The sequence below is a fragment of the Cervus elaphus genome, chromosome 30 (genome assembly GCF_910594005.1).
Source record: "Cervus elaphus chromosome 30, mCerEla1.1, whole genome shotgun sequence".
Taxonomy (NCBI): domain Eukaryota; kingdom Metazoa; phylum Chordata; class Mammalia; order Artiodactyla; family Cervidae; genus Cervus; species Cervus elaphus.
The window spans coordinates 34,526,469-34,670,647 of record NC_057844.1 but is presented as its reverse complement, the minus strand read 5'-3'; the positions used below and the strand labels follow the sequence as shown (position 1 = coordinate 34,670,647).

The window sequence follows — 144,179 nt, the reverse complement described above, 5'->3', positions numbered from 1 at the left end:
GTCCCTTGGATAGCAAGGAGATCAAACCAGTCAATCCTAAAGGAAATCAATTTTGAATATTTACTGGAAGGACTCATGCTGAAGTTGAAGCTCCAACACTTTGGCCACCTGATGTGAGAGCCAACTCACTGGAAAAGACGCTGATGCTGGGATTGAGGGCAAGAGGAGAAGCGGGCAGCAGAGGATGAGATGGCTGGATGGCATCACTGACTCAATGGACATGAATTTGAGCAAGCTCCAGGAGTTTGTGATGGACAGGGAAGCCTGGCATGTCCAAGGGGTCCATGGGGTTGCAATCCCCATGGGGTCTGCTGTAGTCCATGGAGTTGCAAAGAGTCAGACATGACTTCAATCAGACATGACTGAAACTGACAAAATTATACAAATAATACTAAATTAATTTTAAATAAAAGATCAGATATCTTTTAGAATGACTGATACCTTCTATAATATCTAAAGCAGGTTTTAAGACATTGGCTCGAGTTTTATCTTGATTGAATTACAAACTACTTTTGAAAAATGAATACTGCAAAAAACAAACAAACAAACAAACCCTTCTGCTTCATTTTATGCACAGTGATCGTCTGGATATTTCCATTCACTTCATTGAATTAAAACCAGCTCATCCTCCAGGAAGCAAAAGTAACTGCCATATGAGTTCGCTGGTGAAAAGCTGCATGAATAAAACCTCATGTAGAATTTCTGAAATTTTCCTTGAACTAAAAATAATCAAAGGGTTGTGGATAACTAGATTACTGATAAGTTTGCCCCGGCAGACATTCTAGAAGCTCTGCAGATAAAATCATCTGTTCCCACAATAAATTTCATACAGTTGGCCCATAAGGAATTTCATTCTCTGAAGTGATAAATGTTTTGATTAATGGCAAAATTCTCTTTTAAAGTTCAAGTAGGAAGCACCCCCTTGGAGGAGGAAATGGCAGTCCACTCTAGTATTCTTGCTGGAAAAGTTCCATGGACAGAGGAGCCTGGCAGTCTATAGTCCATGGGATCGGAAAAGTATGACACGACCGAGCAACAGAGCACAGGAAAGGACTAGCTGGATATCTTGCGATACTATGAAAAAATGAGGCATGGAAATAGATGAGTCCCCATGCTTCTGACTGGTAACTGTAGGATGAAACGCGGTCATGGTGTCTTTTATGTGAATGAACCTCAAAGCTCTTGATTCACAGTGGTGACTTGAATGGAACCTTTCTTTAGATGCTTTCCTCTGGGGACAATGAACTGGTTCCAAACAGCTCTGGCCAGAGATAATTTACCCAGGGATAAATATTCTATCATAAGCCTTTTTATTCCTGGAGTACTGAATCCCAAGGAGTCTCTGCAGGACTGACTTAAATGACATTTGCTGAGCAAGATGCTTCCTGAATGTTTCTCCTGGGCTGGAAAATGATTTGTAGGGAGAGAGGACACTTGTGCTTCCCTCAGCATCAAAGACCACGAGTGACTGATAAGCTCCAATCGCAGCAACTATGTCTCCATCCAAGGCATTCAGAGATGCTGCAGGACAGAGAACCAGACCTAATGTCCCCAAAGTACTAATTCATCATGGAAAAGACAAAACATTTCCATAACTCTGATACAGCATCCTTTGGCATTTATGTTTTATTTCATGCTTACCAAAATATAGATTTTTAAGCTTATCCTAACCAAAGTATTGACTTTGTCCTCTTTTAAACATCATCCCTGTACCTCCCTCGTGGTCCAGTGGTTAAGAATCCTCCTGCCAGTACAGGGGACATGGGTTTGATCCCTGGTCTGGGAAGATCCCACATGCCTCAGGGCAACTAACTGCTGAAGCCCAAATGCTTTAGAGCCTGTGCGCTGCAATAAGAGAAGCCATTGCGAGAAGACGCCCGAGCACCACAACTAGAGAGGGGACCCCACTCCCTGCAACTAGAGAAAGCCTGCACAGCAATGAAGACCCAGAACAGCCAGAAATAAATAATAAATTAAAAAGAAAATAATTCCTCAGTATGAGTGGCTGAATCCTGTGACCACAAGTGAGATCCTCTGAAGGCTGCCTCCTCTTCCCTCATCAAGAGCAGAGCTTCCATGGAAACGTTCACAGTTGGTTTATGCCTACAGACAACTCAAGTGGAGAAAAGGACCAGATGCCCCCATAGGGATGGCTGAGTGCCTTTTTATGTACAGAAATGACTGGTGACATGGCCAAGGAAAAGTCTCTAGGTGAAGACCATCCTTGCCATGCCCCACGACAGGAATTCCACAGTCTCACATGAATCCTCGCAAGGAAATCAAACCAGTCAAAATCCTAAAGGAAATCAACCCTGATATTTGTTATTCGTTAGAAGGACTGATGCTGAAGCTGAAGCTCCATTGCTTTGGCCACCTGATGTGAAGAGCCAACTCACTGGAAAAGACCCTGATGCTGGGAAAGATTGAAGGCAGGAGGAGAAGGGGATGACAGAGGGTGAGATGGTTGGATGGCATCACTTACTCAATGGACATGAGCTCGAGCAGATTCTAGGAGATGGTGAAGGACAGGGAATTCTGGCGTGCTGCAGTCCATGGGGTGGCAGAGAGTCAGACATGACTGAGCAATGAACAACAGCAACAACAAGGGGCAGACCAAGGCCTTTTTATCCCCAGATTCAGCTCAGGTCTAACCTGATCAATGACATATGTTCATCCAACAAATGACTGAAATACAATGTTTTCTCACCCAAAGTCCCTTGTGATTAATTTAACATGATACCCTCAAGATTTGCCACCAGGGAAATGTCTCTTTTAAGGAGTTTATAAGCATTCTACATTAGAATCAAAATTATTAAACCACTAAGCTTAGCATTTTGCTCTGACTGCCAAATCCGAACCAAATACTGTATTCAGTAACTAGACAAGCCCTTATAGTCAGAGTTTTCTGATTTTGGTTTATTATACTTACTGTTTCTTTCTGTTTTATTCTAAGCTGCCTCAAATTGGAAAAATGGCAAGTGTTAAATAAAATGTGGAGATGTGGGCTGTGTTGACTAATCCATCATTTCAGGGTGTCCTGTTCCTTCTCCAGGGGCCATAGACTAAGTTGGCTTCCTCTCACTGGGAAGCCAGGGGGGTGTTGCTTGGGTCCTGGGGGTCAGGAGGGTTTTGCATTCCTCCCCCAGGGCAGCTGGTTCTGCCCTTACCCCTCCAGGACAAAGGGTATGTGGGTGGGCTTTGGGCAGTCCCGGGGCAGCTGCTCCCCTCTGTCCCCAGCCCTAAGGAGCTCCAGGGGTGGGAGCTCCCTTTCCGTCTGGGCTTCTGGCTGAGGGGCGTGCTAGCCCACATGGGCCTTGGGAGTCGGCCTTTTCGCTTGTCTGTGTGGTGCTGCCTCCTCCTCTCAGTGCTCACGGTCCGGCCTCTCCTGGAAGGGCTGGTCCCTCTTTGAAATTCCGTTTACCCAGTGGCCTTGTAACTCAGCTCCCTGATGGGTTCCAGAAGAGTCCTGCTTTTGTAGATCATCTAACGTTTTGTCATAGCTGGGGGAAGCGAGTGACGCTCTTTTGCAGTTTTCTACTTCCTAAGTGGAAGCAGAATCACCCAGGTGATAGTTTGAACCACCATTGGGGTGTTTTGAAACACCCCCTCAGCCGTGGAGCTCTGGTTCCCATCCCTTCCTCCCTTCCTTACATCCAGCCGGGGCCCAGCTCTGATCCTTTGCCAGGGTTCACATTCCAATCAAACCCATGACCTGAGCTTATTATCCCTATGCCCGCAGCACCGGCGTAACCAGTGCCCCAATATGAAATCAGATTACACCCCGGGGGAGGACCAGAGCTCCTACACAATCATGACCTTTCACACCAGCACTGCCTTTTGGCTAGATCCTCATGAATTCTCACAACAGACACTTCGAAAAGCAACAGGTAAGTTTTATGTGTGTGCGAAGTCTCTTCAGCCCGGTCCAACTCTGCGACTTTATGGACTGTAGCTCGCCAGGCTTACACAGTACTGTACAAAGAGAAACAGAGATGAATCGTTTCTGTAATGAATGTGGAGTAATTAGATCAACAGGGTCAATCCAAATAATTTAATTGGAGCCCCTGTGACACTGGTTCTAAAGTCACCATGAATTTTCTTGGTTTTGATCAGTACCTGACAAAGTCACACTTCTTCTTGAACTTTTTGATTCAAGAAAATATTGATATATGATAAATCTATATAGAAAATGAAGGTTTGAAGCTTTTTTTTTTTTCTTCAAATTATAGAGGCTATTATAATGGTATCTTTGCTAATAATTGGCTCTCTGGCTGTCTTTGTTTTCTATGTTAACTTGTCCTTGGGCGGTTACTGCTTCTGGTTGGTGTTGTATATGCCTGGAGAAAGCAAGCAAAATGTCCATTTGATCTTTCCTACTCCAGCAATGAGATTAACACCAGCTTTCCTAAAGTTGTACAGAAGACTGTACAAAACAAAAATCATACTGTTTAAACTTTTGAAGTAAGTAGTCTCTAAAGAGCCTCTTGATGAAGGTGAAAGAGGAGAGTGAAAAAGTTGGCTTAAAACTCAACATTCAGAAAACTAAGATCATGGCATCCAGTCCCATCACTTCATGGCAATGGAAACAGTGACAGATTTTAATTCTTGGGCTCCAAAATCACTGCAGATGGTAACTGCAGCCATGAGATTAAAAGACCCTTGCTCCTTGGAAGAAAAGCTATGACAAACCTAGACAGCGTATTAAAAAGCAGAGACATTACTTTGCTGACAAACGTCCATCTAGTTAAAGCTTTGTGAGAGTTGGACTAGAAAGAAAGCTGAGTCCCAAATAATTGATGCTTTTGAACTGTGGTGTTGGAGAAGACTCTTGAGAGTCCCTTGGACTGCAAGGAGATCAAACCAGTCCATCCTAAAGGAAATCAGTCCTGAATATTCATTGGAAGGACTGATGCTGATGCTGAAGCTCCAAAACTTTGGCCACCTGATGTGAAGAGCTGACTCATTAGAAAAGGCTCTGATGCTGGGAAAGATTGAAGGCAGGAGGAGAAGGGGATGACAGAGGATGAGATGGTTGGATGGCATCACTGACTCAATGGACTTGAGTTTGAGCAAGCTCCAGGCGATGGTGAAGGAGCCTGGTGTGCTGCAGTCCACAGGGTCACAAAGAGTCGAACGCAACTGAGCGACTGAGCAGCCACAGTCGCCAGTTTAAATAATGGCCGATGGCTGCTTTTTTCCTAATGAAAAAGTTATAAGTACAGTAACTCTTTTCTAGGGGACACATGATACAAGTTTTTTTTTTTTTTGAAGCAATATTTTATAGTTTAAGTTACAAATACCAGAAGTCAAATGTTTATCATTAAAAACTTAAATTCTGGTATCTCGAACCTCAGAATGTCAGACAGGAAGCCTATACCTTTTTAACTGAGAACCTGGCTTGGGGCCCCAGCAGAGATGAAGGTTGAAATAGGCCATGAGAGTAGTCAGGAGAAGGAGTGTGGCCCTGCCCATGGAGGACCCCAGGGCATCCTCCCGGGGGGGGCAGGGGATAGTGCTCAGCTTGGAGGTGATGGATTACCTTGAAAGAGCAAGATTGGCAGGATCCCAGATGATAAAAAAGACCCCAGTCGACTCATCTACAGTCAATGCCTCTATGTTGCCAGAACAGAGCAAAGTCTGTCTGATGTTTTTACATGCCCAGCTCCGCAAGGTTTCTTCTGCAATTAAGAATGACAGAGCAAGAATGCATTCCCAGAAGTCGACTGGTCCAAACCCTCCTCCAGAGAAGAGACGAAAGACAATTCTACATCTAAAATGAAAAGATCAGCCAATCTTTTGACAGATAAGAAACACATTTGGAAAGAGGTGGGGGAAGCCAGATGGGTAGATATTTCACAAAACTAAACCAAAATATAATTAGACAAGGAATATTAGCTTTCCTCAAGGATTTATAGCAGATCTTCCAATTTTACAATCTCATTTCTTAGGCTAACTTACCTTTATTAGCTGACTGTATATTTATTCTCTAATGATAAGAGTTATTTGGAATGTAAATAGTTCAAAAAAGTTAAAATTTTATATTCCCTCAAGTGATTTTTTTCATTCATTTGAAGTCATTTAAGATTTTATTGGGGCTTCCCTGATGGCTCAGCAGATAAAGAAGCCACCTGTCAATGCAGGAGGCACAGGAGACTTGGGTGCAACCCCAGGGTCGGGAAGATCCCCTGGAGGAGGAAATGGCAACCCACTCCAGGATTCTTGCCTGGGAAATACCATGGACAGAGGGGCCTGGTGGGCTACAGTCCATAGTCAGACATGACTGAGTGACTAAGCAAGTAAGCTTTTATTTGATCCTAATTGATTAGGAATATAACATGTATTTTTGAGAGAAAATACATTCCTGGCAATTACTGAACTTCTATGTCAGTAAACTAATGAGATTTTCTACCACCTTGCATTGTTCAGATTTGTATAAACTATTATAAAATAGCATCACCTTTTATATTAGCTCCTTTGTTTTGAAAGGCACCGAGCATGACTTCATTGACTTATGATGGAATTTCATTTGCTCTAAACAAGATCTGAAGCTACAAACCAAGGCACCGTTTCCAAATGCAGGCCCTTGTGCTTTGACTTTAACACGGCTGGTTCTCTTCATGCTGGCATCTCTTCAGGATCCGTTCGTCACATCTGTTTCATGGATTTATTTGGAAAACAAAAGGGTTATGAGAGCCTGGAAGACATTGATGTTGCCACCAAGCATGAATTCAATTCCTCTGTCTTTGAAATTGCCTCCCAGACACATTCTGTGCATTTGGCTCCATGTGGAACAGCTTAAGCAAGAGAAGACAACTTCAATATTAGATCAGAAGTGCTTTTCCAGATGCCACTTCCCAGTAACAAGCAGAGCTGCAGAGTTTGCTTCCAGGGGAGGCAGCATTTGGAACAATGCTTATCATTAACAGTCATCCACTTCTGATGGTTAAAAACATTGATGTTTTTTCAAAAGGCTATTGAAATATTTTATACCCACCAAAAGAGAGTTTAACATAGTGTATTAAATGCCCACCCTCCTGGGCCCGTGCCTTGGCAGAAGGAAACCTGTGACATGAACCAGAATTCGAGTCTGGAAAAGATACTTTGATTAGAAAGAAAGAAATGAAGTCAGTTAAAAGAGAAAATGAGGATTTGAGGGGCAGATTCCCTCTTAAGTATTTCTGTGTGTTTTTTTCTAACTCCTCTAATTCACTCCTTCCTGAGTGAATCAGCTGAAGTCATCTGCCTCTCCTTGGCATTTCAGGGACGTTTTATTTAGCTTTTCCTCAGAAGGGAATGAGATTGTGGACTAAGGAGATTTGGGCATGTGTCTTCTGTCCTAAAGCAAGCGTGAGGTTCTTTGAGGATGTGAACCTCATCTTCACTGTTATGTCTCCTTGAGTGTCTTCCAAATACAGGCCCTTCAGGTGGTGACTACTCAATAAATGTTGAGTTGAAGAGGAACGAGATGGGACAAAATGGATGGAACGGAGAGACTGAGGACAAGACGGAAGAAGGTTCAAGACACTTATTCAAAATCAAAACAAGTTCCCAAAAATGTATGCAGGGAACATAGACATTTGTTCCAATTATCTACAGTATCAGAGAGCAGGGGTAGAGTTGAATCTGAAACAGTTATGGTGAAGGCTTCAGCCTATTGGTCCCCTATAAATTTAGCTCAGATGTCTTCCAGAAGAGAAAACAATTAAAAGCCAAAATCCTTCCCAAGTGGTACTATGAAAATGTATCAATGTGTTTCCCAAAATCTCACCCAGCAAAGCCACTTAAAAGCTCAAGGTAGAACATGATACTCTTGGATTGTTACAGAAGTGTTTCTCAGTCACAAAGATCTACCTGGTTCCTTGGCAATAAACAAGCAAATAGGTAAATTATGTTGCTTCAGCATTTTTAAATGGGGGCAGCCTGGAAATGTTTTCCAAAGAAAGAGTAACCTGTATGTTGGACAGGTGTACTAGGTAGACTATCCCTCTTAATCACTGGAAATAATGCCTCCTTTCCCACTTAGTCCAGAACAAGCTCATATTATGATGACACGTTCAGAAAGAAAACACCTGTGTGTATCACCTGGCACAACTTAAAACTTGTTAACAAGGTGGTGACAAGGAGTTGGATGCAGTTCACCAGTGGGTCGCTACATGTTTGCAATAAACAAAAACGATTTTGATCTACCCAGAGCCTTGCTCACAGGGAGTTTAGATAAATACATACCTTCCTTCCATCAGAGGTAGGATCACTGTTCTTTGCCAGCAGGTGGTGCAAAAACTGTATTGTAGAGATGGGCCCAGAAAACAACAGGATATCTCAAGTTGGGAGCTTAGGAGCACATGGACCTTGCTTCCAGAAGACATGATATAGAGCTCCTTGTGTAATGGTCGGCAGGTGCTACTTCCATAATGCATCACCCCTTCCCACCTGAACACCTCGCTAATTCCACACCTTTGGTTGGAGAAGAGCTGCTCCATTGTGGCCGTCATGATAAATTAGTACTGGTCAGCTTGCATCTCATGTCCCCTGCTTTCCCCAGCTCAGAGGACCAGCTGGGTCCAGACCAGCTGGACGCCAGACCAGCATGAGACTGTTAGCCGTTCCCAAGAGAGGCAGGTAATTTGTGACTCCTTCTCACCTCACCAGGCAGGGTGTCCGGATAAGATCAGGGACCCTGAATCCAGTGGACTCTTGTCTATTGAGCTTCTGTATCTGTTTCCCCACCTCACTCTCTGCTTCCAATCAGAGATGAGATTCTGCACTATTGAGACTGGTTCAAGGCAACTGACTATCATTATTTAGCGACAGAGACAGTGACCCATGGGGTGTGTTGTGAACGGACAAAACCAGTTAGAAATGTGAAGCACTTCAGAAACTAAAATGATCACTTTGAATAGTTTAAAATCTGCTGGAAATAAACTAGACCCAAATTTAATTCTTCTCTGTGCCAGGCACTGGGCTATATAGACTTTCGCATACTTCAGTAAAACAGCTAGAAAGAGACAATTCCAGGACTCAAGTCCAAAATCCAGTTGGGTCTCCCGATGAGTTTCTCTTCATATCCTGATCCATAAACACTAATTCGATCTTGGGTGACAGATCTGAGCGAGGCCACGGCTTGAACGGGACACTGAATGAAGCGGTGCTCCTTAGCTGCCGAGGGCACCCAGTCACAGGGATGCTGGTCACAGAAGATCCCCCTCTAGAAACACACGCTCCAGTTTTGAATTACTGGAGAGACTGGACATTCTGCCCTGTGTCACAGAAATGGCTGGCTGCCTGAGAATAATCTGTTTCCTCTCAACGGAGCCCTGAGTGCCCAGAATCAGCCAGGAGAGCAGACAAACTTCCCCTCATCAGAGATATCCTTGGGTGACCTAGACAGACCTTGCAGGATCTCTCCGCCGCCTGGACCACGCCCACGCCTCGCCTCTTTGGCCTCAGAGCTGAGGCTCGGTCCGAAGCCCCCTTCCTTTATCTGCACCTGCATTCCAGGTCCCGGCGAGCTGGCTCCCCGCGGGCTCGCTCAGCCTGCCTCCTCCCATCCTCCGCTCTCACCACGGAGCCTTCACAGGAGCCGCTCGGGGGACCTGAGCAGTCCTGCCCCCAGACTCCAGGACTCCCAGGTTCTCAGACGAATCCCCCCCACCCTGCTTTATTTAGTAACAGTTATGTTTGTGTGCCCTTCCCTCACATAAGGATGTAGAGCCTTTCACATTCATTCCCCTAACTCTAACCAAACACAGAACTTTAGATGCTCCATAAATGCAGTTTTTATTTATAGGTTTTCTACATAATCTGTACACTAGTGTTAGATGGCATATTTCACATGGATTCACATTATCCCACTGACTCTCATTATATCGGCAGGTGTCTGACCATAAGACACGTTTTGGTCAATAATAGGCTCTGATATCATGTAGATATCATGATATGAGAATGTAGGTGTTTATCTATTGCTGATTCTACTTGTGTTTAATTTTTAAATTTTATTCCTTTTTGGTTGCACTGGGTCTTTGTTGCTATGCGGACTTTTCTTTAGTTGCAGCGAAGCGGGGCTGCTCTCCAGTTGCGATGTACAGGCTCCTCACTGCAGTGGCTTCTCTTGTTGCCGAGCACAGGCTCTAGGGTGAGTGGGCTTCTGAAGTTGCAGCACGTGGGCTTGGTAGTTGCGGCTCCCAGGCTCTGGAGTGCAGACTCAGTAGTTGTGGTGGATGGGCTTAGTTTCTCCGAGGCATGTGGGATCATCCTGAACCAGAGTTTGAACCCTGTGTTGGCAGGTAGATTTTCTTATCCACTGTACCACCAGGGAGGTTCCACTTGTGCCTGATTTTTGTACTAAACTTTTGCATTAAGTTTATCAAATGAGTGATCCAGATGACACCAGAGACCACCTACCATTTATCGTATTAGCCACATTATTCAACAAGGATTTATTAAGTATAAACCAATTATTTATTAAATGTAAACCAAGTCTTCATTCCAATCCCAAAGAAACACAATGCCAAAGAATGTTCAAACTACCACACAATTGCACTCATCTCACACGTTAGCAAAGTAACGCTCAAAATTCTCCAAGCCAGGCTTCAACACTATATGAACTGTGAACTTCCAGATGTTCAAGCTGGATTTAGAAAAGGCAGAGGAACCAGAGATCAAATTGCCAACATCTGGTGGATCATCAAAAAAAGTGAGAGAGTTCCAGAAAAACATCAACTTCTGCTTTATTGACTATGCCAAAGCCTCTGACTGTGTGGATTACAATGAACTGTGGAAAATTCTTCAAGAGATGGGAATACTAGACCACTTGACATGCCTCTTGAGAAATCTGTATGCAGGTCAAGAAGCAACAGTTAGAACTGGACATGGAACAACAGATTGGTTCCAAATTAGGAAAGGAGTATATCAAGGCTGTATATTGTCACCCTGCTTATTTAACTTATATGCAGAGCACATCATGTGAAATGCCAGGCTGAACGAAGCACAAGCTGGAATCAGGATTGCCAGGAGAAATATCGACTAACCTCAGATATGCAAATGACACCACCCTTATGGCAGAAAGTGAAGAAGAACTAAACAGCCTCTTGATGAAAGTGAAAGAGGAGAGTGAAAAAATTGATTTAAGACTCAACATTCAAAAAACTAAGATCATGGCAGCGAGTCCCATCACTTCATGGCAAATAGATGAGGAAACAATGGAAACAGTGAGATACTTTATTTTGGGGGCTCTAAAATCACTGCAGATAGTGACTGCAGCCATGAAATTAAAAGATGCTTGCTCCTTGGGAGAAAAGCTATGACCAACCTAGACAGCATATTAAAAAGCAGGACATTACTTTGCCAACAAAGCTCCATCTAGTCAAAGCTTTGGTTTTTCCAGTAGTCATGTATGGATGTGACAGTTGGACTCTAAAGAAAGCTGAATGCCAAAGAACTGATGCTTTTGAACTGTGGTGTTGGAGAAGACTCTTGAGAGTCCCTTGGACTGCAAAGAGATAAACTAGTCAATCCTAAAGAAAATCAGTCCTGAATATTCATTGGAAGGACTGATGCTGAAGCTGAAACTCCAATCCTTTGGCCACCTGATACAAAGAACAGACTCATTTGAAAGACCATGATGCTGGGAAAGATTGAAGGCGGGAGGAGAAGGGGATGACCGAGGATGAGATGGTTGGATGGCATCACCGACTCTATGGACATGATTTTGAGCAAGCTCCGGCAGTTGATGACGGACAGGGAAGCCTGGTGTGCTGCAGTCCACAGGGTTGCAAAGAGTCAGACACGACTGAGCAACTGGACTGAACTGACTGAACTCACTGAATTGACCTCCAGGAAAGAAAACATGAAAGTAACACTCTCAGCCCTCAAAGATTTTTATTGCCTTGAAACAGATAAGTGTGCACACAACTTCCGCTAAGAAGTAGAAAAAGGTAAGACTACCTCAGAGGCATAAACCAAAGGGCCTAGAAACACAGATGATGGGGAGGTCTTTCTGGTCAGTGGCAGGCTGGAGTTCAGAAAGGGGCTGGACTGGGGGGCTATTCATCTGAGGATAACAGTGTTCCCAGCAGCCAGCTGAACAGAGGGACCCTCCAGCCTGGGGGGAGGGTGCAGAATGGCTGAAGCCACGAGGAGGCGATGGGCAGCTCACATGCACTGCAGCTGTGGTTGGCAAGGCAACAGGGCAGGGGTATCAATAGCACTGAACTGGAAAGGCGGGTGTGGATCCAAGATTCATTTAGAGACAAGTCTTCAGGTTTTGACAAGTGTCTGGTGGGCCAGCAGGACCTTGCAGCGCCTTCCCCAAGCACCAGGCCTTGTCACATGTGTTAACGCTAAGTCCTCAGGACAAACTCCCCGAGAAAATGGAGAAGAGAAGGAAATGGAAGAGCAGGCCACGAGCCCAGTTGTTGCGCTCCTCCAGGGCTCTCAGAAGCCGAGATGGGACTCAGAGGCAGAGGGATTGTGAGCTGGCCTTTCAGCAAGAATGTCTCAGCTGCACAGCGTGGCGAGCGGTGGGTGGGCCCTGAAGGCTGGCTGGAATCCCAGTCTCTCATCCACTGGGTGTGTCCACTTGGGCCATTTCCAGGTGGATAAGAGTTGGTCCCCGCCAGTCAGGCTGCAGTGAGGATTGACTGAGTTAACACATGCAGAGCATTGCAAGGGGGCCCAGCAGTGCTGAACACACAGTTACACCTGAGCCAGGCTCCAGGTGGATTGGACTGGCCATGAGGAAGGGGGAGGCTGGGCAGGGCTGTCAATGTCATTGCCCGATTTTCACTGCTTTTCCCAACTTCTCTTCTGTAAGTGTCCCCTAAGATAGAGATCTATCCCTGGTCTTCTCTTTCCTCTCTTTTCACCCTCCCTGGGAACCTTGTACATTCCATGATTTCATTTAGCAACACTCTAAAGACAACGTTTATATCCCTTTGTCAATTCAACCAAATATGGTTGAGCATAGGTGCAAAGTGGAAAACACGTTACTTAAGGAGCTCAGTAAGTTATAGTTATATGAAGTATAAACAAATACAGTGCAGTTTAATAAATGCAACAGGGCCCATGGCGGGGTCAGCCTTTGAGTTATATGCTGAGGACCAAGAGGAGATTCACCATGGGAATAATAGTAGAGGGTAGGTCTTGTGGACTTCTGTTTCTCCTGTGTTTGGGGAAGCACTTGAAACTGCTTCCAGCCGGTGCTGGGGGGCAGGGGGGGTGAGTAGGACCACGACATCCTCAGGGGGCAAGAGTACTCAGTACTTGCTCTGTACCTCTGCTTGGGTATTCCACTAGTGACCAAATTAAACACATCCCAGTGCGATCCCTTCTTACCCACATACCACACACATTCTCTTCTTCCTCCAAACAGGGGTTTTTTCTTTACCAGTTGACAGTGCCCGTTACTCCTGACAACCTAACCTTAGAGATGTCACCCTTGAGGCTTCTCTGGGAAGCCCAACCCTGCCAAATTCCAAGGTCCTCCCTCTGAATGTCTCTTGGATCCAGCCTCTCCTGGTTTAGGTCACCTCCAGGTCCTCTCAGCCTTCACAGAAGGAGAAGCAGCTAGAAAGTGGAGCACTGCACTGAATAGCCCTCAGAAGAGTGTTTGTCACTGATGTCATAAGAGAGGGACAAGAGAGGAAGACAAGTGCTGTGGCCCCCAAGATGCTTGAAGCTGCCTGGGAGATACAGCCAGTGCTGGGGGGCAGGGAGGCAAGTAGGACCACGGCATCCTCATGGGGCCAGGGGATGCTGGCTCAGTAGATTCAAATCTTCTGAGTTCTGAGTGAAAGCCAGAATGCAGATACACATGTACATAGTAAACCTCAGCAGCTAACTCTGGCTTAGAAAATTCAAGGTGTGACAGCCAGCACTGTGGGTCAGACACATGCCATCCCTGGAGGCAGCCTGTTTCCAACATCCAGGTGAGAGTGAGTAGGAGGATAGGATGACTGCTGAAATGGTGTTACGCGGTTAGCTGTTGTCAGAACTTGTGTTGTTGTTTAGTCACTCAGTCTTGTCTGACTCTTTGTGACCCCACGGACTGCAGCACACCAAGTTTCCCTGTCCTTCACTATCTCCTGGAGTTTGCTCAAACTCATGCCCATTGAGTCGGTGATGCCACCCACCCATCTCATCCTCTGTCGTCCCCTTCTCCTCCTACCTTCAATCTTTTCCAACATCAGAGTCTTTTCCAATGAGTCAGTTCTTCGCATCAGGTGGCCAAAGTATTGGAGCTTCAGCTTCAGCCTCAGTCCTTCCAATGAATATTCAGGACTTATTTCCTTTAGGATTGACTGGTTTGATCTCTTTGCAGTCCAAGGGACTCTCAGTGGTCTTCTCCAGCAGCACAGTTTGAAAGCACCCATTTTTTGGCTTCCACTTTCTTTGTGGTCCAACTCTCACATCCATACATGACTACTGGAAAAACCATAGCTTTAATTATATGGACCTTTGTCAGCAAAGTGATGTCTCTGCTTTCTAATATGCTGTCTAGGTTTGTCATAGCTTTCCTTCCAATGAGTAAGCATCTTTTAATTTCATGGCTGCAGTCACCGTCTGCAGTGATTTTGGAGCCCAAGAAAGTAAAATTTGTCACTGCTTCTGCTTTTTCCCCCTTCTATTTGTCATGAAGTGACGGGACCGGATGCCACAATCTTAGTTTTCTGAATGATGAGTTTCAAGCCAGCGTTTTCACTCTCTTCTTTCACCCTCGTTGGTTGTCAGGACAGGATAGCACAGAAGCAAGATAGAAGGCTCAGTGGTGGGTCTAGTGTAGAGGATATGGTGGCAGGACACATGGCAAGTCATGCTGCCTCGCGGTCTCTCGACTTCCTGACCAGGGAGAACGGCTGACTACAGGTGATCCTGCCTCAGAAGCACCAGGCACTCATTTGCTCAGACAGCACGGGGAGTCCCATGTTCTCATTTACAGAAAGCTCAGCGCAGGGAAAATAGAAGTTATTGTCTCCCTAAAAGCCTTCCTCTAATACCTGCAGGGGCCAAATGGCCCAGACTGGATTTAATCAGCTAAGGTCAGACCCATTAGCATCCATTAAGGCGTTGCTATCTGGGGCATCTTTTGAAGTTCTACGTGGCCCAGGCAGATCCTTTCAAAGCCTGCAGTGATTTTGTTTTGGCTGAAGCCAGCGGGAAAGCCAAGACAGAGACCCAGGAGACCGGGGATACAGTACAGGTTGGGGCCGGACCACCACCCAGCAGAGAAAGGCTCTGAGCTGGACTTGCTCAGGGAAGTGAGTCTTGCCTCTCAGAGGGTCTCTGCTCGTTCAGTTCTCCACTCGGGACAAACTGAGCGACTAGGCCATTTGTCTCTTGTTGTTCAGTTGCTCAGTTGTGTCCGACTCTTTGTGACCCCATGGACTGCAGCACACCAGGCTTCCCTGTCCTTCACCATCCTCCAGAGCTTGCTCAAACTCATGTCCATCGAGTCGGTGATGCCATCCAACCATCTTGTCCTCTGTCTCCCTCTTCTCCTGCCTTCAATCTTTCCCAGAATCAGGGTCTGTTGCAATAGTACTTGGTTATCTCTCTACAAAATGGAAATGATGGTAACAAGGCTAAAACATGGCCCAGGAGGTTTCCTGCACTTATCCTAGTGCAAGTACTTTAATCAAGTACTTAATTAAAATATGTGTGAGCATGTGAATGTGTGGGTGTTTAATAGAGAGCTTCCATCTAGTGAAAAAATTTAAAAACTGAGGCTTTTTTTCTCTTTAGTCCCTTAACTGCAAATCACAGAAGAGATAGATGTTATACACACACATTCAGTGAGCTGTTTACAACCACATTCTCCATCTCATTGGAGACATTCATCATTGTTCTATTTCAAAGTCGGTGCTATTTAAAGGTTATGACATATCTTATTGGAAAGCTCCAGTAAACATATCTTATTTCACTGAGCATTTCTGGAAAATTACTTCAGAATTGTTCAGGATGGTACAGAGCAGTTTTGCTTCACTCAAAAGAAACCGAGGGTGATTTAGTAGCTGTGGATCGAAACTAAGTAATGTTGCCAAAACAGTGCAAAGCCTCTCACTCAGGACCTTGGTAATAATTCTCATTTTCATGAAAGCTAAGTACAACCTAACGCTCTGAAGTTCTCTCCTAATGCACCCTCATTTCATTTACTGTTTCATCTTCCCACTGCTTTGATGTTTGGATTTGTTTATTTTGTACGCATTTTGTTCAAAGACACCCTATGATTATTTGACGGCTATGCCCATTCTTGCCATCCTTGGGATGTTAAAAACTACCTGTCACGGGCAATCACTAGGACCATTCTGCCGAGAGAGAATAATGGGATTAAAATGCCACACACATGTAAGAAATATCTAGGAACACAGTGGAGTCAATTTAAATATACACTCAATCAAGGGTAAGTGCACTGGACAAAACAAAGGTGCAAGTTCGTTCAATATCAAGGCCTGTGTGTGCAAAGTGCGTGTGCAAAGTGTCTTTCCTCCAGGTAGTGCTGCTGCTGACAGAGGGCTGGCCTGGGTGGCCGAGAGATATCTGTCTCCTTTTGGATTACTTTGCCCCTGGCAAGGAGCTGGGTGAGGGCCACAGGCACAGCCCGCCATTCCGTCGTGAACAGGGGTTCTCATCGACTTAAGAGAAAACCCGCTTCCTCTGCCTTCAGACCTCACGTCTCACCTTCACTTGCACCAGTTCATCCTTTTAGAGCAAGGGCCACCCTCCCAGCAACCAGCTCCCAACAAGGGAGGGGTGAGGGTGACAAGGTCACAGAGAAGCTGGTAACATTCTCTTCTGGACCACGACCTTGGGATTTTACACACCTCTCATTGTGCCATTTTCACCTTAAAAACGCCTGTTACAGCCTGACTGTGTCCCCTGATTCCCGTGTTGAAATCCTAATCCTCCACTATGGAGTTATTAGGAGGTTGGCTTTGGGGGCGATGAGGTCATGAAGATGGGGCCCTGTGAACAGAATCAGTGCCTTTGCAAAAAGACACTTTTCAAAAGGGAGCTCGTGTGCCCCTTCCACCACGTGGTGTTTCTGCTGAGAGACAGCCGTCCGTGAACCTTGACTCGAGCCCTCCTGCCCACAAGTCTGCCTGCTGGCATCTTGATCTTGGATTTGCCTACCTCCCGAACTGCAAGAAATAAGTGTTTGCTGTTTATGAGCACCTAATCTATGGTATTCTGTGATAGCAGCCCCAACTGATTAAGACAACACTAGGAGAGAAAGGGCTCCCCAGGTGGCTCAGTAGGAAAGAATCTGCCTGCCAGCGCAGGAGACACGAGAGATGTGTGTTCAATCCCTGGGTCGGGAAGATCCCCTGGAGAAGGAAATGGCAACCCACTCCAGTATTTTTGACTGGAGAATCCCATGGACAGAGGAGCCTGGTGGGCTGCAGTCCATGGGGTCACAAAGAGTCGGACATGACAGAGTGACCAAAAACAAACACACAGAAGTAGAGAAAACCCCATTCAGGTCTCATAATCATGGCTTCTCATAATGAAATTATGATGTGGCTGAACATTGCTTTCTGTCCAGATGCTTTTAAAACAAAAATGTGACTTCTACAATATTATCATGATGTAACTGGTATGAAATAGAGTTAGTACAGCTCTTAGTAGTCACTAAGCACTTCCCTACAGTTTAACTCGTTCAAGCCTAGAACAGAGATAACAAGCACAAATATTCTTACTGTGATGCTCATCTCAGATGCAAACATTGAGGTTCAGAGATATCTAAACTTAGTACGTGTCAGAGCTGCCATCCTTCTGACCTACAAAAGGCCATTCTTTCCCACTTCACACCATTATCCTTGATCAAAATTTTGTAAAACGATTTCTGATATGCAGCCCTGGGGCAGGTGAAGTTTCATGCCCATTTACACAGTTGCTGTAAAGCTAAATCAATTGTACTGGAAACCTGGATTTAATTGTTCAGTCACTAAGTCATGTCTGACTCTTTGTGGCCACCTGGACTGCAGCATGCCAAGTTCCTCTGCCCTCTACTGTCTTCCGGAGTTTGCTCAAACTCATGTCCATTGAGTCAGTGATGCTGTCTAACCATCTCATCCTCTGCCACTCCCTTCTCCTTTTGCCTTCAATCTTTCCCAGCATCAGGGTCTCTTCTAATGAGTCGGCTCTTCACATCAGGTGGCCAAAGTACTGGAGCTTCAGCATCAGTCCTACCAATGAATATTCAGGGTTGGTTTCCTTTAGGATTGACTGGTTTGATCTCCTTGCTGTCCAAGGGACTCTCAAGAGTCTTCTCCAGCACCACAGTTTGAAAGTATCATTTTTCATCCCTCAGCCTTCTTTATGGTCCAATTCTCACATCCATACATGTTTCGGTGGCCCTGTATCCCTGTATGGCATGGCTCATAGCCTCACTGAGTTACACAGGGCCCTTCACCACAAGGCTGTGATCCACGAAGGGGCTGGATATAACAGAATTCTTTAAAATGTGACACGAACTCCGTGCACCTGAAAGAACTTGTCTTCTACATGTAGAACTGAAAACGCCGGTCTGGGGACAGAGATAGAGAAACCATGGCAGTTCTCTCTGGTTACAACAACTAGTCCTCTGCAAACCACACAGCCCCAGCCCCCATCATCATTCCTACTGGGAGCAAGCGAGCCTGCGGCTCATGTTTCCTGACTGCTTGTTGAAACAGGCGATTTATCTCTTGCTAAACACTGATTGACATTGGATTCATTTAAAGCATTGGATAATAGACACATCACAGAGCACACAGTATATCTCTCATGTGACTAAGCAGTATGTCCATAGATCTAGAATATTCTCCCATTTTCCTGACTTGCATTCCTCTCCCAAACAGAAAGCCTCTCTAGTGAACTCTGTACATCCCTGAAGTCTCTCATCGTGGTCTTTTTTTTCCTTTCTCTATTATCTTTGGCTCAGTTCAGTGACTTCAAAATGTTGCCGATCTGATTATTTACTAAACTGCTTCTTGAAAGGCAAACTGCCATGTTTACATATAGGAAATAACTAGCAATAGAGTTCCCAAGTGAGTAGAAACCAGCCAAACACTCCTGAAGCTCCTGGTGGGGCCCCTCTCTACCTAGACACAGTGTTGCTTTTCTTGGGGTACCAGAAACAGTGATCTTTCTTCTTCATTCATTATTTCCCTTTTCAAACATGTTCAAACCATTGTTTTCTATCCATCCTCTTACAGGAATGAACCAAACATACTCTTTCATGAGCCTAATCCGAAATGTGAGTCTAGAGTTTGGGACCTTGAACAATCCTTCCAGCTCTGAAGATGAGGGCCCACAGATAGGTTAAGGCACCCCTTTTGATTTCAAGTTGTTTCATCTAGAGAAAAAAGAAATCAAAGGGATTCCTTCATCGTTACACCCAAGCTCTGTAAAGCCGGCCTTGCCCTTAGTAGCAATGATTTAAGATAGAAGAGGATGAATGGGAAGCCTCAGTGTTTCTTGAACGGAGAACCTCTCAGGGGGAGTTTGCAGTGACTAGAGATGTTTTCCATTATCTTGGCTGCCTTGGGTCTTAGTTGCCACACACTGGCTCTCTGTTGTGTCACGTGGGGTTAGTAGCCCTGTGGCATGTGGGATCTTAGTTCCCAGACCAGGGATTGAACCTACATCCCCTGCATTGCCAGGCAGATTCCCAACCACTGGACCACCAGGGAAGTCCCAAGGTATGTTGGAGGTGTTTTACATTATCTTGAGTGGACTTGGGAGCTGCTATGCTGAAGTAGCAGGTAAAGGCCAGGGATGCGGCTGGAGGCTGGGCATCCTACAGGGCGGGGGACAGCACCCCCCCCAAAAGACTGTTGTCATGTGGGATTGATTGCTTTCTGACCACTACTTGCCTGTGTCTGAACCATACAATTAGAGGAGTTTTCCCAATCCTGTTGCGTGGAGAAAACAGATAGGCATGTGAGCTTAGTCACTCAATCGTGTCTGACTCTTTGCAATCCCATGAACTGTAGCCTACCAGGCTCCTCTATCCATGGGATTCTCCAGGCAAGTATACTGGAGAGGGTTGCCATGCCAGATGTCCAGGGGATCTTCCTGACCCTGGGATCGAACCCAGGTCTCCTGCATTGCAGGCGGATTATTTGCCATCTGAGCCAAAATGGATAAGGCATGTGGTGATGCTCATTCTCATTCTCTGATCAGCTGTTGCTGAAGCTGAGGGAGAACTCCAAAGTGACAGGGGCATCCTTACTCCGGGGCTGCACGTCCATCTGTCCTCTCACCGCCGCTCTTCCCTTCAACAAGACTGTGGGCAACGTGGGCTTGTGGAGGGTTTTCCGAAGACCCGTGCAATTGTAGACATTCTGATATGAATACATTTCTTCTCTTCATTTTCTGAACTGGCTTGACTATGGATTAATGTTGTCTTTACTCTGGTTTTAAGGGCTTAAGAGCAACTGCAGCGGTTTAGAGGGTATCGGATGTCATCGAGGTGAGTAACCACGACCATCATTAGATCTGACGTGTGTTCTATCTGCCCACTCTGCCTCAAATTGTAGGCTCCGTAATAACTAAATTTAACTTGGACATGTTCTCCGTCGTGTTTATATAACATGTTTTGACCAGCTCAGCCTAGCAGGAAGCCAGAAGAGAAAACCATAAATAGATTTAAAAAGCTTTTCGATTCAGTGCAAACAGTAATCCACATTCAGGGTTAAACCTTGAAATTCCAGAAAGACTTAAAGGTTTTATAAGGTTTACCCACCCATTATGTTAACTTCTACCTTCCTTAGTAACTAATGTAATTGCTTTGAAAGACAATTCTTACAATGACTGGTTTGGTTTGGTTTTGTGTTTAACCAAAGTTTTGCCAAAATACATAGCTTATTTCACTAGCTCTCAAATATTTGCTGCCTTTTGGGGATAATATCTTTAAAACTGTATTAGATGACAGTAAGCCAGCCAGGATACTATCTTAGGTGGGTAAGATCTCTCTGGTGGACCTAATTATATAGGACACTGTGTGGAGTAGTGTTTAAAATCCAGAACCAGAGTGCAATGGCCTGGGTTGGAAGCCGGCCTCCCCACTGGAGGGTAGGGTAGAGTGTCGCCACGTGACTCCATCTCTCAGCCTGTTCCCTTGTGTATAACAGGGCACCCTCCAAGGTATCTGCCAGAAGTAAATTAGTTAAGTCAGTGGTTCTCAACATTTGGTTCACAGTTTGGGGGCAGCATCACCTGGGAACTTTAGGAAATGCCAAAACACTCAGCCCCGCCCAGACCCACCACCTCTGAAGCCTGTCTCGGAGGTTCTGATGCGCACGGGAGCGTGAGAACCACCAAGGTAAGCCACATCAGAATAAGCACTCAGTAAATGTTGGCTCTTATCAACATCCAGTCTGTCAGCCTTCGCTCTCCTGATGTATTTTATACTCCTGTCTGCTCAGTTCTTTGAAAACATCTACTTCTGACACGCCCTGGCTTTCATACCCTCCTGGCTTTTAATCAGGCACAAGGTGAGTCACTTGGAGTCCGCTCCGCCCGCACCCCGCCTCCCTCCTGGCCCCGGGGACTCCCCTCCACCCTGCCCGCCCCCACCCCACCCCCCGCTCCACCCTGGTCTTTCCTCTGTGAGTCCCACACAGACCAGCTCTCTCTGCTCTCCCAGAGCCCACGATGATGTGCGGAAGGGCAAGTGTCCTGGTGCCAGACAACACGAGGACACTTGGGGTTTCCTTTAGGTCCACAGGGGCCCCCAACCTCCGGGACCTAAAGCCGGATGATCCGAGGTGGAGCTGATGTAACAAGAATAGAAATAAAGTGCACAATACATGCAATGCACTTGACTCATCCCCAGACCATGCCCCTCCCCACCATCCATGGAGGGATTGTCTTCCACAAAACTGGTCCCTGGTGCCAAAAAGGCTGGGGGCCTCTGCTTGAGGGCACAGTCTCCAGCTTGTGGTTCCCCCCGCCACACAGCTGCAGGAGGAACCGTTCACACCATGTTCCATGAAACTCTGCTGGGTGTCGCCCTAAAGGGAATTGTTAGGACAAACGCAGGAGAGACTAGGAACTCATAGCACCAAGAACAGCGTTTTTGAAGAGGTAGGAGCCCGCTTACTCCCACAGCAGAAAGGAAAGTTCTCCTTTGGGACTTGGACCCCACATAGAAAGTCAAGAGGCAAGGTCATCCCAGGAGACTTCTGATGAAGAAGGCCTGGCACGATCCCAACAGAAGTCCTGTCCTCACTCAGCTCCAACAGATCAACTTAACTGACAGGAAAAAGAAGAGCAAGCTCCCTTCTCAGGGGTACAGTTCAGAGAGGGGCGAGGAGAAGGACAAACACAGCCTCAGCCAGGTGACCTCGGTCAACAGCGGTAAATCATGCTGACCGCACATGCCCTTATTTTTATATGATGTGGTGGAAAGGGCATTTTATGTCTGTGGTCTTCCTCCCAAAAACCACAGCCCTAGTCTAGTCTTGAGAGAAACATCCAAAGATACCAACAGTGAGACCGACCACAAAATGCCTGATCAGTGGTCTTCAGGGTGTCCAGGTCAGCAAAAATAAAGAATATCTGAGAAACTGTCAGAGACCAAAGTCTACTAAGGCGCCATAAGGACTAAATATGATGTGTCCTCTTTGGGGTCCTGGAACAGGAATAAAAGACATTAGGAAAAACTAAGGACTAGTTTATGTATAAAGTATGGACTTCAGTAACAGTAAATCAACATTCATTTATTAACTGTGACAAATGCACTGTACAAAGGTTAAGATTTTCATGATAGTGAAAACTAGGTGAGAGGCACATGGAACTTTTTTCAACATCTTCATCAGTTCAGTTCAGTCGCTCAGTCGTGTCTGACTCTTTGCGACCCCATGGACCGCAGCACGCCAGGCCTCCCTATCCATCACCACCTCCCAGAGTCCACCCAAACCCATGGCCATTGAGTCCGTGATGCCATCCAATCATCTCATCCTCTGTCGTCCCCTTCTCCTCCTGCCCTCAGTGTTTCCCAGCATCAGGGTCTTTTCAAATGAGTCAGCTCTTCAAATCAGGTGGCCAAAGTACTGGAGTTTCAGCTTCAACATCAGTCCTTCTGATGAACACCCAGGACTGATCTCCTTTAGGATGGACTGGTTGGATCTCCTTGTAGTCCAAGGGACTCTCAAGAGTCTTCTCCAATACCACAGTTCAAAAGCATCAATTCTTTGGTGCTCAGCTTTCATTATACTCCAACTCTCACATCCATATATGACTACTGGAAAAACCATAGCCTTGACTAGACAGACCTTTGTTGGCAAAGTAATGTCTCTGCTTTTTAATATGCTCTCTAGGTTGGTCATAACTTTCCTTCCAAGGAGTGTCTTTTAATTTCATAGCTGCAGTCACCATCTGCAGTGATTTTGGGGCCCCAAAAAATAAAGTCAGCCACTATCTCCCCTGTTTCCCCATCTATTTCCCATGAAGTGATGGGAGTGGATGCCATGATCTTGGTTTTCTGAATGTTGAGCTTTAAGTCATCTTTTTCACTCTCTTTTTTCACTTTCATCAAGAGGTTGTTTAATTCTTCTTCACTTTCTGCCATAAGGGTGATAGTTTTTCTTTAAATTGCAAGTATTTCTAAGAGTTAACATTTGTTAAAAACAAAACAGTAAGACTTGAGAGGATTCAGCCACTATGGAGAGCAGTATGGAGGGTGCTTGAAGACCTAAAGATAGAGCTGCTGTGTGATCATGCAATTCCACTCCTGGGCACATATCTGGAGAAACCATAATTGGAAAAGATACTTGCATCCCAGTGTTCACAGCAGCACTATTCACAATAGTAACACTTGGAAGCAACCTAAATGTCCATCAACAGATGAATGGGTAAAGAAGATATGGTACACATGTGCAATGGAATACTACTCAGCCATGAAAAAGAATGAAATAATGCTATCTGCAGCAACATGGATGGACCTAAAGATGATCATACTAAATGAAGTCAGAAAGACAAATACCGTATGATATCACTTACATGTGGAATCTAAAAAAAAAATGAAACAAATGAACCTCTTTACAAAACAGAAACAGACTCAGATGTGGAAAAACAAATATGCAATTAACAAAGGGGAAGGGGGGATGAATCTCCCAATGTGCTTGGGAAATGTGGGCTCCCCAGGCGCAGGTAGTTACCCTTGACTTCCCTATGACATCGTGATAGTCCCAATCACCTTTGCCCCTGATGGTGTAACGGTAGGGATAGTACTCATTCTGGTCAGCGATATGAGAAAAGTGGATTGGAGGGTTGTTTGCTCACATTGTCTAATGGGGACAGGGTTTCAGTTTTGCAAGATGAAGAATGTCCTGGAGACTGGCCGCACAACACTGTAAATATCCTTAGCGCTACTGCACACTGAAGATGGTTAAGATGGTAAATTTTATACTAAGTGTATTTTACCACAATTAATCCTTTAAAAATATATATTGAGGGCTTCCCCTTGGTGCTCCAGTGGTTAAGAATCCACACTTTCAATGCAGGGGGGCTGGTTCCATCCCTGATCAGGGAACTAGATACCACATGCCACAGAGCATGGCCGAAAAAAATTTTTTAATTAAAATATGTATATACAGAGAGTCTTCCAATATATAAACACAGTGTATCTATTTGCTCAGGTATTCTTTCATTTCTTACAGCAATGTTTTGTAGTTTTCAATGACCACATCTTACAATATTTTGTTGCGTTTATTGCTAGCCACTTCATATGTTTGATGTCACTGTAAATGGGATCATTTAAAGGCAGTTTTACTACTTTTTCTTAATTTGTATTTCTCTTCCCTCCCTTCTTTTCTTCCTTCCTTCCTTCCTTTTTTGATGATGTTGTGCTCAAATGGAGAGACAGACATCCTTGCTGTGTTCCCAGTCTTTGAGAGAAAATGTTCAGTCTTCCTCCATGAAGTATGTTGCTAACGCGAGGATTTTCGTAGATGAGCAGATTGAGGAAGTTACCCTATATTCCTAGTTTGTTTAGAGTATTTCTTATTAGTGGATGTTAGATTTTGTCAAATCCTTTTCCTTGCATGTATTGAGATTACTTGGTGTGTTATTGTTGTTCAGTTGCTCAGTTGTGTCCAACTCTTTGCTACCGCATGGCCTGCAGCCAGGCTTCCCTGTCCTTCCCTATCTCCTGGAGTTTGCTCAAACTCATGTCCATTGAGTCGATAATGCCATCCAACCATCTCTCACCCCTTCTCCTGTCCTCAATCTTTCCCAGCATCAGGGTCTTTTCCAATGAGTCAGCTGTTCATATCAGGTGGTTGAAGTATTGGAGCTTCAACTTCAGCATCAGTCCTTCCAATGAATATTCGGGGTTGATTTCCTTTAGGATTATCTGGTGGTCATATGTATTCTGTTATTATGGTGAAGTATCTTGATAATTTTTATATGTTAAGCCATCCTTAGAGCCCCAGCATGAAACCCACTTGAACTTGATGCCCTATCCTCTTCATATCTTAATGGATTTGATTGGCCAACATGTGCTAAGGATTTTTTTCCTCTATGTTCACAAAATATATTTGCAAATGGCTTTCCTTTCTTGTAATGTCATTTTCTAGATTTGTTATCTGGGAAATATATCATAAAATTAAGAAGTGTTCACTTCTCCTCTGTTTTCTCTAAGATTGATAGAAAGAATTTGGGCAGAATTCTGCCATCCAAAACTATCTGAGTCTGGAATTTTCTTTATTGAGAGACTTGACCTCAGATTAAAATATTTAATAAGTATAAGCCTATACATATTTCCTATCACCTCTTGAATCATATTGGTTTGTGTCTTTCAAGTAATTTGTCCATTTAATCTAAGATATTAAATTCATTGTCATAAAGTTGTTCATAATATCTCATTATTCTTTCAACATATGTATGATGTGTGTGACCCACTCTTATTCCTGATATTTGTGATTTGTGTCTTTTTTTCTTAACCACTCTAACAATCACAGAAAACAGCTTCTGCTTGCACTGATTTTCTCTATTGTTTGGTTGATTCCTAATGTATTAATATGTGATCTGCCCTTGTTTTTCCCTTTCTTCTACTTTGGGTTTCATTTGTTCTTTTCTAGCCTATATAATGCCTCTAAATACTACTTAAACTGTCTTCTGCATTTACCTATACATTTTTCATTTATGATGTTTTTCTCTCCTTTTAAGAGTCAAGTTACTAGTATGATTTTACTTCATCCTAAGGAATTTCTTTTAACATTTCTTACAATATAAGCTGGGGAAATGTCTTTCAAGATTGTTTGTCTTAAAATGATTTTCTTGCCTTTATTTTTGAAGAATATTTTCACTTGTTATAAACTTCTGTGTTCCCACTTTCCTTTCATCAATTTAAAGATGTCTTTCCATTGTTTTCTGGCTTTTACTGGCTCTGAGAAGGATGGAACATTCCTAATTTTATTCTCATGTACATAAAGTCTTCACCTCTCTGGGCTGCATTTAAAATTTTCTCTTCATCCTTAACTAGCTAGCTATGCTGTGCTCAGTCATGTCTGACTCTTTGCAACCCCACGGACTGTAGCCCGCCAGGGATTTCCCAGGCAAGAATACTAGAGTGAGTTGCCATGCCCTCCTCCAGGGGATCTTCATGACCCAGGGATTGAACCCATGTCTCCTGTGTCTCCTGCACTGCCATTTCTCACAAGAGGTTCTTTACCTCTTGCACCCCCTTCATCCTTGGTTTTCAGTAATTTGAGTGTAATGTTCCTTAGCATTTTTTTTTCATGTTTTTTTCTGCTTGGAATTTATTGAACTTCTTGGGTTATAGGTTTATAGTTTTCATAAATTCTGAAAAATTGTGACCATTATTTAAAAATTTTTTTCTGCCCTTTTCCCCCTCAAATAACATGTTAAATCATTTTATATTTTCCTACATGGCACTAAAGCACTGTTCATTTTTGTTCAGCATTTTTTTTCCTTTCTATGTTTGAGTTTGGAGTTTCTATTGCTGTGTCTTTGATTTCACTAACTTTTTCCCTCTGCAGTGTTAAATCCATTGTTATTCCCTTCAAGTGAGTTTTCTCTTTCCAGGTATTGTACTTTTCAACTCTAGAAGTTATACAATATGCATCCTTCTGATTAAGTCCTTGCAGGTATAAACCATGGGAGATGGTAGGTCTCACACTGATGGTTTCCCCTTCCTCTGAAGCTCACTCTGTGCTCTCTGTGGTCCAGCATCTTCAAGTCATTGCTTCAAAAACCTTGTATCCTTTTATTTCTCTTTCTTTTCTTTTTAAAAATATTTATTTATTTGGCTGCACAGGGTCATAGTTGCAGCATGTGGAATCTAGTTCCTTGACCAGGGATTGAACCCGGGTCCCCTCCATTGGGAATGCAGAGTCTTAGCCACTGGACCACCAGGGAAGTCCTTGTCCCCTTTTCTAGTTCTCCATGGCAGGAGTAAGAAGAAGAAAGCGAAGAAGAACTAAAGAGCCTCTTGATGAAAGGGAAAGAGGAGAGTGAAAAAGTTGGCTTAAAGCTCAACATTCAGAAGACTAAGATCATGGCATCCACTCCCATCACTTCATGGCAAATAGATGGGGAAATAGTGGAAACAGTGACAGACTTAATTTTCTTGGTCTCCAAAATCACTGCAGATGGTGACTGCAGTCATGAAATTAGAAGACGCTTGCTCCTTGGAAGAAAAGCTATGACCAACCTAGACAGCATACTAAAAAGCAGAGACATTACTTTGCCAACAAAGGTCTGTCTAGTCAAAGGTATGGTTTTTCCAGTAGTCATGTATGGATGTGAGAGTTGGACTCTAAAGAAAGCTGAGTGCCAAAGAATTGATGCTTTTGAACTGTGGTGTTGGAGAAGACTCTTGAGAGTCCCTTGGACTGCAAGGTCAAACCAGTCCATCCTAAAGGAAATCAGTCCTGAATATTCATTGGAAGGACTGATGCTGAAGCTGAAACTTCAATACTTTGGCCACCTGATGCAGTTCTTTGGAACTGACTCAATGGAAAAGACCCTGATGCTGGGAAAGACTGAAGGTAGGAGGAGAAGGGGATGATAGAGGATGAGATGGTTGGATGGCATCACCAACTCGATGGATGTGAGTTTGAGCAAGTTCTGGGAGTTGATGATGGACAGGGATGCCTGTCGTGCTACAGTCCCCAGGGTCGCAAAGAGTCGGACACGACTGAGTGACTGAACTGAAATGAACTGGTGGCAGGAGGGTAAGTCCGTAACAATGATAACAACATGACTGAAAGTGAAAGTTGTTCATAAGCTTTTGACACACTACCTATATCACTTTCTCTCCCTTACTCTCTGTTTTCCTAGTTTTTCCTACTAGTTCTTAAGTTCTGTAAGGTCAGGGAATTCAGTCTGTTTCCTTGCTGGTACTTCTCCATTACTTAAGCTATACCATAAACATTGCTCACATTATTGAATCAATTTTTTTTTTTCTGCAATTTGAAGTACTTTAGCCAAGAAAGAATGGTACTATATTTGTTCCAGTAAATTCCAGCTTTGACCTGGCATATCAATGTTCACAATCACGAGTCCACATTCAGAGGTGTTTATGTAATATTACATCAGTCAGCATGTGAGACGTCACTAATTAGCAACATGTATGTGAAAAATGGGCCCTTGCTGGTGAAATCAAAGGCATTCAGAATGTGGGGACAGGCTAGGGTATTTCAGAGGCATTCATCACCCTCATAACACATAAGAATTCAGTGAGCCTGTAGTCTGAACTCAGTGATGGTATGAGGCTTACTCTTTAAACAATCTTGAATCCAGCCATTTCTAGGCAAACATGCTTGCCTGACAGTGACTATGGAATGTTGTCATGCATTTTATGCAAAGCACTAATCAGGGCACCCTGATGTACAGGGAGCTGGAATTTTATCTAGATTAGAGAACCAGTTTTCTGTCTACTTCCTAAACAGTACGGGCTGCACTCATGGAAGAGGGTGGAAACTGAAGGGGCTTCACATCCAGCCAGGTCCAGGATCCACATTACTGCCTGTACCACAAGAAAGTGAGTTAGAGGTAAAAATCGTACTTTATGGATACAGGAAAAACATCTTCTACGATGAAAGGGCCATTCACAACTTCCTGTGATGTCTCCCACACAGGGCACTGCTAGGCTTCTGCATTTCAGTTAAAATCTGAACCCTAACTTCTCCCAGGCCGAGCCTTCATCTCCAAGCTTTTCACCAACTCTTCATTTGCTCACAAGTATCTAGTGCTCATTTCTCTCTGCCACCAGGTACAAGCTTCTTTCAGGTCAGGGCTATGCTTTATATCCTCTGGGTCTAAAACAACATTTGGCTTTTATTAAAAAGCATTAATAAGTATTTTTAAACTAACTAGCTTTCTGGTCACCTTGAAAGCCAAGATAAAAGTCTTTTCCTAAACGTTTAAGAGGCCAAGAAAGATTCATACCACTCTAAGATCAAGGACTAGTTCCTGTTGGAAAGTATTCCCTTCCCCAGGTACAGCATACAGCATCATGCAATAAACCCACCAGGAGAGAAAAGTAGGTCTCTAACTTCAAAACTTTTCAGAGTGTGAGTCTTTTACAATTGCTATGGCAGATGCCATCAGAGCAGCCTGTCCAGTTGTAGCTTCCAGAAGGAAAACTCCTTGGAGAATTTCTCTGCATCTCACTCACAAACTTCAACAACTGCCTTAAGTAGCAGTGTCTGCTTGGGAAAGCTCGTCATAAAGAAGTCTGGATTCTCTGGCCTGTAGCAGATGTTTCTATTTCACTTCTTAAGGTGACTCAGAGGGGCTGGATATAATCTACAAAGCTCTACTGTCTAGGTAAAAATTCCTCAGAGAGCTTCCCTCTCCCTTTCACACTTCACAGTAATTAAGATCCTGGGCTGTGTTACTGCTTATGAGCAAAGATCTGAATTTCAGAAGTAGGAAATTTGGCCTTGAAGAAGACAGTATTATCTTCACAATCTTCCTATTGTGATTAAGCAAACACATTAGATTAAGCAAACACAATCCTGAGTAACACCCAATCTGTCTTTTTTTTTTTTTTGGACAATGGAAATGGGACTAGTGTAATTTTGGGGTGGACTCAGTGTAGCCAAAAATAATAAACAAAAATATTTTTTAAATTATAGAGGAAACATAGAGATAGCATAATATATAAGACATAGCTCGGAAAACAAGAGTACATGCTAATCTACCCATTGGGCGAGAAATAGAATCAAGGGGCTCAAATTTGAGAAGCAGGTCTTTCCTGTAGAAATTAGTCGTTTATTCATTCAGCCATTATTTACTGGCCATCTGCTATGCCGTATCCCCTGTAAAATGCTGAGAATTACTACCAGTTACTAAAAGACATTGACCCAGTCCCTGAAGGATAATTCAGGTCTCCCAATAGTAATCATTCTTTAAAGTTTCTCTGTTTCAATTGAATGTGTACATAGTCATGTCTTAGTGGGAATGTAGGTCAACTATTCTCCCAACAGTGTTCCTGTTTTACAGCTCATCTGTTTCAGTTGAAATGCTTGACTGGCCCCAGTAGAGCCAATCAGAAGAAAGTAGAGACAGTCCATCCGCAGATGATGACAATAAAAAGTCCTCTCTGTTAACCGCTCCTCCCATCCCCAGGTTAACTATCCCACATTTTATGACTGTTAAAAACTTGAAAGGCCAGCTTACATAATTGTGAGCTTGAAATAACCTTGGTTACAATGAAAAGGAAAGTCTTGAGTTGGGTCAAATGCTCCAGGGGTTTACATCCCAGAGCAGCAGAGGAATATTTTCTCTGCCGTCTGCTTCTCCAAAGATGACAGCAGGACTGCTCAGAGCAGCATTTGTTAACAGGAGTAAGCTGATACCGTTGAGAGGGTCCAGAGCCCGGCACCCAGATGATCAAAGGAGTTCCTTGTGCATTAAGATCAAAAGCCCTGGCAGAGTGTAGACTGGCTGAGCAGTGGTGGGGGGAATGGATGCTGCCTGGGTGCGCGATAAGAGCTCTACAAATATTTAAAAGGTGTTAACACCCCAGAAGGCAAGTCATTATTTTGCTTCCTTGGGGGTGACATAATGTGAGAAACAGTAAAGGTAAAACTAAAGCAAGAACAAAGTACCCAGGATATCTGGAAAGATTTCCTACAAATAATGATTGAAGTTTTTTGCAAAATGTCCAGCATTTGATCCATAATGCCCATAGCAGAAACGAACTGCGCAAAACTTCCCTTCCTTGCGAATGTTGTCTTTCTTAACCTTGTTACCCATCATTTAAGACTTACTAATCCACCTTCCACCTGTTGCCAAAATTCTTTCATGTCCTTAAAGTTCCAATCAGTGACATTGCACCTACTTTTTGATCGAACATGATTTATGTAGCCACATCATATAGACATTTACAAATAGGAAGCCTTTGGATGGTGGCCATCACTGATGTAATCCCTAGAGTTTCGGGAACCAGAAGCAAGCTTGAGGGAACTGCTCTCATCAGAGAGGCTGGGGGACTTCTCTGAAGTGTACCAGTCTCGTGACTAAGAAGAGAAAAAACCAGGTCTCACCAATGTGGGACCAAATCCCAGTCTATAGCAATTTTGTTGTTTGTCACTAAGTGGTATCTGACACTTTTGTGACCCACCAGGTAGCCTGCCAGGCTCCTTTGTCCATGGGATTTCCCAGGCAGGAATGCTGGAGTGGGTCGCTATTTCCTTCTCCAAGGGATCTTCCCAACGCAGGGATCGAACCCGTATCTCCTGCATTGGCAGTTGGATTCTTTACCCCTGAGCCACCTGAGGAAGTCCGGGAAAGAGTAGAAGCCCACAACAGTGGAAATACAAACGATCAATAAATATGTGAAACATTGCCTAACTTCACTTGTAATTAACACAGAATGCAAAATAAGATAATGAGATAATAGTTTTCACCTATCTAGTTGACAAAAAGTGGAAAATACTGATAAATTTCAGTGTGAAGCAAAGGTGAAGGCTGGAGTAAAGAAGTCATGTTCATATGCTGCTGGTGATAATGCTAAATGATCCAACTTTTTAGGAGGGTACTGCAGTGATACTCTAAGACGTGGGCTGCATATCACTTGACCTAGCAATGTTCTAGGAGTCTTTCCTAATGAAATATTAGCATGTGTTGGCAAAGATATTAACTATGGTACCATTTACAATAACAAAATAATTGGGAATAACTTAATATTCACTAATAAGGAAACACCATGCTAGCATTCTGATACATTTAGTGTACAAAATGTAAGTTGTAAAACAATAGAGAGAAGGATAGCATAACCACCTTTTGTTTTAAAAAAATACGTACGTGTGTACATGGTGTGTACATGGTGTGTACGTATGTGTGGTGTATGTCTATGGTGTGGCAGAAGTGTGTGTGGTGTGTGTGTATACTATGGTGTGGGTGTGCAGTGTGTGTGGTATATGCATGGTGTGGTGTGTGTACATGGCGTGTGTGCACAGTGTGCTCTGTGTGTGCATGGTGTGTGTGCACAGTGTGGCGTGTGTGTGCAGCATGTATGGTGTGTACATTGTGTGGTGTGTGCACAGTATGGTAGATGTCTGCGTGCAGTGTGTGTGGTGTAGGCATGCTATGGCGTGTGTGCACAGTGTGCTGTGTGTGTGCATGGTGTGTGTGCAGCATGTGTGATATGTACATTCTGTGGTGTGTGTACAGTGTGGCATGTGTGTGCAGCATGTGTGGTGTGTACATTGTGTGGTGTGTGCACAGTATGGTAGATGTCTGCATGCAGTGTGTGTGGTGTAGGCATGCTATGGCGTGTGTGCACAGTGTGCTGTGTGTGTGTATGGTGTGTGTACAGCATGTGTGACGTGTACATTCTGTGGTGTGTGTACAGTGTGGCGTGTGTGTGCAGCGTGTGTGGTGTGTACATTGTGTGGTGTGTGCACAGTATGGTAGATGTCTGCGTGCAGTGTGTGTGGTGTAGGCATGGTGTGGTGTTGCACATGGTGTGTGTGCATGACGTATGTGTGCAGTCAGTGTGTGAACCTGCACAGATGCACACTTGGAAGGGCTCTCACTGCAGGGCTGGCAGAATCAGCCTGTGTAATGGGATTAGCATGGAAAGAAGGAAGGAGGGGAAGGAGTTCCTTTCACTGTACACATTCAGTGTCCTTTGAATCTTTATTACAGATTCCTGTACTGATGTTCTGATCTCTGAGTCATGTTTCTCCTTTCCTGCTAGACCTTTGAAGAGGAAATGGTGCAATTTCTATTCGAATTCCAGCACAAGAGACCTTTTTCTTAGGAACCTCGTTTGAGGACAGTGTCTTGTTTTGCAAACCTCCCCCCACCCAGTGTCAGAGACGTTCCCAATAAAGGGACTGATTGTCAAAGACATTTGTTCCCTAAAGCTTTGTTCATAGATGTGATTATGAGATAAAGCAGCGCCCAGCATTTCCTGTATTAAATATCACAGTGAAGTAGCACTTCAGATCCCGACCAGAAGGTTAAACAAACAGGAGAGGAAGAACAACCGCATCAGAAACCTGCTTGCTAGATGCCTTCTCCTTTCAGGATTTGTCAGTAATGAAAAACTTCTTGCTTTAATCATTTAAATCCATATAATTTTTATAAAGAAGACTAAATCAGGATTATGGATGAAATGGATAATATCTTTTTACTTTGCTTTTGTGTACTTATTCAGTTTTTTAAAACAAATATATACTGTTTTTATAATCAGAAAAAAAAAAAAACAGTGCTTGAAATTTAACATTTTTAACAGGGGGACACATAAGCCTCCTATGGGCATTTCTGTAGTCCAAGAAGCCCCAGTAATTGACAGAGGCTATTAACACTTAGGTTGGCAGGGCTCCCTACTTGTGAAAACTAAAGCAGGGTTTTAGAAAGACATTTAATTAACAGAAAAATAGTGAAATAGTGTGATCTTGTAAAAGAACACAACATTGGAGTCATACACTCCTGAGACTGATTTTAGCTATGTGACTGTGGAAGGCTGATATATCTTTTCAGCCCCTTGGTCTCCTGGCCCGTGAACTGAGGGAGTTGATTATGAACCTAGCAGAGGACAAGGCTGAAGGGAGGTAGTTAACCAGGAGATGTTGCTAATGGCTCTGCAAAACACACATGGAAATGGAGAGTTCCACTGTGTCCCCAACCTCTCAGAGACCCCAAAGGAGCTGTCAGATCATTAAGGCATCTGAGGAGCACTGGATACTTTTCTGCCTCTGATCACAGACTCTCGTCCTGGTGGCATCTGGGGTGTTCTGGGCCCCAGGGTCCTTCACTTCTGACCTTTTAGCAGTCGGACTTCCTCCATCTTTCACTGGCTGAGGTCTTTGCTATTCATCATGCCATGTGCATCCTTCCAGACCATACCCTTAGTCTTAGCACAAGAAGTTCTGTGACTTCTATCATCTCCAGGCTTGTGCCCTCTCTCTAGGAAGCCTGTACCACTCCAAGATGGCAGACTTACAACACAAAGCTGCCCCCAACCCCCAGCACAGAGACCACCTCTACTGTGATCCCAGGATTCCTCCCTGTCTCCATTGTGACCCTTGCCCTCCACCATACCCTTGACTGGTGAAGGACTAGACATCCTTTGCTGATGGTGGGCATTCTGTCCCTCCAATAGGGAGGACTCACTCACTGTCTAGCTGTTCCAGTGTATGAAAATCCCTTTAATTGACTGAAATTTATACACAATATATACACTTTCACTTCTTATTTTGAGAGAACCTTGTTAATCTTATGCATTCATCTAGGGTGGTGAATCCTTAACCTCTAACCTGAATGAAGTATCCCCTCTGAAAACTGTCATAATAAGCTTTTTTGGACTTTTTGATGGTATAATACTAAAATATCACAGTTGTTCAGTCGATAAAAGTTGTGTCTGACTCTTTATGACCCGATGGACTGCAGAAAGCCAGGCTCCTCTGTCCTCCACTATATCCGAGTTTGCTCAAATTTATGTCCACTGAAGTCAGTTTTGCTATTAACCATCTCATCCTCTGTTGCCCCCTTCTCCTCCTATCCTCAATCTTTCCCAGCATCAGGATTTTTTCCAATGAATCGGCTCTTCACATCAGGTGCCCAAAGTATTGGAGCTAGGGAATGGCAAGCCACTCCAGTATTCTTGACGTGAGAGCCCCATGAACAGTATGAAAATAACCACAGTGGCAATTTTTAAAAATCCAAGTTGTCCACATTCAAAGCTATAAAACATGTTGTTTGCCAAAAATGCAAAAATATCTTTTGACTTCAACATGAGAAATGCTTAGAAAAGGCAGAATACAGTGTGCTTTTCTCTTCCAAAGACAATTTTTTTCTCATCTGATACAGTTAGAAATGACTCTCTCTCTTTTTTTGGCAGCACTGTAAATAGCTGGGACTTAAGATGTGCTCCATACTTACTATATTCCAGTACTATTCTAAGGCTGACAAAAACTCTAGGGAGTAGGTAGTCTTATTGCCCCACGTTTTGAAGATAAGGAATCTGAAGTTTAAAGTGACTTACTGACACTCAGAATTTCATGTGGAAATACTGGAATTCAAGCCAGCAAACCCTGGCATGAGCAACCATTCACTTAAGCAATGTGGCTCCAGCTAACATATTAGAAGGTGAAAAGTTGACTAGAACAGTTTCTTTTTGAAAAATTCCTTATATCTACTTCCAATAATGTATGCATCTCTTACTTGTATGGGTTTGATCCCTGGGTCGGGAAGACCCCCTGGAAAAGGAAATGGCAACCCACGCCAGTATTTTTGCCTGAAAAATCCCATGGAGAGAGTCTGGCAGGCTACAGACCATGGGGTCGCAAGGAGTCGGACACAACTTGGCAACTAAGAATGCACACAATTATCTATGAAGCTGGAAAATAGAGACTAAACTCTGAGGCTCATACAACCTATAGGCTATGATCTTAAATAAAGTTAGGAAAGATCTACAATGTAGTCATTTTTCACAAATTAAAAATAGCAACTGCATAGTGTATGCTTTATTAGAAGGTAAGTTTATATCTGGGTTTCCCTGGTGGCTCAGGTGGTAAAGAATCCGCCTGCAATGCAAGAGACCCCGGTTCGATTCCTGTGTTGGGAAGATCCACCGAAGAAGGGATAGGCTACCCACTCCAGTATTCTTGGGCTTCCCTTGTGGCTCAGCTGGTCAAGAATCTGCCTGCAATGTGGGAGATCTGGGTTCGATCCCTGGGTTGGGAAGATCCCCTGGAGACGGGAGAGGCTACCCACTACAGTATTCTGGCCTGGAGAATTCCATGGAATATTCCATGGGGTTGCAAAGAGTTGGACATGGCTGAGGGACTTTCACTTTATATCTAGGGAATCAAGAATACCAATTTTACACAAACTTTCATAGAAAATGGAAGAGGATGAGTTATCTCCCAACCCATTTTATGAGGCTGGCATTACCAAACAAAGACATTGCAAGAAGAGAAAATGAGCAAACACTACCTTTCATGAACATAAACGCAAAAAAAAAACCAAAAAAACAAAAAAACAAACTCAATCCAACAAAACATTAAAAAGCTCACATAGCACAGCCAAGTCCTACGAATGCAAGACTGACCTCACCCAATGTTTAAAAATCAATCAGTGTAATTCACCAAATAAACTGAAGAAAAATCATGCAGTCATCTCAATAGATGCACAGAAAAATGTGTCACAAAAGTAGCCATCAATTTATGATAAAAAAAATATATTAGAATATTAAGGATAGAGGAGGCTTTCCTCAACCTGATGAGAAACAAAAGCCAGGACAAAAATCCTGATAGCTGCCATTGAACTTCTTGCTGAAAGATGGATGGTTTCTCCTTGATACTAGGAAAGTATGTCGTCCCTCCCCACTCCAATTCAATACCCTAACGGAAGCCCTAGTAATGCAGGAAGGCAAGAAAAAGTGTATAAGCACAAGTGGTTATCCATTCACTCTACCACTTTACCTTGCAATTCAGTTTTATTTTGCATAACTACTCTATTACACTTCTTTTTTAAAAATAAATTTTATCTTTTCCTGATTTTATACAGCAATTATCATTATTCTGTGTGTTTTATGCCACCAACATTATGCTAGGTGCTTTTTCAACTTCATTAAATATTTTGACTTTAGATCAGCATTTCTTAAAGTAGTCTTCTACTTTTCTTTATCTAAAATTGTACTTCCTGATGAAGCGAAAATCTCTCTCTCTCTGTGGTATTATTCTGAAGACATTCCTTACTGAATCTTTCCGTATGTTCTCAACATTCCATTAGCAATCTAATTTCCTCATGTATCATGTCCCGCTTTCAACAAAAGATCATAAGGGCTGTCAAAACTCAAGATAATGCACAATCTCAAGAGACAAAGCAAGCTTCAGAACTAGACTCAAACATGATACAGTTTTTAGAATTATCGCATAGGAAATTTAAACTAACTGTGATTAATATGGGTTTCCCAGGTGGTGCTACTTGTAATGATCTCACCTGCCAATGCAGCAGATGTAAGAGACACGGGTTTGATCAATGGATTGGGAAGACCCCTGGAGAAGGACACAGCAACCCACTCCAGTATTCTTGCCTAGAGAATGCCATGGACAGAGGAGCCTGGTGGGCTATAGTCCATTGGGTAGCAAAGAGTTGGACACGACTGAAGTGACTTAACACGTGATTAAGATATTAAGGGCTCTGATGGAAAAAGGAGATAAGAACAGATGTAAGCAGAGAGATGGAAACTCTAAAAGAGAAAGGGACTTTCCTGGTGGTCCAGTGGTTAAGAATCCATCTTGCAATGCAGGGGATGTGGTTCAATCCCTGGTTGCGGAACTAGGATTCCACATGCTGCAGAGCAACTAAGCCCATGTGCCACAACTACTGAAGCCAGCACACCAGAACTAGAGAGTCCATGCATTGCAACAAAAGGTTCCACATGATGCAGTGAAGATCCCATTTGCTGCAACTAAGACCCCATGCAAGCCAAACAAATAAATATCTTAAAAGTAAATTTAAAAATAAAACAGAAAATAAAAAAGAAATGCTAGAAATCAAAAACTTTGTAACCAAAATGAAGAATGCCTTCAGTAGGCTCATCAATATGCAGGACACAGTGAAGGAAACAATCAATGAACTTGAATAGCAGTAGAAACTTCCAAGTGAAAATGCAAAGAAAAAAATGAAGAAAATCTTGTGGGATAATTACAAAAGGCATAGTGATGAGAATGTCAGCAGAAGAAAGAAAGAAAGGAACAGGAGAAATATTTTAAATAAATAATAACCACTGAGAATTGTCCAAAATTAATGAAAAACACCAAACCATAGATCCAGGAAATTCAGAATCTACCAGTCAGGATAAACACAAAAAAACCTACGCGTAGGCATATCCTATTTAAACCACAGAAAACAAAAGACAAACTCTTGAAAGACATCTAAAAATGAAAATCAAAGCAAAAACAATTTCCTTATCAAGAAACAAGGATAAAAATTGCATCAGATTCTTGATAAGAAACTATGAAAGCGAAAAGAGAGTGGGATGAAATATTTAAAATGTTGAAAGGAAAAGCAAAAATCATCAAAAAATTCTTCAGAGAAAAGGAAAGTTTCCAGGTGGCACTAGTGATAAAGAATCTGCCTGCCAATGCAGGAGACCGTGGGTTTGATACCTGGGTTGGGGAGATCCACTGGAGGAGGAAATGGCTACCCACTCCAGTGTTCGTGCCTGGAGAAGCCCATGGATAGAAAAGCCTTGAAGGCTACAGTCCATGGGGTCACAAAGAGTCGGACATGACTTAAGTGACTCAGTATGCACATATGCACCTAGAGCTTGCAATACACATTTACAATTTCTTAGTCAACAGACTGAGAAGGAAGAAATTAAATTTTTTTTCTGTTTATAAATGTCATGATTATTATAGACAATCCCAAAGAACTGACTCAAATAAGTGATAGAAAAATTCCTGGAACAAGTAAGTGATAAGAGCAAGGTTGCAGGATATAATACACAAAAGTCAATTGGGCTCCTGTATACAACCACTGAACAATTGAAACTTGAAATTATAAACACAATGTCATTTATCTTAACAACCTACCCCCCAAAACTAAAATATTTAGGTATAAAACTTTTCAAATGTATTATATATACAAGGAAAAGTACAAAACTCTGATCAAAGAATTCAAAGAAGATCTAAACGAATGGAGAGATATTCTAAGTCCTTGAATAGGGAGATCCACTGTTAAGATGTCAGCTTTTCCCAGTGTGATCTAAAGGTTCAATGGACTCTCAACCAGAATTCTATGTATGAGATAGGACATTGCATTTGTCAAAATCTATACAACTTCTTTGTACAATTCTGTAATGGCAGTGAAACTATTCCGACTGAAACAGGATACTATGCCTTTGTTAAAATCTGTAAGAACTGTACAACACAGTGAGTGACCTTTAGTGTGAAGTAGGGATTTCAGCTAATAAAATGTATCAGGTCTTCCCTGGTGGTCCAGTGGTTGAGAATCTGCCTTGCAATGTGGGAGACACTGGTTCAATCCCTGCTCCGGGAAGATCCCATGTGCCACAGAGCGGCTAAGCCCGTGGGCCACAACTACTGAGCCCATGCGCTGCCACTGCTGAAGTCCGCACTCCCAGAGCCTGCGCTCTGCAGCCAGAGAAGCTGCTGCAGTGAGAAAACCCACGCACGGCAACATAGAGCAGCCCCCGCTCGCCGCAACTAGAGAAAGCCCATGTGCAGCAATGAAGACCCACCACAGCCAACAAACAAATACATCTTACATAATAATAATAATGTGTCAATATTGGTCCAGACACAGCCAGGTGGTGGAGACAGGACGTGGGGAGGAGAATGAGATATGCCGTCTATGCAGGACGTGGCTCTAGGGATCAGAAATTAAAGACTTCAACTCAGTATTGTTCAACCAGATCATAACAGAGTGGCGGCTGACATATTTCTTAATGTCTTAGCATATGACTTAATTTCTCAAATCTAAGATTCCCAGAGGGGAGAGAGGAAAGCTGTGCAGGGGCTCCCCTTCATGGAGCCCTGCAGAAGCAACCACGGTGTGGCCACATCTCCACATTGCAGGAGCTTCCATGGGCACAGCCCTTGTGGGCTGGGTCAGGAGGTCAAGCCTCGTTCCAGGCAGCCTTCAGCCACACTCTGCTCCGGGTGACATAGGTGGTCCTAACCTCGCTTCCTGTCATCTCACATGTCGGGGGGCTCTCGGCCACAAGAGACACAACTCAAAATAATTCTCAGCCACTGGGTGAATAAACTCCTCCTTTGGAGATGATACCACATTGCTAGGCTTCCCTGGTGGCTCAGAGGTAAATAATCCACCTGAAATGTGGGAGACCTGGGTTCGGTCCCTGAGTTGGGAAGATCCTCTGGAGGAGGGCATGGCAACCCACTCCAGTATTCCTGCCTGGAGAATCCCATGGACAGAGGAGCCTGGTGGGTTACAGTCCATGGAGTTGCAAAGAGTCAGACACAACTGTGTGTGCACGCACCATTGCGTCATCATCATCACATTTCTAGACGTACTCTGAACTACAGATCTTCCTTGGTGAGGTTCGTGTAAATGTAGGATCACTTGGGTGGTTTTCACTTAAGTCCCTGCTTTCAAATGCATCCTGCAAGGTTCCAGTGGAAGTGTCAGAATCCTGACTCGGCCCCTCAACTAATTTCCTCTGGTGTTGAACTCTATCGATACATTAGGATTTTACATGCTTATCTGAAGAGCCTCACAGAGCATCTGTGTGTGTCTATGTATGGTCAGTTGCTCAGTCGTGTCCGACTCTCTGCAACCCCATGGACTGTAGCCCTCCAGGCTCCTCTGTCCATGGAATTTCCCAGGCAAGAATACTGGAGTGGGTTGCCATTTCCTCCTCAGGGGGATCTTCCTGAATGAACCCACGTCTCCTTCGCATCTAGGGCTTATAAATTAATATGTTCGTGTATCAGGAAACATAACTTCTGAGTGCTCCTTGGTGGAATATGGACTTCACACTAGGGGCAAGGCTGGGTTACCTCAGAGAAGAAATGAACACATGGCCACTGAGAAATATTTTGTCCTTTTTGGTATTCTCTGTAATGTTACGTGGAGTCCAAGTATCACAGGAGTTTTCCTGGTTACTTTTGAGAAGTCATAGGAAATCATACCTTGATCATATACTATCTGAGCTCTAAGCATCTCCGAGAAATGACCTGTGGGGGAGGAAAATTATACAAGAAATGCTGGGGGAAATGATTACTTAAATGTTAAATACTGAACTCAACTGTGGAAACCAAAAATTTTGCTATCAAAATTTGTTTGAGAATCCCAGACATCTGGAAATAAACACACCATAAACTACATTTTCAAAAATCACATGAGGAAAGAATTAGATGAAACTAATTAGGAAGAGGAATATATAACATATATAACTTAAATTCTATTGTCTTCTAAGTTTTACAAAATATTTTTAACTGACTTCTAAAGGTTGGCAAGTCGCCATTAGAAAATAGAAAAATTTCCTTCAGGCCATAGAAGAGTGGCCTGGAATTCAGAAATGCATTGTATCCTGGATTGTAAGATGAAATTTTGAAATTATTTTCTATTTTGATAAATACTAAAAATAAACTTATTTTATTGAATCTGCTGTTGTTCAGGAAGGATAGTCAGACAATTCTAAATAATATGTAATAAGTTTCAGGTTAAAATATGAATAAATAGACCAAATGTGATGACTTTTAGTGAGTTAGGAGTCCAAACTATGGGTTTAGGAGAAATGGCCCTAAAAGGCAAGGAACACAGCCTTCTTTATTTTTGTGAATTTTATTTTTTAATATTTATTTATTTTATTTAATTGACTGGGCCAGGCCTTAGTTATGTGGGATCTAGTTCCCCCATCAGGGATCAGACCAGGTGCCCTGCACTGGGAACCACTGGACCACCAGGAAGTCCTTCTTTTGTGACTTTTAAATACTCAATAGGTGTTAATGAATTACACCTATATAAGAAGTACACGTAGTTTTAAAATCTCATTTTTGAATCCTAAACTAAGATCAAGACTGTGTAGGGCCCAGTGGCTTAAGTGAGAGGGTGAGAGATATCAAAATACTGGGTAACTTAGTTATCTGCTCGTTAATGACTTTGATTAAAGCGCCGGTGATTAATTAGCAACGTCTAATAATTTAAGTTTCAAGGAAAAGACAGGTTACTCAAAATCCGTAAGGACTGGTCACAGGGAAGGCCGGAACAGCCTTTGAAAAGAGAGGTCCCTCTCTCCCTCGGGGTCCCCAGTGCTCCTCGGAACCATCCTGTAGACTGGACGCCGGCTCTGCGGGACGCACCGCGGTTCCTCCGAGAAAGGGGCAGATAAAGGCTGTGTCTCTGGCAGCCAGGACAGCTCGGGGGTCCGCTCCCCACCGGGTGGCCCCGCAGCAGCGGCCACGCGTTGCCGCCGGGGCCGCGGGCGCGCGGAGCGATCGGAGGCGGCCGCCCTGCCCCCGGGCGCGCTCCCCGCGAGCGGCCGTCCTGCCAGGCAGCGGTGAGGTCATGGGACCCGCGGCTCTGCGAGATGAAAGGGCCCCGGCGCGGCCGGCTGGCACCAGGCGAGGCTCCCAGCGCGCAGCCCGGGCGCAGCGGGCCCAGACTCTCAGTCCGGGCCGGGGGCTACCGCGGGGGCCTCCCGGGTGCCAGGGAAGAGGAGAACGGCGGGATCCGGGTCAAACAAAAGAATCCGAGGGCGGGGAGGCGCGGGGGCGGCTACCTGCTTGAAAGGAGCGTTCCGAGAGCCCTGCGCGCGCGCGCGCACACACACATACACACACACACACACACGCACACAGAGCAACTTGGCCTGCCTTTGATGTGCGGCAACTGATCACCGATCAGATTACGGGCATTTCATCTCCCTGCTCGTCTGCCTTTGATCTGCAGGCTTCATTTTCTTTTCCCTGGTTGGAGGTTTCGTCTGGGCTTGTGCCGACATACATTTTTCGGAAGGTACAAGCGTTGGGCGCAGAAGGGCTGCCAAGGAGAAACTCAGTTGCCGAAAAGGGTGGTGAGTCCTTGGAAAGACTTCAGCACGTTGAAGGTACAGCGATTTCTGTTTGTTGTGGCTTTCGGTGCACTTTTCCTGCATGTTCTCAGAAAAGAGGGTTTTAGTCTAGGGGGCCACGAGCATTTCTGTCCTTGAGTACTCTGTGTGTGTGTGGATGAAAGGAAATCCGATACTCCGGGGTCGGTTTGGTAGTTTGTACAAAGGGTTTGCAATCTGCCGCGCACATTTTACTTGGAAATGAGTTGTTCCAACAGGACCGAAGGGGAGGGAGCTGACTTGAGCCATCTCCCCCGCCGCTGCAGAGCCCGAGGTCTGCAGGCTGTAATTGCTCTAAGTATTTACAAGTTGCTTTACTTAGTAAACAGGCGGAGGGACTCCATGGATGCCAATGCTTTCCTGTTTTCTCATAGAAAAGAGCACTGCATCTCTGGTAATACTGTTTCTTCATTTACTCTCTCACCTCTAAGATGCCGACCTAAGAAATACATTTCCTTATGCAGTATGCCCCTTCCAAGGAAGCACTGGAGAGCCATTCAAGTACGATTAAAGCCCTTTTCTGGGTAAAACTGAAGAATTGTCAGACAGGGAGGGTTAGGTTGTGCTGAGTTTGGTTTAAAAAAAAATCCTCTGGTGATCTTCTGGAACCTTTGCACAAGCCTCAAGTGCAGACACATCCCGGAGGTTAATATTCCTAAACTGACATGTACTTTTAATGCAGTGACAGCTGTTGTGAGTTAAAATTTGCCAACTGTTTATGAAAACTGGGTGATCAACAGTTACGATGTTACATGATTTTTAGTCCCATTTTCCCTTTAGTTTACGCTCAGTATGGCAAAAAAGTATATGGCTGTGCTGAATTTGCAAGTTAACTTGTCAATTCAATGATCACACATGCACAGTGGAAATGTAAGAGCACCATGTTCATATTATCTCATTTTAATGTTTTGGTCTTAGTTTTACTTGGGTAGAGTACGTATCATCACGGTAGTCTATTTAATGCCAGCCAGACCACAGAGCAAGAATAACTGATGAGATCAGTTATTTTTTAGTCAGAAATTCTGATGAGACGGGAAGGGCCTAATGAGCCTCATTTCATGTGTAATTAATTTTTCAGAGCCAATTAATTAAATTACTTTCTAAATTTTCCTCTTGATATTTGAAGGAGCATAATTAGCATTGTTTACTTAATTTTAAAACTGATAGCTGTTAAGTGGAGATTATTTAAAACCATACCAAACTGGCTTTATTTTTAAGATGTATCAGTAAGAATTTAAAAGATTTAACTCCTGTTTTTAGTCATGCCAAGAGAGGCATTTAAATTTTTGTTTTACTGACAATGTGACAAAGCATGTTCACAAAATCCTGAGTGGTCAGCTTAGGTTGATTTTTTTTTCATTCGTTTGCTGAAAAAGTCCTCTTTACATCACAACCGCAGCAATAATGTTCACATTAGGATAAAGAAAATTAAACTTTTAAATTAATGACTGGAGAAGATGCCTAAAGAAATAGTGTGCTTAAGAATTCAGTCATTTAGTTCAGATTTGGGACTTAAAAATTTTTTTAATGACTATTATTCTGCTACTAGGCTCATTCTAACAAACACACACTTTTTCAACAGAAAACAAAAGGGAGGATTGGCAATTATCTGATTAATTTAGGCTTTGCAGAGAGCTTGCTTGGGCAAGTCAAGTCATTGAAAATCCACTTCAGGGTCTGAATTAATTCAGGGAATTGTTTACATTTTGTGTCTTGGTTGAGAAAAGATGCAGATTGTATTTGATTTTAAAAAAAAGGATGCCTATTGCTAAATATACAGGTACAGTCTTAAAAGTCGTCTCTGAACTGATTGCTTTATGTTGATCTTGACTGTGATTTAAATCCATAAGATTTCTACTGAAGAAAACCCTTACATTACATTCTTCAAAGCCCTTTCCTATCTGATGCTTCAATGGCAGCTTTGTTACTGCAGAAACTCCAAGACTTCAAAAGACTTATTTCTAGTCCTGATTCTCTCACTGATCAGCTATGTGACCTTAAGGGATTCACTTCACTCCCCAGTGTTCTCATGTGGGGAATGAGGGAGTGGACCAGATCGTCCTCCTGAAATAAGCAGGGTGGAATTTTTATAGCTATTGTACAGATGAGGAAACTAGGACTGCGGAAAAGTCACTTGACTTTCTTAATTAAGTTACGTGGCCAGTTTTCCAAGTCTTGGTCCTGTGTCCTTCCCAGTTCACCATGGATATTTTCCAACACCTGCTAAAACAAATGCACTGCTGACTGGAGAACAGGGTTAGTTTGAAAGATCAAGATAACCACTTCCTTCTGCTGTGTAGTTTTTGTTTCCATGAGAAATGTGTCAGTCAACTGGACCAGTCCTCTGATTTCCCAACAATTGCAGTTGCTTCTGTGTTTCTAAGCAGTCTGAACATAATTACTGCCACACATAATTTACCAGAACATTTAAAGTAATTTTCACAAAAATTTAATACATCTATGCAATGTAGAATTATATATACTTGTGCATGTGTAGATACAGGTGTGCATATATATATTACACACATATTTTGACATTATATGCACACTCTTTTTGTGTTTCCAAGGAATTGATACTTTCTTGGAGGATGTTAGTGAAAAGTGAAAAGTTTGATGTAATAGTTAACTAAAGGTTGTTATTCCTCCCTGGAGAGTCCCAGTGGGATTTTGTGAGATTTCAGTTTACAGATTCAATATGGGCTTGTACATGATATATATTTCATTTATATTTGACTATATTAAGAATTCTTTTTTTTTCTTTTTTTTTTTTTTAAATATGGAACGCTTCACGAATTTGCGTGTCATCCTTGCGCAGGGGCCATGCTAATCTTCTCTGTATCGTTCCAACTTCAGTACATGTGCTGCCGAAGCGAGCACTATTAAGAATTCTTGAGCAAGTTTTCACTAACTCCTTCTGGGATTTTTTCTTGAAAAAAAAAAAGAATATATCTCTTGTGAATAAATTTATTTATTGACTATAAATTTTTCACATATACACTGATCTCAAGGCCAAATAGCTGTCTCTCATGTGTTATCACCCTCATAAAGATTTCATATAAAGCTTTACAGATTATTACTTAGTAACAATCACTAGCATTTATTAATGCACTAGTTATTAATTCACTCATATCTATGGAGTACTTGTGTGTCAGGCACTCTGACAGTATTTTTAGGACACCATCTCATTTAAATTTCCAGCAATTAATTTTGTTGCTGCAATTATACAAAAGGGAAAAGTGAGTCTCAGAGGGATTAAATATTAAGTGCGAGCTCACAGGACTAATTAAGTGCACCACTGGAGTCTGATTTCAATTCAGGTTCTTTTGTTTTAGGGCTGGGCAGTTAATTCTGTTATAAGAATTGCATGGAGCTAAACTTGACTGTTAGCACACATTGCAGCCAGAATTTTAGGGAGGGGAATGGGCTTTGTAAAAAATTGCATTTGGTGTATTTTATGAGAGTTATTAGAATTTTTTGATCGAGTTTTCCATCATGGGCCTAGAATCTTCAACTCTAAAGGACCTGGGGATCTAAGTCATTCTTTCTCTGCTTCAGAACTGGACCACACTCATGCATCCATCATTGGTGTGGTTGGTCAGACTCTCTGTGATAGCAGGGCCCGTTTAGGACACCCTGGAAGCTTTCAGAAACCAGTGCACCATTAAGGAGTGATTCTTTAACATGTTGTCAGCACTGCTTAGAGGAATGGGCCACGAAAGGGGGCGTGAGGAGGCTCCCCGGTGGCCATGCTCCCTCAGGTCCACTCACTGGCTGAAATCACCACTCCAGCCTGACCATCTCTCACATCCTTGCTGCAAAGTACTTCAGCATCATCCATTGTGACTTAACTCTGCCCTTTGATGAGGAGGCGGAGGGAGATAACATGGAGGTGTTGAGCGACTTGATCAGACTGATTCTTCCAACACAACCGGCTCCCTCTCTGAGAAGCGTCCTAAGTACAGCTTTCTCCATCCTGTCAGTGGCGCCCAGGACTTAGACAGTCCTACAGCCTGGCCTTGGGGACTGCTGCCCAGTAAGCCTGCTTCTTCATCCCGCCATATGCAGAGGAGTCAGTCACCTGTGTTTCTTGGGAAGCAGAAAAGAAGCATCATGGCTTGTTTCTTCTCTCAATAAACACAGAAGAAGGTTTTGACCAACGTGGTATCATAAACTCACCAGGATCAGTGCACCTGCTGCAACTTACAGCAATTTTGCTCTATAGATGTCATAAGTTTGACGTTATATCAACTGAATAAATACCCGCTTTGGCCTGTGTTAGTCGCTCAATCATGTCCAACTCTTTGCGACCCTATGGACTATAGCCCACCAGGCTCCTCTGTCCATGGGATTTCCCAGGCAAGAACACTGGAGTGGGTTGTCATTCCCTTCTCCAGAGGATCTTCCCTACCCAGGAATCAAACCTGGCTCTCCTGCATTGCAGGCAGATTTTTTACCATCTGAGCCACCAGGGAAGCCCTAAGCCACATGTATTAATTTATGCATTCTTGGTATGGTGATGATTATATTAGGATTCAGGAAGCCTGGATTTTGGATCCTGCTTTGTTATTAACTTGGTGTGTGACCTTGGACAAGTTGCTCCCTGTCAGGCCCCTGCCCTACACAGATGGTCTGACATCGATGGTCAGTAATGGGTGCTGGGAATTATTTAAATATCTGGGTCTTGGTTATATTCCCCACTATTCTCCTAACTATATTTGGCAAACTTTATAACTCTTTGAGATTTTTACCCCTATTTATTCATTCATTCAACAAATTTTTAATGAGTACCTACTATGTGCCAGGCACTGTGAAGGAACAGACAGAATTCACGATTCTTATGTGACTTGCATTCTGTTCCTTTCCCCCATGAAATAGTGTTTTATGCTGGAAATTACTTGAAAGTCAAGCAGTTTTCCATTAACTTTTATTCCAGTGAGCTAGCTTATCACGGAAACTATTTTCCCAAGAGGTTTGTTAACTTCATTGGTTCAACTTTTTTAGGAACATATTCTAAACAAATGCACTTCAAATCAGCCTAGCTATTGCTAAAAGTAGCTTCAGAAAGCCAACTCCTAACATAATCTTTAAAACTACACCTCTACCAAAATCCTCCTAAGAATTTGGCTCTTTTGGGGAATTGCTTGGTGGTCTAGTGGTTAAGACTCTGGACTTTCACTGCCATGAACCAGAGTTTGATCCTTGGCCCCAGGGAACTAAGATCCCTCAATCCCCAGTAGCCTGCCCCCCCCCAAAAAAAAGAATTTGGCTTTGTCAGTAAAATTTCAATTCATTAATAACAATCAGTGTGGGACTTCCCTGGGCTTCCCAGATGGCTCAGCGGTAAAGAATCCTTCTGCCAATGCTGAGACACAGTTTCATTCCCCGGATTGGGAAGATTCCCTGGAGAAGGGATTGGCTACCCACTCCAGTATTCTTGCCTGGAGACTCCCGTGAAGAGAGGATCCTGGCGGGCTACTGTCCACAGGGTCCCAAAGAGTCGGATTGAGCGACTGAGAACACATGCATGTGTTCTTCCCTGGCAGTCCAGTGGTTAAGATTCCACACTTCCACTGAGGGGGTGTGGGTTCCATCCCTGGTCGAGGAACTAAGACCCCACATGCCAAAAAGTTGAAACAAAAAGAGTAAAATGCACTCAATAGCCACAGTGCAGCCGTTCAGTACTCCTCACTGTCAAGCGCCATTTGGGTTATCACAGATCTCCGATGCTTGGCATTGTGTGCCTGACAAAAGGCTGCCGTTTATTGAGCACTGACTGTGTGCCAGGCACTGGGCCGAGCTCTTTGCATCCCTTATCTTCCTGAACAATGACCAATGGAACCACGCCTTTCACAGTTGAAGCAGAAGTTTAGGAGGATCAAGTAACTTTTTCAAGGGCATACAGCTAGTGAGCGGCAACTTAGCGTCCAAGGCCAGAATGTGCAATGCCAGCAGCCGTGTGTGCGCATCAGACCCGTCCATGGAGAGTTAGCAGGCTCAGGGGAAACCCAGCCACACACACATGAGATGGTGCAAAACGACTGAACGAAGTAATGTGCTACTGTCTCGAGCAGAAAGGGAGGCCAGAAGGAAACAAAGGAGTTCCTGGGCTGGCAGATTATATTCCTCTCAGAAAACACTGAACATTCATGTAAATGTTCGATACTATCAAAGGTGCACGTTTGAGTAAAATATGCCGCTTCTTGAAAGCAGAACTCCTTTTAACTCCTTGAGGAAGAAAGCTAAGTCACAGGAACAGGGCATTCTCCCTCTACTGAGGGAGAATGTGGCAAGTGCTGTTCTTGTCTTAAGAAGGCCTCAGACCTTAGGGAGACTCGTGAGAGCTGTGGCTTCTGGCGTGCGAAGGAGTCAGGTGAGGGAAAGAGGTGAGCGTGAAGAGAAGGCTTGGGGAGCAGAGGGAGGGCAAGTTCAGGGCACACTGGAGGCAAGGCATGCAGACCAGTTTGGCCGGAATGTGAAGTGGTCGGTGCAGAGGGAGGAAAGATAAGGCTGAAGATGTGGGTGGAGCCCAAACATGGAAATCCCTGACTGCTAATTTAAGGGATGGAGAAGCCATTCTTCATAGTGAAGAATCCTTGGAAATCTTTTCACTGGTCAGTGACCACGATGTAAGGCAGGAGGAAGACAGATGGGCTGGACAGGGTAGTGGGGAGGGAGGTTTGAAAAGGCAGGGCGTTCAGGCGAAAGGTGCAGAGGGCCTGCACTATAGGTTGAGGTGATGGTAAAGAGAGAAAGAGGGGAAAGGGTGAATGTGTGAGACCTTACAGAGAAGCAGCAATAAGTCAGCTTAAGGATGGTGGACGGAGGATCCCCTGTGTGCTAGCTCTGGGCTACTAAGAAAATAAGCGGCACCCTCGGGGAGGTGGAGTCCAGTTAGACAAACAGGTGACTTCCATCGAAGAGGGAGCTTGTGGGTGAAGTTCAGGCAGTGTTGTGGTCCCAGATCACAGCTGACACGTAGGTTTGGGAAATGCAGGCTTGCCTTGAGTTTCAGGTATAATGTGTGCGTGCATGCTAAGCCACTTCAGTCATGTCCAGCTCATTGTGACCCCATGGACTGTAGCCTGGGAGAATTCTCCATCCATGGGAGTCTCTAGGCAAGAATACTGGAGTGGATTGTCATTCCCTTTTCCAGAGAATTTTCCTGACCCAGGGATCGAACTGGCATCACTTATGTCTCCTGCATTGGCAGTCAGGTTCTTTACCAATAGCGCCACCTGGAAAGTCCTCAAATAGGATAGGGTATATAATTTGTAAATGATTAAAAGTAAGTTATTATTGCAGTTTCTATTCCGGCCATGACAACCTTGAGGCTGACACTTGGAAGGATATTTTTAAAGTATTTTTCACAACTACCTAGTACGGAACTGGGCATTCTCAGTGTGGGGTCTTGTGTATGGTAACTAACTGTAGGAACGTATTCAATCTACAAACACTTATTGAAGGCTACAATGGGCCTTGGAGTACAGAAGGGAAGCATAGGATTTGGTTCCATCCAAAGGAACGTGAAGTTTTGCCAGGAAATCAAAGCCAACACAGGGAGCAGGGCACTCCTCTGCACCAACTCAACGCGTGCGCGGCATCTTGGGCTGGAGAGAAGTTTGTCCACTTACTCACTGGCCAGATGATGATAATTGCTTACATTTCTATACCATTCTACTGCAGAAAAACTAACTTTTTCTGTACTTGGAAGGATATTTTTACTCCTTCCACCAAAGGTGCGGAGTGGGCACCGTTAGCTCTGCTTCTTAAGTGTGCCAAGTGAAGTTTGGACACCATCCGTTCATGAGGTGCATGTGGAGGCCTGGATCCCCGGGGGCTTGGACCAGACCGCGCTGGGCCTGTGGGTGCACTGGGCCCTCTGGAAGCCAGCATCCCGTGGACCCGCTGGGAAAAGCCTCTGTGAGTGGGGAGGAGCCCGGTGGGCCAGGTCCTGGTGATCTGGTCCCACTGCACTCGTGTCACGTGGCTTCCTGCGCCTTTCTTGGTGCGGAGGCGGGCTCAGGGTAGAAGGTGACGGGCAGCGCAGAGGCACGAAGCCTGGAAGCAGGTCCAGGTGGACGCGAGGGTGCCACTCTAGCCGCAGGCAGTGACACAGCCCCGCTCTAGGCGATCCGGATGAGCACCCTCCGCCCTGCCCAGGCCCGCCTGCGGGATGCAGTCAGTAGCTCCCGCAGCCCCGGGGGCCACGGGCGGCTCAGCTGCGGCCTAAGGTGCTCGAGGCCGGTGGGGACAGCCCGGAGCCGGGGGTGTGCGGTGGCTCTACTGTGGGCGGGGGTCGAGAGTGGGCGGGGTTTCGAGGTAGGCGGGCCATGGGTGGGCGGGGCTCAGGCGTGGGCAGGGCAAGCGGTGGCGCCGCCGGGAGCCTGAGGGCCGGAGGGGACGTGGGCGGGAATCCTGGTGGGCGGGGCCCCTGGTGGGCGGGGCCGGGAGGCGGTGGCGGTTGCCGGGCTACCGGGGAGCGCGGGGCCGCAGCGCGAGGCAGTGCAGGGCGCGCGCGTGAGGAGCGGACCCCGGCCCAGCTCCGCGCCGCGTGCCGCGCGCCCCTGAGCCTCCGATCGCCGTCGGGACCTGCGGGGCAGCCTCAAGTCACCGGAGAAGGTAGGTGCCCGCATCCCACCCGGCCACGCCACGCGGCGGTCCCAGCCCTCGCCCCGTCAGATCCGCGCGAAACGCACGCTGAGAGGAGGCGGCCGCGGGTGGAGGCAGGGGCGCCAACCTGGGCTGCCCGCGCTCAGGGCAGGGGACGGGAGGACAGGGTTGGCGGAGGCGACCCCTGGGAGGGCTGACGGCGGTGGGCACCGAGATGCCCGAGCTGGGGGAACGCCCCCCGGCCCGCGTGGGCGACCGGACAGAGCGCGCTGACCCTAGGTGCAGGGATCTGGTCAACAGAATGCTGCGCGCCGGAGAAGGTGTGTGTGCGTGCAAGTGTGTGCTCGCCGGGCCTGGACCGGGCGCTGCAGCCCTCCAGGCGGGAAGCGGTCTGTAGGCCGGCCGGTAGTTTCCGAGCTGGGGAGGGAGGAGGTGCCGGCACGGTGATGCACAGGGCCGCTCTCGCAGCCTTGGTCAGGGATCTCCTGCCATTCGATGGCATAGAGATGTAGCGCATTCCCTCTTGAGGAGGAAGTTTGCAAGCACCCAGCTGCAGCGATGTTTCGTCGGTAGCGAGCTGTGCGTCACACCTACAGTTACCATTGTAGGAAATCCATTTCACTTGTTGTTGTTGTTGTTTTTTTCCATTGAAAAAAAGGACTCAGTTTGCAGACAATCAAGACCATTAGGCATTGTTCGGTATTTCTTTAATTGAAATAGTTTAACTCAAACTATGAATGGGTGGTTTTTACTCCAGTGACAGTTTTCCTTTACTGTTTACAATAGAAGACGATTTCTTTATACAAACAGGAAACAGTTACTGTTAAACATGACTTAGGCAAACAGAAGAATTTATTTTGATGTGTTGTTATTTCATGATCAGACACTTATATGCAAAGGGGAAGATTATTTTGCATTAGTTCAGGATTTACTCCCTATGTTTTCTGTTGTACAGCTTCACCTTAGGCGTCTTTGCTATGCTTTGATGTAGTTTAAAAACATGCCTTATTTCAAGCACTTTATCATCTAATTTAAAGATGTATAACTAGAGGGGGTGAGAATAGAGTCCTACCCTGGAGGACAGTTTTTGACAGTTATCATTCACAGAGATGTCAGTACTTGAAAAGAGTTTTTCTTCACATAATATTTATCAAGTTCTGGCAATAATACAAAACATAGAAATGCAGTTTCATTTTGAAAATACTCCCTTGGCATGAATACATGGTGCTTTATCATAGCTCTATGTTTGTTTCTTTGTAACCCTTGGAAGTGTCTCATGAAGTCTACTTTGTTATGGAGGCCAGGTGTCTTTATGTACTTTGGAATTTTTTCCATACTAAGTGCTGACTCTAGGATGTTGTGTTAGCATTTTCTGGGACATTCATGGAGTTTATTTGTTTCTTTGATGGGAGTGTCTTTAGGCTCTGAGTCCAGACTGAATTTTGAATTTGAAGGTAAACACATAGGAAGACTTTTCATGCACTTGAAATTGTAGTGTAAAGTGCCTTTCCTACCCAGATGACTTGAATAAAGAACATTGCTAACATTTAAGAGGCTTTTTAAAAGAACAGAAAATTTGTTTTTAACCTCAGATGATCATGAAGTTTAACTTACATAGAATGTATTTGTACATACATGTAATAATTACATGCTATGCTAAGTATGTTAATTTAATTTACTAGTTGTAGCTCTAATATGTGAATCCAGGGTATTTGGGGACATTTGACATCTGAGTGTGGAGTTCTGCTAACACTCCTGAAGAGACTTTGGTTCTCCTTTTTCACCTATTTAAACATCCAAACCCAACCTTAACCCAGTCCTCTGCAACCGGTTCAGCCATTCAAAAATTAACACAGCAGAAACAAAAGACTGAAGGATCTTTAAGGAAAATAGCCAAGTTCTCTTAAATCTGATAAATCAGTAATTTAAAGTTAAGCATTTAAAGATCTGGAAAAGACCAGCATGCTCTGTCTGTTGACCACAGGTTGAATAAATGTATGCCCTGAATAAAGAGACAGCTGCTCATGTGATAAGAGAGCAGGAACGGCTTAACAGTGAGAGGTGTTTGTCTCATGGCAGCTGATTCTTAAATGTTCATAACCTTTCTAAAATGACCTTCTGGCTGAAGAAAAAGAACAGTCAAGCAGTACGAACACAATTTCCTTTCATGATTTACTGGCTGAGCAGTGAGTTCATTCATCGTATTTTATCTGTCTCAACTGTTTACATTTAGAAGTAAGATGTTTAAACAGTATTGGGTTATCATGTAGTCCACACATCACAGAATATGTGCCTTTTAAATTGAAGTTTTAAGAGCTGGGTTTTTAAAAGGAGTGCAGCCAACCTCAGCAGTTTTATACCAGAGGAGCTTGTCTACCTGAAGATTAAATGTTATTCAGCCAACTCTTCCCCTCTGTCTGCTCAGATGGTTCTAAAATGAGGAAGTTCTAAAAGAATGGAGGCCACTTATAATGGAGAACTCTGCATATGTTACAGAGAGGGGTTTTGGAATCTGTCCAGACTTCTAAAGTAAAAATTTAAACAGCTGTGTTGTAGACATTGTTATGCACAATTCTCTTAGAATAGACTGTATGGATGTTTGGGGTCCCCTTAGACCCTGATGCTACAATTGTCTTATTTGTCTTTTAGGGTTGGAAAACATTAGTAAAGTTGGGGAAGAGTACCCAGTTACAGTATGCTTGTTGATTGAACATTTTGAGAACACTGTGTCTTCCTAAGGCAAAAATGATAGCATTTACAACTCAGAGAAATAAAAAGAATTATATAGTTTAAGTTCTGTTAAAAACAATTGTAGGAGCCTGACAGTGAGTGGCCCCTAATGGTTTTGAACTTTGAAGGAATTGAAGGTATTGTATTTGGCAACAGAACATTTTAAAGCTTGTAGAGTTTTTAGTAGAAAATATTTCTTGACTTGAAAAGGGAAATCATTCCCACTTCCCAGCCAACAACAATATGTATATTTTTATTACTGCATACTTTCCTGAGCTTTCTAGGCCACAAAAGGGGCTGCAAATTCTACTGTATAAGAAGAACAATTTTCAGGATAGAGTGAAATTGAAGACAAAGATACAGAATAGCCAGCAGCTAGAGGTTGCTGCCATGAGTGGAAATAGCAGCACCCTAAATTTCTAATTAATTTTTTATTCTCTTCGCATATGGAACTGACATTATTCTTAGCCATTTATGATTGTGTTCCACCATTAAAATATAAGAGGCCATACGTGTAGTGTTGGCGTCATTTCAGTGCTGATTTTATAAATTGTAAGCCTGCCAGTTTAATGGTAATTTCTTAAAAAAATATCTCAGCTTATTACATATTGGAAAAATGTATGAGTTGGTTGTGGCTTCATGACCTAGTGTATATATAGTTTTACTAGATGAAAACGTTTTCCTGTTGCATGCTCTGCATGTCAGATAATAAATCAAATGGCTTTGAAATGTGAGGGGAAAAAAGAAAATTAAGCAACTTTTTCTCAGAAAAAATTATTTAGATTATTAGAACTATTCTAAGAGTCATATATTTTGGTCATTTATAAGATCAAAAATAAGGACCATTCTTGAAGATGTTACTGAATTGTTAAAATTGGAAAGGTCCACGCGAGCTCTTCCTCCTTGGGGACTTTTGTTATTATTATAGCTCTATACTCAGAAACACCCTCCTCACCTGAACCATGCTCTCCCACCATCAATTATGTTTCAAGCTCAAGGTGTGGTTGGTCGCACACATTTCCCCGTATATTATTTTACTCCTTCCAACAACCCTAACATTTTACTGTTTCTAGTTAATGAATTTCTTCATTGCTTAAACATGTATTGCGCACGTATTTTGGATGTGTTACAGTTCTAGAGCAAAATCACGGTTCTTATCACCAAATACTCCAACCCCAACTGGTGATGAACTCTAACTGCTCGGCTGGTGATGCAGGAAGGTTGGGGAGGTGGAGAGGTGGAGACCGTAGCCCCCAGTGCCTGAATTCCTCCGTGGATGGGATCGCAGCTGCTCAGCTGGAGCTCGGGTCGCCTTGAAGTGGGACTTGTGGATGCCAGGCTTTCAGTTTTCAGGAAAAGTCTTCATTTTTTAATATGAAAACTGATCTTTAAAGTTAAGTGCTATAGTGACAGAAGGAAGTGATGCGTCCTGACAAGATGCAATTCAAGGGCAACAGAGAGAGAGAAGGAACCGGACGGTCACCCTGTAGGTTGGCAGGACACCCAGGGCGCTGCAAAAGCCCCAGGGAGGGCGCCCACGCTAGGTTTAGGGAGACCCAGTGTGGCAGATCGGTGGAAGACGTGGTAGGTGAGGCCCCGTGTGCAGGAGAGCCTGGGGGCAGAAGCGGGGGGCGGCTGGAGGGACCTGCAGGTTGGAGCAGCCCCGTGGTTCGGATCCAGTGGGTTTGCCCCGTTTGGACGGGGGAAGCCTGGGGCTGCCGCTCCCAGCCATTCCCGGAAACCCTGAGCTCTGCCGGGTGACACATGCACCAGCCCAGGTCTTCGGGATCTGGATCAGCAAGGGAAGGGGGGTGCCTTTTATTTCCACACCTGTTGGATTTACCTTCACGGGGGGCTGGCAGTTAGGTGGCCTCCCTGTTAGTTACCATTCATTCAAATGAGCAGGCTGAGCAGCTTGATCTGATAAACAGTCACTTTCTCTGCTGCTGAGAAGTGTTTGCCAGCTCTGTGCTCTGGGCTCTTCGTTTCTGCTTGCCTGGTTTTCCTGACACCTGCTTGCTGTTGTTGAAGAGAGATGGCAAGACGGCAATCCCACATGCCTGGATTCCTGTACCCCAGGCATCTTTGGCCTTCTGATTGCCACGGCTGGTTTCTCTGCACATATTTTGGAAAAACAGGCACTAGATTGTTAGTTGATGTGTCATCTGGACACTGAGGCAAAATGTGAAAGTCCCCGTGGGCCCATTGTTGTTTAGTTGGTAAGATGCATCTGACTCTTTGCAACCCCAGGACTGCAGCCTGCCCGGCTCCTCTGTCCATGGGATTTCCCAGGCAAGAATATTGGAGTGGATTGCCATTTCCTTCTCCAGGGGATCTTCCTGGCCCAGGGATCGATCCCATGCCTCCTGCATTGGCAGGCAGATTCTTCACCTCTGAGCTACCAGGGAAGCCCGGACCCATTGTCCATAATCTCATAATGTGTATATTCTGTGCTTGTCAGGTCCTTCCCCAGATAAACAGAATGCTGGCATCTATAAAAAGCATTTCTTTACCTTGGCCAGACCCAGAAGTTAAAAGCAATTTCAGTAAATACCTTTTTATTGCCTTATTTTTATTTTAAACATTATTACTTACATGCTTGTTATTCCATTAAATTTTCCTTCTTTTTTTTATGGATGCCAATACATTTCGTAAGCGATTTCATTTTATTCCAGGAAATTCAAGGTCACGCTTAGAACACTCCACCGGCTGAATGGTTTATTTCTGAATAGTTCTTGGTCGGGCAACCTGGAGAGGTTCAGCTGTTCTGCTCCGCCAGGAGCTCGGGCCAAGCGCCCCTTTACCGTGCCCTCCCTCAGGTGGCTCCTCCTCCTTGCAGGCTCTGATAGCTGTTCCATCAGACTGCTGGGATGAAGGGCTGTACTGTTGAACACGTTATTTAGGTGGTTGTACAGCTTTGCAGTATGGACCAGTTTGGTGGAGTCCTGCGGAGCTAAGTGAAAGGGTCTTCGATACTCACTGAGGCGGATACTACCCTTAGTCAGCCTGGAAGAGCGCCCAGAGCCCTGCCTTGGGGTCACCAGAAGTGAGTTTTCTTTGGTTTCCACCATTTCTAGCCCATGTGTCCTTTGGGCCTCAGTGTCCTCCCTTGTATGGGGATAAACACCTCGTGTAGAGGGTAGGTAGTAAGGAAAGAAGCTGTCCTTTTTCTAGAGCATGGACACGGTCCTCGATGCTATGAATGCCTAGTTCACTGGCCCTGTTCTCAGTCTTCAGACACCCTCTGCAGCCTCAGGTCCAGAGGTCTGAAATGCTGCCTGGTCAGTCGTGACCATCTGGGTGTCCCACATTTTTCCAGCAGGTTGCAGCCTTCTGGGACTGTCAATACCCTGGACCATTTGCTCCTCAAGGGTAATATCATTAACAAAGGCAGGGTAAATTCATGCAAGTAGCTTTGGTCGTGTCTAACTCTTTGTGACCCCATAGACTATAGCTTATCAGGCTCCTCTGTCCTTGGGGATTCTCCAGGCAAGAATACTGGAGTGGGTTGCCATGCTCTCCTCCAGAGGATCTTCCCGAGCCAGGGATCGAACCCGGGTCTCCTGCATCTCTGGCGTTGGCAGGCAGGTTATTTACCACTGATCCAACTGGGAGGCGCAATAGTGTCAGCACCCATTGCTGACCTGTATTGAACACTTATTATGTGCCAGGAACAGTCACGTCTCAGAGCTGTCAGGCTCACTTATTGCTCACAGCCATTCTGGAGGCAGTCCTGTCACTGCACCCAGTTCAGAGAAGAGGAGACTCGGGTCAGGTCCACAGTTACTTAGTGATGCTCCCAAGGGCAACAAATACCATGGCAACCTCAGCAGCCATCATCCTTTAAGCCTTTACTCTGTTCCAGGCCATCAGCTGTGCCGCTTCCCTGCATTATCTCAGCAAACCCTCCCACACCTCACAGAAAGGGCCTGTTTTTGTCTCTACAGATGTGTGATCTCAGAGTGACTTTGCTGAGAACCCAGGGATCCTGGCTGCATTTTTTCCTGACCATTCCCAATTACCCACAGGCTGTTTTCAATTATGGTGGGTTTTCCTCAGTTCAGTTCAGTCACTCAGTCATGTCCGACTCTTCACAACCCCATGGACTGCAGCACGTCAGGCTTCCCTGTCCATCACCAACTCCCAGCGCTTACCCAAACTCATGTCCATCAAGTCAGTGATGCCATCCAACCATCTCATCCTCTGTTGCGCTCTTCTCCTCCTGCCATCAATCTTTCCCAGCATCAAGGTCTTTTCCAATGAGTCAGTTCTTTGTATCAGTTGGCCAGAGTATTGGAGTTTTAGCTTCAGCATCAGTCCTTCCAATCAATATTCAGGACTGATTTCCTTTAGGATGGACTGGTTGGATCTCCTTGCAGTTCAAGAGATTCTCAAGAGTCTTCTCTAACACCACAGTTCAAAAGCATCAATTCTTTGGTGCTCAGCTTTCTTTAGAGTCCAACTCTCATATCCATACGTGACTACTGGAAAAGCCATAGCTTTGACTAGATGGACCTTTGTTGGCAAAGTAATGTCTCTGCTTTTTAATATGCTGTCTAGGTTGGTCATAGCTTTCTTTCAAGGAACAAGTGACTTTTAATTTCATGGCTGCAATCACCATCTGCAGTGATTTTGGAGCCTCCCCCCCCAAAAAAAATAAAGTCTCTCACTATTTCCATTGTTTCCCCATCTATTTGCCATGAAGTGATGGGACTGGATGCCATGATCTTAGTTTTCTGAATGTTGAGTTTTAAGCCAACTTTTTCATTCTCCTCTTTCACTTTCAAGAGGCTGTTTAGTTCTTTGCTTTCTGCCATTAGGGTGGTGTCATCTGCATATCTGAGGTTATTGATATTTCTTCTGGCAATTTTGATTACAGCTTATACTTCATCCAGCACAGCATTTCTCATGATGTACTCTGCATTATAAGTTAAACAAGCAGGGTGACAATATACAGCCTTGACCTACTCCTTTCCCAATTTGGAACCAGTCTGTTCCATGTCCAGTTCTAACTGTTGCTTCTTGACCTGCATACAGATTTCTCAGGAGGCAGGTCAGGTGGTCTGGTATGCCCATCTCTTTAAGAATTTCCCACAGTTTGTTGTGGTCCACACAGTCAGAGGCTTTGCCATAGTCAATAAAGCAGAAGTAGATGTCTTTCTGGAATTCTCTAGCTTTTTCGATGATCCAGCGGATGTTGGCAATTTGATCTCTAGTTCCTCTGCCTTTTCTAAATCCAGCTTGAACATCTGGAAGTTCACAGTTCACGTATTGCTGAAGCCTGGCTTGGAGGATTTTGAGCATTACTTTGCTAGCATGTGAGATGAGAGCAATTGTGTGGTAGTTTGAACATTCTTTGGCATTGCCTTTCCTTGGGATTGGACTGAAAACAGACCTTTTCCAGTCCTGTGGCCACTGCTGTTTTCCAAATTTGCTGGCATATTGAGTGCAGCACTTTCACAGCATCATCTTTTAGGATTTGAAATAGCTCAGCTGGAATTCCATCACCTTCACTAGCTTTGTCCATAGTGATGCTTCCTAAGGCCTACTTCACGTTCCAGGATGTCTGACTCTAGCTGAGTGGTCACACCATCGTGATTATCTGGGTCATGAAAATCTTTTTGTATGGTTCTTCTGTGTAGTCTTGCCATCTCTTCTTAATATCTTGTGCTTATGATAAGTTCATGCCATTTCTGTCCTTTATTGTGCCCACCTTTGCATCAAATGTTCCCTTGGTATCTCTAATTTTCTTGAAGAGATCTCTAGTTTCTCCCATTCTATTGTTTTCCTCTATTTGTTGGCATTGATCTCTGAGGAAGGCTTTCCCATCTCTCCTTGCTATTCTTTGGAACTCTGCATTCAAATGGGTATATCTGGGTTTACCTGCAGAAGACTGTTTGAACTTGGCCTTTATATCACCATAGCCACTCCCTAGATAGTCCGCCCAAGCCTAAACTACTTCTCAGCCTCTTGGTGTAAAAAGCCAGGTTAAAAGAGAAGCCACAGCAAAGAGAAGTGACATAGTTCATGGCACATTTCAGCCCCCAGTTCCCAGTTTAAGAAATCTGTGAATGACCGCTTGCATTTTTTAAGTGAATTAAGATATTTAAAAATATGTCACTATGTCATTTGATCCTGTCTCCTGATCTAAGGTGGGCTTCTCTGATGGCTCAGCGGGTAAAGAATCTGCCTGCAGTGCAGGAGACGCAGGGGACTCGGGTTCAGTCCCTGGGTCAGGAAGATCCCCTGGAGGAGGGCATGGCAACCCTCTCCAGTATTCTTGCCAGGAGAATCCCATGGACAGAGGAGCCTGGTGGGCCACAGTCCATGGTGTCACAAAGAGTCGGACACATATGAAGTGACTGAATGTGCAATCTAATGTACTGAATGCCTTGAGCAGGTAGTAAGATTTCATATACGTATATTTGTCTGAAACAGAAAATGTTTACCGTGTGCACCACAGAAGAATTAGATCTGTTATCCGCAACCAAATCTCAGGTGTTTTCCAGGAAGTGTTTTTCATTGTTTTATGCTGCTTCATCCATTTAATTCTGCACACGTTCGCTGAGCACCCTGGTGTGCCTGATGTTAGGAACGAAGTCCCAGGTGTGGCCCCTGCTGTGAAGGACCATGTCCGTGAGCGTGGAAAGGGCTGTGGGGCCACCGGGAGCCGCTGTGGACAGCATTCAGCAGAGCGGTCGCTGAGCTGGCTCTTGGAGGGACTCAGAAGGAGAAAGGCTCTCCAGACCCAGAGGAGCAAGATCACGGGCGTCCAGCAGAAGAGCGGGTGTCAGGGTGTGGCTGAGCTGGGCGGGCAGTGAGGGCAGGGACCAGTGATGAGACCTCTAGGCCAGAGGGCAGATGAAAAGGGCATAGGTGTCTGGCCGAGGAGTTTAGAAGATAATTTGCAGGCTTCAATCCACTGTGCCCCTGGAAGTGTAGGCGTAGCAGTGCTCCTTTTGTATTTCCCATTTAAATTACTCAGTTTAGCGTGTATGTTGGGAAGATAATATTTTGGGCTGGCCAGAAAGTTCCCATAACACCTTACAGGAAAACCTAAATGAACTCTTTGGCCGAAAGAAAAAAGTGAAAGTGAAAGTTGCTCAGTCATGTCCGACTCTATGTGACCCCATGGACTGTATAGGCCATGGAATTCTTCAGGCCAGAATACTGGAGTGGGTAGCCTTTCCCTTCACCAGGGGATCTTTCCAATCCAGAGATTGAACCAAGGTCTCCCACACTGCAAGCAAATTCTTTACCCGCTGAGCCACACACGAAGCCCGAACTTTTTGGCTGACCCAATACAAATCAGCACACTGAGTCTAGTTTCATTAATTTTTGTCTACCCTATCATCCAAAAAATTTTTGTGATGCAAAAATCATAGTACTTTGTTCAGTGTTCTCCTTTTTGGGTAGTAGATGTATGGTTTTTATCTCATCACCTTTTTTAATTTATAAACTTTTAAGAAGGACCATGTTACTTATATTTTTGTCCCCCAAAGCACGATACATGTATTTGTTTCATTATTAAGGAAATATTTATACTACAAAGAATGTTCAGGATAAAGAGGGTAAATAATCCCCCCAGATTGCCACAGTGTAAACCTAAACCATTGGTATTATTTTGGCATGTTTATTTTCGTACATAAAATGGGTGTGTCTTGTGAAGTCAGAATCGTATTGCCTTGACTTCTAGCTTGAGGTGTGTGTCATCAGTCAACTTCACAAGAAGATGCTGCATGTTTTGTCTGCCTTCCACAGTAGTTAGCACCATGTCCCAGTAAAGTTATCTGCCCTAACTAGATGCTCAACTATAGACTGATTGTTCACAGACTCTAGAAGAAGGGGATGACAGAGGATGAGATGGTTGGGTGGCATCACTGACTCAATGGACATGAGTTTGAGCAAGCTCCGGGAGAGAGTCAAGGACAGGGAAGCTTGGTGTGCTTCCGTCCATGGGGTTGCAAAGAGCCAGACACCACTTGGCCACCGAACAGTAACAACAACGATGCACACACTCTAGCAATCTCTTTATTCTTCATGTTCTATGTATAGACTTTGATATTTATAACCTCTTTTCTGTGTTAATTCAATTCCACATAGGTTTTGTGCTTTTTTTTTCTTTTTTTGGCTTTGTGCTTTTTACCTTAAAAAAAATTTAGGGCCCTGCTGGGAAAGAGACAGCCTGAAGCACACCATTCAGGGAATGTGATGTTATCTTCTGACCCCTATCCTGTGTCTACACAGCAGCAGGTTGCATGGTTGGGTAATTGCTGGATGATTTTGAGATATGCAAGGGGGGCGGGGGAAAGCTATGATCAAGAAGCTGGAAAAGAAAAAAAAAGAGCTGTTTGAATTCACTCAAAATGGGTTATTCACTCAACCAAGTTTAAAAATGACTTCTTGTTGCCCTGATGTTTGGACCTGCGCTGGCAGCTGGGATGACCACCTGGACAGTCTCCTGGCGGGGGTGGGGTGCCCCCCGGCTGGCTGTTTGGTCCACAGCTGGGACAGCAGCCTTCTCAGCTCAGCCTGCTTCCTTTGTTGTTACTGTGCTGTTTTTCTTGAGCTGTTTGATTTTTGCTTTGGTTTCTTTCCAGGTAGTCAGGCTATCTGCTCTGAGTTCTTATTAGAAACTGAACCAGTGTTCCTCTGCCTGATTGGTGGAGCGAACAGATGAGTCTTTACTTTTTAAAAATGTTCAAATAAATCTCTTCTCTTGACATTGCATGAGTCTGTAAAAACAGAACAAAACACACTTGTCTCTACATTTTACATCATTCCTGGGAGAGAGAAAGAGGCTTAGTTTGTTTGTTCTTCTTGAAGTGTCAGGGTAGTACCTCCAATTCATTACTTGTAAATGATTTTTAGGTGTTTTTTTTTAAATAAATGCTCATTTTCTGCTAGTAGATGATTTGCACTGTACTGGTTTGGGGAAGAGTTCACAAATGCCAGATGCTAGTTGTTCTGCTTCTTAGTGAAGCTCAAGATCTGAGACATAAGCACAGAGTTTGGTTTGTTTTTTTTTTTCATTTATTTTTATTAGTTGGAGGCTAATTACTTTACAATATTGTAGTGGTTTTTGCCATACATTGACATGAATCAGCCATGGATTTACGTGTGTTCCCCATCCTGATCCCCCCTTCCACCTCCCTCCCCATCCCATCCCTCTGGGCCTTCCCAGTGCACCAGCCCTGAGCACTTGTCTCATGCATCCAGCCTGGGCTGGCAATCTGTTTCACAATTGATAATATACATGTTTCAATGCTATTCTGTCAGATCATCCCACCCTCGCCTTCTCCCACAGAGTCCAAAAGTCTGTTCTATACATCTGTGTCTCTTTTTCTGTCCTGCATATAGGGTTATTGTTACCATCTTTTTAAATTCCATATATATGCATTAGTATACTGTATTGGTGTTTATCTTTCTGGCTTACTTCACTCTGTATAATGGACTTCAGTTTCATCCATCTCATTAGAACTGATTCAAATGTATTCTTCTTAATGTCTGGGTAATATTCCATTGTGTATATGTACCATAGCTTTCAGCCTTCAGAATGGGAGAAAATAATAGCAAACGAAGAAACAAAGGATTAATCTCAAAAATATACAAGCAACTCCTGCAGCTCAATTCCAGAAAAATAAATGACCCAATAAAAAAATGGGCCAAAAAACTAAAAAAAAAAAAAAAAAAAACTAAACAGACATTTCTTCAAAGAAGAAATACAGATGGCTAACAAACACATGAAAAGATGCTCAACATCATTCATTATCAGAGAAATGCAAATCAAAACCACAGTGAGATACTACTACACGCCAGTCAGAATGGCTGCTGTCCAAAAGTCTACAAGCAATAAATGCTTGAGAGGGTGTGGAGAAAAGGGAATCCTCTTACACTGTTGGTGGGAATGCATAGTACAGCCACTATGGAGAACAATGTGGAGATTCCTTAAAAAACTGGAAGTAGAACTGCCATATGACCCAGCAATCCCACTCCTGGGCATACACACTGAGGAAACCAGATCTGAAAGAGACACGTGTACCCCAATGTTCATCGCAGCACTGTTTATAACAGCCAGGACATGGAAGCAACCTAGATGCCCATCAGCAGATGAATAATGGATAAGAAAGCTATGGTACATATATGCAGTTTTTATTAAATGGAGCAGGTTGATTTCATGGTGTCTGTCATGGGGACACTGGAGTCACCCACTGGGGTTGGCATCCAGCTCTGCCTCTTACCACCAGTGTGACCCAAGGCAAGTGACTCAGCCCTTAATGAGCCTCAGTTCCCCCATCTCTAAAATGGAGATAATGACCGCATCTACCTTCTAAGGTAGTTGTGAAAATGAAATGAGTTTCTTCATTTGCTATTATTTTCTCCCAATCTGAGGGCTGTCTTTTCACCTTACTTATAGTTTCCTTTGTTGTGCAAAAGCTTTTAAGTTTCATTAGGTCCCATTTGTTTAGTTTTGCTTTTATTTCCAATATTCTGGGAGGTGGGTCATAGAGGATCTTGCTGTGGTTTATGTCGGAGAGTGTTTTGCCTATGTTCTCCTCTAGGAGTTTTATAGTTTCTGGTCTTACATTTAGATCTTTAATCCATTTTGAGTTTATTTTTGTGTATGGTGTTAGAAAGTGTTCTAGTTTCATTCTTTTACAAGTGGTTGACCAGCTTTCCCAGCACCACTTGTTAAAGAGGTTGTCTTTTTTCCATTGTATATCCTTGCCTCCTTTGTCAAACATAAATGGTGGAGAGGGAGGTGGGAGGGGGGATCGGGATGGGGAATACGTGTAAATCTATGGCTGATTCATATCAATGTATGACAAAACCCACTGAAATGTTGTGAAGTAATTAGCCTCCAACTAATAAAAAAAATAAAAAAGGATACACAATTAAAAAAAAAAAAGAAAATGAAATGAGTTCTGCTAAGAATAGTACCTGGCATTGTGTGCTTAGCATGTGTTGTTATTTTATCATTGGTATCATCCTATATGACTAAACCCATATAAATGGGAAGTTTCTGTGAGTTTGAATGTAATTTTCTGCTGGGTGAAGTTGACACTGTAGAGATTTGGACAGAAAGAAAATAAAAGGCATGTGTAGCCTAGGAATTCAGAGCCAGTAGGTATTTTCTGTGTACTGTGTAGGTTGACAAAGCTTCAGTTCTCGTAACCTAAATTATTAAAGAATTGTTTAGTATTTGTCTCTGGTATCTTTGAAAAAGATACGTCCTTTTTAAAACATAAATGATATTTTGTTTTACTAACATACTAAATAGCATTATGTTTTACCAGTGTATATAGTAAATGGTAGCACTGCATAGTAAATACAAAGCACAGTCACTACTGATGTTAACGTTAACTGTATCTTCTTCCCTTTTAGAGCTCTTCAACCAGAAATACATTTACTAAGAGCAATGGCTTCAAAGGTGCTACTCAGGCAACAGAAATCTTTCACGGTTGTAGTTTTACTAGCCTGTTTGGTAAGTCAACTCTTCACTTTCATAAGAATGTAGGGGAAAAATTCATAGAACTAGGACCCAATCTAATTCCCATTTTTAACCCCATATCTTCAAAATTTTCTTTCAAATTCCTTTTATCATTGTTGCATTTAATTAATAAGTCAGAGGCTATTGTTGGGTCTTGACTTTTGTGGCAATAATTGCACTTATTTATTTCAATCTTGATGAGATCATAAAGTCATGGCATTACTTGTAGCCCCAAGATAATGATGCTTCATGGGCTTACAGGCAGACGCCTCTCACAGCACAGCCTAGACACTAACAAGGTCTTAGATTCTAGCTTGGAGCCCATGACTTCACAGTCCATGTAGAATTTAGAGTTGATTCTTAAATGCTATTGTTTTATATGATTATTTATATCCATTTTGACTCCAAAAAACATCAAAGACAGATAGAGAATTGTAACCTTTGAAAGCTTTCACACGGAAGATCTTTGAATGTGTTCAAAAGAATTACTGAAACATTCGGTCTGGAGATGCAGTCATGATCTACAAATATAAAAAGGATTAGTGACACCAAAGACAGTACCTGAGGTCTTCTTGGAAGACAGAGTGAGGGGGAGTGGGGTCAGATTGGAGTCTGGGATGCAGGTAGATGTGAGGAAAACAACCCTTCCTTAAGTTGAGGTTGTTAAATGTTGGAAGAAATGGTCCACGAGAGAGGCTGTGGCATTTCTTTCTCAAAGCAAATGCAGTGTCTTTGTGGTGGAAGGAATATGCTCTCTCCCTCAAATGAAACCAATCCCTGGTGGCTCAGAAGGTTAAGAATCTGCCTGTAATGCGGGAGACCCAGGTTCAATCCCTGGGTCAGGAAGATTCCCCTGGAAGAGGGAATGACAACCCACTCGAGTATTCTTGCCTGGAGAATCCCATGGCCAGAGGAGCCTGGTGGGCTGCGCATGGAGTCACAAAGATTAGGACACAACTGAGCAACTAACACTTTCCTCTAAGATTGGTTGTCAAGTGTGGTTAAGAGAGGCTGGAGGTGATTACTGGACCTTTAGCCCCCCATTATGATCTTGAACTCCACCTTGAATTCTCCCTCCTGCTTGCTCTAGAGGATTAGTCTGGGATTTTATTTAAGGAGGTTGGATGACATCACTGTAGATATTTGCTTCGAGTGGAGGCAGTTTGTACTGAATAACTGCCCATGCTATCATCACTAAAGCCCGTTCTATGCACCTCCGTGTAAAGAGCATTACACACTCCAGTCTCTATTCCGCCCGTGCCTCCTGACGCTCTCAGTTTTCATTTAGGGCAACAGAATTAGCATCAGGAATATTACTGAGGGGGCCCTTGCTTGGCATGAGAGTTTGAACTGAATGTTGTCACCAGTCTGAGATTCTATTAATTCCAACACTTTTTAATGAAACACCGGCTATTAAGAAGCAGGTATACATACTTTTTGTAAGATGAGCCCATATAAACTTAACTGTTTTTAGGTAAAATAAGAAATAAAGCCTGTATCTTGAAAATAACTTACAACCTTTGTTTTTGCAAAGTAGATAGTCCTTCCATTTAAGACCTGTCATGTGAACCAAAGTATATTGTAAGGACGTAGAGAACAGACTTGTGGATGCCAAGGAGGAGGGATGGAATGGGAGGTTAGGGTTAGCAGATGCAAACTGTTACATATAGGATGGATAAAAAAAAAGTCCTGCTGTATAGCACAGAGAACTATGTTCATATCCTGTGATATACCATAAAAGAAAAGAATATTAAAAAATAAAGTATATACATATATAGTGACATAAGAGATGTGAGTTCGATCCCTAGGTTGGGAAGATCCTCTGGAGGAGGACATGGCAACCCACTTCAGTATTCTTGCCTGGAGAATCCCATGGACAGAGGAGCTTGGCGGGCTAACAGTTAATGGGGTTGCAAAGTCAGACACACCTGAAATGACTTAACATTTATGCATACATATATATGTCTAATTATGTATGTATGATTGAGTCACTTTGCCATACAGCAGAAATTAGCACAACATTGAAAATCAACAATACTTCAATTTTTAGAAAAAGGATATTGTTAGGTTCCATTTAAGCGGCAAAATGGCAATCAATAGGAAAGTAACACTTTTACTTTGAAGAGCAGAGGATTTGGCCATTTTTGTCGTCATAATTATCAGGAATTTTACTGATCTCAATATTGTCAGAATTTTTTGAATGATGGACTCTAAGTAAATGTAATTCAACTGAAAAGGTGGAAACTTCTGCATCAAAGTTGGGTGTTGGATATGTCTAAAAGATAATGGCAGAATTCTTGAGGCCAGTCTATGTATTCCATTTATTTATTTTTCAATTCATTATAGCTGAATATGTTTATATTAAAAATTTTAAAATATGATTTTTAAATTCAGAATTTTTCCAGTTGAAGAAGTACCCTGGGTCTCTGCATAACTGTTCTTTAAGTCATCTTCTCACTTAGAAAAGAGAACAGCTTCTAGCAGTTTCTACCTTGAGTTCACAAATGTGGAGGAAGAAGATGGCAATTGATTCCAGAAAAGGGGAGTTCTCGTTCAGAAGCAGAGATAGGACTCAGGCTTGAATTGTTTCTGACTTTTCCAGAAAGTGGTTTTCCTTCCTAAAGTGGAAACTAAATTGGCCTCACTCTGAATTAATGTTTATCTTCAGTGGTTATGTCGATAATACTGAAGATACTGTTCCCTTCTTGTGAAAAACAGAATTACCTCACCTTAAGATAACGTTTTGTGAAATGTTGTTTTTTTTCTCAGGCATGTGGAGTGATTTGTGAGACAGGAGACTGTGGACAGCAGGAATTCAGGGACCAGTCAGGAAGCTGTGTTCTGTGCAAGCAGTGTGGGCCAGGCATGGAGTTGTCCAAGGTAACTGTGGGGTGCGTGGGACGGTTATACGCCTGTGTTTTTTATTTACATTTATTTGCTTATTTGCTTGGCTGCCTCAGGTCTTGGTTGTGGCATGTGGGATCTTTTACTGCAGTGTGAAAACTCTGTAGTTGTGGTGCACAGATTCAGTTGCTCTGCAGCATGTGGGATCTTAGTTTCCTGACCAGGGATCAAACATGGGTCCCCTGAATTGCAAGATGGATTCTCAACCACTGGATCACCAGGGAAGTCCCACGTCTGTGTTTTTTTAAATGCATTCTTATCAGCTGAATTCTTTCAATTGATGACTGGTGATGATTTCCTCCTTTAGCCAAGTGTTGCACAATTCCCTCCTCAATACATTCGATTCACGTGTCTCACTGAGAAAGAAGTCGATTCTGGTAACCATAACTCAATAAATGGCATAGTTCTGTATACTTAAATGTTTACCATATTTTACTAAAAGAATAGAATCATTAAACAATAAGGTCTCACTGTGTAGCACAGGGAACTATATTCAATATCCTATGATAAACCATAATGAAAGGGAACATGAAAGAGAATGTATACATATGTATAACTGAATCAGTCTGTGGCACAGCAGAAATTAACATAACCTTGTAAATCAACTATACTTCAATAGAATAATTGAAAACACACAATAATTTTATTTATTGATTTTTGTGTGTGCTGAGTCTTTGTTCCTGCATGGGCTTTTCTCTAGGTGCAGAGAGTAGGGGCTACTCTCTAGTCAGAGAGTGTGGGCTTTCAACTGCGATGGCTTTTCTTGTTGTAGAGCATGGACTGTAGGCGTACAGGCTTCAGTAGTCATGGCACGTGGGCTCAGTAGTTGTGGCTCCTGGGATCTAGAACGTGGGCTCAATAGTTATGGCTTTGTTGCTCTGTACCACATTGGATCTTCCTGGATCAGGGATCGAATCCTTGCTTCCTGCATTGGCAGGCGAATTGTTTACCACTGAACCACCAGGGAAGCCCTGAAACAATCTCCTTAAAAAAAAAAAAAAGAATCATTAAGGTTTATTTGCATTAATTAAAAAGAATCAACATTCTACTAATGATTTAAAAATAAAGCATTGATAGCAGAATATGTTAATGCTCCTATTTACTGGGCCTTCTTTTTCTTAAGATGAAGGTTACCATTGCTAGTCAAGGAACAGAGTACAGCAGTGTCCTAAGTAACCAGGCTCCAAGGGAGCAGTTGTTTTCCAAGCCAGAATTTTGAACACTCTTTCGACAATGCCAGTGTGATTATTATTTTTCCGATGCTGAGTATGGACTTCCCAGGTGGTGCTAGTGGTAAAGAACCCACCTGTCAATGCTAAAGACCTAAAAGATGCAGGTTCGATCCCTGGGTTGGGAAGATCTCCTGGAGGAGGGCATGGCAACCCACTCCAGTGTTCGTGCCTGGAGAATCCCAGGGATAGAGGAGCCTGGTGTGCTACAGTCCAGGGGGTCACACAGAGTCGGACATGACTAAAGAGACTTAGCAGCAGCAGCATGCTGAGTATAAGCTCCTTTCAGGAACATCTTAAATAGACTCATCTTCAGGGCTGCTTGTGAGGCAGCCGTGTTCTAAGAGGGTGGACGCAGCATCTTGGGTGTTCTGGGGCCCTTCTCTGTCCTGAGAACCTTGGAAGCTGTGCACCCATTTGCTTTATTGACTGACCTTTCAAAGATGTTAGCAGTTGTGCACAATTGGTGTATCGTTTTGTTCTAAATAATGCACCAAGATCTTCCTGTGAGAAAAGAACAAAAAATGTCTCTTTAAGTGACTTTTCAAGAGAAGTCCTTTCCCCTACAGTCTACTGTTCTCTGAAGTTGAATCTTGTCATTCATAGATTTTTGATCAATGATCTGCAAACATCGGGAAACAAAGAATTATGCATTCCACAAGTAATTCCTGGTGGATGGCCTATCTGGATGTTGTGTTTAATATGCGATGGCGTTCAGTCTCCTGGGCCGTCCGTCTGGGCAGAAACTGGCTGAGTTTTGAACTCTGCTGAGTCAAGTTAACTGGAGCACCCTGACTGATGTTTTTTTTAATCCCTGTCTGTTGTAAAAAGGTCCTTTATAACGGCAGACTGCATATCTGGGATCTATCGACAAAGTTAAGAATGAGATCATGCCTGGGAGGAAAATAGCAGTGTTTCTACCCCTCAGAGTTCTTCTTTTTCCAAATCTCACTTAAATCTGAATGAGAACTCACAGATTTGAAGAGATGAGTGAAGTCATTTCTAAGAAACCATTCACTAACCTTCATCATTTATCTAGAGAATGAAGATGAAGTTTCTATCAGCTCCAATATTTTTTTAAAAAACTCATCTTCTGAGGTTAACTGATAGTAGTTTCCATATTTCATAATTTCCCATGGATAGCCAGAAGAAGAATTTTTCATTAGGGAGTAATTTTCCCTGATTGTTGCAATAGCTGTCCAACTTTATTTCATTAACAGCAAAAAAAGGAAGCAATGAATAACTCTCCTATGCATACTCTTTTTATTAGTATTTATGATCCATTTCCTCATTTTAAAAATGTCCAGGACAAATTGAGGGAATAAGAGTAAAAGTAAAGGTAATAATGACCCTGAAATATTAGATCTTGGAGACCCACTCTACTACTATAGGCAAGAATCCCTTAGAAGAAACGGAGAAGCCATCATAGTCAACAAAAGAGTCCGAAATGCAGTACTTGGATGCAGTCTCAAAAACGACAGAATGATCTCTGTTCATTTCCAAGGCAAACCATTCAGTATCACAGTTATCCAAGTTTATGCCCCAACCAGTAATGCTGAAGAAGTTGAAGTTGAACAGTTCTATGAAGACCTACAAGACCTTCTAGAAATAACACACAAAAAAGATGTCCTTTTCATTATAGGGGACTGGAATGCAAAACTAGGACGTCAAGAGATACCTGGAGTAACAGGCAAATTTGGCCTTGGAGTACAAAACGAAGCAGGTCAAGAGAATGCACTGGTCATAGCAAACGCCCTCTTCCAACAACACAAGAGAAGACTCTACACATGGATATCACCAGATGGTCAATACCAAAATCAGATTGATTATATTCTTTGCAGCCAGATATGGAGAAGCTGTATATAGTCAGCAAAAACAAGACCGGGAGCTGACTATGGCTAAGATCATGAACTCCTTATTGCTAAATTCAGACTTAAATTGAAGAAAGTAGGGAAAACCACCAGACCATTTAGGTATGACCTAAATCAAATCCCTTATGATTATATAGTGGAAGTGAGAAATAGATTCATGGGATTAGATCTGATAAACAGAGTGCCTGAAGAACTATGGACAGAAGCTCATGACATTGTACAGGAGCAGTGATCAAGACCATCCCCAAGAAAAAGAAATGGAAAAGACAAAATGGTTGTCTGAGGAGGCCTTATAAATAGCTGAGAAAAGAAGAGAGGCTAAAGGCAAAGGAGAAGAGGAAAGATATACCCATTTGGATGCAGAGTTCCGAAGAATAGCAAGGAGAGATAAGAAAGCCTTCCTCAGTCATCAGTGCAAAGAAATAGAGGAAAACAATAGAATGGGAAAGACTAGAGATCTCATCAAGAAAATTAGAGATACCAAGGGAATATTTGATGCAAAGATGGGCACAATAATATGGACCTAACAGAAGCAGAAGATATTAAGAGGTGGCAAGAATACACAGAAGAACTATACAAAAAGGATCTTCATGACCCAGAAAACCACGATGGTGTGATCACTCGCCTAGAGCCAGACATCCTGGAATGCGAAGTCAAGTGGGCCTTAGGAAGCATCACTACAAACAAAGCTAGTGGAGGTGATGGAATTCCAGTTGAGCTATTTCAAATCCTAAAAGATGATGCTGTGACAGTGCTGCACTCAATATGCCAGCAAATTTGGAAAACTCAGCAGTGGCCACAGGACTGGAAAAGGTCTGTTTTCATTCCAATCCCAAAGAAAGGCAATGCCAGAGAATGCTCAAACTATGGCACAATTGCACTCATCTCACATACTAGCAAAGTAATGCTCAAAATTCTCCAAGCCAGGCTTCAACAGTATATGAACCATGAACTTCCAGATGTTCAAGCTGGATTTAGAAAAGGCAGAGGAACCAGAGGTCAAATTGACAACATCCATGGGATCATCAAAAAAGCAAGAGAGTTCCAGAAAAACATCTACTTCTGCTTTATTGACTATGGCAAAGCCTCTGACTGTGTGGACCACAACAAACTGTGGAAAATTCTTCAAGTGATGGGAATACCAGAACACTTGACCTGCCTCCTGAGAAATCTGTATGCAGGTCAAGAAGCAACAGTGAGAACTAGATATGGAACAACAGACTGGTTCCAATTTGGGAAAGGAGTATATCAAGGCTATATATTGTCACCCTGCTTGTTTAACTTATATGCAGAGTACATCATGGAAACGCTGCGCTGGATGAAGCACAAGCTGGAATCAAGATTGCCTGGAGAAATATCAATAATCTCAGATATGCAGATGACACCACCCTTATGGCAGAAAAGGAAGAAGAACTAAAGAGCCTCTTGATGAAAGTGAAAGAGGAGAGTGAAAAAGTTGGCTTAAAGCTCAACATTCAGAAAACTAAAATCATGGCATCCAGTCCCATCACTTCATGGCAAATAGATGGGGAAACAGTGGAAACAATGAGAGACTTTATTTTGGGGAGCTTCAAAATCAGTTCAGGCGGTGACTACAGCCATGAAATTAGAAGACGCTTGCTCCTTGGAAGGAAAGTTATAACCAACCTAGACAGCATATTAAAAAGCAGAGATATTACTTTGCCAACAAAGGTCCCTCTAGTCAAAGCTATGGTTTTTCCGGTGGTCATATATGGATGTGAGAGTTGGACTATAAAGAAAGCTGAGCACCAAATAATTGATGCTTTTGAACTGTGGTGATGGAGAAGACTCTTGAGAGTCCCTTGAACTGCAAGGAGATCCAACCAGTCCATCCTAAAGGATATCAGTCCTGAATATTCACTGGAAGGACTGATGCTGAAGCTGAAACTCCAATACTTTGGCCACCTGATGCAAAGAACTGACTCATTGGAAAAGACCCTGATGCTAGGAAAGATCGAAGGTGGGAGGAGAAGGGGACGACAGAGGATGAGATGATTGAATGGCATCACGATGGACATGAGTTTGAGTAAGCTGTGGAAATTGGTGATGGACAGGGAAGCCTGGTGTGCTGCAGCCCATGGGGTCGCAAAGAGTTGGATACGACTGAGCAACTGAAGTGAACTGAACTGAAGACCCACTCGGAAGCAGAACTTGACAGATGCTGAGGGTGTTTCTGCATGCCCTGATATGTGCCCCCTACAGGCAGGCAGCCGGTCAGCTTTCACACTCGCGGTCTACACAGAGTGCCCAGCTCCGTTTAACAAACACTTGGTGTGTCTCTGCTAGAGGAGTGAACAGATCGGTCAACCTCAAATAAGTTTTGGAAAGTAAGTGCTAGCACATAGTGAACACTGTGCTTAGGCGCTCAGTCCTGTCTGACTCTTTGTGACCCTGTGGACTGCAGCCCTCCAGGCTCCTCTGTCCATGGGATTCTCCAGGCAAGAATACTGGTGTATTGCCATGCCCTCCTCCAGGGTATCTTGCCAACCCAGGACTGAACCCAGGTCTCCCACATTGCAGGCAGATTCTTTACTGTCTGAGCCACTTGGAAAGAAAGGTAACAGTTAAATCTAGTAGTATAAAAGTTAATGAATGTGTAATCGGTGTGTTACTAATAATGTTCGCCAAGTCTTTTAGTTTGGTTTTAGCTCTTAGTAAATAAAATTAGCAAGTGAGCATTGCTCAGACTCTAAACTGTAAAATATAAGAAAGGCAAAGGATTCAAACATACCAATGGAAGTGAAAAAATATTTTTATTTCCCCGTTAATTAATCAAGGCAAGGGATATGAGGGTTTTATTTGTTTGTTTTTAATATAAGCCATTACTTTGGAACTAGAAATCTCCAAACTGCCTACCCATGTATTTGCAGTTTTCTCCTTCCAGGCTGATTTTATTAAATTTTTAGCAAGAACATACATCTTTCAGAGGAAAGAAAATTTCTGGGTATATTAAAATCAGATAAATTCAGTTAAATCAACAAGTATGTTCAATTGGTTATTGACTCACTTCCTAGTTTTGCAGAGTGAGGTAAAAATTTTTTTTCACTAAGTTTTTGTTGAACTGTTAGATATCAACATTTATAAATAATCTAATTGCTTTCTGCTTGGAATATTAAATACATCATTTGGAGGGAGAATCTGTTCATTTGGAGGGAAACAGATGAGTATAAGCATCTTTGCTTTTTTAACTGAGGCTTACCAGTTTGGTTACCTGTGGTGTTTGATATTTTGAAAGCACAATAAATACTTTTAGATTAGTTATGAAAAAGTAGAAAAGCTGGATCAAATGATCGATACCCACAATCAAAGTTTTCTTCATGTTAGGAATTTTAAAAGGAGCATTTTCACCAAACATAGAGCTTTCAAATAATCTTTCTTCTAACATTACTATGTAATGTATTTTGCTGTACCAAAGATAATTTAAAACTTCTATTTTCTACTGTCATGTCTCTCTAAAATAACAAAGTCTGGGTCATGCAGTTCTTTGAATTGCAAACATGTATCTGTATCTTAAAACTTAAGCTTGGAAATTCTTTTGGTGAGCAGGTATACTTAAAATTTCCATCAGTGGTTTTATTAATCCTAATTATTATTTTCTTTGGAGAGCTTTCAGCCCTGCCTTTTCGCAAGGTGTCTGGCTTCCTCCCCCGTGGTTGGGTCTCTACCCTTAGGACACGCAGTGGGGCTTGTTGCCAGCCGTGGGGAGCGCTCACCGGGGGCGCTATGCTCTCCACTCAGCTGAGTTGGTCGTGGTTCCGACCGCTTTTCACTTCCTCCCAGTCATGAGAGCGTAAGGCGTCTACCCCGCAGCCCCAGGTTCCATAAGATCCTTGTGGCTCGTTGAGATGGACACTCTTTCCATCTTTGGCCACTTTTTAAACGAGTACTTGTTTTGAGACTTCGTGTGTATGCTTTCTGTTATGTGCATCTGCAGGGTGTGTCTTATAAAAAATAAGCCCTCTCTCTCAAAATGTATGTCCCTGTGACTCCGTCATACGGATCATGCAACGAGAATGGACAGTGGTGGCTGATGTCACGAGCCGGCTTCTGTGTGATCTCCGTGTGTGCCATCAGAAATGCTCACAGCGTAGGTCTGAAGAGGGGAGTCTAGCTGCTGCTGTTCACAGATGGGGAACCAGAGACGCAGAGATTAGCCGGCGTGTCCACCACTGCTGTTCGTGAGTGACGGCGTGGGGAGGGTGTTATGGCCGCTTGGGGTCACCCTCTGCCCGTTGCCGCCCCGGCACAGCGCACCTGGCCGGGCTTTCTATGCGGAGGGACATCTCAGCAGCCTGTTTGGTTCCCAGGTTAACCGCCTCGCTCCCACCCCGCCCAAGAGCCCCAAGCACCATCTCTCTCATTTAGGCCCTTTTTAAAGAAAATTTCATATTCATTTTGTTACTTACAATGATATAGTATTGGGTTGGCCAAAAAGTTGGTTCTGGCTTTTCCAAAATGAGATTTTTGGCCAAGCCAGTACTAGTCTTTTCATGGTTGTAACAACAAATTAATACATTTCAGTGCTCATGTAGCATTAATGGAACCGTGAAAGTCATTATTATCAATGGGTCACTGTAATCTCTGATATGTTAAGGTAAACAAACACATAAGTACACATATGTATTTGTATGTGTAAATGTGTATTATATTAGCATTACATAATTGATATTACATAGCTCATGTACAAGAGGCTTCCCAGGTGGTGCTAGTGGTAAATAATCTGCCTGCCAATGCGGGAGACCCAGGTTCAATCCCTGGGTCAGGAAGATCCCCTGGGGAAGGAAATGGCAACCCACTCCAGTATTCTTGCCTGGAGAATCCTAAGGATGGAGAAGCCTGGCGGGCTACAGTCCATGAGGTCACAAAGGAGTCTTAGCACAGCACAGCACGGCTAATTGATAATATAATACGTATACCGTGTATATTACATTTATAGTATATGTAGTCAATATTCTACATAATGTATACTGATACATAATTAACCTGTATGCAAAATTTAATTATTTTAATTAGACAAATGTATTTGATCAGCTTCCCTGGTGGCTCAGAGGGTAAAGAATCCGCTTGCAATGTGGGAGACCTGGATTCAATCCCTGGGTTGGGAAGATTCCCTGGAGGAGGGTATGGCAGCCCACTCCAGTATGCTTGCCTGGAGAATCCCATGGACAAAGGAGCCTGGGGGGCTACAGTCCACGGGGTCTCAGAGTCAGACAGGATTGAGTGACGAAGCACAACACAGCACATTTGATCGGCAATATATGATCCATGCAAATGTTAGCTCACACTCTTCATTATTTAAAATTTAAAGCTCAATTAAGGAGAAATTTAAATTGGGAACAAAAGAGAAATCTTCAAAAGAAAAAAAAAGACTTTTTAGTAACTCAGCTTAAGTAGTTTTCCTGAATCTTTTGGAAAATAATGTGGTAAGTCATGGAGCCATTCGGAGTCTGTTTTGAGGGTTTTATTCCCTTGAGCCATATTTACTCTCTCCCCCACTGCATGGTTTAGGTTTTAGTTTTTGAGAGTCTATGATAAAGATAATGAATAATGTCTTTTTCCTATTTCTGAGGCAAAAAATACCACGTGTGGTTTCCGTGGCTCTATGAGCAGCGCCGCCGGTGTTATGACCAGGACCGTGTGCGTGAGTGTCAGGTGGCGTCCCGGGGGCTCATGAGAGCAAACAGCACTGGGATGTGTGGGAGATGATATTTTTGTTTTCCCGAAGTGACCATGTTAGACTTGGATTCTCACCATCTCGCGTTTGCCCAGCCCCTCCCCCGCACCGAGTATTGATGCCAACAGTGAGCTTTTAACACGGTCGCCTCTCAGCAGTAAATCAGGAAACTAGTTTTTGCATGAGCCTCTGGAAACAGACTTCAAGTTTCTGGCATGGTTTTCAAAGTAAGCTTTGCTAAGCAATTATTGGGATGATTTTAGTTAATGTGAAAAAATCAACCCTTGTAAACAACAAGAGTTTATGCGAGTCTATGCGGGGCTTCCTATTTTTAAAGACGTCTCCCTCTTTGGAAGATTGTTTTCATCCTTATGAACAAAGTTACACAAAATTTAGTGTAATTTTCAAGTATAAAACGATTCATTTCTGCAATTTAATTACACCGTTGCTCACTTTATTTGTGTTTAATTATACCTAATCGAGCCCAGTGATGTTTGGCAGATATTAACAAGCTCTAGCTTGTCATTTTTCTTTAGAAAAATTCAACTGCGGGTTTTCACAAACCGAAAGTTTGGGGAGGGGGGATGCGTCTTTGGTGTTGTTTTATTAAAGGAAATGAAAAAGCTGATTTCTGAACACCGGCCACATGAATCTAATTTGTCATTCCCATTTCTGTGCCCTAGATTTTCTCTATAAATAGCTTCTTCTCTGTCCAAGTTGAGCTTTTAAAGTTCAAAGAACCCAAGTTAATAGTCACTGGCCGCACAAATAAATAGTGCTTTCGACTCGAGCGCCCAGAGTGTGTCTCCGGGACATTTCGTGGTCTGGGAGGATCTCCCCTGTTGGGAGTGCGGGCCTGCTCCCCCAGCATATAGGTGGGATCCACTTGTGTTTTTCTTCGGTTCTGGGTTTGCAGAGGGAGGGAGGAGAGAAGGGGATCTGAGGACTGTTTGCTTTGAGTCATTTTGCTACTGGAAAGCCACCAATTGTGGCTTTAAAATATTGGGCAGAGTGACAGAGCCACGGCCGCTGGCTCGGTCCAGCCTCCTGCTGCCTCGGAACCGAGATGAGGCAGCCGCTCTGCGCATCCCCGCCCTCCCAGGAGGAAGGCTTGGCCTTGCTGACCAGGAAATATTGCCATGGCCTTTACAGGCTTGCTCCCTGAAGTTAAATAGTAGCACCAGTAGTAGTAGTGGTAGTAATAATACACTTTAGGAAAATGCACAATGTTTGTTCATCCGTCTTAAACAGTAGGCAGTTCTTTATTACACACTGGCTTAACTACTGCTAAAGAAAAGTTACTCAGTGTCTCTTGTCAAGGATGGTGGAACAGGGATGACTCAGAACCTTTGCAGCAGGTGTAGGGTGTGCTGTGGTGGGATTTTACAAGGGGAGGCGGTGTCTCTGAATACATCCTGGAGAAATGGGAATTCATAGCTGAGGAGCACTGTAGTCCACTGGGCTCCTCTGCCCATGGGATTCTCCAGGCAAGAATACTGGAGTGGGTTGCCATTCCCTTCTCCAGGGGGTCTGCCCAACTCAGGGATTGAACCCATGTCTCCGGCAGGTCATAAGTTAAAAAATAAAGGCCATGGTGTTGTCTTGAAGCCTCCATGCATTTCTAGCATGGATATTAATGAGAGATGGTCCTCCATAAACAAAAGTGAAAGTGAAGGGAAAGTCACTCAGTTGTGTCCGACTGTTTGTGACCCCCTGGACTATACAGTCCATGGAATTCTCCAGGCCAGAACACTGGAGTGGGTAGCCTTTCCCATTTTCAGGGGATCTTCCTGACCCAGGGATCGAACCCAGGTCTCCCGAATTGTGGGCAGACTCTTAACCAGCTGAGCCACAAGGGAAGCCCAAGAATACTGGAGTGAGTAGCCTATCCAGTCTCCAGCGGATCTTCCCGACCCAGGAACCGAACCGGGGTCTCCTTTATTGCAGGCGGATTCTTTACCAACTGAGCTAAAACATGTCACTAATTCTAGAGCCCGGGCTGGTGACTGACTCACTCTTCTCTCTCACACCACACCATGCCAGACACACACACATACACACACACACACACACACACTCCTTCTAATAAAAGGGTCAGAGGGAGAGCTCAGGGCCACGTGGGACATGGGGACAGAGGTTAAAGCAGTAAGAAGAACTTCTATTCAGGAGCTTTTGCAGCAGAGACTTTGGCCTACAACTGGGTTCAGTTTCAAATCCAGGTGGACACATGGGGGGCGAGTGCCCAGGAGCAGGATGGGCATCAGGGGGGAACTCCCGAAGAGGAAGCATCAGGGGAAGGGGCATCCCGGCTAAACAGACGGGGGGATTCCTGCTGAAGGTGGGCAGACGATCAGACATCACCAGTGGGTAGGGAGGGTGGGGGGAGGGTGAGGAGAGCTGGCCAGATACGGAGAATAAGCATGTGTGGACAATGGGAGACAACTGGGCTCTTCAAGACCAGACCTAAGAACAGGGCATAGTCGAGCAACTGGCTCAGGAAAGCTTGTCCGGTTTGGTCAAGTGGAGGGTCTGTCAAAGGTAAGATGAAATAGATCCCCCGCGGGCAGTCTGCTCCCTGCCTCCTCTCCAGAGACCCATCCATACTTCTTGCTTCTGTACTCAAAGAAAGCACTCTACCAGAGAAATCACCCCCTACTACCCCAGAGTCATGCGGGAAAACCCAAAAGATCAGATGCTATTTTGGTTAGATGCCCAAGTGTATCACGTGGTCCTCACCAGTGCATTTCACCCGGTGCAGAGGTTGCCCTTGGGATGCAGTGGTGAGATCTGTATCCTGAACACTCCCACCATGCCCTGAGACAGGCAGATGCACTCAAGTTGTACACACATGCACACGCACAAGAAGGGTGTGTCTGTGAGGTTTTCCCAAACCTGGCTGTAGTGTTTGTCTGGGGGTGGGGGGTAGGAAGTTACAAATGAAGGATGGGTTGTTTATTGAACTTAAGAGGGATGATTTCAAGGCATTTTAACCACTTTGTTTTACTGAATGAAATAAAAACATCAAAGTAGACATTTATATTGGGATATAATTTAATATTTATGTGCTGTTTACTTTATAGCCTGGATTTCAAATAATTATGGCATCTGTATGTTTACAGTGCTTTAGAAATACAACAAATCAGCTCTAAAAGTGGTTGCTGCCTTGGACGCTGTACAATAATTCTTTGGAAATAATTGCTCTGAATTTCTAGTTAATTCAAGATGTCTAGTTAATTCAACGCATGAAATGGTCACTTCATACACTTAAGCTGGCATGAACTGCAAGCTGTGATGTTATTCTTAAAAGTTTAAAAATAGTATTAGAATAGTATTGTTTTAAAAATGGCAGATACTTTAGAGAAAATATATACTTTTAAAAATTGTATTGAAGTATTGTTGATTTACAATGTTGTGGTAATTTCTGCTGTGTAGCAAAGTGATTCAGTTATATGAGATATATATATTATTTTTCATATTCCTTCCTATTATGGTTTATCACAGGATACTGGATATAGATCCCTGAGCTGTACAGTAGGACCTTGTTGTTTATCATCCTGTATATAACAGTTTGCATCTACTAACCCCAAACTCCCAGCCCAACCCTCGCCTACCCCCCTCCATCTTGGCAGCCATTCTCTATGTCTGTGAGTCTGTTTCTGACTGAAAGCGCAGGTCGCTCAGTCGTGTCTGACTCTTTGCGACCCCATGGACTATATAGTCCAGAATACTGGAGTGGGTTGCCTTTCCCATCTCCAGGGGATCTTCCCAACCCAGGGACCAAACCCAGGTCTCCCGCATTGCAGGTGGATTCGTTACCAGCTGTGCCACAAGGGAAGCCCAAGAATACTGGAGTGGGTAGCCTATCCCTTCTCCAGCGGATCTTCCCAACCCAGGAATTGAACCAGGGTCTCCTGCATTGCAGGCGGATTCTTTATCAGCTGAGCTATTTGAATAAAATTCACCCAAATAATCAGTCTCTGTACAAGTATGACTCATGGTTCCTGCTCTGTGCATTTTGGTACTGTTTTATGATACTAACGGTACAAAGCCTTACCTCAACCCCTCACCCAGTGCTACCCCAAGGAAAATTGCTATTGCTGCCAGTAAAACATGTAAACTCCAGGCAGAAGTAGTGAGCCAGTATCCAGTTATTAAGGAAACCTATGATACAGTTGGAGCCCCACTTTTTTCTTTCTATGTGTGATTTGGTCCAGTGTAGAATGAGCCAAAAAAAAAAAAAATCATGAAATTCTCTTTCTACAAAATCTAATGCCATGTAAATGACACACAGCGATAATATGGCAAAAACTCTTTGACCAAAACAGTCCTCGTGTAGGATATGAACTCCAGAAGACAGCCAGGAATCAAAAAGAAGCACAAAGATTTCTCTGACACTAAAGTACATGTTCTTTCTCAAGAGAGATGGGACTGTTAACACCCCCATGTATATTCTTTCAAGTCGGATCGTTTATCCAGTTTCTCGGGAATGGGGAGAGGAAGTGAGTGGCTGTGGACAGTGATGCCCGGCAGGAGGGAGGGAGAACAGCTGACCGGCCGGCAAGGGTGTTAACCCAGCAGCAGCGCCTGCAGCCCCAGGGCTGCCTGGTTCTTTGTACGACAGCACAGTGCAGCAGTAGATTCAGCCGGGAAAGGTGAAATTCTATTTTATGTACCCATTTTCAAAAACAAGTAGTTGAGACTCATTTTAGACAGATTTTTATTGAGTAAAAATGTTTTAGATGAAAAGTGACGCTTTTGTTGTTATTGTTCGGCCTCTCAGTCGTGTCTGACTCTGCGACCCCATGGACCACAGCTCGCCAGGCTTCCCTGTCCTTCGCCATCTCCTGGAGTTTGCTCAAACTCATGCCCATTGAATCGGTGATGCCATCCAACCATCTCATCCTCTGTTGCCCTCTTCTCCTTTTGCCCTCAATCTTTCCTAGCATCAGGGTCTTTTCCAGTGAGTCAGCTCTTTGCATCAAGTGGCTAAAGTACTTCAAAGTGATGTTTGAAGTCACCTAAAAAACTGGGGTCTGCAGATCACTTTGTTCCCCAGCGAGACTTTATTATACTGGAATCAGGAAAACGTGGGCTGTAGAGCATCCAGAATAATAAAAGCCATTGGTATCCCTTCTTTGGCCGGATGCTAGTGCTTGATTTCTAGTTTAGAGGCTTTATATGTTTTCCAGTTTATTTCTCAGAATAACCCCGTAGGGCTGGGTGATTATCCCCTCTCACAGATGAAGCAGCTGAGGGTCAGAGAGTTCCCAGAGTAACTTGGCTGGCAAGTGGCCCATGTGTGTCTGTCTCCAGTGTGGGAGAATACCCCCATTCTGCTGCGTCAGCCTGGCCGGGGGAGCAGCGTTTTGGAGGTGTGCTGCCAGTTCACGGACCCCTGCCTCTTTCCCTTTGTTTGCTTGTCTTCCTCTGCCCGCTGTTCCTTCCCTTCTCTGTTGTGTGTTAACCTGTATATGAGACCCGTGCCATCCAAGCCGCCTGCATCCAAGAGTGATTTTGCAGTTGTGGCCGCAGGGATCTTTGATGGGGATGCTGAGCTTGAGGCCCCACCCTGACTGTCACATGCTTTGATCCCTGATGCTGGGGGCACGGGGTGGGAGGTGCCCTTCTGTGCCAAACGAAAACCTTAGGATGCCTGGCTCTCTCTGCAGCTAACGTGGTCCCAACGCAGATCACACTGAGAGGCCCAGCCCCCCAAATAGCAGGGGCTCCCCCCCCCCACCCCACTGAGACCAAGCACACATCCCAAGAACTCTCTCTAGATATGTGTCTGTGTTGTTTTCCTGATTGCTACAGCTGCTTTCTGCATGAAAATCAAATCATTACGGAGTTATGAGAACTGAAAGCACCTCATCATTCCACCCCCACCAAAAAAAAGAATCGGTTAACAGTTTTAAAGAGATTCCAATTTGTGAATTGGGGCTTCCCTGGTGGCTCAGATGGTAAAGAATCAGCCTCAATGCGGGAGACCCCGGTTCCACCCCTCTCCTGTCCCCGCCTGCCTTCGGGTCAGAGCTTTGTCTGGCGGGAGCCCTCCGGGTTGAGGAGGGGCTGACCTTCTGCTTTGTTTTTCTCCACAGCTCTTTGCTGCGCTTGTTCAAGACACATCTGAAAGACGGACAGAGGGGCTGAAAGGGGGACGAAGGGGCCCCTCCTCCCAAATGTGCATGAGTTCATTAGTGGGTTGAAGCCTTATTGCCAATACCCTTTATTGAGTTCTTTACTGAGTACAGGCAATACTGTTCTTTGTATTGGTTTTTGTTTTTTAATTGAAGTGTAGTTGATTTACAACGTGTTAGTTTTGGGTATACAGCAAAGAGATTCAGGCATACATATATAATACCTATTCTTTTTCAGATTCTTTCCCCATTATAGATTATTATAAGATATTGTGTATATCTCCCTGTGCTATATCGTAGGACCTGCTGTTTATCTATTTATATACAGTAGTGCGTATCGGTTAACCCCAACCTTCAAAGTTGTCCCTCTCCTCCACCTCCCGCTTTCGTAACCGTAAGTTTGTTCTCTATGTCTGTGAGTCTATTTCTGTTTTGTAATTAAGTTCATTTGTATATTCTTGTATGTGTGCCTGTTGATTTTAATTTTTAATTAGTTGTCTTTGTATACAAATATGGATGAAGAAGTTAAATGAGTAAATGTTATGGAGAAACGAGGATTTTTGACCTCCCTGGACCTGTATTCTGGCTTCCACGGTTCCCAGAAGAGGGAGCTGAGGCTGTGAGGGGAGCCCTGACTCCCGCTGCCCCTCTGGCTGCCGTGGGCCCCTGGCACATGCTCATGTGGGGCCGTGTGGGCCCCTGGCACACGCTCGTGTAGGGCCCTGTGGGCCCCTGGCACACGCTCATGTGGGGCCGTGTGGGCCCCTGGCACACCCTCGTGTAGGGCCGTGTGGGCCCCTGGCACACCCTTGGTGTGAGGCTGTGTGTGCAGCTTATGAGCTGCTGCCTGATTTTCTTTTCAATGGCCAGTGTTCTATAGAAACCATCACATAGTTGGTTTAACTATGGTATGTAACTCTTCAGACATCCTTCTGTGTACATGTCAGATAAGCTGCCAGAAAGGCCCACAGTATAATAATAGGAAGTCTGGCTCTGGAATTAAATGGTGTAGGTCTTGTACCTTATGTCCCAGCAGTTCTGCTCCAGGCTATATATATGAAAAAAACAAAAACACTAATTCAAAAAGATATATGCACTTCAGTGTTCATAGCAGTACTACTTAAAATAGCAAAGGTATGGAAGCAACCTAAGTGTCCATCAACAGAGGGATGGATAAAAAAGATGTTGTGTGTGTGTGTGTGTGTGTGTACACACACACACACAATGGAATGCTACTAAGCCATGAAAAAGAATGAAATTTTACCGTTTGCTGCAAGGTGGATGGACTTGGTGGGCACTATGTTAAGTGAAGTTAAGTCAGAGAGACAGGATGCTATAAGATATCACTAATATGTGGAATCTGAAAAATACAACAAACTAGTGATTAAACAGAAAAGAAATAGACTTGCAGATGAAACTTGAATAAACTAGTGTTACCAGTGGAGAGAGAAGAGGGGGGCAATATAGGGATAGAGAACTTTCAAAAAAGGATTATTATGGGATTATATAAAATTATGTGTGTGACACTTTCAAAAATTGTAAAGCACTATAGAATCAATTAATTAGTTAATTTAAAGACTGTTCTGGGAACATCCTGGTTCTGACATCAACCATGTCTCTTTAGTTAAGGTGCGCCCCTTCTGGGAAACCCCCCACTCCCATCCTTGAGGCGGGAGCATGAGTAAGGCTTTCCTTACTGGGGGGGTATTAACTAATGAGAGCCTGACATGAAGGGAGCCCCCAATAAATCTGAGTACTTAATATTAGTGTTTTTGTAAGAAATGGGGTCATACTTCTCATTCTGTATTATGACTTATTTTTTAAACTCTCACGAACACCTGTCTATAGCACTCTTCTTGTGGTTGCATTATAACTGCATCATGATCCGCTGTGATTGATTTAGTGCTTGAACTTGTGGAGATGATCGCACGCAGGTCAAAGAGTCATCTGTGAGGCCCATCCCTGGAAAGCAGCGCCGGGTTCTGATGCCCAAATCTGGAAAGTCCTGAGACTTTAGTGTCACAGGGCTTGATCCAGACAAGAATTTAGTGTTCTTTTAGGCGTCATATAAGTATCTTCTATCAGACAGCAACAAACAGCCAGGGCTTCCCAGGTGGCACAGTGGTAAAGAACCTCCCTGCCCATATAGGAGACGCAGGAGATGCAGGCTTGATGCAGGCTTGGGTCAGGAAGATACCCTGGAGAAGGAAATGGCAACCCACTCCAGTATTCTTGCCTAGAGAATCCCATGGACAGAGGAGCCTGGTGGGTTATTAGTCTATGGGGTTGCAAAAAAGTCAGACTCGGTGTTTAAATGATGATAATAAACAGCTAAATATTTCAAGGCAGTTCACTGGATAGGTTTATAGGCTTGTAAGCCTCTGACATTTCATATGCAGCTGTCCTTGCCTTCTAATACTTATCAAAGCACTTATTTTATGCCTTGATAAGTGTGTGTGTGTCTGCCTATTTCCCTGACTCCAGTTTCTGAGGACTCAGATGACTGGCCAAGTTAGAGAATAAAGTGCCTGATTCCTCCCTAAGCCAGCGATAATTCAGCAGCAGGAGGCAGAGGGCCTTTCGTATTCAAATGCTCATGCTGCTGAAATAAAGTGGATGACAAAGTATACTTCTGGCCGTAAGAGAGATTATTAGCAGGGAGACACATGGGAACCGCTGAAAGAGGGGCCTTTGTGTGCAGGGAGGCGGACGCTGGGTAATTACCAGCCCGGTTCCCCGTCGTATCTCGTCGTCCTCCTTTTTCATGCTTGCGGGGTCTGAATAGCCGTCTCTTGTCTGTTCATCCCCACAGGAATGTGGCTTTGGCTACGGGGAGGACGCCCAGTGTGTGAAGTGCCGGCCGCACAGGTTCAAGGAGGACTGGGGCTCTCAGAAGTGCAAGCCGTGCCTGGACTGCGCCCTGCTGAGTCGCTTCCAGAAGGCCAACTGCTCGGCCACCGGCGACGCCGTCTGCGGGGACTGCCTGCCTGGGTATGTGGCCAGTCCTCCCCTGGAGATCAGGTCGTTATTCTGAGCAGGATTTTCTCTCTGGTTCCCTTCCAAACACGGATGCCTGCTGACATCAACCCCAACAAGGTTGCTGAGGTTCACAGCTTTTCTGTTTCCTGGGCCTCCCGCGCGCCCTGGACGGTGACAGGTGGGGAGTTAGGATCAAACAGATAAGCCAGTGGCCAAGGCTCGGTGTCACAAAATTCTGCAGAGTCCCCACCGGTCAATGAAAAAGAAAAGACGGACAAAGGGATGAAAGAATAAGACTGCTTACAAAAGAGGAAGTGCATGTGGCCTGTGATGCTAGAAGATGGCCATCCTCCATATGATCAGAGAAACACAAACACCACCGTCCAGCCGGTCACTTCTGCGGTGTGTGTGGGGCAGCTGCTAGGTGTTGCTTTTGGGAGGGAGACAAAGACTGCCGCCCGTGGGCAGCTTACATCCTAATACGGTTTGAAAGGTACCTGCATAGTAAATAATAAGAAGTTGTACAGAAAGGTAGAAGGTGGTGGTTCCTGGGGAAAACAGAAAGCCTTCAGCAGCTCAGGGGGCTGGGAGTGCCCCCCGGAGCCAGAGAAGAGAGGCAGGTGGCAGGATCAGAGTGGGTCATAAGGCTGGGTGATGCTAAAAAGGTGAGGTCTCTGAGGACGCAGGCCCTAGGGTGGACGTGTGTGCATTTCAGAAACGGCCAAGAGGACAAGGCAGGTGTAGGAGGCAACAGAGCGGGCTGGAAGGAGAGGCAGAAGGGGTGGCGGGGTGGACTCATGTGACGCTGGAGGCCTTCAATGTGCACATTGGAAAGGAACCCAGGCCGTGGACAGAAAGCGGACCACACCTGGGCCAGGTGGAGAGACAAAGCCCAGGAGGAGGGATTTTTAAAGATTGAAGTGCTTGTAGGTAACGGTTGGCTGGACATGCCAGATAAAACAGGCAGCTGGAAGTGGTGATGAAAACTGGGACCCACTGGGGCTAAGTGGTGGTCTGTTAGAGAGCAAAGAGGCCTTGCTGTTGGAGGTAAGGCAGGGAAGAGACCAGGTGACTGCCAGGAGGATGTGTTTAAACAGAGCAGAGCCAGAGGAGAGACCAGGAGTCCTGGAGCTTGCCTGGAACCCAGGTTTTATGGCGGAAGTGAATCGGCCAGGGCCAGCAGCATTACAGGAGCAGCAGACGTATTACTTAGTGGCCAAGCACTCTACATCCTCTGGAGGAGGAAATAACAACCCACCCCAGTAACCTCGCCTGGAGAATCCCATGGACAGAGGAGCCTAGCGGGCTACAGTCCATAGAGTCACAAAATAGTCGGACAGGACTGAAACAATTTAACACTGAGAAGCACTTTACATGAATTATTTTCTGTAATGTTCACAGTGTTTTAAAAATGAAGAAACAGCCTTGTCATTAAGGTTATTCAGGTGAAATTGCACAGACAGTACAAGGCGCAACTTGGAGCCATGTCCAGGACTCTGCTGCCAGAATCCACGCTCCAAGTCATAACAGATGCAGGGCCCTCCCTGCACTTGACCAGTATGTGCCCACAAGACCAGGGGTTTGACAGATGCCAGGTGCTTGTCCTGGGGCTTCTATTGAAGCCAGAGGACAGCTAAAACTCTGGGCCCAAAGAAAGAGCAGAAAATAGCCTTATGAGTCATGTCCTCATGCAAAAACTTACCACCCAAACAGATGCAAAAAGTAGTGGTCTTATACCAACAGCACAATGACCAAAGGGAAAACAGCTGTATTGGACTTCATCGAAATTAAAATCTTTTGTGCTTCAAAGGATACTGTCAAGAAAATGAAAAGACAATCCCCCAGCATTAGAAGAACTATTCATAAATCATAAATCATATGTGTGATAAGGAACTATCTTATTTAGAATATATAAAGAGCTCTTACAACTCAATAACAAAAAGACAAGTAACCCAATTAAATTATGGGCAAAGGATATGAATAGACATTTCTGCAAATAAGATACACAGATGATACTCATGAGTGAGCTCATGAAAAGATACTCAACATCAGTCATCAGGGAAATGCCGAAAAATACTCCCACATATACTTTATGTCCGTGAGGATCAGTTCAGGTCAGTCACTCAGTTGTGTCCAATTCTTTGCAAGCCCATGAACTGCAGCACACCAGGCCCCCCTGTCCATCACCAACTCCCAGAGTTTACCCAAACTCATGTCCATTGAGCTGGTGATGCCATATAACCATCTCATCCTCTGTTGTCCCCTTCTCCTCCTGCCCTCAATCTTTCCCAGCATCAGGGTCTTTTCCAATGAGTCAGTTCTTTGCATCAGGTGGCCAAAGTACTGGGGTTTCAGCTTCAGCATCAGTCCTTCCAATGAACACCCAGGACTGATCTCCTTTAGGATGGACTGGTTGGATCTCCTTGCTGTCCAAGGGACTCTCAACAGTCTTCTCCAACACCACAGTTCAAAAGCATCAATTCTTCGGCGCTCAGCTTTCTTTATAGTCCAACCCTCACATCCATACATGACCACTGGAAAAACCATATCCTTGACCAGACGGACCTTTGTTGGCAAAGTAATGTCTCTGCTTTTTAATATGCTGTCTAGGTTGGTCATAACTTTCCTTCCAAGGAGCAAGCGTCTTTTAATTTCATGGCTGCAGTCACCATCTGCAGTGATTTTGGAGCCCCCAAAAATAAAGTCTGACACTGTTTCCACTGTTTCCCCATCTATTTGCCATGAAGTGATGGGACCGGATGTCATGATCTTAGTTTTCTGAATGTTGAGCTTTAAGCCAACTTTTTCACTCTCCTCTTTCACTTTCATCAAGAGGTTCTTTAGTTCCTCTTCACTTTCTGCCATAAGGGTGGTGTCATCTGCATATCTGAGGTTATTAATATTTCTCCTGGCAATCTTGATTGCAGCTTGTGCTTCCTCCAGCCCAGTGTTTCTCATGATGTACTCTGCCTATAAGTTAAATAAGCAGGGTGACAATATACAGCCTTGACATACTCCTTTTCCTATTTGGGACCAGTCTGTTGTTCCATTTCCTGTTCTAACTGTTGCTTCCTGACCTACACACAGGTTTCTCAAGAGGCAGGTCAGGTGGTCTGGTATTCCTATCTCTTTAAGAATTTTCCACAGTTTATTGTGATCCACACAGTCAAAGGTTTTGGCATAGTCAATAAAGCAGAAACAGATGTTTTTTTGGAACTCTCTTGCTTTTTTGATGATTCAACAGATGTTGGCAATTTGACCTCTGGTTTCTCTGCCTTTTCTAAATCCAGTTTGAACATCTGGAAGTTCATGATTCACATACTATTGAAGCCTGGCTTGGAGAATTTTGAACATTACTTTACTAGCGTGTGAGATGAGTGCAATTGTGCCATAGTTTGAGCATTCTTTGGCATTGCCTTTGCCATTTCATTTCATTGGAATGAAAACTAACCTTTTCCAGTCCTGCGGCCACTGCTGAGTTTTCCAAATTTGCTGACATATTGAGTGCAGCACTGTCACAGCATCATCTTTTAGGATTTGAAATAGCTCAATTGGAATTCTATCACCTCTACTAGCTTTGTTCCTAGTGATGCTTTCTAAGGCCCACTTGACTTCACATCCAGGATATCTGGCTCTAGTTGAGTGATCACACCATCATGGTTATCTGGGTCGTGAAGATCTTTTTTGTACAGTTCTTCTGTGTTTTCTTCCTCCTGTGTCCACAAGGATGGCTATAGCCAAAAGACAGACAATAGCAGGTATTGGTGAGGACCGGAGAAGTTGGGAATATAAAATGGTGCAGCCACTTTGGAAAACAGTATGGAAGATCCTCAACAAGTTATACATTGAGTTTACTTGCAACCCAGCCCTTCTGCCCTTGGGTATATATAACCTGGGGAATTAAGAACGTACCACACAAATACTTGTACACAGCTGTTCACAGCACTATACGTAATAGTAAAAAGTAGAAATGACCCAAATGTCCTTCAGCTGATCAATGGATCAACAAAATGGAGTGAAATTAACAAATTAATGACAGAATGCTGTTCAGCAATAAAAGGCATGAATTACTGATACAGGTGACAATGTGGGTGAACCTGGAAAACATGATGCGAAGTGAAAGAAAACAATCACAAAAGACCCTGTTTTGTATGATTCCATTTGTGTGAAATGTCCAAATGTGGCAGATCTAAAGAACAGAAGGTAAATTAGTGGCTGTCGAGGGCTAGTGGCTGGGGAGGGTTGAGAAGAATGGGGTGTGGTTGCCAAAGGAGGCAGAGTTTCTTTTCTAGAGTGATGAAGATGTTCTAAAATAGTCGGTTCTGATGTAACACGGAATGTGTCTATACTAAAGATTGTTTACTTTAAAGGGATGGAATACATGGTATGTGAATTATATCTCAATAATCTACTCTGTTTTTATTTCTTAACTGTCCTACACAGCACGTGAGAGCTGTTCCTGACCAGGGATTGAACCCATGCCCCCTGCATTGGAGGTTCAGAGTCTTAACCACTGGATCACCAGGGATGTCCCCAATCTGTTATTAAAAAAAAAAAAAGTAATCTCAGAAGGCGCTGATACCTATTGCGTATCATCATGCCAAGGTTTGACCTTGTGCAAATCTAATGCAGGGATAGAAACTGAACACCTGTCTTATCTCTGTTCCTGTCCTGACAAAACCAAGTCTGTGCCCCTCTGCCCTCTTCACTGGGGTCGGGCATGGGGGCAGGGGGACGAGGAGGCCACGGGGGCTGCTGCCCAAGGTGGGCAGTGCCTGGAGACCCAGGACTTGCTGTTTGTGGGGTTGGGGCGGGGACCCCAGGTGTGAGCTGCTAGACCGTGAGAGGATCCAGCCTCCCCCGAGCCCCCTCCCAGACATGCTTCTTCATGCTCCACCAAATTTGCTGTCACCTGAGCCCACAGCTTTAGTTTCCAGAATGTTTGCTCGTCCTGTAAATAAATGCTTCCATGCGGGAAGGTTAGAAATGAGTAGGTATTTGAATAGTGTTTCATTGTTTATTTATATGATTAGTTTAAAATTACATCCTTTCTAAGCCAGCATGAAGGTATGAGGCAGGCAACAATTACAGAGTGACTTGTACACAGGTCTTCCTGGGTGTGTTCAAAGTGCTCACCCAGCTTGACTGTGTTTGTGTGAAAGAGGCAAATAGTTCACACGTGCTTTACAGACAGGAAAATTGAGGCGGAAAGAAAATAAACAGGGACATCCCTGGTGGTCCAGTGGTAAAGACTCTGTGCTTCCAATGCAGGAAGCCTGGGTTTGATCCATGGTCAGGGAACTAGATCCCACATGCTGCAACTAAGGTACAGTGTACCCAAATAAATAAGTAAATATTGAAAAAAAAGAAAGAAAATAAATGAATTGCATATTGCCGCCAGAAAAATGCCCAGATCAGGCACAAGGTGGGCATTTTTATTCCTGTTGCCATGCCCAGCTTCTGTAGCCATGGTCTTACTGGGATAAGGACCTGGCCATGGGCTTGGCCCCTCTGAACCCTGGGGTGGAGAGTCTGTCCTCCAGGCTACGGTTTGACCGACCAGGGAAAGTCAGTGCCCTTGTTCCCAAGTATGGTCGTGGCTTCCAGCCAGTTACTTAATTTCTCTGACATCAGTTCTTCTCACCTATAAAAATATCATCTAATAGAGACTTCCCTGGTGGCCCAGTGGTTAAGACTTTGCCTTCTAGAGCAGGGTTTGATCCCTGGTCAGGGAACTAAGATCCCACAGGCCTTGTGGCCAAAAAACCAAAACATGAAACAGAAGCAATATTGTAATGAATTCAACAAAGACTAAAAATGGCCCACATTAAAAAAAAAATCTATATGATAAATAAGTCAATTATGTAAAAATATGTATATATCATGTAGTAATGCTACCAACCTGTAGCATTGTTGGAAAGGTTAAGAATAGAGCTTATGTCCAGAGCCTGGCAGAGTGCCTAGGGCACAGTAAGCACTAAATAAATCACAGACATTGCTGTCAGTTAATGTTGTGTGGGGCCTGTGAAAGCTTTGCAAAAGGGGCCACATGGCCTCCGGCCCCAGCCCCACCCACCTTTCTCTGCTGAGGGGGCCTGGGTTCCTGGAAGAGGAACCCACGTGGCCGGTTCTTTGCTGCTTTTAGTAACCAAGATGGCTGACACTTTCCAAGCACTCTGTATGGATTCAATGATTTAATTGCCGAATCACTCTGTGAAGAAGGGATTAGCATCACCCCTTCCTTGTAAAGGACGTTTTTGTTGTCATTCTCATTCAGTCTCTTTGTTGTGTCCGACTCTTTGTGGCCCCATGGACTGCAGCACTCCAGGCTCCCCTGTCCTTCTCAGACTCATGTCCATTGTGTCAGTGATGCCTTCCAACCATCTCATCCTCTGTCTCCCCCTTCTCCTCCTGCCCTCAATCTTTCCCAGCTTCAGAGTCTTTTCCAGTGAGTCGGCTCTTTGCATCAGGTGGCCAACTTGTTGGAACTTCAGCATCAGTCCTTCCGATGAATATTCAGGGTTGATTTCCTTTAGGATTGACTGGTTCGATCTCCTTGCAGTCCAAGGGACTCTTGAGAGTCTTCTCCAACCCCATGATACAAAAGCATCAATTCTACAGTGCTCAGCCTTTTTTATGCTCCAGCTCTCTCATTTGTAGATGGCTAATGGAAAAACCATAGCTTAGGAGTTATTTAAATACTCTGGATATCAAGCCTTACCAGGTATATGATTTGCAAATAAATTTTCCCATAGTATAGGTTGCCTTTTCATTCTTTTCATTGTCTCATTTTTTTTAACTGCCAAAGAAACTGTTATTAAAATTCAAATCTTTTTTTTTATCAGTTGTGACATTTTTAACCACTTTGTTTAGTTATGATTGACTAAAGCTGTACATATCTATTGTATACCACTCCATGAGTTTGGTAATAAGTACATATCACATCGATAGTATCCTTTGATATACAAAAGTCTCAGATTTAATATACTCCCTGTCTATTTTTGCTTTTGTTGCCTATTTATTATATACCTTTTGATGTCGTATCTAAGAAATCATTGCCAGATGTTGTCATGAAACTTCTCCTGTATTTTCTTCTAGGAATTTACAGTCTGGGGGTCTTATGTTTAGGTCTTTAATTCATTTTGAATTAAATTTTAACAAATTTTTAACAAATCAAAGAACAAAGTTGGAGGAGTCACACTTCCTGATATCAGAACACTTTACAAACTCCACTTTTCAGTACAGTGTGATGCTGGCATAAATGCAGACACACAGAACAGAACAGAACAGAGAGCCCAGAAGTGAACCCACACATGTGTGGTCAAACGATTTTCTACAAGCTTCTACAAGGACGTGTGACTCCTCCAACTTTGTTCTTTGACTTTTACTTTATAAATTCCAAAAGAAATATTTTTTATCAAATTGTGGTGGGAAGTCACTATATTACGATCATTTAAGCAGATCTTCACAATCCATTGAAAATGGAAGGTTGAGCAAGTACTGGATGAATCTGAACATTCGGTCTAATTATCTAGTTTTAAATGCAGATTTTACTTCAGCCACAAATCATGCAGATTTGCTAAATAATCCAGTTTCACAAAATAATTGCATCTACCTGTCTCCATAAACTTGACCTGAAGTTGATTCTCCACATCACTGTTTTTGTCATGAAGAAGTTGGAAAATACATGTGTGTGTATATATACATATATCATGTATGTATATGTATGTATATAAAAATCACTGGAATCCCCATCATTTAGAAATAATCTCTATTAATATTTGGTGTATAATATACCAAACTATTTACAATGCACCTTTACACACATAAATGTCTTTAGCTGCATTTGATAATTAAATAATCTGAAAGAATCTATACCAAAGTGTGTGTGTGTGCAAATTGGAACTATATTATTCACAATTCATTTTCAGTTAATGGTATTTCATAAATTAAAAAATAGGTACGTAGACCTGCATCGTGGTTTCTAAAGGCCCCCATGTATTTCACAGCCTTGGGTCCACCACGGCTGAGGTCACATCTGCTATTGGGTATGGGCCAGGCCTCTTGGGTTTTTTTCTTTTATAAGCAATGCTGTGGTGCTCTATTTACATCCAATTTCCCCCAGTTGATTATTTTTTGAGGATAAATTTCAAAACATGAAATTACTGGATAGGATGTAAACTGTTCTATTGACTTCTGATGGCCCGTTGCTAAATTGCCCTGTAAAGCAATGGTTTGTATTCCCACTGCACATGTGTGCCCGTTTGCCTAGGTGCGTGCCAACAGGTTTCCAATTTTCTAATTCAAAACAGTATATTTTCATTGCAGTTTGCACTTGCTTGTTAGTAATGAGGTTAAACATTTTAATGTTAAAATTTTTTAAAGTTCTTAATTTCATCATCTTTTCCCTCTTAGCTTAGTTGGTAAAGAATCCTCTACAATGCAGGAGACACCGGTTCAATTCCTGGGTCAGGAAGATCCGCTGGAGAAGGGATAGGCTACCCACTCCAGTATTCTTGGGCTTTCCTTGTGGCTCAGCTGGTGAAGAATCTGCTTGCAATGCAGGACACCAGGGTTCAATCCTTGGGTTGGGAAGACCCCCTGGGGAAGGGAAAGGCTTCCCACTTGAGTATTCTGGCCTGGAGAATTCCATGGACTGTATAGTCCATGAGGTCACAAAGAATTGGACACAACTAAGTGACTTTTTAAATTAAGAAATTTTAAAATTATGATGTGTTCTTTGGAACATTAGTGTTCTTTGCATGTGTTTCAGTTGCCATATTCACTTTTATAAAAATTTATTTTTATTTTTTTAATTTATTTTTGGCTGCACTTGGTCTTTGTTGCTGTGTGCAAGCTGTCTCTAGTTGCCACAAGTATTAATAGTTGTAGCCCCGGGGCTTTGTTGCTCCGAAGCATGTGGGATCTTGCCAGAGCAGGGATCAAACTCGTGTCTCCTGCATTGGCAGGCATATTCTTAACCACTGGACCATCAGAGATGTCCCATGTTTACTTTCATCATAATGATTTTTAAGTTTTAAGTTATAGACAATACTGTGATTAGAACCATTTTTCAGTTTTCTTCTGCCCACTAATTATGTCGACGGCTTGTTTTTCCTTTTCAGGTGTCTCTAGTATTTGTGCACACGTGTGTGTGAGTGTGTTTATGTGCGGGTTCAAAACTGTTAATCTCTTCCATTCTGCCTCCTGGATTTCTTGTCATTCCTAGAAAGGTGTTCCCATATCAAGATTGTGTATCTGCCTACATTTTCCCAGTATTCTTATGGTTTGTGTGGCATTTTGGCTTCTGCATTTCAAAGGTTAAAAACTAGCACCGCATAAAGTATTTTGTCATTTAAATAGCAATAGAAATGTCCAGATTTCATATTGCCTCTTGGCGCCCCTCCCACCGCAATGTACAAAAGTGGGGCTGAGTAGAATCTACAAAGTTACATTTAGTGAGTTGTCATTTCTTAAGTCCACTGCCTGCTCAGAGTGATTTCTAAAGTTGTGCCTGTCTGAAATATACTGTTATATTTAAGCCTTTGAGAACCTTTTTTCAAACATAGAACTGGTAATGGAGACTGGCAGTAATTTATGACAGAAATCTGTTTGCTGCATCTGTGAGCTGAGATGAAAAAAGCACCACAAAGATTATTCTCCTTTCTCTTCTAGGTTTTACAGGAAGACGAAACTTGTTGGTTTTCAAGACATGGAGTGTGTGCCTTGCGGAGACCCTCCACCCCCCTACGAGCCGCACTGTGAGTCATGCCCTGCACACAGAGGGGCTCTGGGCCTTTGTAAAAGCTTTCTCCAGTTGGCAGATGGAACACAGCCTCTCTATACTGCTGGCTTAGAGGGTACAGTCTTTTGTCAGGTGTCCAACAGGACAGAAAGCCCTTTTGTTGTGTGTCTCAGTCAGCAAACTGCGTCCACTGATCGGAACCTCGAAGGGAAATACGACATATTGCTACTCCTGTTCCCTTCAGCCTCTTATCTTTCAGTCTAGATGATGCCTCGGGCAACTCCAGTTAACTAGGGGTCCAGATTCTGCCTGATGTGTCCTGTTTTTGTGCTGTGGCCCCCTGAGTCCGTGTGTTTCCCTTCCTGGTCCCCAGACCATGGACAGAGGAGCCTGGTGGCTACCGTCCCTAGGGTTGCAAAACAACAAGAGAAAACTTGTTTGCATGTTGGTAGGGAGAAAACTGCCTTTTCTCTTTGTAGCAACGGGTTAGACTTTCTGACCATGTTGTTTCTTAGATGTAAAAGGTATTTGTTACAGGTTATCAACCTGCATTGGTTTTGATTAGGAAAGAGAGGCTTCTGATTCATCTTAATCCTAGATATAAATCTGGCCAATGAAAACCCCTCTGGGAGATGATGAAGGACGGGGAAACCTGGCATGCTGCAGGCCATGGGGTTGCAAAGAGTCGGACACAGCTGAGTGACTGAACAGCCACAGCAATGAAAACCCGCTAACAAGGGGCCAGGAGGGGAGTCAGGGTGGGCGCCCCGCCCTCCCCCAGCTGTGCTCGGGGTGGGCTTGTCTGTGCTGAGGGGGGCAGCAAGGTCCAGGAAGGGGGTTGGAAGAGGACACTGCTCGAATGGGCATTGCTCTTTCCTTTCGGGGAGCGTAATACAGACATTTATTTATTTAGGGATTACTTTGATATAATTCTCCATGCCCAGAATCTGACCTCTTACTTCTTTTCATGACAGGAGCCCCCTTAAGTTAATTGAAATTTACTTCATTATTTGATAAAGTCACATGGGATTTTTGTTTCCGAGAATGTGATGGAATTTTGCAGTCCCTATTATTATGTCCTTTACCAAAGTGCATTCCTTTCTACGTTTGAAGTGACAGGAAGGCCAAGGACTTGACTCTTTCTTTTATAGAAATGCCGCTGACCCCTCTCTTTGTAATAGGTAAATGTTCACCAAATAATTCATTGCAGTTAACAGATGCAGCATTGAATGTCTGTTTTGTGTGGGTCACAGTTGGTTTTACTTAATTTTCTCAGGGTCTCATCATCAGCTCTCAATCATCAATGTGAACACCAGTCCAGAGAGGTTAACGACTCTCCACTGTTGGCTGGTAATTGGCAACTGCGGGTCTAACTCCAGATACTATGTTCTCCCCCGCATGCCCTGCTGTCTCCGAGCAGTCCCCAGCCACCCAGTCGATCCTCTGTTGGCTGATGTCATCCACTCCATGTTGACTTTTTCTTGTATTATTTGCTTTACTGTTCATCATCTAAGGAAAACTCTAAAAGTCCAACTTAGGAGAGGTGCCGAGTCTCTTTTTGCTATGTAGCTCAGAAAAGGACATGTCCTCTTGCCAGTTAGAATGGCACAGCTACCAAGTAAAGTGGGTCAGACAGAGAAGGAGAAATATCATATGACGTCCCTTATATGCAAAATCTAAAGGGAAATGATACAGATGAACTTATTACAAAATAGAAACAGTGTCACAGACTTAGAGAATGAGTTTACAGTTGCCAGGTTGGGGGGAGAGGATGGGAAGAAGGGATCATTAGGGAGTTTGGGATGGACATGTACACACTGTTATATTTAAAATGGAAAGGCAACAAGGCCCTGCTGTGTAGCAATCGGGACCTGCCCCCAACGTTAATGTGGCAGCCTGGATGGGAGGGGAATTTGGGGGAGAATGGAGACGTGTGCATGTGTGGCTGAGTCCCTTTGTTGTCCACCTGAAACCATCACAACACTGTTAATTGGCTGTACCCAAAAATAAAATTAAAAGTTAAAATGAGGCAGCAGCCTCGTCTTGCCTGGGGCTCAGCTAAGCTGTCATTCTGTCCAGAAGGCAAAGATTATCCCCTTCATCCTAAACTATCAGAAAAAGATTTAGTGAAGAAATTGATATTGCCCAATTTAGAGTTAGAAAGGCCTAGTTTTGTTTTGGTTTTTTTTCCTTTAATTTATTGGGCTTAAATTTAATGTGATCTAGTCATGTTTGAGGCACTGGAGTTGTTTGACTTTGGGGAATCTGGCTAAGCTTGGACATCATAAATTAGGCTTTCAGCATAGATTTCACATTTAACTTTTAATGTCTTGTAAAGCCCTAAGTAAGTGATCATTTGAAAATAAAAGTGCCTATATATATGTGTGTGTGTATATATATATATTTTTACTATTTCTCCTGTATGAGACTAAATTTTTTTCCAAGCCAGAAATGCCACGCACACAGCTAATAGCTTTTCGAATTGTGAAACAGCTGTATGGTGGTCTTTAGTGAGCCTTAATCCTTATCTCTTTAAAGGAATGTTTGCTGCATTTGGCACAGTTCTTGGGAATAATTCCAGAACGCGGCTAATCTCTTCAAAAGAGTTCTCAATGTCTTTGGGGAAAATTATGTAAGGCGCCTCATATTTTCATTTCTCCTGCTTCAGGCTTTTGCACTCATCCATGAACAACTGCTTCTTTAGTGACTTTCCCAGAGGCGTTCTTGTGTTATTTATACTCTGAGCGCCAAGGTGGTGGCCCCTGGGAAGCTCCCTGCAGAGACAGGCTTCGTTTCAGGGGTGCACGTGGCGGTGGGACCCTGGACTCCCCAGACCAGGAGCAGCCCCTGCTCGGGACCCTGGGCAGCCCTGGGGTCTGGGGACCGCGGCTCCCGCAGCAGGAGTTTCCCTGTGGCTCCTCTCTCAGCCTGCAGGCCCTGCCTAGGCCCGCTGGCCTCCCCACGCTCTCAGTGGGCTGCTGGGGCATGTGCTTGCCCCTTTGGGCTCCTGAAGGAGAGAATCCGGCAGGTGCAGGTGAACGCCATCGTCCTGGGAGCTCTGTCCTTCCCGCTTACCTGCTGAACAAATACTCGGGTGTCTACGAGGTGTACACCCATCGTGGGGTGGACATGGGCCCAGCCCTTCCCTTCATGGAGCTCACGGTCACTCAGACGCCACACACCTGGGCGATGGTGATGGTCAGTCCCGCCCAGGAGGACCCTTGGCTCTGAGGTGATGGTGCAGGAGCCGCAGGGAGGGTGGCCCCAGCTGTGACCCGGGGGTCAGCCAGGGGAGGGCGAGCCCGAGGAGGGGGACGCAGGAAGGAGAGCATCCTGCAGCGTGGGGTGCTGACTGTGGTCCAGCCAGCCAATACCGGCATCGCCCGTGGACTTGGTCCCCGGGAAGTCTTCGGTGGTCGATTCAGTGAGTGATGGAAACAGAGCCCAGGCGACGGGGACGTAGGAGGCTGTGCAAGGGAAGGAGGGAGCTGATGGTAGGTCACTCGGTCCAGAGCCTGCCTCGACAGTGACCGTGGGGAGTGCAGTCAGAGGAGGGCTCTGTTTTATGTTGTTTCTAGGCGAGAGGCATGCCTGTCTGTTTGCAGGTTAAGGAGAACGATCCAGTTGAGAGAGGCTGACTGTTTTATCTGAGAGGGGAAAAGAATGGTGTTACGTAAGCTCTGTTGAAGGATCCAGAGAAGGGTTGCCCTCTGCTGGAGGCGGTGCTGGGCTCCATGCTGTAACCAGGGCAGGGGCAGGCGAAAACCCGGGCATGTGCATCCATCCAGTGGCCGGCAAGGGGCTCTCCTGCGAGGCTGTGTGTGTGTGTGTGTGTGTGTGGAGCACGAAGCACCACTCTCCCGGGTGACATTGGACCCAGGCCCGCAGAGGCTGGGCCAGCATAGGCTGGGCCAGCATAGGCGTCTGAGGTTCCCTCAATGAGAGTGGAGGGGTCAGGGGAGAAAACAGTGGGCTCCCGGGAGCACCAAGGGTCCAGCTGGATCAGTGGTCGTGGTGAGCCTTGTTTCCATCTCCTGTGAGGTCTGTAGGGGCCTCTGTGCCACAAGACGTACCTAAACTGTGCCCGAAACGTGCAGCTTATGGTGGTGGTTGTTCAGCCTCTCAGTCGTGGCCTACTCTTTGCAACCCTGTGGACTGCAGCACGCCAGGCTTCCCTGTCCTTCATCATCTCTTGGAGTTTGCTCAAACTCATGTCCATTGAGTCGGTGATGCCATCCAACCATCTCATCCTCTGTTGTCCCCTTCTCCTCCCACCTTCAATCTTTCCCAGCATCAGGGTCTTTTCCAATGAGTTGGCTCTTCGCATCAGGTGGGCAAAATATTGGAGCTTCAGCTTCAGCATTTGTCTTTCCAGTGAATATTCAGGGTTGATTTCCTTTAGGATTGACTGGCTTGCAACAAAGTCCTTTAAAAGGACGACTGTCTGTGTTAATAACACGAGAATAATTTTAAAGGAATATAAATACATTAAAAAAAATTTTTTTTATTGGAGGCTAATTGCTTTACAGTGTTGAGGTTGTCTCTGCCATAAATCAACTCTGATCATTCATAGTTGTATATATGTATCTATATCCCCCACCTCGAGCCTCCCTCCCCTCACCCCGTTCCACCAGTCTGGGTCATCACAGCGCGCCAGGCTGGTCTCCCTGTGTTATACAGCAGCTTCCAGCGAGTATCTCTTTTTTACATGGTAGTGTATTTGTGTTGGGCTTCCCAGGTGCCACTACTGGTAAAGAGCCCACCTGCCCATGCAGGAGACGTAAGAGATGAAGGTTCTATCCTGGGTCGGGAGGATCCCTTGGAGGAGGGCATGGCAACCCACTCCAGTATTCTTGCCTGGAGAATCCCATGGACAGAGGAGCCTGGCAGGCTGCAGTCCATAGGGTCACAAAGAGTCGGACACGACTAAAGCAACTCAGCATGCACACACGCTATCTTGAGAAAGGACCTCAGGACGGCCTGGGGCTGTGGGGTTTAGCAGAGGCTGTGGCTCAGAGTCCAGCAGTGAGTGTGGGAACCTGGACGGGGCGTAAGGAGAGACAGAGGGAACTTCTGCCATCCGTTCTCCGCAGCTTAGATTTGTGACCAAGAGTGTCTCGGTGGCAGTTTCTCTCTCTGAACCACGTACTCAAATTCCTTATAAACTGCTTTAGAAAACTAGAAGAAGTTTCTATCCAACCCCCTGCCCTCTGACTGTATATATTGGCCCAGTCTTAAGTCCTCAGACCCTGGCGTCCACCAGCAGCCGAGGGTGGGGCACGGCTTGGAACCAGCGAAAAGTCTGGGCACCCTTTCCTCTGCCCCATGGCCCAAAGCACCACGCCCGCAGCCCAGCCAACACGAGCTTTAAGCTCCCCTGCCCCGGAAGACTGGTGGGTGTGTGAACCTTCATTCACGCCCAGGCTCTGCCTTGGACCGCGGGTGTCACCTCGGGCAAGTCAGCTCACCACTTTGAGCCTCCCCGTGGCCCTCGGGAGATGGGGATAACCGTGCCATGTTGGCAGAGGGGAGATAGACGTGAACGGGATCGCATCCAGGAGCGCCAGCCTTCTTCCCAACGATGACTGCACCTGGCCTGCCGTGCCGCGGCCCCGCCCGTCCAGGTGTGCCCCGTGTGGGAGGTGGTGGCTGGGAGCTGCCCCACGCGGGGAGGGTCCCAGATACAGCTGGCTTCAGTCCTCCCCTAGCCCTGGGGGCCGGGGAGCGGGGGGTTGAGGGTCACCTGGATGGGGCTACAGAGGACTTCTGTGCTTGGTGATCCAGATGGCCAGAACACCAGGCCGCCCGATCTCCTCTGCCCCTTGGCCCAAAGCCCCACGCCCGCTGCCCAACCAGCTTGAGCTTTAAGCTCCCCTCCCACTGGCAGAATGATGGGTGTGTGAACATCATGGATTAGTCCGCCCAGAGCATTCTAATTTGTGAGGATGGAGCTGTAGGTAAATAAAGGCACCCTTTCCATAGAAACCCCTGCTCCACCCTCTGATAAGGGGCAGCTGTTTACAGCATTAGGAGAAACACAGAAAAACACGAGAAATTTTAGAACTACTTCCTGCCCTGGGCCTGATAAGAAATGCAGGATTGGCATGATTTCCTTTAAGCAGTGTTTACTTAATTTGGAACAAACACTGTGGTTGGAACAAATGGTTTTGAAAACATTCAAAGCGGTTTTTATTTAAGGGTGTTTAACCGAGATGTTTGCTTTGTCCTTGGGGGCTTAGTAAAACAAGCCACGTGATTCCTAGAAGATAAGCCATCAGATAAGTCACCCTGTGGGGGAGACAGGAGGTCGGGAGCTGTGCTCTGTAGGATTTAACATGACTTCATCCTCTCAGAAAGCCCGCTACTCTCCGCACCATTAAGGCATCTCGTTGTTAAAAGGAGGAAAGTGAAGTCGCTCAGTCGTGTCCAACTCTTTGGGACCCCATGGACTGTAGCCATACCAGGCTCCTCCGTCCATGGGATTTTCCAGGCAAGAATACTGGAGTGGATTGCCATTTCCTTCTCCGGGAGATCTTCCCGACCTGGGGATTGAACCCGGGTCTCCTGCATTGTAGGCAGACGCTTTACCATCTGAGCCACAGGGAAGTCAAAGGCTGACTTTTTTCCAAAGGAAACTCAAACCATCTTCTAAATAGAGAATAAAAGTAATTTCAAAATAAAATTTTAAAAGAACTCTTTGCTCATGGGGCTTCCCTGGTGGCTCAGTGGTGAAGAAACTGCCTGCCAACACAGGAGACGTGGGTTCGATCTCTGGGTCGGGAAGATCCCTTGGAGGAGGAAATGGCAACCCACTCCAGTGTTCTTGTCTGGGAAAACCCACAGACAGAGGAACCTGGCGGGCTACAGTCCACAGGGTCCCAAAGAGTCAGACACAACAGCAACTCAACAACAACACATTTGCTCATTTAATTGATAATTTTTTTAAGTTTAGTAGGAAAAAAAGAAGGGGAGAGCATCATAAACAAACATTTCCAACATTGACACAGACAGAACAAAATTATGGTATTCTGATGGTCTTCTTTTCAGTCTTTGTTCTATCTGTACTACTGATTTTTTAAAAAATAGGTGTAATTATGCCGTACACAGTTTTGTAAACTTTTCCACCTTGAGATGTATATTCATATACTAATTATTACTTTAATGATATTTTCAAGTAAGTGCTGCAGGCTTCAGACTTGAGGTGGACTTCAGGGCTGTCTGCCACACACACTGCTCTGTCCACACGTGTGGGAGCCCTTCCCCAAGTGCCCACAGATGCTCATGTGTCCAAAGGCACTCGTATCTTCTGCTCTTGACCTGTGGTGCTAAATTGTTTTAAATAAGGGTGCCTGGTAAACACCTCTTTTAATGAAAACCAATTTAAAAGGAGGGCTTCCATGGTGGCTCAGATGATAACGAATCTGCTTGCAATGCAGGTAGACCCAGGTTTGATCCCTGGCTGGGGAAGAACCCCTGGAGAAGGAAATGGCAGCCCACTCCAGTATTCTTGCCTGGAGAATCCCATGGACAGAGGAGCCTGGCAGGCTACAGTCCACGGGGTCACAAAGAGTTGGACACAACCGAGTGACTAACACTTCCTCTCAATTTAAGAGGAAACAAATGGGGAGTGTTCTGAAATCGATGCCCGTGTGGGTTTTCAGGTTGCCTGTGGTGGAGAGCAGGTGACTTCAGCCGCTGCCTGTGTACAGTTGAACCCCTGAGGATCAGAAGTCAGTTTCTGCCACGTCCCTGCACCCAGGACTGTTCATCCGGGGACCCAGCACTCACTGAATCTGATCAGAGTGATGTAGAACGAGGTGCAGAGAGATGTATATAATCCGAAAGATTTATAGCAAAGCCATGTGCTTCGGAAGCATCATGTGGTGGTGTTGCATCTGTGTATGTTTCCCATTCCTGCAGGACAAAGTTCTTCTCCTGAGTTGGCTCATACTTAGCGGCCTGACTTTGCAGAGAACTTGCTGGATCCTCTGCCGGACAGGCCCACAAAGCCACCCTCTGCTGATTACGGGTTCAGTTTACACGGGATGTCCTCGGAGTCTGTGGTCCTCAGGCCAGGAGTCCAAGTATCGGGCTGGAGACTGGCGCCCTGGCTCCTGTGGGTGGTGCCCAGTTTGGGGACTCTTTTCAGGTCAGACAGATGCTCCCGGGGCCTCTTGAACAGTAGGGAAAGGCAGCTTCTTCAAGATGCAGCTCTGTCCTGTTCACAGAGCAGGGCGAGGAGCGGGAGGACAGGGCGATCAGAGAAAACAGCCCTGACTCCTGGAGCCGACTGCAGAGTGGCCCCCGGGCGTCTGGAGCACGTTCCCCCGCTGCCCACTCTTTAGTCACTGGTTCCGGGAAGTGCTCTCTTCTCTTTGTTCATCTTTCCACAGTTTCCTGCTTTTCCTCCCTTTCTCTTTCTCAGTTCCTTGTGATTTCCTTACTTTATTGACAAACAAGCTATCAGAGTGGACATGGAAAGTGGCTTACATGGGAACCAAGAGATGGAAATCCACCAGGGCACCCTGCATGGTCCCTGCACCAGGGCTTGGCCCCAGGACACCCTGAGGGCCCGGTGGGGTCCAGTGAGGCTTTACTGTAGATGATGCTCTGACAGCTCCGCCTGCCGGGCAGAGGGCAGGAAATGGGGGCAGCTGCGGCAGGCAGAGATGATGCAGGAGGAGAGCAGGGCGGCTTGTGTATCCGGCCTGGGGGCGGGGACCCTGGACAGAGCACCCAGCATGCTCCAACGTCGTGTAGATGGACCCCTGGGTTATCTGATACCACCTGCTACAGTCATTGCAGTTTTCACTATTACTCTGGACCCAGGAGGGGTGGGGAAGGGGAGATCCAGTCACATTGGTTGGAATCTTTTCCTGAAAACAGAAAGCTGCTGCTCTCCTTTCTTTGAAATGGTTTCCATCCCACATAGTTAATCTGGGTTTTTTTTTTTAAGCAGATTTGCTTCTAGGGTAAGCAACTGTTTTCTAAAGATACATTGAAAATCTGTCATAGCAAATGGCTCCTTTTCCAAGGATGTTGAGAAAACACTGGGGCAGCTTTAATGTCTTGGCCTCTTTAGAGAAAGAAGTGCTTGGTGAATGCAGCCGCTTTGAGTGATTATTTAACTATTTCAAATATTTGCCTTTCCTTAGCCCTAGTTTCACTAAAGTTAACAAAAATCAAGAAATTTTAAGAGAAAAATGTTTCTTAGACTCACGTGCTCTACATGCATGCTTTTCTCCCAATATAAAATGGCCAAGTGTTTGTCAGCCATGCACTTGGTCCCACATAAAGAGAAGAAAAGCAAAGAACAGTCTGAGTGCTGTCCCCGGGTCCCTGGACCATGTCCCCCGACCCTGGAGATGCTTCAAGAGCTCGTCTGCTGGCCTCAGTCTGGAGGTAGGGGAGTCCTGAACTGGAGGCGCCGAAGGCTTTGATGCAGCCCCTTGAGAACAGGAGCGGCTGATCATTACCCAGTTGGCTGTAAATCCAGCTCCTTAGCCTTTCTCTGCAGTCTCTCTTAGACATTCAAAGTCAATGAGCTGGTTTAAATATTTACTCACCAAGAAACAGGTTGTGGTTTGTTAAAGGCCATCACTAAATTAAATGAGTGTTAGATTATGTACAGTTTATTTAAAAAATATAAAATCCGGCAGGCCTGTTTCTTTAAGTCATAGACTTTTGCAAAGGGATCGGTGATTTGTGTGTGTACCCATTAAATGCTTAAAATAAAAAAGCATGGCGTAAAGCGACCTCACAGTGCACGCCAGACCGGATGCAGAGACTGTCAGAGATTCAGCTTAGCAGTGACTCCGTCCATCAGAGCCGAGCGTCTGTCCTCGGGAGGAGGTGTGTGAGCTCTGTCCTCTGGGGGCCACATCCCAAGGGCAACTGGAATAAGCATAGCTGCACCCACGGAGGGGGTCCTTTGTCGCTAAACCCGCATGTGTGTCCAGCCCCTTCCCACACCAGTTCTTGACCAGGAACGTCATTGGAGGAGAACACTCTGAGGAGGGAAAGGAGAGGAGAACCCCAGGAGAGTTTAAAGCAGCAAGTGGGTCTTGAGTCCTGGAGGGAACCACTCTCCATGTGCTTCTCTTAGCCTGCACCACCCCCACGTCACCGCCAAGAAGCGGCCACAGCAGAGAGGCAGGGCTGGACCCCCAGTCAGCCCCACTTCTTCAGGCCAGCTCCAGGACCAGGAGTGAGGGCATTTTAATTTTAAACTTAAGAAAGAAATCAAAACGATACTTGAAAAAGAGTTAGACCTTCTTGGAAAAGAGTTAGACCATAAACAAAGCTGAGCGCTGAAGAATCTGTGCTTTTGAATTATGGCATTGGAGAAGACTCTTGAGAGTCCCCCAGATTCTGATCTGAAGGATAAGATGCAGGAAGTTTCTCTCTGACTTCTAATGCTCGTAAGCACTGAAAAGACATAACTGTCTTACCCTATCATCTCCAAATTAATGTCAGCCAGTCTCTACGGGAGCTTGCTTTTGAGTCCTAGTCCCAATCCTTAACTTCCAGATAAGTTATTTAGGTTGTCTGTGTCCCAGTTTTTCATGAACCAATTGAAGAGTCTCACCATTTTTAAAATTAATTTTACCTGTTTCTTTTATTTACTTTATCCAGTGTTGGTTGTGTTGCATCTTCACTGCTGCATGGGCTTTCTCTAATTGCAGCAAATGGGGGCTACTCTCTAGTTGAGATGCGTGGGCTTCGCATTGTGGTGGCTTCTCTCGTTGTGGAGCACAGGCTGTAGGACAAGAGGGCTTCAGTAGTTCTGACACATGGGCTTAGCTGCACCGTGGCATGTGGGGTCTTCCTGGACCAGGAATCAAACCTATGTCCCCTGCATTGGCAGGCAGATTCTTAACCGCTGGACCACCAGGGAAGAAGCCCAGAGCGTCTGTGTGCTCAGTCCTGACTCATTGTGACCCCATGGACTGTAGCCCACCAGGCTCCTCTGTCCATGCGGATTCTCCAGGCAAGAATCCTGGAGTGGGCTGCCATGACCTCCTCCAGGGCATCTTCCCAACCCAGGGATCGAGCTCCAGATTCTCACAATTTTAAAAGAGGAGATAAAGTCTTGGTTGAAGTCCTAAATCTGCACCACATTCCAAACCTCAAGACATGTTCTCTTTCTGACCTAACCCAGACTTGGGTTCTTCACCATAAGTTCTGTTAGCTATAAGATTATGAATAAATGAAGAGCAACGTCAATTCTGCTGGAACAGGGATGGCAAGAAACACAGACCACATCCAGGTTTTCTCCTCAGTCTAGGCCCCGCCATGCTAAACTGGGCAGAGACATACACATTTTTTTTTCTTAGTAAGAAGTTAATGGGTCGAAGTAACTTGAGTTTTATCATCTTAGAATCATTTCACAGTACTGCAGTGAGGTAAATAAGAATTATCCACTCTACTAATAACGAGGAAGCTGATGATTCCTGGAGCCAGAGTCCTTAGGTGCAAGCGTGCCAAGCTGGACGCTGCCTTCCCCGAGGATGAGGTCGAATGAACAAGGTTCCCTCCAAGGGAACGCCGAGTCCAGGGCCCCCAGTGCAGCCTGGCACTGCAGGGGTTAAGCGGAGTCCTGTTCGGGAACAAGGAGGGCAGGGGCCCAAGTCGCATGTCTTTGTTCCAGCTCCCAGATGGCAACCCCGTCCGTTAGTCCCAGTTGAGGCAAAACTATTTTTGAGCCTGTGTATATCCTTCAGCACAGATGGTGGCGGCCGTAATAATGTGTTTCTTTTATGGTGTCTTTTCTGTTTCTTGGTGTGGAAGTTTCAAAGCTTCATTGTTCCATCAGTCAAATAAACACAGCGAGACCTTCTGGGACTGGGGGATAATAAAAAGAAGAAAAACATCCTTGAAAGCAGGAAAAAAAATCCTTTTTATCGTGTCTACAGAGAAATGCCATAGACAAGCTGCTGCCATTTTGTGGCTTATGGTGTTTTTCAGTGTTAATTATGACATTTATCATAATTAAAGTACCAGACAGTTATTTATAATTCACCCACTGCCAAACGTAAAGTGACGAGCTTGCTCTGGGTGTCACAGGCTTCCTCTGAACCGCACAAGTGGCAGAATTCGTCAGTTGACCCTGTGGTTGAACGGTGGGCAGTGCTGGCCTGGGGTTCACCTCCCTGCCCCTCCAGCCACTCTCCTGTGGCAGTCACCTGCTCTGCCCTTTCTTCTTTCTTTCTGTTCCCCATAAAGACATGCATGATCACAGTTGGCTCAGTCCTGGTGGGGAATAGATCTCCAGGCCAAGTAGTCTGGAAGCAAGGTTAAGAAGAGCAGAAACCAAGTTTACTTAAGTCATTGACTGAGTCTCAGCATCTGGGACCTGCAACCCCGCTGGGAACAGGTCCCCTGCCAGGACTTTCCTGCCCAGGGCTATTTCTGCTCGCTGGGTTTGGCCTTCAGGATGCTCCTCCTGACCTCAGCCTTCCGGGTCCCTCCCACCGCCAGGCCTCCTGGGACGCCTTTCCACCTGCTGGGAGCCTGAGGCCCTCATCCATCACCCCAGCCCCTCTCTTAAAACCCCTGCTGACCCTTTGGCCTGCCCAACCTCCTGTCACACTTGCTCCAGGCCCATCGCTGGGCCGCCGAGGGCCCTTGAGTCCTGTTTTTGTTTGGTTTTATCATTGCATTTCTGATGGCACACCTGAGGACACACACATCTTAAAGCATAGAAGACTCTTTGTCTTGTCCATCTATAATTTTCTTTTGTCCCTCTGAGAAAAAAATACAGCTGTTCAGTTCAGTGCCTCATGAATATGGTTAATTTTCATTTTCTGGATAGAAGTGTTGACGTTTTGTACTAAGAAATAAGATCCAAAGCAAACTTGGGCTTCCCAGGCGGTGCTTGTGGTAAAGAACCGGCGTGCCAATGCAGGAGACAATGAGACGCAGGTTTGATCCCCAAGCTGGGAAGATCCCCTGGAGGAGGGCATGGCAACCCACTCCAGTATTCTTGCCTGGAGAATCCCATGGACAGAGGAGCCTGGCGGGCTACTGTCCAGGGGGCCACAAAGAGTTGGACACGACTGAAGTAACTTAGCATGCATGCACACACAAACCAAATTTAAAGAAACGAAAAATAGGAAAAGTTTCCCACTCCTGTTGGTAGCAGTCATGGACAGCAGCATGAGCATCGGTGGCCAGCACTTGCAGGGACGCAGGGATGGAGGAGACGCAGCTCGCTTCCCAGCTGCTCCTCACAGCTCCGGCTAGCACCGCGCCGGGGCTCAGCGCGCCCACGAGGGCGGGCTGTGCGCCCCTGGCCCCTCAGGGTTCTTGGCCAGCAACAGTGAAAGCTGGTGGCTTTCAGTCCACAGCAGCCGCTGCTACAAACAGAGCAGCCCCTGAGGGACTGATTCCGGCGGCAGGGCGGGGTCTATGGGGAGCAGGTGAGTGGGAACCAAGTGGAGGTGGGAGAAGACGACAGAGACCTGGGGATCTGGAAGGACAACTCTCAATGCACTGCACACTCTGCTGGATGAGAGGGGACATCCTCAAATCATGATTTTCTGGCTGTTGAAAGACAAAGTGCTCGTTATTGTGGGCAGAGTGAGTGATGTTACTGTGGCTTTACACCTTGGAACAAAACAGATCGCCGCTGGCAGATACCGTGTTAGTAGACGTCTCGGAGGTATTCTCATGCGCGAGCATGCAGCTAGTGGCAGATGGACGGTGGGGACGCTTGGGTGGTGCCCCACTCTCAGGAGGAAGGCAGTTGGCTGCCCGGGATTCTGTTCAAACACTACAGGGGCCCATTTACGTAGTTGGACGAGGTTTACAGTGGAAACGCAGCCTCAGTTGGACGGGGAACCAAGCCCATGTCTACATACACCAAGGAGAGACTTGGTGACTTCCACTCGATTTTTTAAAATCAGTTTTTGCCACCATGCAGGTTAGTGATTGAAGTCAGAGAATGTAGTTGTTGTGTAGCTGTGTTGGTGAGAACGTGAGCCTGCTGCATTCCTCTGTAAGTTCACGCCATCATCTTATTATAAACACACGCATCACCGACTTCCTGACCCTGAAGTGTCCCCAGGTGGGAGTGAAAGTGACACTCAGGTAAAAGGTCACACGTTAAGATGAAACATCCCCGACACTGGGGGAAATTTCCCGTCAGTCAATGTGTCTTTCTGGTTGTAAATGCTGTGCTGGCCAGGTGGTGGTCCAGCCTGCTTCCTCTTCTCTATCTCCCCTTCACCCCTCTTCTTCTCAGATAGGAGGGTCTCTCTTCCCATGCTGAGACCCACAGCTTTGAAGATGCACATTGAGCATCACCATCCACCCTCAGGAATGAAGTAAGTAAAATTTCCTTGTCCACAAAGACAGTTATCACACATTCATGTAACTGGCCTTTTTTTCTGCTGTAATTTCACAGTGAAGCCAGACCATCTAAATATTGGTAGTAGAACCAGGCAAATATATACATGAGAAAGGAGTTTTCAGACAGTCATTTCTATTAATCCATCTTCTATCAAATAGCCTTACAAATACCTGAGAAAAGAAGAGAAGCTAAAGGCAAAGGAGAAAAGGAAAGATTTAGCCATTTGAATGCAGAGGTCCAAAGAACAGCAAGGAGAGATAAGAAAGCCTTCCTCAGTGATCAATGCAAAGAAATAGAGGAAAACAATAAAATGGGAAAGACTAGAGATCTCTTCAAGAAAATTAGAGATACCAGGGGAACATTTCATGCAAAGATGGGCACAATAAAGGACAGAAACAGTATGTACCTAACAGAAGCAGAGATATTAAGAAGAGGTGGCAAGAATATACAGAAGAACTGTACAAAAAAGATCTTCATGACCCAGGTAACCACAATGATGTGATCACTCACCTAGAGCCAGACACCCTGGAATGCGAAGTCAAGTGGGCCTTAGGAAGCATCACTACAAACAAAGCTAGTGGAGGTGATGGAATTCCAGTTGAGCTATTTCAAATCCTAAAAGATGATGCTGTGACAGTGCTGCACTCAATATGCCAGTAAATTTGGAAAACTCAGCAGTGGCCACAGCACTGGAAAAGGTCTGTTTTCATTCCAATCCCTAAGAAAGGCAATGCCAGAGAATGTTCAAACTACCACACAATTGCACTCATCTCACATGCTAGCAAAAGAATGCTCAAAATTCTCCTAGCCAGGCTTTAATAGTATGTGAACCGTGAACTTCCAGATGTTCAAGCTGGATTTAGAAAAAGCAGAGGAACCAGAGATCAAATTGAAAACATCCGTTGGATCATCAAAAAAGCAAGAGAGTTCCAGAAAAATACCTACTTCTGCTTTAATGACTATGCCAAAGCCTTTGACTGTGTGCATCACAACAAACTGTGGGAAATTCTTAAAAGAGATGGGAATACAAGAACACCTTACCTGCCTCCTGAGAAATCTGTACGCAGGTCAAGAAGCAGCAGTTAGAACTGGACATGGAACAACAGGCTGGGTCCAGATTGGGAAATGAGTACGTCAAGGCTGTATATTGTCACTCTGCTTATTTAACTTATATGCGGAGTACATCATGGGAAATGCTGGACTGGATGAAGCACAAGCTGGAATCAAGATTGCTGGGAGAAATATCAATAACCTCAGATATGCAGATGACACCACCTTTATGGCAGAAAGGGAAGAAGAACTAAAGAGCCTCTTGATGAAAGTGTTAGAGGAGAGTCATAAAGTTGACTTAAACCTCAACATTCAGAAAACTAAGATCATGGCATCTGGTCCCATCACTTCATGGCAAATAGATAGGGAAACAATGGAAACAGTAAGAGACTTTATTTTGGGGGGCTCCAAAATCACTGCAGATGGTGACTGCAGCCATGAAATTAAAAGATGCTTGCTCCTTGGAAGAAAAGCTATGACCAACCTAGACAGGAGAGACATTACTTTGCCGACAAAGGTCTGTCTAGTCAAAGCTATGGTTTTTCCAGTAGTCATGTGAGAGATGGACTGTAAAGAAAGCTGAGCGCCAAAGAATTGATGGTTTTGAATTGTGGTGTTATAGAAGACTCTTGAGAGTCCCCTGGACTGCAAGGAGATCAAACCAGTCAATCCTCAAGGAAATCAGTCCTGATTATTCATTGGAAGGACTAATACTTTGGCCACCTGATGGGAAGAACTGACTCATTGGAAAAGACCCTGATGCTGTGAAAGATTGAAGGTGGGAAGAGAAGGGGATGATAGAGGATGAGATGGTTGGATGGCATCATCAACTTGAGCTCCGGGAGTTGGTGATGGACAGTGAGGCCTGGCGTGCTGCACTCCATGGGGTCGCAAACAGTCAGATGCAACTGAGCAACTGACCTGAACTGAACGGATCTTCTATCAATGTCCTCTTTTGTATGTAACTTAAATTTATGACACTATTTATGCTTAATGTCTATTTGTATTTATCTATCACTATGTTGGTAATGGGGCTTCCCTGGTAGCTAAGCCGGTAAAGAATCCTCCTGCAATGCAGGAGACCCCAGTTCAATTCCTGGGTTGGGAACATCCCCTGGAGAAGGGATAGACTACCCACTCCAGTATTCTTGGACTTCCCTGGTAGCTCAGTAGGTAAAGAATCTGCCTACGAGGTGGGAGACCCGGGTTCAATCGCTGGGTTGGGAAGATTCCCTGGGGGAAGGCATGGCAACCCACTCCAGTATTCTTGCCTGGAGAATCCCCATGGACAGGGGAGCCTGGCAGGCTATAGTCGATAGGGTCGCAAAGAGCCAGACGTGACTGAAGTAACTTAGCATGCATGCATGCACATGTAAGTAACAAGTCCAAACCATGATCTTAGTGTTCAAGAAGCTAGAAGAGAAAGAAGCATACTATTTTCATCTATTCATCTCAAATCCTATACAAACACTACTTAATAAAAGCCTTTGAGGAAGACTTAGAAATCTTGGACAAATATCATAGTCAGTTGTGACTCATGCCTGGAGTCTCATTTACTCAGAATTCCCCACCAGTGTCTTTAAGGAGCAGCAAGTACAGGTCCTACAGCTTGTCTGCCATGTCCCTCCTGCTCTGTATTCTCCAAGCTGTCTTTGTGCCTGACCATTAATATTTTTCTGTTTTGCCTGAAGTTTTATCCTACAGGCTGTTTTTAGTAATAGCTTTACCATTTTATTCACAATATTCCAAGAGGTTGACTTATTTTGCTCATGGTCGCTTATTCTTATGCAACATTGCTTAATGTTACTTTGGGCAATCGTATGGCGGGAGGGACCCTTTGAGACACTTAGATAAAAGTAGTGGCAGCTGTGTCTTTTGTAAGAAACAAACCTAAACTTCTGGGGAGAATTATGTTAGTTTGTCTTCACTGTGCGCTTTCCTGCCCTCCAGGGCCATGTGATAAGGACACAGGCTATCCCGTCAGGGTGCTCAGCGGCCTGCCTGCTACATAGGTGGTTTCACTTGGTTTAAGAGACCATCCAGATGCCACCATAATAACAATTAGAATATGATGTCTGATTCCGAATAATATTAGGAGAAAGGATGGCTAACTCAGGAAGTTCACTGTGGGAGGTACCAAGATGACCCTGTGTGTGTGTATCACTTCCTTCAGGTCTCACAGACCTTCAGGTATGTACTTTTATTTCCTGGTGGTACTGATAAGGAAACTGAAGTCATCGTTTGCTGGTTGGTGACACAGCTACTAAGTGGCTGAGCCAGGATTCAAGCCGAGAATGCTGACGACAAAGCTCTTAACCAAGAGTGTGCAGCACTTTACAGTATATTTTAGAGCCAGGAAAAGAGGGAAGGAAAAAAGGGTAAAGACCCTGGATGTCCATGTGCTGCACGTGGACCAGGGGAGGGAGGCTTCTGCCTATCCTTTTTAAATTTGAGCTTTGGTCCTTCAGCAGCAAAGTGCTTACATTCATCAGCCTACAGTGCTTCCAGTTCAAGCAACAGTCCCTGACAGGCTGCCCAGGAGAAAAAGCTGCATGTCTGCTATTTTAATTTTCACTCAGAAGAATCGGGTTCATGTAAACACAATATGCATGAGCTCTCCACATATGAGCCGATTACCACTAGGCTCTGCTAGTTGTTTGTTACTCTGTACATTAACTTATCCGAAGAGTCACTGCCACTGTCTTCTGCTCCGCCATCAGGAGGCCTGCTCAAGTGTGTTAGTCGCTCAATCATGTCTGAAACTTGTTTTGACCCCATGAACTGTAGTCCACCAGGCTCCTCCCTCCATGAAATTCTCCCGTCAAGAATACTGGAGTGGGTTGCCATTCCCTTCTCCAGGGGATCTTCCCTACCCAAGGATTGAACCCAGATATCCCGCATTGCAGACAGATTCTTTACCATCTGAATCACCAGGGAAGTCTCAGGAGACCTAATCATAAGCAATTGTTCTTCTATGTAATCAAAATACTGATATTGCATTCTTATTTTTAACCCTTTGATTGGTAATAACATTCTGTCACTTCCAAACTCTTAACCGTCAATTACCTCATTTTGGCATTCGGTCCCATCACTTCATGGCAAATAGATGGGGAAACAGTGACAGACTTTATTTTTGGGGGCTCCAAAATCAATGCAGATGATGACTGCAGCCATGAAATTAAAGGATGTTTGCTCCTTATAAGAAAAGTTATGATCAACCTAGACAGCATATTAAAAAGCAGAGACATTACTTTGCCAACAAAGGTTCATCTAGTCAAAGCTATGGTTTTTCCAGTAGTCATGTATGTATGGATATGAGAGTTGGATTGTAAACAAAACTGAGCACCAAAGAACTGATGCTTTTGAACTGTGGTGTTGGAGAAGACTCTTGAGAGTCCCTTGGACAGCAAGGAGATCCAACCAGTCAATCCTCAAGGAAATCAATCCTGAATATTCATTGGAAGGACTGATGCTGCAGCGGAAACTCCAATACTCTGGCCACATGATGGGAAGAACTGACTCATTGGAAAAGACCCTAACGCTGGGAAAGATTGAAGGCAGGAGGAGAAGGGGATGACAGAGGATGAGATGGTTGGATGGCATCACCGACTTGATAGACGTGAGTTTGAGTAAGCTCTGGGAGTCGGTGATGGACAGGGAAGCCTGGCATGCTGCAGTCCATGGGGCTGCAAAGAGTTGGACACGACTGAGTGATTGAACTGACTGACCACTGACTTTAGTTAAGATTTTCTAAGAGCAGAGATAAAGTTGGAGATAACAACTAATGGGCGTGTGGTTTAAAGAAGTTTCTGCTTTTCTAAACACATACCTCTTCTAGGGTAAGGAATTCAGGAAAAAATGTTTTCATAAAAGCTTTCCAGAAGGCAATAAAGGGCTTTGATTCATATCACTAGCGTTTTCATTGCAAGATTTGGACTTTCCGTCTTTAATTCAAAAGGAAATAATGGAATAATTGGAACCATTTTGGAGTATTGGCTATAATCATATCTTTTTTAATGTCTCATAATACAGGGTAATATTTATTAATAATCTTAATTGCTTCCCGGGTGGCACAGTGATAGAGAACCTGCCTGCCAATACAGGAGACATGGGTTCAGTCCCTGGGTTAGGAAGATCCCCTGGAGGAGAAAATGGCAATCCACTCCAGTATTCTTGCCTGGGAAATCCCATGGACAGAGGAGCCTGGCGGGCTACAGTCCATAGGCTCAGAAAGAATAGGATATGACTAAGCAACGTGGGCACTTGCTCTTACAAAAGAAAGACTCAGTGTATAAGATTGTGAGAATAGACAAAAAATGTGAAGGAATGTATGCTTTCAATTTAAGAGTGAATAGAATTATGTCCACCACCCTCCCCCTCTTCAGCTTCAAGAAGAACAGTTTGCATTTTTTCATGGTTTCCTCCCAACATGCATGGTAAAGGCTGAGAATAGCAACTGGGCAGCGGTGGGCAGGCAGCCCAGAGGGAAACAGAAATTGGTGGAGGCAGAATGGCCGATGGAGTGAGGGCTCAGAGGTCCTCCGTGGGGTCTCCCACTCTCCTGCTCTCAGTAACCTGGGGAACCACCATCCCATAGTCTCATAATCAGGGACCCATCCTGACATCGTCGGGTACCCTGGGTTTCTTTGGTTCCATAGCCTTGCAGCTTTTACGTATTGCTTTATTTATCCTCGGTGATTCACCCAACTTGAGCAACTGGGAAGCAGAGACACAAAAGTGTACTTCTCAGAAGCCGGCTCTGCTTATAATAGAACTGTATTTATGAGTCATCTGTATTAGTATTAAAAGAAAGCAGAGTGGAGGCTGCCTCGGGGTTCTGCCTTGATTCACTTGAGTTTAAATCATGAAAGGACTAGTAACTGGGGCAGTGCCCGAGAGGGAACTTGAAAGAAGGAACTTCAAGCTCAGAAGTTCTGTGTTTATAAACAGATGTTACAGCATTGCTCAACAAAGGAAAAATGTTTGCCTAGCCGTACTGTTTTTGATATGCTGTTAAGTTCAAAAGGAAAATAAATTTAAAAAAAAAAACAGTTTAGGACATTAGCTTGGAAACTCAGCACTCAAAGCATGTTTGAAAAGCAGCCTGACACGATGAACTTTTGGTTTTACTTGCATACAACTGGCTGCCCCAGATATAGTTGTAAGAAGGTGGTCTGGCCAGTGCTTACCAGGCTCAGATTCTGTAAACAGAGACATCAAGTTGAATAGTTTGGGTGAAACTTCAAAAGTAAGGTCAGAATGATTCCTTTTTTAAAAAGAAAAAGATACAAATCCTCATATAATCCTTCTACCATTCATTTGAAAATGATACTTTCTTAATTTAAATGATCTTGCTTTTTGATGAATAAAATCTTGCTTATATCTCTATTACTGTTTTGTTGTAAACTCCCGTTGAGCTTTGCTCCTCTTATTTTACTTAGTGATACCGTATTTCAAAATCACATTTTAGTTTCATTTTAATCAGATGGTTTGTTTTTCTGATCTTCAGTTGTGTGAAAGTGAACGTGTTAGTTGCTCAGTGGTGTTGGACTCTTTGCAACCCCACAGACTGTAACCCACCAGGCTTGTCTGTTCATGGGGATCCTCCAGGGAAGAATACTGGAGTGGGTTGCCATGCCCTTCTCCAGGGATCTTCCCGACCCAAGAATGAACTCCATTCTCCTGCACTGCAGGCAGATTCTTTACTGTCTGAGCCAGCAGGGAAGCCCATATTTAAGGAACCATTGCCAAATCCAAAGTCATGAAGATTTTACCCTATGTTTTCTCATTTTTAAGGTAGAGTTTAGAGTGTCCATATTGATTAAGGCACATTTAAGAGAAGACTCTTTTGAGAGTCCCTTGGACTACAAGGAGATCAAACCAGTCAATCCTAAAGGGAATCAACCCTGAATATTCATTGGAAGGACTGATGCTGAAGCTGAAGTGCTAGTACTTTGGCCAACAATGTGAAGAGCCAGTTTATCAGAAAAGACCTTGATGCTGGGAAACACTGAAGGCCAAAGGAGAAAGGGGCGGCAGAGGATGAGATGGTTAGATAGCATCACTGACTAAATGGACATGAACTTGAATCAACTCCAGGAGATAGTGGAGGACAAGGAAGCCTGGCGTGCTGCAGTCTCTGGGGTTGCAGAATCAGACACGACTTAGCGACTGAAGAACAAAAGGGAATCATATCTTAAGTAATTTTGAATGTTGCCTGTCTTCATCTTGTACATGCCACTCCAGCACATTTAATATTGTTATTCATCATGCTCTCCAAGCCAGTCAAACTTGGGATCCCCAACATTTCTGTGTCAGTAATGTAAGGTATGAAGCTAGCAGATTCAGTAAAGACGTGCTTCATCCTCACCACACTGGACGTTTAGATGCCATTCGGGTTGGGTTTACAGGATGGGGAGTGGCGATGATTCCGGGCCCGCGTCTCCTAACAGCAGAGATGTGGAAGGGAGGAGGAGATCCGCAGGAGAACGGCTACTGACTGCAGACCACTGCCACTGGCCTCATGGTGGCGTTGGCGGGACTGGGGGCAGCTGTGGTGTCCTGGGAGGAAGACCTGAGAGTTCTCAGAGTTGTCTGATTTGAACAAATCTGCCTGGGTGGGAGCAACCCCTGCAGCAGCAGCCCAGTCCAAGCCTGCCCACCACCACTCTGCCCACACCTGCCCCAAGGGCACGCGGCACGTCTCGCTGGGTGTGCAGAGAACCGCTGGCTCAGGGTGGGCACTGGCAACCATGCCTACTGGTGTATTGAGTGCTTTTATCACAGAAGGGCGTTGGGTTTTGTCAAGTGCTTTTTAAGCATTGTTGTCCCCCTGTGGGCCCACTGTTGTTTAGTTGCTCAGTCGTGTCCTAGTCTTTGTGACCCCACAGACTGTAGCCCACCAGGCTCCTCTGTCCATGGGATTCTCCAGGCAAGAATCCTGGAGTGGGTTGCCATTTCCTTCTCCAGGGAATCTTCTCGACCCAGGGATTGAACCCAAGTCTCCTGCACAGGTGGATTCTTCACCTTCTAGGCCACCAGGGAAACCCTTTTTAAGCATAATTGAGGCAATTAGTATGTTTTTTTGTCCCTTTCATTTATTTTTTTATCATGGGTTATATTGATTTTGGTATGATTCATCATCATTGCCTTCCTGGGATGAATCCCACTTGGCTGTGATGTATAATTCTTGAACATGCACTGACTTTCATTTGGTACGTTTTTGTTGGGGGGTTTTGCTTCTGTACTTGTCAGGGATCTTGATCTGTAGTTTTCTCCCCTTATAGTGCCTTTTTCTGGCTTTGGTATCAGGATAATATTAGCCTCATAGAAAGAGTTAGGATGTATTCTTTCCTCTTCATTTTTTGCAAAAGTTTGAGAAGGATTTGGCATTAATTTTTCTTTAAATATTTGGCAGAATTCACAAGAAGGCGTCTGGTTCTGGGCATTCCTTTGTCAGGAGGTTTTTAATGACTGAGTCCATCTCTTTGTTGTGGTCTGTTTTCATTTTCTATCTCTTCTGTGTCAGTTTCACTGTTTTGTGTATTTCTAAGAATGTCTTTTTTACCTAGTTTATCCAGTTTGTGGTACCTTTGTTCATGGTGTTCTCTTATAATCTTTTTATTTCTGTAAAGTCCATAGCAATGTCTGCTCTTTGATTTCTGATTTTACATACTTGAGTCTTCTCCCTTTTCTCCTCTGTCAGTCTAAGTTTCATCAATTTTGTTGATCTTTTCAAAGAACCATCTTTCGGTTTTATTGCTTCTCTCTATTGTTTTTCTCTATTTATTTATCTATGTGCTAATCTTTATCATTTCCTTCCATCTGCTAGCTTTTGGTTTAGTTTACTCTTATTTTTCTAATGTAATAAAGTTAAACATTAGGCTGTCGATTTTAGATCTTTTTTAGTATAGACATTTACTGCTATGTATTTCCCTCTAAACACTGCTTTTGCTGTATCCCATAAGTTTTGATATTTTGTTTTTTATTCTCATTCATCTCATCCCAAAATGTTTTCTAATTTTCTTTGTGATTTCTTCTTTGACCCATTGGTTATTTAAGAGTAGATTGTTTATCTTCTGCATATCTTTGAACTTCCCAGTTTTCCTTCTGTTACTGATTTCTAGTTTAATTCAGTTGTGGTTGGAGAAGATACTTTGTATGATTTTAGTCTTTTTAAAGAAGAATATATATTCTGCAGTTGTTGAGTACTTCCTATTATTCTTAGAATAGAATTCAAGCTCCTCACTATCGTTTCAATTCCTACAAGTACTGGTCCTGACTAGCTTCTCTGGCACTGTCTCCCTCCACTCTTCTCTTGGTTTGCTCAGGAATTTTTTTTTCCTGACTTATTAATTAACGTAATGCTCTAGTGTAATAACATTAAGTATGTGAGTGACTGATTAACATAACGCCTTAGTGAAGGAACACTAACCTTTTGATAGCATGTGGAGCCATTGTGTGTATCTTTGTGAAAAGTTTAAAAGTATATGGAGAAAGATTGAACATGAATGTTCATAGCAACATTATTCACAATAGCCAAAAGGGGGAGACAGCTCAGATGTCCACCATCTGATGAACAAGTAAACAAAACATGGTCCATCCATACAATGGAATGTTATTCAGTCATAAAAAGGAATGAAGTTCTGTTGCATGCTGACATAGATGACCTCAAAAACTTTCTGCTAAGTGGAAGAAGACAGACACAGAAGGTCATGTAATATTTTATGTTTCCTTTTATAGGAAATATCCAGAATAGGCAAATTCAGACACAGAAAGCAAATTAGTGCTTGCCAGGATGTGGTGGTGGGGAAGTAGGGGGTGGGGCGTGACTGCTTCATGGGTTGGGGGTTTCCCCTCTAGTGGTGATGCTTACATAACGTTGTGGAAGTACTCCGTGTTGCTAAATGTAAACTTTATGTTATGTATATTTCACCACAATGAAAAAATTGATCCAGTTTAAAATCTTTTTTTTCTCCTGTGCAAAAGAAAGCTCTCATTTTCAAATAATGTTTTTTATCAGTATTGAAAAACAAACCACATTGTTCAAAGACCAAAGTTTAAAATGAAGAATAAGTAAAATGATTAAGACTCACTCTTTTACATAACATTACATCCAGTGTCAGAGAGCTTGGTATAAAATGGACTTTAAAAAATCCAACTATTTTGTTTATTGGCAGACTGTTCTGTGGTACATCTGGAATTCATATGTTGAGTGTTACCGTAGATATTTTTGTTTAACCAGTTTGGATGAACAAGATAAAGCTTACACTCCAGGCCTGTATCCTTGCCTCAGTTAAGATTGCAAAATGCTCTTTGTTAATGTATATTTTTAATTAAAGAACATAGCTAGAGATCAATCCATCATGTTTTGGTCTTGTTACACAGTTACTCAACATGAGTTTTCTTGGTGGTGGTGGTGGTGGTGGTGATGATGAAAGAGCACAGAAAATAATGAATCGATTTTTTTACTTGAAAAAAATATGAAAGTCAAAGATAAAATATGTTCCTGAAAATTATTAGAGAATGTCTGTTTATCTTCCAGAACTAATTGTCACTTGAATTACTCATGACAAAACACGGCCATCAATAAGTGAAAATGTTCACATCTCGGTTTATGTTGGAGCTTCCATGTCACATAGCATGCAACCTGATGTTTTATTTTCTTCTGTGAACTCTCTGATGAAAACACAAGGCGTTAGTGAAATCTTAAACATGGAAGCCCAGACAGAAAGCATAATTAGTTCATATATGACAGTTCATATCCTTCCCTACTTGTTTAATACTCATCTAGTTATATTATATAGACCTTAACAAGAACGTTTAAAAAATAAATTTAAAGAGTCATATGTTCTTTTTCACTGCAATAAAACGCAATAGCCTCTTTAATCTTGGGGGTAAGAGAGGTTGGACTTGTGAAGATGTGTTTGTGTTTTAAATTAGGTCGAGTCTTATTGTATATGTTAGCTAATTAAGTAGAATTTACTGGCCTGTACAAAATTTGAATAATAGTCCATCACACTCTTGTTTTTTTTTCCCCCTCTAAACAATTCTGTTGGAATGTTGAGAGGAATGTAGCATAATTTTTTTTAAGAGCATATATTTTAGAGTCAGGCAGATCAGGCCTAAATCTTGATTTAACTGCCTGATGGTTGTTTAAGTGAAAACCCATTTCTAGATTTGTAGAGACATCTTCATCTGTAAGACCCTTGCTGTGGAGGATTGTCACGACATTTTGAAGGTGGGCGACACGGGGCCAGTCCTCCGCAAGTATTTGGTGTGTGGTCTCTGTGATAATGTTGATGACTTTCTACCAAAAATATTCAAGGACTCCTGTTATTAGCAGATCTTTAAATAACCTCGTCATTTTTTTCCATCCCCCTGTGTGGTTTTATGGAGTGCTCAAATTGTTTAGTCGTGTCTGACTCTTTGGGCTTCCCGGGTGGCGCTAGGGGTAAGAAACCTGCCTGCCGATGCAGGAGACATTAGAGATGAGGGTTCGGTCCCTGGGTTGGGAAGATCCCCTGGAGGAGGTCATGGCAACCCACTCCAGTATTCTTGCCTGGAGAATCCCATGGACAGAGGAGCCTGGCCAACTTTTCTGGCTTCTTTGGTTAATTCACAGTGGACATGAGTTTGAGCAAACTCCAGGAGACGGTGAAGGACAGGGAGGTCTGGTGCACTGCAGTCTGTGGAGTCACAGAGTCGGACACGACTTAGTGGCTGAACAAGTGGGCAGGTAGTCCACCAGAGAGAATCTGAAGGCCGGGGTCTAGTTCTCAAGCTGTCTCATTTTGATGACAGATTTGCCATAGCCTAGTGTTGACTGGAGCTTGGTTACTTGATGGAAAATTTAAGCTACAGGGCCCAGTCTCACTCTAAAGTAAACCATTTTCTCACAAACATGAATCAACCTCACGATTTGGTTGCAATAAGCAATACTCAAGTTTCCCAAGTTACTTACAATTCATTGTAGCCCACACTTTTACCTGCATTAGACATAAATTCCTATTTGTGTGTTTATTTGTCACTGTTTACACAGCTGTGTTTGTTTGTGTTCATACATTCTCTGGTGAATTTGCCTGCTTGTAGAGGCTGTTTCAGATTTAAGTTTCATCTCTATCAGGTCCAGGCTGTGATCTTTTTAACTTGCTGTGTGGTGAACATCTAATGTGTGCTGTTTGATTATGACATTATGTCTGCATAACTAGAAGCAATATTTTTATGAGTGTTGAACATGTTTACCAACAAATATCCTTTAAAAGGTGTGGTTGGATCATGATTCTTATTCATCCAGGTCCAAACCATATGTCTGTACCTTTCCCAGTGACAATGAGAAGCATGTTTCGGGGTGGCCCAGAGTCATGGAGCCCAGATTCACCAAGACTCAACATCCCCAAATGATTGTTCTTGTTTTTGTTCTGGCTGTCACGTTTTTCTGGTTCAGTAACTCAACCCTGATGTTTCTCTGTGGCTCTGGCCTCGGGGGTCATGGCCAGAGGAAACCCGGCCACAGTGGAAACCTGACTTTAGGAATTAGGATGGGGTGGTCCTGTGTGGCCAGGGACAGGGGGAAAGTCCCAGGTGTTCCAAGTGGGCTTTAGTGCCTCGCAGCTCAGATACTGGTAGCAGCCAGGTGTCTCCAGAGCTGCCGAGTCCATCACGGTCAGCGGTAGCCACGCGGGTGAACAGGCCCTCAAAACAAGCTCCATCCAGACAGAGATGTATTGTCAGTGTGAGGTCATGGTGGTGTTAGCTTTTTTTCCTCCAAAACATAGGTATTGTTCAGTACTATAACAGCGACAGTGTTAAAGTAATAATAATAATGTTCCCTGTCTCAGAATGTGGGAGCCCACGGCAAGGTTGTGAATAATCCAGTTCCTTGTTTGCCCCTAAAGTTGCCTTCCTGAGCACACCTCAGTTCAGCCTGCTTAAAACTGTGGAGAGTCTGATTCCAATTTGCAGAATATTAAGTGCTTGCTCTGTGCCCTACGCTGCCGGGTGCTGGGGAGACAGAACACGATGACAGACCCCCATCTGGCAGATGGCCTGGTCCGGTGGGCCTGAGGACATGTGTGTCGGGGTGGCACGTGGTTACTGCCATGGAAAGAGAGGAGAGCTGCAGGTGGAAGTGCAATATTCCAGCCATGTCCCGGGTGGAGGGAGTGTGTGAGCCACCTAGCACACCTTCCCTCCTCACCCCAGCTTCTGGGCTCTCACTGATGGTGCACAAAGGCCCCTGCAGGGGACCCCGCATGCAGTGTACGCGTCCAAGTCTCCTGGGTGGTGGAGACATGAGAATTCTGTCCCCGTGGTTTTCAGGTACCAGCAAGGTCAATCTGGTGAGGATCCCATCCACGGCCTCCAGCCCGCGGGACACGGCCCTGGCGGCCGTCATCTGCAGCGCCCTGGCCACCGTGCTGCTGGCCCTGCTCGTCCTCTGCGTCATCTACTGTAAGCGGCAGTTCGTGGAGAAGAAGCCGAGCTGTAAGTCCTGAGCGCTTGCTGTGTCTTGGCATCCTGCCGAAGGGTGTTGATCATCATCATTGTCCTCCGAGTGTCCAACGAGGACCTGAGAGGAGCATCTGGCTGCGGCCACGGGGACAGAGAACACGTGCAAGTAGTCCTCCCAGGGGAGGCGCTGAGGGTGTGGCCGAGGGGCAGCATCACTTCCCCGGGGCCTGAGGAGGCAGGGCCGCCCCCACCCTCCACAGAAACACAGTTCGTTCCAAGTTCTGGCAACACAAGGGCCCCCCATCTCGAGCTTTCTTGACCGATTGTTTCATTTCTCTGCCTTTTTGTAAGAAGAAGTATTTTTAAATGGGAACCACAGCTGTCCTTTCCTCCCAAACTGCAGAAGCTGGGGTGGTTCTGTGATGTTCCCAGGCTTCCCCTGGGGAGCCTGTCTCGCTGACCGAGTTCTCGGCCTCTGCAGGGTCCCTGAGGGCACAGGACCTGCAGTACAACGGCTCCGAGCTGTCCTGTTTCGACAGACCCCGGCTCAGCTCCCCTGCGCCCCGCGCCTGCTGCCAGTGCCTACGGGACTCAGCCCAGACCTGCGGTAAGTTCAGAGCTTGGGGTCCACTAGGAACGCAGGCCCCGAGGCCGCAAAGAGTGCTCCTACTCTGTTTTCCAGTTAAAGCTAATCGAGTTTAGTCATTCTCCCTCATCCCCAGAGGTTTGGGGTGTTGGGCATCTTTAAGTATTAATATCAAACAGAAAAGAAGCATCTCATTAAAATTCTAGGATTTCCCAGTAACTTTTAAAAAATGAGTTCGCCTTCATTTTGGTGTCAGTTGATTTAAAGTAACGTGAGCCTTTTGTAGAGTAGGGTTGTCTGTCTCCTTTCTTGTCTGGTGGGTTCAAAGTGAACCTGCACATGGCTGTCTTGGTGTCTTTCTGGATTTCTTTTTCTTTTAACTAATTTATTTATTTATTTTTGGCTGTGCTGGGTCTTGGTTGCTGTGTGGGCTTTTCCCTGGTTATGGTGAGCGAAAGTTACGTGGTATGCGGGCTTCTCATTGCAGTGGCTTCCTCTTGTGAAGCAACAACTCTAGGGCTCATGGGCTTCAGAAGTTGGGGCCCCCAGGCTCTAGGGAACAAGCTCAGTAGTTGGGGCACATGGGCTTGGTTGCTCCGTGGCATGTGGGATCTTCCCAGACCAGGGATCAAACCCATCTCTCCTGCATTGACAGGCGATTCTTTCCCACTGAGCCACCAGGGAAGCCGCGGATTTCTTACAGAAGGGGAGGAGGGAGACCTGTGACAGGGTTTTCCACAAACCAGTGTTGCCTCTGGGATTATTGACAGAGATGGAAGTTCAGGGAAGTCCAGGCAGACCCTGGAGACACTGGGGTTTGGTTCCAGGCCATTGCAGTAAAGAGAACATTGCAATAAAGTGAGTCATGGGACATTCTGGGTTCCCCAGTGCATATAACATCATCTTCATGCTATGCTGTAGTATATTAAGTGTGCAATAGCATCATGTCCTAAAAAACAACATATACACCTTAGTTTAAAAATAATTTATTGCTGAAAAATGCTAACCATCATCTGAGCCTTCAGTGAGTCATACTAAAATAGTCACATTAAGGTTCCCTGAGCACAGACCATCATAACAAATATAATAATAATGGAAAAGATTGAAATACTGAGAGAATTACCAAAATGGGACACAGAGACATGGAGTGAGCAGACACTGTAGGAAAAATAGTGCCCCTAAATTGCGAGACATGGGGCTTCCACAGACCTGCACTTCGGGAAAAGGCAGTAATTGTCAGGCACGATACAGCCAGGTCTGCCTGTAATTCAGGTGGACTAAGGTTTCTAACATGGGCAAAAGTCGGCAAAGGAACACTAGCTTACGCTTAACTTCCTGCCCCATCCCCACGACCTCACCTCCTCTGCAGGGCATAATCAAGGTGGCCGCAGCCCTTCCAGAAGCCTGCCCTCTGCCCGCTCCATCCTCACCTGTGTGTCCCCTGCACCTGTGGACACAGCACCTAGCAGTGTGTCGTCTCCTATAACCGTCCGTGAGGTTCAGTGTTTCCCAATTCGATGGCTGGTCTTCTTGTAACTGTCCAATCTTTCATTTCAAGACATCAAAAGGTTCAGCTTTTCAATCTAATATTTGATATGGGAAATAAGGCATTTTTAGCACAATTCTTTCTCCACTGACCGTTACTATCTGCATTTATTAGTTGACTTCCTAGGTAAGCAAGAACTTCTCTTCTTCCCCACTTATTCTTTCCTTTAATTACCATGGATGCAATGTCTCTGATAAAGGGATGACAGTCCTTGGCGATCATTATTTATTTTGAGGCTCAGATTTTCCCAGGTTTGGCCAGAGGAAGTCCCTTCACCCTGCTCAGGCATCATTTGGACATAGTTTCATTATCTTTTTAGCTTCTCTGTTATTTTCTGGCTCAGAAAGAAGTTCCAGCCCCACCTTGTATTTCCCAGCTGGAACCCTAGAACCAGCCATTTCTACAGGGAATGGTGGTGCCTTTCTTTGAATAAATTTGAAATGTCTCACAGTGAGGGTGACTTGCTGAAATGACTGGCGGTGGATCCAGGCGCGTCACCACGATCATGGCCATGTGAGACGAGGGCTGCTTCCGGACAGAGTCGGCTGCAGGCCGGGCAGCTATCCATATCATCACGGCTTGCTGCTGCATCTCAGTGGTTAACTTTCATTTTTAAAAGGGAAATGGTTTCATCATCTTTTTTTTCTCTTGATAAAAGTAAAGAAATAATTCATCGTGGAAACTCTGGATGTGTGTATGTTTATGTATTAATATATAACTTCCTCAAACCTTTTCTCTGTATATTAATATGTGCGTGTCTTTTGTGTTTGTCGGTATGCTTTACTCTGTTTATGGTTTATAAAATCAGATTTACGTGTGTCTGTATACATAGAGAGAGGAGTCTAGAAGGCTATTCAGAAAGGTGGACAGTGTTTTGCAGTGTATAGAATTGGGAAAGATTTATTTTTCAATTTCTGATCTAATCTCTCTATTTGTAAAGTTTGTCTTCAATGACTGTGTATTGTCTTCGTAACCAAAAATAATATACATACTGCTTCAGTGAACAGAGTAGTTAGTAAAGCTGTATGCACATAGATAGTTATTTCTTAAGCTACGTTCCTAGCAGTAAAGAACAAAGCATGTGTTGAGTTAAAGGCTGTGGACATTCGTGTTCTGCCCAGCAATGCCCTGCCTGCTCGCAGAAACACTGTCCTTCATGTTTGAAAGACTCATTTCATGTCCCCTCTCTTCATACCTTTTCAGCATTATTTTCATTGCAGTGAAATTGACATCAAATTAAGTTTACCGTTTTAACCATTTCCTGGTGAGCAGTTTGGGGACATTAAGCACGTTCACCACCACCATCCCCAAAACGCTGTCCCGACCCCACCCAGGAAACCCCCATCTTCCCACCTCTGGCCCCTGGGGACCACCCTCCTGTTGCCCATCTCCAGGTCCTGCATAGAAGTGGTTCATCATTTTTTAAGATAAAAGAGAAAAAATTAAACTTCATGGCCCATCCCCCTCAGAAATCACCCAAAGGGGAACAGCTAAACGTTCAAGTGCAGTGTTGAAGTAATGTAACAAGCCCTCTGACTTTCCTAGGGCCTGTCCACCTCGTCCCATCCCGGTGCTGTGGTGGGACCTGCGGCGTCGGCCGGGACGCTGCTGGTTGTCGGGGGCACTGCAAGGCCACCCTTCAGGACAGGTAAGTGGGTTGGTGTTTCTAAAATATTTCTTTATTTAATTGCTTGGCAGCGCTGGGTCTTAGTTGCAGCACATGGGATCTAGTTCCCTGGTCAGGGATCAAACCCAGGCCCCTGGCACTGGAAGCTTGGAGCCCTAGCCACTAGACCACCAGGGAAGTCCCAAAGTGGTGTTTTAAATCAATATAATTTCATATTCCCTTGTGCAAATATACATCCTACTTATTTACATTTCATGTGAAACTGTGGGGACATCACTTTGTTAGTAGTATTAATGACATTCTGGACATTTAAGAGGGTGGGAACTTTGGAAAGAATTAGGTAAGTCTCTCAGGGTTACTGAGAGCCAGTGCAACATTCTTTATACTGTATATCCTGCTAATTTTGTTTTTGTCTTATATTCATGATTTGTAACACTTCTGTCATCTCTAAGTAATTTTTAGTGTGCCACATACCCAGAGAATTTTAGAATAGTAGTTGAACTCAATGAAGACCTAGGACACTCCATATTTTAGACATTGGATTAAGTATAAATATAAGGAAACGGCAACCCTCTCCAGTATTCTTGCCTGGAGAATTCCATGGACAGTAGATCCTGGTAGGCTGCACTCCTCAGGGTCGCAAAGAATTGGACACAACTAAGTGATCAACACATGTTGATTAGAAGAAGTGGGTATAGAAATTCAATTTTATAGTAAATGGAGTAATTTAACTTACTGTACTGAAGCAAGAAAAAGGAGGCACGAGGATTCTGACTTAATAAAATGTTGTTTACATCATGTTGTTCAGTCGCTAAGTCGTGTCTGACTCTTTGCAACCCCATGGACTGCAGCACGCCAAGTTTCCCTGTCCTTCACCATCTTCCGGAGTTTACTCAAACTCATGTCCATTGAGTCGGTGATGCCATCCAACCATATCATCCTCTGTTGTCCCCTTCTCCTCTTGCCCCCAGTTTTTCCCAGCACCAGGGTCCTTTCCAATGAGTATATTTCATCTAGAAAACTTGAAAGCATAGCTGGAGTGTTGCTTTATAGGAGGTTTTTCTCCCGATAGAGTTACTTATACGCTTTCGAACATGTGTCCAGAAACACAGGTCCAGCGGGGGAGGCGATTCCCACTTTCTTCGGGTCCCTGTCAAGGTCCCTCTGTGGTGAGTTCTCGGACGCCTGGCCTCTGATGCAGAATTCCGGTGGAGGTGACGACGTCTCCTCCTGTGATTCCTGCCCTGAGCTCCCTGGAGAAGACGCTCACTCTCTCGACCCAGAGAGCACAAGCTTGGCTTCCCTGGACTCAGACAGCAGTCGGGGTCTGGTCGGTGGAGCGGGGCCCGTTCTAGCTCATCCGGAGACCTTTACAGACACTACTGATTTGTCGAGACTCAGCGATGCACTGCTGGAGCCTGTGCGGGCTCAGATCGTGCTCACTGCTGAAAACCAGCTGCATCAGGGGCGAGGAGATGCCCCACACCTGACCACACAGCCACACGCCCAGGTGAGGCCCCCCGCCAGTGGTGGATCTCAGGATGGGCACCTACTGACTCAGGGACGCCCAGAGGGAACCAAGCTCTGACCCCAGAAAACGTGGGGGACCCTGGGGAGAAGGTCTTTCCATCCTTCATACCTTCTTGTGTGTTATAGGAGAGTATGTTTACATTAAATTTCAGGAGTTTTGTTTTTTTTTTTCATACTAACAACCCCACCCCTTTGAAAATAATTTATTTCTATTTTATTTTCAATGAAACATTAAATTCCTACTGAGACACTCATTTATATTTTAACCTCTATTTACTCTTTTTTTCCCCAGCTTTATGGAGATAGAATTGATATATAACATTGTATAAGTTAAAGGTGTGCAGAGTGCTATTTGATTTATTGCCAAGTACCTCCTGGCACATCCCAGTTGGCTGCTCACACAGTAAAGAATCCACCAACCAGTGCAGGAGACGTGGGTTTGATCCCTGAGGTAGGAAGATCCCGTGGGAGAGGAAATGGCAACCCATTCCAGAATTCTTGCCTGGAGAATCCCATGGACAGAGGAGCCTGGACAGCTACAGCCCACAGAGTCACAAAGAGTTGGACACAACTAAACATGCAAGAAATTTTTAAAAAAAATTATCAGATTTCTAACTTGTGATTCATTTGTTCCCCAGAATGTATTTTTACGCAATAGTCTTCTTGTGGGTGGTTTAATCCACCCAGAGTCTGACAGTGATAGTTATGGTGGTGGTGGTTTAGTCGCTCAGTCGTGTCTGACTCTTGCAACCCCGTGGACTGTAGCCCAGCAGGCTCCTCTGTCCATGGGATTCTCCAGGCAGGAACACTGGAGTGGGCTGCCGTCTCCTTCTCCTTGTAGTTATGGTTCAGGATAAAGCAACTAGGAGTGAGCGGCTTCCTTAGTCTGTGTGACTCAGATTTAGTCAGACTTTCCCTCAACACACCTCTCCAGAAGGGAAGAGGACTAAGATATTGAGACATCACTTGCAAAGGCGTTTGGGGAATGAAATAGCTTGTTCGATTATAGGAAAAGCTTCTGTGGGTGGTGTTTTTTAACAACCATTTTAAATGTCAGCATGAAATATGGGAGGAATGGTAGAAAAGATATGAGGTGACCTGGGTTCTAGTTTCTCAATATATTAAAATCTCTTTTTCTTTTTCTCTCTATTGACCAATTAAGTATAATTTGCCTTCCATCATAGCATTAACATGGTTGGTATTATCATATCAGTTGACCAACATATTTGACAAAACTATCTTATTATTGAGAGAACCTCAGAAATTTCTATTTCGAGATAATCTGCTTAGACTTATGAAAAAAATTTTGCTGTAGATGTATCTGATATGTCATCAACGCCAAATTAGTAGTAAGTTGATGAAAAGTGACTGCAGAAATGAGGGTTTCACGTACGTATGATAATATGTAGTGGCCAGACCTCAGCCCCTCCCAAAGTGAGGTCACTGCCCTTTTTTTGACAAGGGTTACACCTAAAGGCTGCTCCCTGCCAATGATGTTTGCCCTGTGACATGTGTGAGTGTTCCAGGGAGGTCATTTATGAGAGAAGTCTCCTTCCCAAACTCTTTCTAAGCTTTCTCCAATAGCATCACAGACGTTTTAAATTCAAAGACCAAGAATGGCACTAATCATTAACCATCTTTGTCTTTTAAAGAATAGACTAAAGAATCCTAAAATCTTTGCCTATAGTTGCTTTAAAGAAGTGCAACACAGAACCAGGCTTGAAATGTTTGACAGGTTGAAAATCAGCAGAAGAATTGTCCATTGATATGGACAATTGTCCATTGTCCATAGTTTGTTGGGGTTCATTTTCATCTTTTAAGGACTGTTTGCCCAGATGGAGTGAGTGGGTTGTTAGGAAGTCTTTATTTTTATTCCCAGAGTACATGGGTGCCTGATATTAGGACACCGTAACAGGAGCTTCCTGTCCATGTATCATTAAATTCACGTGCACCATTAGGAAAAGTGAAGCACCGTCCATCTTCACAGTCACAGTGTAGCGGTTTCGGTGCGTAAGGTGCTGTGTTCAGAGCTCTCCTTGTGTCACCATTTCAGGGGGACGAAAGGACTTGCTTCTTTCTTCAGTGAAGTGTCCATCAGAGCCTGCTTGTGGACCTCGCGTGGCTTCTGGGGGAAAAAGTGAATCTGAACTGAACTGATGTCATTTTAAGCTTCTGAGCCAGGCCCGCCGTGAGCCGAAACCTCAAAGAATGGAGCCTCCAAGCTCTGCATCTTTTCCACCCAAGGAGCGTCTGAGCGGGAGGCTGACTTCTTCGGAGACACAGTGGGCCAGGTTTGCAGCCTCCGAGCTTAGGGGCATAACGAGAAGCAGAAACACAGTCATGCTTCTCTTCATGGTGGATGTGGTGGTTTTGCCGAGACTGAAGGCCCAGAGTATAACTTCTCATTCACACTTTCTGGAAATAATTTCACATCTCCTACTAAAAGTCAATGTCAGATCGGTTACCTGGTTTTTATGTAGGATAGGTTTACAGGTGAGTGTTTCTGTGTACTGGAGGTCACCTTTTCATCATCTGAATAATCAGCGTGGGAGGTTAGAATTGACCGACCTCACACGGTCTGCCTGAGTCTTGGCTTATCAGATGGTGGCCTGGGAATCAGAAGAGATCAAATCTTACAGAATCGACACTTCTCCATCAGCCACTGTCTCATCAACCCCAGCTTAGTTAGTGACCAGAGGGGCCTGAGTTAGTGAATGTGGTTGGGAAAGGGCTACCCAACCCCTCCCCCGAGTTAAAAGTTCCTTAATCCTCATCCTAGATTAGCAGATTTCCTCGAAAATCCACTGATATGGAAGCATTTGTTACTTCTGTCCCTGGGACTGAGCTCAAAAGATCCAGATTTTCTCTTCTATAGAAAAGTGGTATTTATAATAATCTTTTGTTTGCATCGTGTTTTATAATAAAAGCTTTAGAAATGCCAGCACATGGTATGTCCGTGCCACTGAAACACGATGCCAGGTGAGTAGTCTTAGGAGACGACTCTGCGTATTAGGGCCGGGAGAACAAGCACAGTGGGTGGTTGTAACCACCGTTGTGTCGTCTGATCAGCACGTTACAGGGCTCCCTCCAATCTCTAAGCTTGGTCAACACAGCAGTTTCCACCGCAGCGCAGTGACGCTGGATTGAAGAGTCCAGTACTTCTACAAAGGTGATCCATCCCTGCCACCTTGGTGTTTACATACTAAAATTTGCTCTACAGCTAAGACAGAAACAAACCCAGCTCAGTCATGAACCAGGGGACGGCTCCTTAGCTCTTCATCTCTGCACCCTGGAGAGGATTTATTTGAGCAGGATTTCTTTCTTTTCCTACCACGTTCATAATCAGTCCTGGCTGTTGCCTTTTAAGTGATGACTATTAGCTTTGTTCCATTTGCACTTAAAAAAGACATAAATCTTCAAACATCCGTGTGTTAGAGATGCTCACATATTTTGTTTCCGAGTTGCTCCTCCAAAATCAGTGTCTTCTCCTGACCTTCCAAGTGAGCACTGGAGGCAGTTGCCGGTGGTCCAGTGGTTAGGATTCAGCACTTTCACCGCCAAGGGTCTGGGTTCAATACCTGGTCAGGGAACTAACATCCCACAAGCCACATGATATGGCCAAAAAAAAAAAAAGTTTGAAATGAGCATTAGAACTCTGCCTTTCCCAGGACATTGTTACTTACCTCTTATTACCCCGTGCTTTTCTCTCTTGCATTCATGAGCTCTCACAAGGCGCCCCCATCATGTTCCTCCACCCACAGCTCAGGCTCCCTGCAAAGACACAAACACCCCTGGGTTTGGTGTGTTGTGTGTGTGACCTCTGTTCCTTGGACTGAAATAGGAAATTAGAGCATCTCACAGTAACGCGTAGCCTTTCCCGTCTACTTGGTGCCCAGCCAGAGCTAACTGACTTTCTTTTTTCTCTTCCGTTTTTTTAGTCTAAACCAATGATTCTTAAGCTCTGGCATGCACCAGCTCTTCTGAGATGTGCCTTTAGGAAACTCATGCAAAGTACTTAGGATCTGAGCACTAGAGGGCCAGGAAAATGCAGAGTTCATCTTAAGTCACATGTGCTGTAGTCTGCAAACCAATCACTTTTGTTACAACAGGGTAGGCCAGGGCAGTGTTCCTTTTTATAACCAGAGTGTATCTTCCATGTGTAGCGCCCTCATTAACGTCAAAGGCAGACACTTGCAGGAGAAAGCTAAGACTGATGGAAAAGAGGCTCTGGCTCCAAATCCTGAAACATCACTTCTGATCAATAGAGATACTGTTGTTGTTGTTTAGTTGCTAAGTCGTGTCCGACTCCTTGCGACTCCATGGACTGTTGTCCACCAGGCTTCTCTATTCATGGGGATTCTCCAGGCAAGAATACTGGAGTGGGTTGCTATTTCCTGCTCCAGGGGATCTTCTCAGCCCAGGGATCGAACCTGCGTCTTCTGCATTGGCAGGCAGATTCTTTACCACTGAGCCACCAGGGAAGCCCCAGTAGAGAAAATTAGGGTTACAAATGGATTTTATTTGATACAACATTTGAAAAATCTTGGGTTATTTTTATCAAGATGAAGACATTGTACTACCACGTACTATGGAAACAGACAATGATGTTATATCCTGCGCTCTTTGTAAACACTGGAAAGGACAGTCCAGCCGGCATCTCATATCATTGAAATATTGGCAGCACTCAGATAAACTCAGCTGCCGGCATGCCAGGAAATCAGCATCAGGTGATAACAGGACTGGACGTGTGAATTCTTGCTACTTTCTGTGCCACAGAAACTCACCAACAAGGATGAGATGAGGATTGGACAGCAACCACAGAAAGGCATGGGTTTTCTGATTTTGTGTATATGGAATATATTTTTCCAATATAGATTTTTCTACTTTAGATAAAGTGTTCATGTTGCTGTTACCTAGGTCAAGCACTGTTGTCTGTGCTAATAAAATAAAAAAAAAATAGAAAAGGAAAAATCCCATCATTGCTTTAAGGCAGTCAGCTTGCATCCATTTAGACCTCATCTTGATTATTTTGCATACTGGAATTTATGAATTTGTAAATGTTGGTTTCCTTACACAACTAGTTTTGTAAGACCTTTTTTTATTTGTGAATAAAATTGTTACCTTGTATTCTTGTCGACACGTTGGGTGAGAAAATGATGGATGGTGTGAATGCAGCTGTGTTTCCCCTCCTGCTCCCCATGGAGGGTCTCACTAAGATCGTGTCCTCCCCACGACCCTTCTCTGGACCTCTGACCTCTGAGGATTTAGATTACTCCCTGGTGACCAGGTTACATCTCTCAGGCATGAGGCGGGTCAAGCTACTAAAAATGTTCTAAGTTATCTGAGAGGTTTTGGTATGAAGATTTTATCATGATCTCTTTTTTTGGTCCTTCATTTTGTGACACCAAGTGGGAAGGTCTGAAGAAGAAATTCTCCATTCATCTCTTTGGAGGTCAGTGGGGCTGAGGGGACGAGGGGCTCCCCCGGGGCAGCAGTGGTTACCTGAGAGCCTCTTTCCTCTTGGCTCCTTCCCTTCTCCTTCCTCAGCCCCCTCTTCCTCCCCTCAGTAAAGCTTTGAAAGCTGTTCCTGGATTTTGAGAGGACTTTAGACTTCCTCAACAAAACATGGATTATTCATTTTTTGAATTTAATTTTTATCTTAAAGTTGATTTACAATGTTGTGTTAGTTCCAGGCATGCAGCAAGGTGATTCAGTTATACATGTATTTATTCTTTTTCAGGTTCTTTTCCAAAAAGACAGCTTCCCTGATAGCTCAGTTGGTAAAGAATCTGCCTGCAATGCAGGAGACCCTGGTTCGACTCCTGGGTCGGGAAGATCTCCTGGAGAAGGGTTAGGCTACCCACTCCAGTATTCTTGGGCTTCCCTTATGGCTCAGCTGGTAAAGAATCCGCCTGCAATGTGGGAGGCCTGGGTTCGATCCCTGGGTTGGGAAGATCCCCTGGAGAAGGGAAAGGCTACCCACTACAGTATTCTGGCCTGGAGAATTCCATGGACTATATAGTCCATGGGGTTGCAAAGAGTCGGACATGACTGAGCAACTTTCAGTTTCCAAAAATAGGTTATTTAAAGTGTCACCATGTTCTCTCAGCTTACTGTTCAGTGTCCCTGTGGACCCCATAGGGGTCCACACATAGGAAGGACACTCATCACCTTCTTTGCTCTTTCCCAGTGTCCGTACAGACGGGGGTGGGGGCTGGAGGTGCCTCCAGCTCTCTAAGGAAGGCAGCTCAGATCTAAGCAGAGTCCCGCAAGGGGGCCTGAAGGACTCTGCTGTCACTTAAACAGTACATGTGCGTGATGATAACCATGATGAAGGTCGGTTGGCAGCTGCCTACTTGTCATTCTGAACTTGTCTCTTTGCCCCATTTCAACTTGAGCAGCTGTCTGGTTTTTTTAAAATATATTTGGCACCCGATAAGGTATGAAAATATAGCTTAAATGTACCATTCAGTTATCTTGTAACTAAATGTCAGTCTGAGAATTTCCAAAATCTTCTATAATTTCTAAGACATTTCACGATTCAAAAGTGGTCATTATGCAGAGTCAGCAGAGGAAGGTCAAAGCTTTCTTTCTACCCTCCAGATTCCGGCAGGCAGCGGCCGGGTCCTTTCACAAACCACAGTCGCCTTTGAAGTGGTGTGATTTATGGCTGCTTTCAAATCAACCTCTCTAAGAGCCTCGAATGTTAAAAACTTAACCAGCAAAACACTTTCTCTGGAGCCATGGGTGGTCTTCCGAGCCAGGTTTCAATGATTCATCTGTAAAAATGGAGGATTTCTTTTTATCTTAATTTCTAACGGCATTAACTATTCCTGTTAGAGACAGAAAGAGCTGTATTCTCTGTATTTTGTTTGGGGTTAAGCATAGCCAGCAGGGCCCTGCAGAGGCATCTCCTCCCTGGGGTGGACTATTTACAGTCAATAGAAGATCTGAGAAAAGGCTGGTGATCCTTTAATTGCAGGTGAAGGGAGGCAGGTGGCCCATGCCTGGCACACGTCCCCTGCAGTGTATCAGGTGGGAGCTGTCTCCCCTGAAACCTAATCAGGAATCTAATTCCTCCCGGAGGCCTGGCTCTGAAAAAACGCTCTTTGCTGTGTCAGGCCTGCCTGCCTGCCTTCAGCGTGTATCTGTAGAGTCATAGAGTGCTGCTGTTTAGTTGTTAAGTCGTGTCTAACCCTTTGCAACCTGTGGACTGTAGCCCGCCAAGATCCTCTGTCTGTGGAATTCTCCAGGCAAGAATACCTGAGTGAGTTGCCATGCCTTCCTCCAGGGGCTCTTCCCAACCCAGGGATCGAACCTGGGTCTCCTGCATCGCAGGCAGATTCTTTACCGTTTGAGCCACCAGGGAAGCCCTGGTCACAGTCTGTAGCTCCGTGGGTATAAATGTTGGTTTTTCTCCAAAACTGAATCCAGTGGGTAGAGTTACCCAACCAAGGATATGCCCGCTTTGGAGGCAACTCTGAAAGATGCATTTGAAAGAAATCTTAAGTAACAGCAGCATTATCAGAATAATGAATTGCCCAACCAAGGAACGAACATCTTTGAAGTTAATGATATTTATCTGAATATTCAAGGTTTGTTTTTCTTTTTAATCTCAATACTTAACTGCTAGACCTTGTATGCCGGACATTTCTGTTGGACGTGATGAATATGCTCAAAGCCAGATTCTTCACTTTGGGACCCAAGTGTGATGTTTGAAAACAGCTCATGTCTTCTTCAGCACATTTACATCCGTTTTCTCGTTTGACTTCAGGTCTGTCCTACGAGCAGGATTATGATCTTCCTCTTACAGAGAAGGAAATGGAGATTCAAGACAGTAAACACCAGTCTTAGAGTCAGTGAATGGTAGAAAGTCGTAGAAAACATGGGGAAAATTTTCAGCCAGTAGTGGTGGAGCTGGGACGTGAACTTTGGATTGCAGTCTCGGAGCCACGATCCCCCGGCTTCGGAAGCAACTGCAGAGTCCCTATCCACACTACAATGTGGGGAGTGGGGACCCCAGCTTCTGGCCACATTTGTGTGGGATGAAGGCACGGGCTCCTGGCTTCATCTTACAGCCTCAGGCTGGAGCTGGAAGGACCGCAGAGATGGGTCCAGCAGTTTCAGCCCAGAGATCTGAGGAGGCTGCCCCAGGGAGTAAGAGAGGCCTGCGGGCGGTCCCTGGTCCATCTCGGCCCTGCTCCAAACATAGGACCGTTCACCTCTTACTGTGCAAATGCGCAGATGTAAAAACAGAGAATCTCCACTGCGTCCTTGGTCTCCTGGCTCCGAGCATGGAGGACAGCCGTGGCTTGATGAAGCCGGACACCAAGGCCAAATTCCAGTGAGTCCTGCCGCCAACAGCTGGATGAGCTTGGGCACATCACTGACCCTAACAACCCCCCACCCACGAGGCTGCCGGGAGTCCACCCTGACCTGGCCTGGGGACCCCTTCATTCCTGGTCCCAGCCTTCGCAGCCCAATGGGAATGTGCAGGGTTGCCAGGGGCGTGGAGAGTCCAGTCCCTGGGAGGCACGGAGCCCAGCCGCAGGCGGGTCCTTGAGCTTCACTCAGGCCCAGCCGTGTCCTGTGTCCCACCAGCCCCCACCCCAGCCCTGCCTGCCCTGTGAACAGGGGCTGGTGGGGGCTTCACTCAGCTGGACTGGGGTGCCAGGCCCTGCCCTGGCCCTGTTCTGAAACCTTAGCCCGTGACCCCACTTCTCTGCGTCTTTTTCTTAACTGCGGCGAAAGCGTAGAACTGACCGTCTCAGACACCTGAATGCACCGCTCGCCGGTATTCGTCCTTTCAAACGGTTGTGCAGAGTCACTACCCTCCATCCCCAAATGTTTTTCTCCTTCCAAACTGAGTCTCTGCCCCCATTAAACACTCTCCACCCCCCGCCCACGGCCGTCCTGCCCCTTGGCAAGCACCGTTCTCCCTGTCTCTGGCCGTGAGGATGCACACAGATGGAAGCATACGATGTTTATCCCTTCGTGGCTGGTTTGTTTCACTAGGCTTAATGTCCTCAAGGTCCATCCATGTTGTAGCCTGCGTCAGAAATCCACCTTGAGTTGTTGTTTTTTTTTTTTAACTATTTCTGTGCAAAATGGTGACTATTTCTAACTCTCCAGAAAGAATATTGTAAGAATCAGGAAATATCTACAGCTGTCACAGAGGGGTCCTCAACAAATGGAAGATATCATTATTTCTACATGTATTACTAGTGTAATAAGATGTGGAAACAGTCTGCAAGCAAAAGGGAAAGAGTCTTCAGACAAAAAACAGTGCCCTGTCATTCCAGTGAGTGAGGAGTGTTGCTCCATGAATCATCAGCCACTGCAGCTGCCCCGGTGGTGCACCCGGAGGGGATTCAGGATGCAGAAAGATAGGACATTGGCCCTGGACAGTTAAGATGAATATTGAAGGAGTAATTTGAATGAGCTCAGAACTCTTGCCTCTTGCCGTACACAAAAGAACTGAAATCATTAACTTGAGGTATCTGTTATTTAGGCTCAGTGGTAAAGAATCCACCTGGATGAGAGAGATCTGGGTTCGATCCCTGGGCTGGGACAATCCCCTAGAGAAGGGCATGGCAACCCACTCCAGTATTCTTGCCTGAAGAATCCCATGGACAGAGGAGCCTGGCGGGCTACAGTCCAGGGGGTTTCGAAGACAGACATGACTGGTGACCAAGCACAGCAGTTATTTTTGACCAGCGGTCATCATTTGCTGTTTCACTACGTGTTTGGGGGTTTTGGTTTTTTTTTCCTCCCCAGCAAACACACCTGCATATCCTGACTCCTCCCTTCCCTCCCCCAAGCAGTTTCTCAGAGGACCCGAGAGGCCGTCTCCTGAGCTACAGTCCTCAATGAGCTCTGGGATTAAAACCCAACTTGATAATTTTAGGTCGTGCATTCTTTTCCGTCAACAAGTCACAGCTACCTGTTCATCTCAGCCAATGGGGCTTGGGGTGATTTCGCTGCTTCCCATGGTAACATGGGGTTCTTTAGAGGCAGAGGGAGAGAAAGGCCGAGCTGTGGTCTGGGGGCCTTGTTTCTCCGGGAGGAGGTGTGTGTGGGGGGTGAGATGGGGGCTGCGAGGAGACCAGGGTGTCCTGGGTGACAGTGGCTAGGAAGTGGGTGTCGGCAGGTGGCCCAGGTTGCGTGCATGCTCCCCTGCTGTGTGGGGGCTGGGGCTCTACCAGTCCTTGCCGGGTGTGTGCATGCACGCTAAGTCGCTTCAGTCTGTGTGCTACTCCTTGCAACACCAGGGACTGTATCCGCCAGGCTGTCAGTGGGATTCTCCAGGCAAAAATACTGGAGTGGGTTGCCATTTCCTTCTCCAGAGGATCTTCCCAACTCAGGGATCGAACCCACATCCCCTGCATTGGCAGGCAGGTTCTAGTGCCACCTGGGAAGCACCCCATTGGATAAACCTGTCTGATGCCCCTCCGGGAATGGAGACGGGCCTGGGCAAAACCGACCACCAGGAGATGCCCTCATGGGACTTGGTCCACACTAATAGCCATAGACAGCTCTTCCTCATCCTGCTGATGGAGGCCGGGAAGGCTGGCTGCAGCCACAGGGCCCAGCACCCAGTACTGTCCATCAGTGAGCGGGGAAGACCTGGGTGGTCCCGCAGGAGAGCAGCCGAGTGAGTGAGCAGCGGGGCTCCACAGGCCCCCCTGAGCTTCAGGCCTCGGGACACTGTGGGGTACTGGGGGCCCCAGTGTCCCCGAGGCCCACACCCACAGGCTCAGACCTCAGCACCACGACCCCGAGCACTGGGGGCGGTGGACAAGCCTTCTGGGAATGAATGAATGAATGAAGTCACTCGGTTGTGTCTGATTCTTTGTGACCCCATGGACTGTAGCCTGCCAGGCTCCTCCATCCATGGAATTTTCCTGACAAGGATACTGGAGTGGGTTGCCATTTCCTTCTCCAGGGGATCTTCCCAACCCAGGAATCAAACCCAGGTTTCATGTACTGCAGGCAGACTCATTACCATCTGAGCCACCAAGGAAGCCCAGCCTTCTGGGGAAAGACGCGCTAAAGCTGGTAGGGGAGAAAAGCTTTGTTTGGTGGTTTGGCTGCTTTTCATTTGCTTTTCTGGGGGCAGAGGAAGCTGGGGAGCAGGCGGAGAGCCTGCTGGTGGCACCGGGCTGAATTCCTTCCCTCGTCACCCGCCTGTGCCCACCCTGCAGGGACCTGAGCCCCTCTCCTGCTAGGACGGTGCTGGACAGGGGTGGGCACCAGCTGGGAGACAGTGACCGAGCCGGCTGGACCCTGGAGGTTTCCCAAAGCCCCCAGTCCCTCCCAAGCATCCTGCGTGTGGGGTGTCCGCCCCAGAGGGGCTCGGTCCACTGCCCCGCAGCAGCTGCTCCTCCCCAGGTGTGGTCTGCCTGATCCTGATCTGATCTGCTCCTCAGGGCCCCAGATCAGAGGGAGAATTTCTTCTTTCTTGTGGCTCCTTTGAAGGCCCTGGGCTCACATTCCTTCCCAGGACGTCTGTGAGCCCAGCTACGCTCCCCTCGGCCCCTGGGGCTGAAGCTGAGATTCCATCTTGCGCCAGGCTGTGATTTCTCCTAACCATGGGGCCCCAGCCCTGCCTCAACCCCAGGCCCAGCGTTGACAAGCCTGCCTTGGCCTTGCCCAGGGAGTAGCTTCTGTGATGATGTCCTGGAATCGGGCAGCTTCAAGGCTTGGCCCAGAGCACAGAAGAGCCCCGCTCTCATGCCCTGTTTGCTGTTGCCTTCTAGAATCCCTCAGTACTTGTTTGAACCTGGAACTTTGTGTTCACTCTGGACCAGGCCCTAGTGGGGTAGAAGCTGGGGCCCAGCCTGGAGCACATTCATGTGACCACTGAGGGCAAGCAGTCATGGGGAGACATCAGGGAGGGTGAAGGAGGTGGACTTGGGGTCCCCCCCCAACTTCTCCCCTCTCCCCTGCACCAGCCCCCCTGTGTCTCTCATTCTAAATGCCCATTGTGCTTGGTGGGACCTGGGCCTAAAAGGGTGCTGGGCAGCTCTGTGCCCATGAGCCAAGTCACCCCTGCCCAGGGGACAAGGAGTGAGTCCCCCTGCCTCGGGTTTCACTGTGTTGGAAGCATCTCAAATCAAGGTGCCTTGAAAACGAAGATGAAACCTCTTTTGGATTTCTGGGTATAGGCTAATCAGAGAAAATGAAATGTCTTTTGAAATGTGAAAAGTAGTAAAAGCAGCTGGTGATGGCTTCACACGGCAGGTGTGACCCTGCAGAGACTGAGAATGGGGTGGGGGTGGGGGGTGGGGAGGGCTTTGTGATGCTCAGAAGACCATGGTCCAGCTTACCCCAAGAATCCCTGACTGGTGACTTGGCTCTCAGTGTGATTATCTCCAGGTCCATCCATGGTGCTGCAAATGACGTTACTTTCTTCTTTTAATGGCTGAGAAATATTCCATTGCATATATGTACCACATCTTCTTTATCCATTCTTCTGTCAATGGACATTTAGGCTGCTTCCATGTCTTGGCTGTTGTGAGCAGTGCTGCTATGAACATAGGGGTGCATCTATCTTTTTAAATTAGAGTTTTCTCCAGATATGTGTCCAGGACTAGGATTGCAGGATCATATGCTAATTGCTTTTACTTTTCTGAGGAACCCCGTATCGTTTCCCATAGTGACTGCACCAACTTACATTCTCACCATCCGTGTAGGAGGGCTCTGCTTTCTCCACACTCTCTTCAACACTTGTTATTTACAGACTTTTTATTGATGGCCATTCTGAGTGGTATGAGGTGATATGTCATTGTAGTTTTGATTTGCATTTCTCTAATAATTAGTGATGTTGAGCATCTTTTCAGATGCCTATTGGCCATCTGTATTCTTTGGAGAAATGTCTATTTAGCTCTTCTGCCCATTTTTAAAGTTTTATTGTTGTTGTTGACTTGTATGAACTGTTTATATATTTTGGAAATTAAGCCCTTGTCAGTCACATCACTTGCAAATATTTTCTTCCATTTCAGTAGGTTGTCTTTTTGTTTTGCTTATGGTTTCTTATGCTGTGTAAAAGGTTGTTAAGTTTGATTAGGTCCTATTTGTTTATTTTTGTTTTTATTTCTGTTGCCTTGGGAGACTGACCTAAGAAAACATTGGTACAATTTATGTCAGAGAATGTTTTGCCTGTTCTGTCTTCTAGGAGTTTTATGGTGTCATGTCTTATTTAAGTCTTTAAGCCATTTTGAGTCTATTTGTGTGTATGGTGAGAGGGTGTGTTCCAACTTTTATATGCAGCCATCCAGCTGTCCTAACACCACTTGCTGAAAAGACTTTTCTCTATTGTATATTCTTGCCTTCTTTGTCAAAGATTAATTGACCATAGGTGTGTGGGTTTATTTCTGGGCTCTCTAGTCTGTTCCAATGATCTTATGTCTGTTTTTGTGCCAATACCATGCTGTTTTGATGACTGTAGCTTTGTAGAATTGTCTGAAGTCTGGGAAGTGTCCTGACAATAAATGATGAATAGGGGAAATGAGACCCAGAGGGGAAAACACTGACTTAGGACCACTTCTGTACCCTATTGTCAGCACCATGAGCCACCCACACATTCACTGGCCACTTGGTCTGTGTCAAGCACTGTGTTTGCCACATCTGCTGCAACAGCCGTCGCGGGATACAGGCAACTGGAGTGTAGTGTTACTTGCCAGCAGTGTAGGGGTTCAGTTCAAATTGTCCCTCAGCTGAGACCCCTCCCTGGAGATGCCGATGGCCAAGACCCTGAAGCTGTGGGTTTAAGGTGATATTTGAGAACCGAGGAGAGTGGTTACACAGTTTACATGTAAAGCATTTTCAGTGTCTGAGAGGAGATGTGTGGAGATCAAATAAGTTTCCAGAATCAAGAAGGCCTGTGGTAAATCTGCTCATTTGTCATTTACAGCGTGCTCTTAGCCCAAAATAACCCAGGAGATACTGAGATTAGAGAGTTGACCTAGGACAGAAGGAGAGAGTATTATTGAGAACAATATCCAAAGGCTGGAATTAAAGCCAGAAGATGTTGATAGCCTAAATGTAGTAAGGGTCCCATTTTACAAGGCTTGGACTTGAGCCCTCCTGGATAGAGCAATCTCCATTTTATTTTTAAAGATCCTGCAGAAAGAAACTCTCCCTCTGTACCCCCATCCCCCACCCCCAGGAAATCTGTCCTTGGCTCCCATCCCATGCCTCAGGATTAACTGTGGAGAAACCTTATCTCTAATCTTTTTCTAGTGCTAACCCATCTGCATCATGTAAAAAAGATGGGAACCACAGCTCACCCTGCCCTCGACAGGAGAAGGCCTCACCCTTGGGAGGAACACTTGTGCCTGTATGTGCGTTCACAGTCCCACAGTCCCGGTGATTTCATGTTTTCATCAGAGCTCATGTCTCTGAGTCTTCCCAGGACTTCCCCAACAGCATAGCCGGCAGGATCTGGAGGCAGAAGGAGGGGTATCCATGGTAAGACCCACCCCCTCCAGCCTCGCCTTCCTGCCCAGATGACCTGGGGAGGCGGCTGCCCAGTAACTGAAACTCTGAAACTCCATAAGCCTCCCAGATGAGGATGAGAACAGGATGCAAAAAGCCAGAGGCACTCATTGAGGGCAGTGAATA

General features: G+C 44.8%; 1 protein-coding gene and 1 non-coding gene across 3 annotated transcripts; one reads left to right on the top strand and one right to left on the bottom strand.

Moving 5' to 3' along the window:
• Positions 1-42,505: 42,505 nt before the first annotated feature.
• Positions 42,506-134,681, top strand: TNFRSF19 (TNF receptor superfamily member 19). 2 transcript variants are annotated; one of them, XM_043892178.1, is made up of 10 exons: positions 42,506-43,015; positions 65,744-65,843; positions 68,619-68,729; positions 86,498-86,676; positions 96,340-96,425; positions 124,134-124,298; positions 124,747-124,872; positions 127,943-128,045; positions 129,129-129,534; positions 131,608-134,681. In XM_043892178.1, exons 2-10 carry the CDS (start codon positions 65,778-65,780, stop codon positions 131,638-131,640), a joined length of 1,275 nt encoding a protein of 424 aa, XP_043748113.1. In that variant the 5' UTR covers positions 42,506-43,015; positions 65,744-65,777; the 3' UTR covers positions 131,641-134,681. The 2 variants fall into 2 exon arrangements, with proteins under 2 accessions (XP_043748113.1, XP_043748114.1); XM_043892179.1 differs by lacking the exon at positions 42,506-43,015 and adding an exon at positions 51,467-51,637.
• On the bottom strand, positions 45,789-45,895 carry LOC122687195. The gene has a single exon (XR_006339087.1). It is a non-coding gene; the product is annotated as a U6 spliceosomal RNA (small nuclear RNA).
• Positions 134,682-144,179: the final 9,498 nt, after the last annotated feature.

What these genes read in the sequence shown, in the direction of transcription:
- TNFRSF19 (XM_043892178.1), top strand. Translation starts at nt 65,778, where the DNA reads ATGGCTTCAAAGGTGCTACTCAGGCAACAGAAATCTTTCACGGTTGTA. An exon ending in ACCCCCCTACGAGCCGCACT is followed by an intron (nt 96,426 to 124,133) that starts GTGAGTCATGCC and finishes CGTGGTTTTCAG; the next exon opens with GTACCAGCAAGGTCAATCTG. An exon ending in AAGGCCACCCTTCAGGACAG is followed by an intron (nt 128,046 to 129,128) that starts GTAAGTGGGTTG and finishes ACATGTGTCCAG; the next exon opens with AAACACAGGTCCAGCGGGGG.